The sequence below is a fragment of the Prionailurus viverrinus genome, chromosome A1 (assembly GCF_022837055.1).
Source record: "Prionailurus viverrinus isolate Anna chromosome A1, UM_Priviv_1.0, whole genome shotgun sequence".
NCBI classification, from domain to species: Eukaryota; Metazoa; Chordata; class Mammalia; order Carnivora; family Felidae; genus Prionailurus; species Prionailurus viverrinus.
Window position 1 is genome coordinate 23,296,875 of NC_062561.1, and position 144,179 is coordinate 23,441,053.

Here is a 144,179-nt window from a genome sequence, read left to right on the forward strand (position 1 = left end):
AGTGTGGTTTTGATTTGTATTTCCCTGATAAGGAGCGACGCTGAACATCTTTTCATGTGCCTGTTGGCCATCTGGATGTCTTCTTTAGAGAAGTGTCTATTCATGTTTTCTGCCCATTTCTTCACTGGGTTATTTGTTTTTCGGGTGTGGAGTTTGGTGAGCTCTTTATAGATTTTGGATACTAGCCCTTTGTCCGATATGTCATTTGCGAATATCTTTTCCCATTCCGTTGGTTGCCTTTTAGTTTTGTTGGTTGTTTCCTTTGCTGTGCAGAAGCTTTTTATCTTCATAAGGTCCCAGTAATTCACTTTTGCTTTTAATTCCCTTGCCTTTGGGGATGTGTCGAGGAAGAGATTGCTGTGGCTGAGGTCAGAGAGGTCTTTTCCTGCTTTCTCCTCTAAGGTTTTGATGGTTTCCTGTCTCACATTCAGGTCCTTTATCCATTTTGAGTTTATTTTTGTGAATGGTGTGAGAAAGTGGTCTAGTTTCAACCTTCTGCATGTTGCTGTCCAGTTCTCCCAGCACCATTTGTTAAAGAGACTGTCTTTTTTCCACTGGATGTTCTTTCCTGCTTTGTCAAAGATGAGTTGGCCATACGTTTGTGGGTCTAGTTCTGGGGTTTCTATTCTATTCCATTGGTCTATGTGTCTGTTTTTGTGCCAATACCATGCTGTCTTGATGATGATAGCTTTGTAGTAGAGGCTAAAGTCTGGGATTGTGATGCCTCCTGCTTTGGTCTTCTTCTTCAAAATTCCTTTGGCTATTCGGGGCCTTTTGTGGTTCCATATGAATTTTAGGATGGCTTGTTCTAGTTTCGAGAAGAATGTTGGTGCAATTTTAATTGGGATTGCATTGAATGTGTAGATAGCTTTGGGTAGTATTGACATTTTGACAATATTTATTTTTCCAATCCATGAGCAGGGAATGTCTTTCCATTTCTTTAAATCTTCTTCAATTTCCTTCATAAGCTTTCTATATTTTTCAGCATACAGATCCTTTACATCTTTGGTTAGATTTATTCCTAGGTATTTTATGCTTCTTGGTGCAATTGTGAATGGGATCAGTTTCTTTATTTGTCTTTCTGTTGCTTCATTGTTAGTGTATAAGAATGCAACTGATTTCTGTGCATTGATTTTGTATCCTGCAACTTTGCTGAATTCATGGATAAGTTCTAGCAGACTTTTGGTGGAGTCTATCGGATTTTCCATGTATAATATCATGTCATCTGCAAAAAGCGAAAGCTTGACTTCATCTTTGCCAATTTTGATGCCTTTGATTTCCTTTTGTTGTCTGATTGCTGATGCTAGAACTTCCAGCACTAGGTTAAACAACAGCGGTGAGAGTGGGCATCCCTGTCGTGTTCCTGATCTCAGGGAAAAAGCTCTCAGTTTTTCCCCGTTGAGGATGATGTTAGCTGTGGGCTTTTCATAAATGGCTTTTATGATCTTTAAGTATGTTCCTTCTATCCCGACTTTCTCAAGGGTTTTTATTAAGAAAGGGTGCTGGATTTTGTCGAAGGCCTTTTCTGCATCGATTGACAGGATCATATGGTTCTTCTCTTTTTTTTTGTTAATGTGATGTATCACGTTGATTGATTTGCGAATGTTGAACCAGCCCTGCATCCCAGGAATGAATCCCACTTGATCATGGTGAATAATTCTTTTTATATGCCGTTGAATTCGATTTGCTAGTATCTTTTTTTTTTTTTTTAAATTTTTTTTTTTCAACGTTTATTTATTTTTGGGACAGAGAGAGACAGAGCATGAACAGGGGAGGGGCAGAGAGAGAAGGAGACACAGAATCGGAAACAGGCTCCAGGCTCTGAGCCATCAGCCCAGAGCCCAACGCGGGGCTTGAACTCACAGACCGCGAGATCGTGACCTGGCTGAAGTCGGACGCTTAACCGACTGTGCCACCCAGGCGCCCCTGATTTGCTAGTATCTTATTGAGAATTTTTGCATCCATATTCATCAGGGATATTGGCCTGTAGTTCTCTTTTTTTACTGGGTCTCTGTCTGGTTTAGGAATCAAAGTAATACTGGCTTCATAGAATGAGTCTGGAAGTTTTCCTTCCCTTTCTATTTCTTGGAATAGCTTGAGAAGGATAGGTATTATCTCTGCTTTAAACGTCTGGTAGAACTCCCCTGGGAAGCCATCTGGTCCTGGACTCTTATTTGTTGGGAGATTTTTGATAACCGATTCAATTTCTTCGCTGGTTATGGGTCTGTTCAAGCTTTCTATTTCCTCCTGATTGAGTTTTGGAAGTGTGTGGGTGTTCAGGAATTTGTCCATTTCTTCCAGGTTGTCCAACTTGTTGGCATATAATTTTTCATAGTATTCCCTGATAATTGTTTGTATCTCTGAGGGATTGGTTGTAATCATTCCATTTTCATTCATGATTTTATCTATTTGGGTCATCTCCCTTTTCTTTTTGAGAAGCCTGGCTAGAGGTTTGTCAATTTTGTTTATTTTTTCAAAAAACCAACTCTTGGTTTCGTTGATCTGCTCTACAGTTTTTTTAGATTCTATATTGTTTATTTCTGCTCTGATCTTTATTATTTCTCTTCTTCTGCTGGGTTTAGGCTGCCTTTGCTGTTCTGCTTCTATTTCCTTTAGGTGTGCTGTTAGATTTTGTATTTGGGATTTTTCTTGTTTCTTGAGATAGGCCTGGATTGCAATGTATTTTCCTCTCAGGACTGCCTTTGCTGCGTCCCAAAGCGTTTGGATTGTTGTATTTTCATTTTCGTTTGTTTCCATATATTTTTAAATTTCTTCTCTAATTGCCTGGTTGACCCACTCATTCGTTAGTAGGGTGTTCTTTAACCTCCATGCTTTTGGAGGTTTTCCAGACTTTTTTCTGTGGTTGATTTCAAGCTTCATAGCATTGTGGCCTGAAAGTATGCATGGTATAATTTCAATTCTTGTAAACTTATGAAGGGCTGTTTTGTGACCCAGTATATGATCTATCTTGGAGAATGTTCCATGTGCACTCGAGAAGAAAGTATATTCTGTTGCTTTGGGATGCAGAGTTCTAAATATATCTGTCAAGTCCATCTGATCCAATGTCTCATTCAGGGCCCTTGTTTCTTTATTGACCGTGTGTCTAGATGATCTATCCATTTCTGTAAGTGGGGTGTTAAAGTCCCCTGCAATTACCACATTCTTCTCAATAAGGTTGCTTATGTTTATGAGTAATTGTTTTATATATTTGGGGGCTCCGGTATTCGGTGCATAGACATTTATAATTGTTAGCTCTTCCTGATGGATAGACCCTGTAACTATTATATAATGTCCTTCTTCATCTCTTGTTACAGCCTTTAATTTAAAGTCTAGTTTGTCTGATGTAATTATGGCTACTCCAGCTTTCTTTTGGCTTCCCGTAGCATGATAAATAGTTCTCCATCCCCTCACTCTCAATCTAAAGGTGTCCTCAGGTCTAAAATGAGTCTCTTGTAGACAGCAAATAGATGGGTCTTGTTTTTTTATCCATTCTGATACCCTATGTCTTTTGGTTGGCGCATTTAATCCATTTACATTCAGTGTTATTATAGAAAGATACGGGTTTAGAGTCATTGTGATGTCTGTATGTTTTATGCTTGTAGTGATGCCTCTGGTACTTTGTCTCACAGGGTCCCCCTTAGGATCTCTTGTAGGGCTGGTTTAGTGGTGACAAATTCCTTCAGTTTTTGTTTGTTTGAGAAGACCTTTATCTCTCCTTCTATTCTAAATGACAGACTTGCTGGATAAAGGATTCTCGGCTGCATATTTTTTCTGTCTAGCACCCTGAAAATCTCGTGCCAATTCTTTCTGGCCTGCCAAGTTTCAAAAGAGAGATCAGTCACGAGTCTTATAGGTCTCCCTTTATATGTGAGGGCATGTTTACCCCTTGCTGCTTTCAGAATTTTCTCTTTATCCTTGTATTTTGCCAGTTTCACTATGATATGTCGTGCAGAAGATCGATTCAAGTTACGTCTGAAGGGAGTTCTCTGTGCCTCTTGGATTTCAATGCCTTTTTCCTTCCCCAGTTCAGGGAAGTTCTCAGCTATAATTTCTTCAAGTACCCCTTCAGCACCTTTCCCTCTCTCTTCCTCTTCTGGGATACCAATTATGCGTATATTATTTCTTTTTATTGTATCACTTAGTTCTCTAATTTTCCCCTCATAGTCCTGGATTTTTTTCTCTTTTTCTCAGCTTCCTCTTTTTCCATAACTTTATCTTCTAGTTCACCTAGTCTCTCCTCTGCCTCTTCAATCCGAGCCGTGGTGGTTTCCATTTTGTTTTGCATTTCATTTAAAGCGTTTTTCAGCTCCTCGTGACTGTTCCTTCGTCACTTGATCTCTGTAGTCCTCTATGCTGTTTTCAAGCCCAGCGATTAATTTTATGACTATTATTCTAAATTCACTTTCTGTTATATTATTTAAATCCTTTTTGATCAGTTCATTAGCTATTGTTATTTCCTGGAGATTCTTCTGAGGGGAATTCTTCCACTTGGTCATTTTGGATAGTCCCTGGTGTGGTGAGGACCTGCAGGGCACTTCCCCTGTGCTGTGGTGTATAACTGGAGTTGGTGGGCCGGGCCACAGTCAGACCTGATGTCTGCCCCCAGCCCACCGCTGGGGCCACAGTCAGACTGGTGTGTGCCTTCTCTTCCCCTCTCCTAGGGGCGGGATTCACTGTGGGGTGGCGTGGCCCGTCTGGGCTACTTGCACACTGCCAGGCTTGTGATGCTGGGGATCTGGCCTATTAGCTGGGGTGGGTAGGCAAGGTGCACAGGGGCAGGAGGGGCAGGCTTAGCTCGCTTCTCCTTAGGTGATCCACTTCAGGAGGGGCCCTGTGGCAGCGGGAGGGAGTCAGATCTGCTGCCAGAGGTTTGGCTCCGCAGAAGCACAGAGTTGGGTGTTTGCGCGGAGCGAGCAAGTTCCCTGGCTGGAACTGGTTCCCTTTGGGATTTTGGCTGGGGGATGGGCGGGGGAGATGGCGCTGTCGAGTGCCTTTGTTCCCTGCCAAACTGAGCTGTGTCGTCCGGGGGCTCAGCAGCTCTCCCTCCCTTTGTCCTCCAGCCTTCCCGCTTTCTGAGCAGAGCTGTTAACTTATGACCTCCCAGACGCTAAGTCGTGCTTGTTGTGGGAACACAGTCCGTCAGGCCCCTCCGCTTTTGCAAGCCAGACTCGGGGGCTCTGCTTGGTCGGCGAGCCACCCCTCCGCCCCGGCTCCCTCCCTCCAGTCCGTGGATCGTGCACCGCCTCGCCGCCCTTCCCACCCTCTTCCGTGGGCCTCTCGTCTGCGCTTGGCTCTGGCGACTCCGTTCTGCTAATCCTCTGGCGGTTTTCTGGGTTATTTAGGCAGGTGTAGGTGGAATCTAAGTGATCAGCAGGACGCGCGGTGAGCCCAGGGTCCTCCTACGCCGCCATCTTGACTAGAATCGCTAGTATTTTTTTTAAAGAAAATAATGTCAAATTGGCTTACCCAGTGCTCATCCCAACAAATGCCCTCCATAATGCCCATCACCCACTTCCCCCTCATTTCCTAGTATTCTATTGAGGATTTTTGCATCGATGTTCATCATAGATATTGGTCTGTAGTTCTCTTTGTCAGTGGTGTCTTTATCTGGTTTTGGGATCAGGGTAATGCTGGCTTCATAGAATTTAGAAGTTTTCTGTCCTCGTTTTTTGGAAAGTTTGAGAGGAATAGGTATTCTTTAAATGAATATTTAAATTCCTTAAACTCCTCTTTACATGTTTGGTAGAATTCACCTGTGAAACCATCTGGTCCTGGACTTTTGTTGTTAGGAGTTTTTTGATTACTGATTCAATTTCTTTGCTGGTTATAGGTCTGTTCAAATTTTCTGTTTCTTCCTATTTCAGTTTTGGTAGTTGATCTATTTCTAGGAATTTACCCATTTCTTCTAGGTTGTCCAATCTATTGGGATCCAGTTTTCATAATATCCTCTTATGATTATTTGTAGTTTTGTGGTGATGGCTGTTACTTCTCTTTCATTTGTGATTTTATTTATTTGGGTCCTTTCTTTTTTTCCTTTTGATGTCTGGCTAGAGATTTATCAATTTTATTAATTTTTTCAAAGAACCAACTCCTGGTTTCATTGATATGCTCTACTGTGTTTTTTTGTTTTTTAGTTTCTATATCAGTTTTTTCTCTGTTGTTTCCTTTGTTCTGCCAGCTTTATTAGGCTTCATAGGTTTTTCTTTCTCTAGCTCCTTTAGCTGTAAGGTTAGATTGTTTATTTGAGATTTTTCTTCTTGAGGTGTGCCTGTATTACTATAAACATCCCTCTTAGGTCCACTTTTACTGCATTGCAGAAGTTTTGGATGATTTTGTTTTCATTTTCATTTGTTTCCATGTGTTTTTGCTTCTTTGATTTACTCGTTGGCCCATTCATTGTTTAGTAACATGTTGTTTAACCTCCATGTATTTGTGTCTTTTCAGGAAATCTTCCTCATTCTTCTTAGAGCTGCTTGGTACTCTTGTGTGTATATACCACAGTTTTTGCAGCCAATCTCTTCGTTTGGATATTTAGGAAATTTCAAATATTTCACAGTTACAAAGTAATGCTGTAATGAATAATCTTTTGCACACATATTTTGGTGTTACTGGAGGTATGTCTTTAGGATACATTCCTACAAATGGGATTACTGGTTAAGGGTAACTGTATATGTAGTTTCTTAGATCTTGCCAAATGCCCCTCCACGGAGACTATGCCATTTTGCATTCCCATCAGCAAAGTATGGGAGTGCTTGTTTCCCTACAGTCTTGACAACAGAGTGTACTGCAACTTTGTGATTTTTTTGACAAATGCTATCTCAATAAAGTTTAAGTTTGCATTTTACTTATGAGTGAAGTTAAACATTTTTTTTCATGTGCTCAAAGTTCATTTTTATATCTATATTGTGAATTATTTGTTGTTTTGCTCATTTTATTTATAACTTTTGGTCATTTTCCCCTCAATTTTAAAGGTTTTTTTAAAAAAGGGAAATTGGCCCTTTATCTTTGAAATATGTTGCAAAAACTTATTCCTAGTTTTTCATGCCTTTTCACTTTGCTTATGGTATTTTTGACCATGTAAAAGTTCTAATTTTTTCTTTATGTAGTTAAATTTGTCAATCTTTTATTGCCTTTAAATTTTGAGTCATAATTAGAAAAGCCTTTTGTACTCCAAAGTTAATTTTCTCCTCATGCTCGTCTAGTGTCATATTTTGCATTTAGATCTCTGATCCATTTGTAGTTTAGGCTGTTCTATGGTAGGAGAAATGGATTTAATTTTTTTCCAAATGGTTATTCAGTTATCCTAACACCATTTACCTCAAATGGTGATCTTTGCTCTAATGCTTTGAGAGAGACTACTTTTATCATATGCTTGATTTATTTTTATGTAATTGTGTCTGTTTACAGTCTATTTATTTTTGATTTGTCTATTTGCATGCCAATAATACACTACTTTAATTATAGAAGCTCTGCAATATGTATTAATATCTGGTTGGGCTAGTCTTCAGAACTTTTCCACGTGTTTTCTTACCCATTCTTGTGTTCTTATTTTTCCTTGTGGATTTTAGGATTATCTTTTGTCAGACATTTAATGCTTGATTCTCTTTATTCCTGAAGGCATTCTAGGACTTCTTGTTAGAAGCTCTCTATCTCTAGGAATTTCCCTTCTAATGCCCCAAAAATAACCACAGCTATGAGAACCTACTGCTGATGGCATGTATCACAGCTCCCGTGTATGTTGGAGCATTAGAACTATAATTCTTAACCTTGGGTTAAACAGCAGAATCACCTGAAAAGCTTTTAAGAATCAGCAATGTCAGTGCCCTCCATTATATTAGAATTTCTGAGCATTTGTATTTCTAAAAAGCTTTCCAAGTGATTCTGATGTGCATCTGTGGTTGAAATCCATGGCTTCAGAAGTATATGGATACCTGTGTTTAACATTACAGGATATATGGGGAAAACAGAAAATTTCAGGTAATGGTCTGGGATTCAGGCAGAGAGCCAGATTGGTCCCAGAGGAGAGTGGAGGGGACTGAAAGTTGGTGGCAAGTGACAGAGTGGTGATATTTGGGAGGGAAAATTATAAGAGAAGATGGTAACTACCACAATGGCCCATGAATTCTCAGAGTGGATATAGAGCATAAACTTGGGGCTTTGTGGTTATACTTCTTGAAATCACTCAGGTACAGATGTTTTTCTTAGACTGTAATTATTCCCAGGAGTGTTAAAAGGTGGTTTTGAGTGTGTGTGGGGGAGAGGGCAAAGGTATTTACCCAAATGGTAACAAGAGAATTCACGTGATGGTACGCTAACCAGAATCTATCCTCATGATACAAGAGAAAACGTCTTTATCTCTAAGGGCTGTGGATGTGGTGAGAATACATGCCTCACGGTTCTCTTCTGGGAAATGTCCACAGCACACTAGGTTACCATCTGTCTTGGTCAATTTGGGCTGCTCTAACAAAAGTACCATAGACTGTATGGCTTACACAACAAACATTTATTTCTCAGAGCTCTGGAGGCTGGAAGTCCAACATCAGGGTGCTGGCAGATTGTGTCTGGTGAGGGCCCACTTTCTGGGTTAGTTCTTTCTGTATCTTCACATGGCAGAAGGGGCAGGCTCTGTGGTGCCTCTTGTATGAGGACGCTAATCCCATTCATGACCTCATTGCCTCTCAAAGGCCCCACCTCCCAATATCGTCATATTGGGGGTTAGGATGTCAGCACCTGAAATTTCAGGGGGTGGGTCGCAAACTTTCAGTCTGTGACATCATCAGTGCCAAGTACTCAGCAACCATCATGCCTTTGTAATTTTCATGCCCTGTGCTCGTGTGTCCTCAGTTATTCTTCTTGAAGCATAGTTCTCATCCTTCTACCTACGATTTGACCAACTGCAGCTGAAATATATTCAAACAGAAATAGAAAAAAGAATGAGAATGTTTTGAGATTTTTTAAAAATTGGAGACCATTTCCTGGAACATGCTTCTCACCATATATTCTCCCTGGATTGTGTCCGTCACATTGTCCTGAGGTTGATTACAAAACCCATCTGCCCAACTGCAACTTCCCTTCAGCAAATCCTCTGGGTGAGTGGGTGACTGGGCTGCCCCCGCCCCCACCTTTAATCAGAGGGTTAACATCAGAAATGGCATGGTGCTTTTTCTTCTTTTGGATGTTATCCAGTCTTTCGCATGATGTGTCACCTAATTAACACAACAAATGTAATTTTGTGACTTTCCCTTTTTTCATGGCTCATTATTCTTCCACTAGTGTAGGAAATTGCTGCCCACATTTTTCCCTCTTTCTCTGAGAGAATGCCCAATTTGAAAGACATTTTCTTTAGTTTACTCCTATAAAGGCCCTCTAGTGACCTTTCTGCTTGCCAGCAAAAGAACCATTTCCTGACCAGCATCAGCAATTGGTCCCTTTACAGTCGATTTAGTTTAAGGTCAGTGTTGGCCTATAACTACTTCAATAAGTGCAGCTTTAAAGGAAAATGGAAATAATGTATAAGACTGCGAATGAAAAGCATCTTTCAGAAAGCAGTTCATTTTCTGATGTGTTGAAAGCAATAGTAATGATGCGATGCGGTTTCTAAAGAAAGCTCATACCACGCTGGAAGCCATTGGTACATCCTACAACCATAAACTTCCTTCATATATTGTGCCACGTTGTCTAGTTCCCATTATGCAGTTTTGGGAACCATGGTAACAAGTTAGAGGAAGGTGTTCATGATGTGAAGGCACCTGGAAAAAGTATCTTGTTTAGAGTATTGCCCAAGTTTAGCTGGGCATAAAGAAGGTAAGGTTGGGCATGATGACCATTGTCCTGTCTTTGAAAGGGTATTTAAGAATGAAAGATAGGCTCATGTTGCTTTCTTTCAAAGCTTAATAAGATTATACTCAAGTACCAATGAGTGTAAATGTAAACGGGACAAATGATAGCAGGAACACCCCCTAAGTTAGTGAGTAGCTCATGTCAAAGTATTGAGAGGCCAGATGATCATTTGCAGACTTTTGTAAAGGAGTTTCCTCTGCTGGGAGGGTTGCTATGATTCTCATGTGAGGACATTGTATTTTTCATGTTGCTAAAGAGAACTTTTTCAGTTTTAAGTGGTTTAATTTAAAGACTTGAGTCCTTTCATATCATAAAATGTAGGGTAAAATTTTAGGTTGCAGATAAATTCTCAGATAACTGAGAAACAGTTATTCCATATAAGATGTTAATTGTATGTGGGTTATTGTTTATAACTTTTTATAAACAAAAGCCTACTCTAAATCTGAATACTCTACACAACCTTTGCTGATTTCCAGCACGCACTATAGATGGAGCACTTTCTCCAGCCTTCTTTATTCAGCCACAGGGAACGGGAGTTCTCTCAGATACCCACGGGGGCCCAGTCGGTTACTCACTGTGCTGGGAATCCTAAGCCATAATAGGTCAAACTGATAAGCTTCAAGAGACTGGCCTTTTCTTTTAACAAGACACTTTCACAAAGCCTTGACATAGTGATTAAAGTCAGTATCTGTTGTTTGTGTTTTGAAAATACCATCTTGATACTGATAACATGAAGTTTAAGGTGTTAAATCAGTCCTGGAAGGATGTATGTTTAAGATAGCCAGTATTTCCTCAAATAGTACATTGTTCTCTTTGCTCTGTGGGAAGAAAGGGAGGAACTTCCCACCTGCCTTCCCTGACAGCTAGAAAGTTCCCCTCCTGCCACAGTCCCATCAGCTTTTTGGCCTCTTTAGAACTTTCTTATTTATAGCTTCTCACTGATAAATGTCCACACTTAGTGCTCATCCTTAGCAAATACAAGCATCCTAAGGACACAGTTTGCTGCTGTCTGCTTCACAGGGAGGGATTAGCCCGGGTACCTGCAGCATGTTACCCTCTTGCCTTTCACTTTTTTGTGACAAGGTAACTTATATGCATTTTTTCAAAACAAATTTTCGAAAGCATGAGATAACCCAGTGAAATGCCATACATTAGCAAACTGCATAGGATAGGAAAATCTCCACTTGAGCAAAAACAATTCAGTATGTGCAAGGCACTCTCCTCCTATGATTGTTTTGATTTCAAAATAAAATTAGAAATAATCTACACTTGAGTGTGTCAGGCAGGGTAGGAGGTACTTGACATATTCTCTCTTCCCTGCTTAATTCTCTCAGTGACACCATGAGGTAGATAGTATTACCCTTACTTTGCAAATGAGAAAGCAGAGGCTGGCCCAGCATCAGCTGGTAGATAGTAGAGCTGGTCCTTTTAGCTCCAAAGCTGATGCTTTTCACCTGATGGCCAAAGGATTGCTTAAGTTAGGCCATGTGGTGGATACCCATCAAATTGTTGTCCACCATCTTTTTTTTCCACTGGTTTCTTCTTATCTCATCCATCTAACGTGATTACGGTAGCAGTTGCCATTTCTAGATGATCCTGACCCTCCCACATTTTCTTGGGTGGAGCATTTTACCCAAGCTGGTCAATCAGTCCTTTCCTTGAAATTTTAGTTTTGGGAGTAAGAGCGTGAGATGGGCTTCTTGTTGGGTGCATAAGCTGGAATGTATATATTCTGGGAGCAGGGTGGCCACATGTCACCTTCCAGCTAGAGGGGTAGAGGAGGCTTGTCTGTGGTGACTGGGAAGAAGAGAGCAGATGCACAGGGAAAACAGAGGGAGTGACGTGGAGAGACCTCCAGGTTCCTATAGGTCTCTAGGCTGCTGCTCCGTTCTGGGGGCCATGTTTCTATCTTTGACTTTTGTGAAACACCATGGGTCTTGTCTCTTTTCTTTTCTTTTCTTTTCTTTCTTTCTTTCTTTCTTTCTTTCTTTCTTTCTTTCTTTCTTTCTTTCTTTCCAAATTGGCTTACATACAACACCCTGTGCTTATCCCAACAGGTGCCCTCAATGTCTATCACCCTTTTCCCCCTCTCCTCCACTCCTTCATCTACCCTCAGTTTGTTTTCTGTATTTAAGAGTCTCTTGTGGTTTGCCTCCCTCCCTCTCTGCTTGTAACTATTTTTCCCCCCTTCCCTTCTCACCATGAGTCTTTCTGATGAACTCCTCTTTTCACTTAAACTGGTTCAGATTGGACTCCTTTACTATAGCCAAGAGCCCTATTAAATAACATAGGATTTATTTTTTTTTTAAATGTTTATTTTTGAGAGAGAGAGAGCACAAGCAGGGAAAGGGCAGAGAGAGGGAGACACAATCTGAAGCAGGCTCCAGGCTCTGAGCTATCAGCACAGAACCCAATATGGGGCCCGAACTGACAAACTGTGAGATCGTGAGCTGAGCTGAAGTCAGAAGTTTAACCAACTGAGCAACCCAGGTGTCCCAATAGCACAGTATTTATTGAAAAGACTCTGGGGCAGTCCACAAAAGGGAGGGAAAATTGGCAAAAGAAGTAAGGGAAAGCTAGGAGCAGGTGGCCCTTTGGCCTCGGCCATAGGAGCTTCTGGCTCTGGCTGAGTGACGTGCCTCCTTCTACTTCTGTGTGTCAGTACTGGAGCCTCATGTGCCCAAGGGAGAGACTGTGGTGGGACCCTGCTATCTGTCTATCCCTTTTCCAGAAGAAAGGGAGGATGAGTGCTGGCTGACAAAAGCAGAAGCCACTCTATCTGGACTTGATTTGTTCTCTTAAAGCATTCCTCGTTCTTTTGTTCTTTCCTTCAATCTTCTCTCTCTTTTTCTCTTTCTCTTTCCTTTCCTTTCTATCTTTCTTTCAATCTATCTGTCAATCTTTCTTTGATTCTTTCATCTATCCATAGGTATATCCATAAACATCTATCTATATGTTTATTTTTGAGAGTGAGAAAGAGAGGGTGTATGAGCGGGGGAGGGGCAGAGAGAGAGGGAGACAGAATCTGAAGCAGGTTCTGAGCTGTCCACACAGAGCCCAACGTGGGGCTCCAACCCAGGAATCCTTGAAATCATGACCTGAGCCAAAGTCTGACACTCAACTGACTAAGCCCCCCAGAGCATTCCTCATTTTAATGTGTTGGTTGCTTGGTTGGCTAGGGAAGGAGAGGAGTTTCTGTTTCTGAAGTTTTTAAATGTTTCTTTTTTTTTTTTTTAACGTTTATTTATTTTTGAGACAGAGCATGAACGGGGGAGGGTCAGAGAGAGGGAGACACAGAATCTGAAACAGGCTCCAGGCTCTGAGCTGTCAACACAGAGCCCGACGCGGGGCTCGAACTCACGGACCGCAAGATCGTGACCTGAGCCGAAGTCGGCCGCTCAACCGACGGAGCCACCCAGGCGCCCCTGTTTCTGAAGTTTTGATTAGTCTCTTACCAAGAAATGTGAAGACCTATGGCACCTGAACCTGGAAATCTTTCTTTGCCCCTCTTGACACCATTTTGTCCCTTCAGCCTGGGTGGATCTATTTTTGTGTCCTGACTTTGCCACTCAGTGCAGCACAACCCTGAGCAAGACATGTCTTCTGTAAAATGGAGATAACAACAGCACCTACCTTATGAAGTTGCTGCAATATTAAATGAGGTCATGTTTGTAAAAATGCCTGGTCTAGAGCCTGGCACTTAGAGAGTGCCTAACAGATGGTAGTGATTATCATTATTTGTTTGCAAATATTTCAGTTGTACCCTCTGAATCCTGAACTATCTTGAATGCTGAGCACTGAAGCCTGAGGGCTCCAACCTGAGCACCTCTAATTGAAATCTTTTATTTCTCACCAATTTAAGACTGAAGTCCTGAGTCTCAAAAGCCTGTGCCTTAAAATTTTTTTAGTGATATAATATATAGGGGCGTCCGGGTGGCTCAGTTGGTTAAACGTCTAACTCTTGGTTTCAGCTCAGGTCATGGTCTCATGATTCATGAGATCAAGGCCCACATTGGGCTCTTACCAGACAGTGTGGAGCCTGCTTGGGATTCTCTCTCTCTCCCTCTCTCTCTGCCCCTCCCCTGCTCTTGCAAAATAATTAAACTTAAATATATATACATATAAAGTACACAAATTATTTGAATTTTTACCTAAGTATATACTCATGTAATCACTATTAGGGTAACTATCTAGGACATTCACAGCATTCCAGAAAGTTCATGTATGTTCCCACCCAGTTAATATCCACCCACTCCCCCAGAAATAACCCCTTTTCTGACCTCTTTCACCACAAATTTGTGTTACCTGTTCTTGAACTTCATATAAATGGAATCAAGACAGTATGTACGTTTGGTATCTAGCTTCTTTTCACTCAACATTATTCTATATTGTTGAATATAAAAGTGGTTTATTCTTGCTGTGTAATACACGAATATGCCATAGTTAATGCATTGTATTGTTGACGTACATTTGGATTGACTCCAGGAGTCTTCTGGAGGAGAATTGCACACATTTTTCGTGGGTATGATACTTTGCAGTAGAATTGCTAGTTCATGAGACAATCCTATGTTTAACTTTAGTAGATTTGGTCTAACTTTTTCCCTGAACCTCATTTGAACCTTGAACTTTAAGCTTTTGCCTTGGAGAGCCTCAGAACCCTCAGCTTCCCCGTGATACTTTTTTTCCCCTTTTATTTATATTCAAGTTAGTTAGCATACAGTGTAGTCTTGGCTTCAGGAATAGAACCAAGTTATTCTGATGAATGCATAAAGAAAATGTATGTACACACACACACACACACACACACACAAAATGGACTACTACTCAGTGATGCAAAAGAATGAAATTTTGCCATTTGCAACAACATGGATGGAACTGAAGGGTGTTAGGCTAAGTGAAATAAGTCAGAGAAGTCTGCTACCATATGATTTCACTCATATGTGGAATTTGAGAATCCCCATGATACTTCTGAAGCCAGAGGTTCAGGAAAAGCTAGGAAGGGAAGCAACTGGGTGCTAAATGGAGCCTTGCTGGAAGGTCTCTGGGGAACTTACAAGGATTTTAGGAGCTACAGTCTCCACTGACATCCATCAAAGGTCAGGCTGGGTGAAGTAAGCACTCCCCATATGATGTGAGAAAGCCAAGGCCCAGAGAAGTGACCTGTCTTCTCCAGGACAGGCCAGAAAGAGCTCCAATGGCTTAATTCCAATCTCAGCAAGGGAGGTTATCAGTGAGACTTGGTACGATTCTGGATGGGCATAAAGGGAAGTACCCAGTTCCAGCAGGGAGTCCTGAGAGCTTCTCTCTGAGATTGAGAAGTCAGGGTCCTGCTCAAGTGGTTTTTCCTTGCTTTAGAGGCTCCAACAGCTATTTGTTGCTGTCACCCACACCATGGGCTTCTTATCAGTACTTCTTTACAAACCATGCTTTGATTCTGATGGTGATATCTCTGGCAAACTTGAGAATGGACATTGGTTCAGAGACTTTGCTTTTCATGGTTATTGTAATTTTTTTAAATGTTTATTTATTTTAGAGAGGGAGGGAGAGAGAGAGAGAGAGATTGAGAGACCAAGTGTGAGCTGAGGAGGGGCAGAGAGAGAGGGAGACACAGAATGTGAAGCAGGCTCCAGGCTCCGAGCTGTCAGCACAGAACCCAATGCAGGGGTCCAACCCACGAACCATGAGGTCATGACCTGAGTGGAAGTTGAATGCTTAACTGGCTGAGCCACCCAGGCGCCCTGTAATTTCTTTTTGAACAAGATATTTTAGCTTTTTTCACTGTACATCTTTATTTTCCCAGCTGTTTGCATTTGCCAAACAGAAGCTTTACAAAGTTTATAAATCTCAGAATTTATAATGGCTAACTAACACATTAAAAAATGAATTTGGTTTCATAAGCCAAGCTGATACAACACAATTTCTCAGATAAATTAATTTCCCAGTTTTGTCATTGTCTCAGTAATTTGTGCCCTAAATTATTTAGCTATTTATATCAATTTCCTTTGGGCCATTACCAAAACAGCAAAGGATATCTAGTTTATTTCTCTTCTTCTAGGAAAAGGCACATATAATTTTTTTCCAGACAAATGAATATCAAGACACACTTAAAATCTTATTCTGTAACTCATTCAGAATCAAACTTTGCATTTTTCTTTGCCATATCATTTTATTTTATTTTAGAGAGAATGCAGGGGTGCCTGGGTGGCTCAGTCGCTTAAGCGTCTGACTTTGGCTCAGGTCATGATCTTGTGGTTTGTGAGTTCAAGCCCCACTTTGGGCTCTGTGCTGACAGCTCAGAGCCTGGAGCCTGCTTCGGTTTCTGTATCTCCCCCTCTCTCTGCCTCTCTGCTGCTTATGCTCTGTCTCTTTCTGTCTTTCTATAATAATTTAATAATAAATAAACATTAAAAAAAGTGTGCATGCATGAGCAAGGGAGAGGGGCAGACGGAGAGAGGAAGGATCTTATGGGAGGGAGGATCTTAAAAAGGCTGAGCCTGGTGGGGGTGAATGGGAATAGTGCTCCATCCCAGGACCCTGGGATCATGACCTGAGCCGAAATCAAGAGTCAGACGTGACTGAGTCACCCAGGCGCCCCTGCTATATCATTAAAAAAAAAATGTATTCTTGGGGCGCCTGGGTGGCGCAGTCGGTTAAGCATCCGACTTCAGCCAGGTCACGATCTGGAGGTCCGTGAGTTCGAGCCCCGCGTCAGGCTCTGGGCTGATGGCTCGGAGCCTGGAGCCTGTTTCTGATTCTGTGTCTCCCTCTCTCTCTGCCCCTCCCCCGTTCATGCTCTGTCTCTCTCTGTCCCAGAAATAAATAAACGTTGAAAAAAAAAAATGTATTCTCAGGGGTGCCTGGGTGGCTCAGTCGGTTGAGTGTCTGACTTAGGCTCAGGTCGTGATCTCGTGATTTGTGAGTTCGAGTCCCACTTTGGGTTCTGTGCTGACAGCTCAGAGCCTGGAGCCTGTTTCAGATTCTGTGTCTCCCCCTCTCTCTGCCTCTCTGCTGCTTATGCTCTGTCATATCCTCAATAATAAATAAACATTAAAAAAAGTGTTCATGCATGAGCAAGGGAGAGGGGCAGAGGGAGAGAGGAAGGATCTTAAGGGAGGGAGGATCTTAAACAGGCTGAGCCTAGTGAGCGGGGGAGGGGTGGCGCTCCATCCCAGAACCCTGGGATCATGACCTGAGCCGAAATCAAGAGTCAGATGTGACTGAGTCACCCAGTCACCCAGGTGCCCCTGCTATATCATTTAAAAAATGTATTTTCAGGGGTGCCTTGGTGGCTCAGTCAGTTGAGTGTCTGACTTCGGCTCAGGTCGTGATCTCATGGTTCATAAGTTTCAGCCCTGCATCCGACTCTGTGTTGACAGCTCAGAACCTGGAGCCTGCTTTGGATTATGTGTCTCTCTCTCCCCCACTCACACTCTGTCTCTCTCTCAAAAATAATACTTAAAAAAGTATTTTAAATATTGTTCTGGAGAGTTTTGTTCACATATATCATAGAATGCCTGGGTTCAAATCTTGTATTTGCCATTTTCTCACTCTATAACTTGGCAGGTCTCCCAATGGGTTTTGCCATCTGTGAAAGTCAGGAAGGCCTACTTAGTGCAAGGTGCTGTTGTGTTGATGTCACAAGTAAGGAGTTTTGCCAGGGTGTATGGCCCATGTTCATTAAATGGCAGTAATTATTTTTGATATTCACAAAGTATATGTATATTAAATTGAATAATTTTAGAAAGAAAATTGTGTGATTTATATATTACCACTTATGTTAATTCAGGGTTTATTCAACACTGACAAATACTCGGTGTAGGGAATAAGCTTAGGAACTCCCTGAGCTTGCATCCATGAGTTAACAAGGTATACAGGAATAGGAAGCCTCAGGATGAAAGCATCCAAGACTAGGTAAGCAAGATTAGGTATTCGGGGTGGAAGCACCCCCCAATTCAGTACAATAACAGAAATGTGCTTTCACAGGAAGGAAGGACCAAAATAGGTAAACAGGTAAACAGGGCCCCTGACCACAGCGGGGGAAGTTGCTCAGAGCGGAGCTAATTAGCAAAAGAAAGATGCCTTGTTGACCCTGAGGTAGCATGCTCTGTCTGGTCCCTTAAGCTAGCTAAGATAAACAGACTTGGAGCCTCATGCCTGGCGTAAACAACCATCTGCCCAGCACCAGGACTTTGTTTTGTATTGACCAAAACCCCAGACACCATGTATCTTCAAAACCCCCTTCCACTCAGACCCATGAGTGAATGTTCACGGTTTCATTGTCTCTTTGTGCACGTCCATCATGCTTGTAAGCCTTCTGATCCTAACAAAAATGGAGTAAGGACACTTACTCGGGGCTCTTGTCTCCTCCCAGACATTAGCCTCTCGCATTTTAACCCTGCATCCACTCTCTTACCGGACAAGAGAGAACTCTAGACCCAGAGTCCATGACAACCCAGGACCTACTCTGTGTTGGGAGCTGTCTTAGGCAAGCAACAGAAACCTCCTCTGGCTAGTCGAATTAGGAAGGACATTCATGAGGAAGTCCTGGATAACTCAGGAGTCTCCAGAAGGGCCAGCAGCCTCTGAGGACTGCCCCCACCAAGTCAGCCTGCAAAGCTTGTCCTGCAGAGACCCTGGTTCCCTTGCTCTCACGTGCAGATGTCACTGCTGGTGCTGTGGTGTCCAGTGGCTGTCGCAGCTGTGTGCATTGGCTGCCACTGTGTGCCATCTGCCTGGATTTCATGGTCCCTGCCTCTGCATTGCTAGCTGGCGTGCCACATCAGTAGAACCCTGCTCGTAAGTCCTTGCCCAACCCCAGCCGGTGCTGGGAAAGCGAGGAGCTGGCATGTTCAAATTCGTAGGGGCAAGTGGGTTTACCTCTTGCGTATGTGAGCTACAGCTGTCCTCATAAAGCTCACAGACCAGGTGCCTTCCACAACAGATGCTTACTGCCTCATGCTTCTGGGGGCTGGAGGTCCCAGGTCAAGGGCTTCCCTCTGAAGGCAGGAGGGGAGGATTGTTCCGGCCCTGTCCAGCTTCTGGTGGGTCCTCCATCTGAGGTAGCAGCCTCCAAACTTCACCTGGCACCATGTGTGTGTGTGTCAAATTCCCCTTTTTATACAGACAGCAGTCACATTGGATGGGGGGGGGGGGTCTGATCTACTCAGGTATGGCCTCATCTTGACTAATCACATCTACAACAACCCTATCTCCAAATAAGACCACATTCTGAGGTACTGGGGGTTAATACCTCAACATTAGGGGAGACACAGCTCAGCTCATAACACCTCTTAAGGTAGAAGACTCCTCCAACACAGAAAGGGCAGCCAAAAAAGAATGAAAAATACCTACTATAGATTCGGAAAATAGTATTTCCAATCTGTGACACTTTAATAACTTACTATTGATAAAAATCATGATCTTATGAGGGCTGAAGGTTGTTTTTTTTTAAAATTAAAGAAAATTTTTAATGTTTATTTATTTTTGAGAGAGGGAGAGAGAGAGAGTGAAGGGGGAAGGGGCAGAGGGTGAGGGAGACACAGAATCCGAAGCAGGCTCCAGGCTCTGAGCTGTCAGCACAGAGCCCAATGTGGGGCTCAAACCCACAAACCATGAGATTATGACCTGAGCCTCAGTCAGACACTCAGCCTACTGAGCCACCCAGGTGCCCCTGAAGATTGTTTTCTATGAACGCTAACCAGAATGATTGAAGAAACTAAAGCCATGACAACACTTGGGGCTGATCTGATCTGATCAGAGATTGATCTGATACTTGCTTTCTTCTAGTGATTAAAAACAGAGGTCCAGAGAAGTTAGGTGACTTGTCCAGGGTCACACAACAAAGATGGACCTAGACCCCAGAGACTCTCTGAGTCCAGGGCTCTTCCTTTCAGGACACACGGTGTCTGTTATATGTTCCTTTAACAATCAGGTTTCTTTCAGGCCCAAACACCAGCTTCACATTTATGCAGATCTCAGACCTTGTTTCTGATTCTCTAAGATAATTGTCCACAGAGCATCCCAATGTCCATTTGCTGCTGACAAGCCCAGTTTCAGGCAGATGAACCCTTCCTGCCTTGGTCTGCAGGCCATCGACGGTGAGAGCTACGGTTTGGCCTAGGGTTGCTGAGTGCTCTGAATACTTAGCCCGAGGTCCTGGCCTGGGCTGTGGGGCAAGGATGGAGTCTGCACAGCCAGGTCCTGGAAGCAACTGCCAGCTTTTCTTGAGAAAGGAGAGAAGACCTGGAAGGATAGCAGCTGGCCTTCTCTGATGGGGAAGGGTATAAATAAAGAGAGAATTTCAAAAGGAATATTTAGAGGGGCGCCTGGGTGGCGCAGTCGGTTAAGCGTCCGACTTCAGCCAGGTCACGATCTCGCGGTCCATGAGTTCGAGCCCCGCGTCGGGCTCTGGGCTGATGGCTCAGAGCCTGGAGCCTGTTTCCGATTCTGTGTCTCCCTCTCTCTCTGCCCCTCCCCCGTTCATGCTCTGTCTCTCTCTGTCCCAAAAATAAATAAACGTTGAAAAAAAAAATTTTACAAAAGGAATATTTAGAAATAAAAACCTTTATGTTCTGCTCTCTGGCAAGCACCAGGCTCCAGGAATTGAGCTAAAGATCTTTGTCACTTGAAAAGCGAGAGCTCTGGGCTCTCTTGAGGAGGGCCACCTTCCTGTGATCCTGGCAGGGCTTAGGTCCCCAGTGGGTGCACTAGGAACCTTCAGGGCAATGTGTGGAACTTTGCTTTTTAAGATGCTGAGATAGAATATTTGGCCTCTGTGTTCTCATTCAAATGCTGTTGATGACTTAGAGGTTTGTGATAATAGAATGGCTTCTAAAGATCTTCATCTCTGATAGGATATTAATTATAAAAATAAAACAACCTCCAGATCTTTCTTTCCTTCTTGCCATTTTCCAGGCCTCTTTGCCTCTCTCTGTTGCGTCATATTTTTATCCAAAGAAAGAGCTCAGATGTGAGATTTCTTTTTTTTTTTCCACGCTTTTCTGGGCATAGCTGAGAAAATGATGTACATGCTTTCATACTGTTCTTTTCCATTCAGGAGATGCCTGCCTTAGTGATTACAAATGCCAGAAAGTCTTCTCCATCCCTTTCCTGCCTGAATTGTCTTCTCCCTTTGAGAGCAGGAGTCCCTCCTGGGGAGCCATCTCGGCTTCTCCTCTGTAGCAATGGCTAATCTAAGTCTGTGGATTTCTATACTTTGCTTTCTTTTCCTGCTTTCTTGTGGCTGATCAGCACCTCCAGGAGAGACTGGGCTAGCCCCAGGCGAGGAGAATCCATCAGTTGTTGGAGGCGGAGGTCACATATGGAGAGAGGAGAGATTTAGGGGTTTTGGCTGGTGTTAGATTTTTGATTGACCTTTCTCCATCTCCTCTCAATCCCAAGACCTTGGAGAATTATGTGTGTACTGCTATTGCCTCTTATAGTGGCTGGCATCCAGCCAGAGCTTGTTATATTGAGTTGCATCTTATTAGTCATGGCACAGAGCCCCAGGCGAACTGGCTGAGTGTCAAAAGAACCAGAGGCTGTTTTAGTTGAGGAAGTCCTCTTCCTGGACAATTTAACCTTTTAGCAGTTGGTCTGTTACCAGATGCATTAGTTTGCTAGGGCTGTCATAGGAAAATATCACAGGCTGGTGGCTTAAATGACAGAAATTTATTTTCTCCTAGTTCTGGACACTCAAAGTCCAAGATCAAGGTGGTGTCAGGTTTGGGTTCTTCCAGGGCCTCTCTCTTGGGCTCACAGGTGGCAGCCCTCTTACTTTTTCCTCCCGTGGCCTTTTCTCTGTGAGTCTCTGTGCTCCTGTATCTCTTTGTCCAAGTTTCCTCTTCTTAAAAGGATACCAGTCAGACTGGATTAGGACCCACCCATATGACTCGTTCAACCTTAATTATCTCTTTCAAGGCTCTGCTTCCAAATGCAGCCATGGTTTGAGGTGCTAAGAGTTAGGGCTTCAGCATACCAATTTTGGGGGACACAATTTAGCCCATAACACCATGTTTACCATACCTGGAATGGATCCTAAGTCAAGGAGTCCGAGACTCTTAGGACTGGAATGGACTTCAGATACCTGGTCTTTCCGCTCACTTTATAGATGAGGACGCGAATTCAAGATGCAGAATTGGAAAATCTGGATTAGAAAAAAATTGAGGATCCTGAACTCCTTCCCACACAACCCTACCTCTTTTGGGTCCGGTGCAGGCTGAAGTTATGGGCCCTACCTGCCGCTGTGGGGACAGAGGACAGTCAGAAACCTGCTCAGAGCAATGCCATGCCGCAGAGGCAGGAGGGCAATGGTGTCCAACTCTTTTGTTCATACAGATGCTTCTCTGGGCTCCAATGGAGCCTCCTCCAGCCCCCAGCCTTCTGTCACTGCTGATGTGCTACCCCCAGCCAGCCAGCCAACCAGCCCAATCTCCTTTTAGAGCTCTCCCAGGGAAACAGAGAGGGCAAGTTGTCTTCAGTCACCCTCCTCCCCCAAGCACCTCGATCTTTATCTTTTTCTTTTTCCAACACCTCCTGCTTTCCTCCTGGTTCCTTCCTTTGCAGCCCCTCTTCCTGTGGTGTCCTTTCCAGGCCTGCTCTCTGGGCCCTTTCGAAGCATCTTTCCTGCTATTCCTCCCTCCACCACAGGCCGCCTGTCCCTGCTTGAAATTCCGGCTCTTCAGAGGTTCCCCCATCTGTTGCTCCCTCCATGGGGCTCCCACCGCCTCCTATAGGAGGCCCTTCCCACTCTGCGCTGTGGTTGTAGGCGGACACATCTTCTCCCTCAAGACTGAAAGCAACCGAAGCAGCCCAAGTGCAGGGGCGGCATCCCCTTTTCCTGTGTACCCTCAGAGTTTGGTGCAGTGTCTGCAACAGAGGAGCCATTCACTAAGTGCTTGTGGAAGGACTGAAGTCCCTACTTTCCTGGCCACTGCTCAGCACGATGGCAGCTTGACTTGGGCTCCTGATCCACTTGCTGTCAGTCTACGGAGGCGAGGCCATCGATTATTTGTCATACCTGTCTATGCGGCAAAGCGCCCTGGATCTTCACTTGGTTTCCTCATTCAGGCATCACTGCAAACATTTAGGCGCTTACTACGTGTCAGGCATTGGGCGGTGAACAAAACCTGCTTCCCGTTCTCAAGAAGCTCAACGGGGACACTGAAGAGCTGGACAGTTTCCCTCTTCCATTTGACATCTTAGATCTGGCAGAATAGAGACTTGAGGTTACAGTGCTGGGCACATAGCAGGCTTCTTAAAGATTCGCTGGTAAGTTATTTTGACTTGTGTACGTCAGCCATCATGGATGAACGCTGTGGTATCACGGTGCAAAAGCGTCAGCCAAGAAATAGAGGCTGACTAACCTGATCCTTTGTGGTTTCATCTGAACGCTACTGGAGATCCATTTTGGCTGTCTGCACTCCCCAGGCCAGTGACAGCTTCCACATCCTCCATTGTTCTCTATTTTTTTGGGTGGGGGGGGGGGGAGAATGGGGGAAGAGACTGCAAGTCTTTTTGTGACAGTCCTGCAATTATTGTTCACATTCTCAAATTAATGCTCCAGGCATTAAAAATATAATTTGCATTATGTTTTGGGGGAGTGATAAATCTTGTGCCAAGAATTTTTTTTGGTTGAGAGATTGCTAGAGTTATGAAATTCACGATGTGTGTGACAGGAAGCTGGGGTTGGATGCGGAGGAGAGGGAAGAAAGGGAGAGAGTCTGTTCCCTGCGTCTGTGGGAGCAACAGCAGAGAGTGAATTTATTTACATTGATGAATACATTTACACACAGATGCAGTTTTTGGCCTTTGCAGGTTTTTTTCTCAATAACTTACCATTTCTAAGATATAGTAGATCCACTTTTACATAGTTGAAAGGACATCCTATAACTGTATAAATCCCTTAATTTAAAAAAATCTGCTTTAAATAAGTAATACATGCCCATGAATATGAATGTATGGAAGAGTCTACACTGAAAAATGAGTGTTGTGGGTGTTTGCAACCCTTTTTTATGACTGCAGTGAAAAAATACATAATATTTATAATTTTAACCATTAGTAAATATACAATTCAATGGCCTCGAGTGCATTCACGAGGTTAAGTACATCCCCACTATCTACACCCACAACTTTTTCATATCTCCTTCAAAACCTCTGTATCCATTAAACAGTGGTTTCCCCTTGTTCTCTCCAGCTCTCGGTAACCACCGTTGTACCTTGTGCCTCTGAGAATTTGACTACTCATAAAACAGGAATCAGACAGTATTTGTCCTTTTGTTGACTCACTTATTTTACTTAGTATGTCTTCAAGATTCATCTATGTTGTGGCATGAATCAGAGCTTCATTTCCCTTGAAGACTGAATGATATTCCATGGTATATATACATCACCTTTTGTTTATCCATTCACCCATCAATGGACATTAGGGTTGTTTGTGAAACCTTTTGGTTATTGTGGATAATGGTTCTATGAACGTTGGTACAAATAACTGTTTGAGTCCCTGCCTTGTGTGTTTTGAATATGTACCTGCAAGTGTAATTACTTGGTTGTAATTCTTTTTGGGTGCTTAGATCCTGAGCCCCTGTGCAGAGTTGGGAGGGTTATTCCCTCCTTCCTTCCTGCTCCTCACTGCAGAAGGTAGAATTGCTTGGGGGGCACTGCCCTTGACATTTGAGTCCCCCATGCCTGATTCGGGCAGTATCAGGCCATCCACTATGGATAGTGCCATCCACTATCCTAACAATCTCCTTTCCTACTTAAATTGGCTTCAGTGCTTGCAATGCAAATGTTGACTGACAGTTTTCACACATGCCTGTTCCCAGCCCAGCAGGTCTACTCCTTGATGCAGCCACTAGATAATCTTCCAGTATTTGAAAATAAAAGTGTATATATTGCCTCGTTCACTAGCTCTCACCTATGACTAAGGTCTTGAGAATATAAACTATGGCCTATAAGTGTTAACTCAACGATCTTCTAATATCTGTGCTTGGGGCTGGGCCAAAGACAGGTGTACTGTGGGCTTTGTCAACTCTCTGATGGATGAAAAGGTGACGGTAAGATTGCAAAGAGCTCAGTATAAGGGCAAGAAGTGAAAAACAAGATGCAGTCCTATGGACAACATAAGAGCTGAGGCTGAAAAAAACCCATGTCTGAAGAAACTTTGCTACTTTTTTTTTTGCAGTCTCTTCTCTGAGAACCTTGTCAGCAGGTTCAATTGCTACTGAAATCAGTAGCAGTCTGGTGGGTTAGAGATCAGAGTGGATTTGGTTTGGGTCCTATGTACCAGTGTCAGTATGTATTGCATCCTGGAGGTTCCCTTTTTAGGAAACTCCTTAGATCTCAAACTGGGGTGTCTGCCATGCTTTGTCCCATGTGGGTGTTTTGGGCCTCAAACCACGTCTTTGGAAAAGGCTACCCTTGCTGGAAGGCCCTGGAAGGCAGATTGAAGGAAGCCCAGAATGCGTGTGGGGACCTAGTGAGGAAGTGGCTGTGGTCATTAGGTGAGAGATGATGGCAGTTTGGACGAGGGGAGTAGTGGGGGGGGGGGGGTGGAGAGCTGTGGTAGGAGTTAAAAAACTATCAGGACTTGGTGAAGGATTTTCAAGGTACCTGTGAGAGACGAAGATATTAATGAGAGTCCTATGTTTTTGGCTTGTGTCAGTGACGCGTGGTGGGCCATTTACAGAGACTGGGAACCCCAGGAAAGGACTAGATTTGATGGGGGAACAGTGACCTGTCAAGAGAGCTCCTCAGGAAAGAATGCAACAACAGAGTAAATGCATTAGAATTCCTCATTCATTCATCCATCAGTTATTTATTCACAACCTAGAGACTAAACCTTTCTGAAAATGGGCCTAACTACATGGTCTACTCCATGTGGTTGTAATGAGGAGTCAAATGAGTGTTCCAAATGGAGCACTCAGCATGGAGCCTCATCACTCTCACGAATGGGTTTGGGATGGTTTTAATTTTCTCATTTATAAAATGAAGCCATTCACCTGGATACTCTCCAACGTCCCTTGTAGTTATTGTATTATGAGGAATGAAAGCCATTTCTTCTCTCTGCCTCTAAGAGGCCCTGGACTGTAAGCTAGAGGAAGTGAGGGCATTGTCTGTTTTTGTTCACCAGTGTCTCCTATATGTTGACTCCTCCTGGGGGTGGAATGACTGGGGTGTATATCTTGTCTTCTTTACCCAACTGCCCCTATGGAGAATGGATGCAATTCAGCTGAACATCCAGTACCAAAAAACCCAACATACTTCTTGTTTTGCATTCTGATGTTAAATAGAAGAATATTTTCTGTGGTGATTCCAAGTCCCAGTCACTTGAATATATTTTTTATCTGCATCCGTTTCTGGCAGTAAACTTGTTTCAGATTCAAGAGAGCAAAAAATAAAAAGCTAGCTTCTATTATCCTATCCTTGTCACTTAATAATCAGGGGAACTAGATCCAATGTGGCTATTCTGAGCTCTTCCCCAAAACATACCCTGGGGAAAGCATCTTGGAGATCCAATCAAAACGACTCAGGGCAATGAGAAAGACAGGTGCAGAACCCACTTCATGGAACAAACAGAAAAACCAAACACCAAAACCAAAAAATCTGCCCCAAATCACAACCAACCTCCAAACAAAGAAAAGCACTGTCTACCCTACCCTACCTGTCGCACCCGGCCCGCTATCCATCCAGTTGTAGGGGAGTGGGTAGAACACTTTCTCTGTCAGGCTCTTTTTTTTGCTTGGCAGAAACTTTGCATCTCCTTTCTGCTACCCATGACATCTGAGGACTTTCTGGTAGTGGACATAACTGTAAGCAGTTTAGATGTTTTATTGGCCCCCTTCAATCCTCTATGTGTCACCTCTTGCCATCATTGGCTCTGAGAACACCATAACCATTGCCTTTGTGACATGAACATCTTGATCTTTGCTCAAAAGTCTGCAGCCAAGGCTTTTTTCTCTACGAAAAGACTTTCTCTCCATGTTTCTGATTTGGGGATGTTAGAGGAACTTAGGGTATCTTGTATAAATGCAGCTGCCAGATAACTGGTCATATTTCTCAGGGGCCTCTTACAGTTAAGAAAAATCTTGGCCAGTATCGTGTTTGAGGTTCCTAGTGTATGCCATTCATTCACTCATTCATTCATTTAATATTTTTTATTTTTATTTTTGAGGGTGAGAGAGACAGAACATGAGCAGGGGAGGGCAGAGAGAGAGGGAGACACAGAATCTGAAGCAGGCCTCAGGCTCTGAGCTGTCGGCACAGAGCCCAATGTGGGGCTCGAACTCATGAATTGTGAGATCATGACCTGAGTCAAAGTCAGTGCTCAACCAACTGAGCCACCCAGGTGCCCTCCTAGTGTATTTTAAAATGTAAAGAAATGCCAAGTTAGGATATTGAAACTTGTGGTATAGTTCACATGTTTAAATGTAATAAGGAAATATCTTTTTTTCTTAGAGTTTTAATTTTAATTCCAGTTAACATAAGGTGCTGTACTAGTTTCAGGTGTGCAATATAGTGATTCAATTCCATACATCATCTGGTAGTCATTATGACAAGTGCCCTCCTCAATCCCCATTACCTATTTAACACATCCTCCCACCCACCTCACCTCTGGTAACCATCAATGTGTTCTCTTTAGTTAAGAGTCTCTTTCTTGGTTGGTCTCTCTTTCTCCCTCTTTTTCCCCCCATTACTTTGTTTTGTTTTTTAAATTCCACATATAAGTGAAATCATATGGTATTTTTCTTTCTCTGACTTATTTTGCATAGAATAATATTCTCTAGTTCCATCCACATCATGGCAAATGACAAGAATTCATTCCTTTTTATGGCTGTATAATATCCCATTGTATATATATATATACCATATCTTCTTTTTTTTTAGTTTTTATATTTATTTATTTATTTATTTATTTATTTATTTATTTATTTATTATGAAATGTATTGTCAAATTGGTTTCCATACAACACCCAGTGCTCATCCCCAAAGGTGCCCTCCTCAATGCCCATCACGCACCCTCGCCTCCCTCCCTCCCCCCATCAACCCTCAGTTTGTTCTCAGTTTTTAAGAGTCTCTTATGTTTTGGCTCCCTCCCTCTCTAACCTTTTTTTTTTTCCTTCCCCTCCCCCATGGTCTTCTGTTAAGTTTCTCAGGCTCCACATAAGAGTGAAAACATATGGTATTTGTCTTTCTCTGTATGACTTATTTCACTTAGCATAACACTCTCCAGTTCCATCCACGTTGCTACAAAGGGCCATATTTCATTCTTTCTCATTGCCACGTAGTATTCCATTGTGTATATAAACCACAATTTCTTTATCCATTCGTCAGTTGATGGACATTTAGGATCTTTCCATAATTTAGCTATTGTTGAGAGTGCTGCTATAAACATTGGGGTACAAGTGCCCCTATGCATCAGTACTCCTGTATCCCTTGGTATACCATATCTTCTTTATCCATTCATCAGTTGATGGACACTTGGGATCTTTCCATAATTTGGCTATTGTTGATAATGCTGCTATAAACATTGGGGTGCATATACTCCTTTGAATTATATTTTTGTATTCTTTGGGTAAATACCCACTAGTGCAATTGCTGGATTATAGGGTAATTCTATTTTTAACCTCCATACTGTTTTTTAGAGTGACTGCACCAGTTCGTATTCCCACCAACAGCGCACAAGTGTTCCTTTTTCTCTACATCCTCACCAACACTTGTTTCTTGTGTTGTTGCCATTCTGACAGGCATGAGGTGATATATCATTGTAGTTTTGATTTCTATTTCTCTGATGAGTGATGATGAGCATCATTTCATGTGTCTGTTGGGCATCTCAGTGTTCTTTGCAGAAATGTCTATTCATGTGTTCTGCCCAATTTTAATTGGATTATTTGTTTTTTGAGTGTTACAAGTTTTTAAAATATATTTTGGATACTAGCCCTTTTTTGGGTAGGTCATTTGCAAATACCTTCTGCCATTCTTTGGGTTGCCTTTTAGGTTTGTTAATTGTTTCCTTCACTGTGCAGAGTTCAGAAGAGTCCATTTTTTCACTTGTTTCCCTTGTCTCAGGGGACCTATCTAGAAAGAAGTTTTTATGGCTGGTGCCAAAAAAGTTACTGCCTGTGTTCTCTTCTAGGATTTTTAAAGTTTCAGGTCTCATGTTTAGGTCTTTAATCCATGTTGAATTTATTTTTGTTTATGGTGTGAGAGAGTGGTCCAGTTTCATTCTCTTGTATGTTGCTGTCCACGTTTCCCAACACCATTTGCTGAAGAGACTGTCCTTTTGCCATTGGATATTCTTTCCTGCTTTGTCAAAGATTGATTAACCATACAGTTGTCAGTTCATTTCTGGGTTTTCAATTCTGTCCTATTGATCTAGGTGTCTGTTTTTGTGACAGTTCCATACTCTTTTGATTACTATAGCCTTGTAACGTAACTTGAAGTCCAGTATTGTGATGCCTTCAGCTTTGCTTTTCTTTAGGTTGCTTTGGCTATTTTGGGGTCTTTTGTGGTTTCATACAAATTTTAGAATTGTTTGTTCTAGCTCTGTGAAAAATGCTTGGTATTTTGATGGGGATGTCATTAAATGTATAGATTGCCTTGAGTAGTATAAACTTAACAATATTCTTCCAATTCAAGGCATGAAATGTCTTTTCATTTCTTTGTATCATCTTCAATTTCTTTCATCAGTGTTTTATAGTTTTAGGGTACAGGTCTTTCACCTCCTTGGTTAGGTTTATTCCTAGGTATCTTATTACTTTTGGTGCAATTGTAAATGGAACTGATTCCTTAATTTCTCTTTCTTCTGCTTTGTTATTGGTGCAACAGAAATGCAACAGATTTCTGTACATTGATTTTGTATCCTGCAAATTTGCTGAATTTATCAGTTCTAACAGTTTTTGGTGGAGTCTTTCAGGTTTTGTATACATAGTTTCATGTCAACTGTAAATGGATCCTTCCTTGCTAATTTGGATGCCTTTTATTTATTTTTGTTGTCTGATTTCTATAGATAGGACTTCCAGTACTATTTTGAATGGAAGTGGTGAGAGTGGAGAGCCTCATCTTGTCCCTGACCTTAGGGGAAAAGCTCTCAGTTTTTCCCCCATTGAGGATGATGTTTTTTGTGGATTTTTTCATATATGGCCTTTGTTATATAGAGGTGTAAAGTAAGCCTACTTTGTTGAGGGTTTTTTTTTTTTTATCATGAATGGATGTTGTACTTTGCCAAATGCTTTTCCGCATCCATTGGAATAATCGTATGGTTCTTAATAACCATATTAAGAACCTTTCGTTAATGTGATGTATCATGTTGATTGATTTGCAAATAGTGAACCATCCTTGTAACCCAGGAATAAATCCCACTTGATCGTGATGAATGATTTTTTGAATGTATAGTTGGATTCTCTTTGTTAATATTTTATTGAGGATTTTTGGATCTATGTTCATCAGAGATGTAGTTCTCTTTTTCAGTGGTGTCTTTACCTTGTTTTAGTATCCGGGAAATATTTCTTCATAGAATGAATTTGGAAGTTTTCCTTCCTCATATTTTTTGGAAAAAGTTTGAGAAGAACAGGTATTAACTTTTCTTTAAATGTTTGATAGAATTCACTTGTGAAGTCATCTGGTCCTGAACTTTTGTTTGTTGGGAGTCTTTTGATTACTGATTCAATTTATTTGCTGGTTATCAGTCTGTTCAAATTTTCTATTTCTTCCTGTTTCAGTTTTGGTAGTTCAGGTGTTTCTAGGAATTTATCCATTTTTTTCTAGGTTGTCCAATTTGTTAGCATGTAGTTTTTCATAATATTCTCTGAATGATTGTATTTCTGTGGTGATGGTTGTTATTTCTCCTTTCTCATTGTGATTGTGTTCATTTGGGTACTTTTCTTTTTGATGCATTTGGCTAGAGGTTTAATTGATTTTTTTCAGAGAACTATCTCTTGGTTTCATTGATATTTTCTATTGTTTTTTAAGTATTTGTATCATTTATTTCTTTTCTAATATTTGTTGTTTCCTTCCTCCTGCTGGCTTTAGGCTTCATTTGTGTTCTTCTTTCCTCTTGCTCCTTTAGGTGTAAGGTTAGGTTGATTATTTGAGATTTTTCTTGCTTCTTGAAGTAGGCCTTTATTGCTATAAACTACCCTCTTATAACTGCTTTTGCTATATCCCAAAGGTTTTGGACCATTGTATTTTCATTTGTATCCATATACTTTTCAATTTCTTCTTTGATTTTCTGGCTGACCTATTTGTGTTTAGTAGCATGTAATTTAACCTCTGTGTATTTGTGGTCTTTCCAGATTTTTTTCTTGTGGCTGATTGCTAGTTTCATAGCACTGTGGTCAGAAAAGATGCATGGCATGAGTTTAATCTTCTTGAATTTGTTGAGGTTAATATGTAATGTGTTCTGGAGAATGTTAAATGTGCACCTTAAATCAATGTGTATTATGTTTTAGGATGGAATATTCTGAATATACAATAAAACCTTGCATTTTGAGTAACTTGTTCTATGAGTGTTCTGCAAGACAAGAAGGCATTTCTAATAAATTTTAACTTAATAAACGAGTGATATCTTGTGACATGAGTAGTATGTGAGGCTGAATGTCACATTATCATAACTGAGCCAGTGGTTCTTGAAATTTGCTTTGATATGAAAAGCATGATTTGCTTTGGATTACAAGATGTTTCTGGAATGAATTATGCTCATAAACCAGGGTTTTACTGTATCTTTCAAATCCATCTGGTCCATTGTGTCATTGAAAGCTGTTTCCAGGTTGCCTGGGTGGCTCAGTCAGTTAAGCATCTGGCTTCTGCTCATTCATGATCTCCCAGTCCATGGGTTCAAGCCCCATGTTGGGCTCTGTGTTGACAGTTCAGAGCCTGAAGCCTGCTCCAGATTCTATGTCTCCCTTTTTTTCTGCCCCTCTCCTGCTCATACTCTGTCTGTCTCTCAAAATAAACATTAAAAAAAATTGAAAAGAAAAAAAAGAAAGCTGTTGTTCCCTTGTTGATTGTCTGTTTAAATGATTAGTCCATTGATGTAGTGGGGTGTTAAAGTCTTCTATTATTATTATCAGTTTCTTTTTTGTTTGTTGTTAACTGTTCTGTGTATTTGGGTGCTCCTATGTTGAACACATAAATATTTCCAATTATTATATCTTCTGGTTGGATTGTCCCATAAGGAAATACCTTAACACATGAAAATATAATTATTTTTGTCCTAAAATACTTACAAAATTAATAAAACATTAATCATTATTTTTTATAATACAGAATGGTGATTATTTTTAATCAGTGGAGAAAAGATGGTTAATTCAATAAATGGTGTTGAATTATACTAACTAAAAATAAATTCACTGGGGCACCTGCATGGCTCTCTCGGTTGAGTGTATGACTCTTGATTTTGGCTCAGATCATGCTCTCATGGTTTGTGAGTTTGAGCCCTGCATCAGGCTCTGCACTGACAGTGTGGATCCTGCTTGGGATTCTCTCTCTCTCCCTCACTCTCTGTCCCTCCCCCACTCATGCTGTCTCTTAAAATAAATAAAATTAAAAAAAACCAAATCCACGATGGAGCAATTTAAATCTGATCAATGAAATCATAAAAGTACTTGGAAAAAAAGCCACCAAGTTCATAGATAAAAAGAACAGATTGGTGGTTTCCCTGAGGCAAAAAGTGGTGGGGAGGTGGGTGAAATGGGTGAGGAAGACAAAAGCTACAACTGTCTAGTTGTAAAATAAGTCCTAGGAATGTAATGTACAGTATGGAAAATATAGTTAATACTATATTGCATATCTGAAAGTTGCTAAAAGAGTAGATCTTAAAGTTCTCATCATGAGAAAAAAAGTTCTGTATATATGATGATGGATGTTAAATAGACTTATGGTGATCATTTTACAATACAGTAAAACCTTGGATTGTGAGTAACTTGTTCTGCGAGTGTTCTGCAAGATGAGCAAATATTTCTTATAAATTTTAACTTGATAAACAAGTGATGTCTTGCAATATGAGTAGTACGTGAGGCTGATTGTCACATGATCACAACTGAGCCAATGGTTCCTCCCTCCCTCCTTCTCTTTCTCTCTCTCTCTTGCTTGTTGTGGGATTGTGGGAGATAGTCTCCCATACTCAGATACTTGGTCTCAAGCTGCAGTGTTGGGCAGTAATCAGTGATTTTTCAGAACATTGGAAGGTGACCACAACTGGCACTAGTGTATTTTTTGTCACTGCAAAGCCCCTTTGCTTGTCCTTTGAAGTCCTTTGCTTTTCTATACAAGAGTAAGGTTAGGAATGCTTTGCTTCATTCTAGATTAGGCTGCCTGCAGATATAGACCCTTCCCTCTGCTGTCTTATTGCCAGTTACATTAAATACAGTATATGACAAGAGTTTCTTAATACTGTACTGTAGCCAACATCCGTGCGAGCATATATGATGGCCCCCATGCAGAAAAGGGTTGAAAAGAAAGGTGGTAAGAAGGAGATGATTGTGGTGAAAGTTAAGAAGGAAATCATTGAGAAGTATGAACGAAGTATGCAGGTGGCCAAGATTATAAGATTTTATAAGGAGTCTGCATCTGCATCTTGTCTGCAGAGGAGGAGGAGAAAAAGAAGAATCCCTCACTTCAAATAAGATTAGGGAGATGTATAAAATGTGGGGGACAGTGAAAAATTTTATGGAAAAGCACCACCCGGATAAGGCTGTAGCAATGTGAGTTTTGCTTGCAAACCAAGGTTTTACTGTATATACAAATATTGAATCATGTTACACACCTGAAAGAAACATAATGTTGTCAATTATACCTCCATTTAAAATTTTTTTTTAACGTTTATTTATTTTTGAGACAGAGAGAGACAGAGCATGAACGGGGGAGGGGCAGAGAGAGAGGGAGACACAGAATGGGAAGTAGGCTCCAGGCTCTGAGCCATCAGCCCAGAGCCCGATGCGGGGCTCAAACTCACGGACCGCGAGATCATGACCTGAGCTGAAGTCAGACGCTTAACTGACTGAGCCACCCAGGTGCCCCATTTATACCTCAATTTAAAAAAATGAAAGTAACCAAGAAAACTGTGGGAGAATTAAAAAAAATATCATCTTGGTGGGAAAAGGCTTAAGTATGACACAAAACCTAGAAGCTGAAAAGATATTTTTAATGTATTTAAATAAAGGAAAGTATAAAATTCCTGCAAGGTAAAACTTTTATAATCAAAGTCAAAAGACCACAAAAGAGAAAAAAAATGTGCAACTCCTATCACAGACTTGCTGATGTCTCTAATATATGAAGAGCTCCTATAATTCAATGGGAGAGCAACAAACCCATAGGAAAATGGGCAAAAGTCATTAATAGTTTAAGGTAGAGGAAATGGAAGTGGCTCAAACATAAATAAGTGCCCAACCTTACTCCTTATAAGGGAATGCAAGTTGAAATATCACGAGGATATAACTTTTCACCTATTACACTGCCAAGTATGAAAATGTTTGCTAAGGCTGTTAGAGAAGGCATGGGAGATAGACACTCTTTTAGATTGATGGTGGGCATAGAAGCTCCATGGAGACCCATTTGCAAGCATGGATGTATAGTACAAGTGTAAGTGCCTTTTGGTCTGCATGTGCCACTTCTAGAACTTTATAGTTACACTCAATACAAGTATAGTATGACAGATATATGAGATCCCTCATTGCAGCACAGTAGAGAATATCGAAAGCAGTTACATGTCTACTAAGGAGATGAATTCAATAAAATATTACAAATGTGTACAATGGAACATTACACAACCATTAAAATGAAGTAGATCTTGGGGCGCCTGAGTGGCTCAGGTCACGATTTCATGGTTCCTGAGTTCGAGCTCCACATCGGGCTCGCTGCTGTTAGCACAGAGCCTGTTTCGGATCCTCTGTCCCCCCCCCCCCCCCCCCCCGCTTATGCTCTCGCAAAATATAAACATTAAAAATTAAAAAAAAAAGAAGTAGATCTTTATATACAGATATGGAATACGCTCCAAAATATATTGTTAAGGAAAAATAAAAATAAAAAACAAACTATGTGCAGAGCAATTTGTTGAGCATGTTTCCACTTTAAGAATGTGTTATCCATGTAATATGCACACATATGTCCATTGTTGCCTGCAGATGTATAGTCTATCCCTGAAGCTCACAGACAAAATCTCCCAGGAGAGTAGGAGGGTTCCTGGGAGACAGAGATGGGAAGTTGGTCTTTCACTGTGTTGCATTTGAACTTTCTAAATTTGTATATCATTAGCATGAATTATGAATTTAATAAATTGGAAAAATTGTGCACTCAGAAGTCTTATTAATTTTATAAGTATTTTAGGACAAAAACAACTATATTTTCATGTGTTAAGATATTTCCTATAATGGGACGCCAGCATAGATTTTTAAATTGCACCCCCCGCCCCAACCTGACTAGAACTGGGACAGGTCCTGGAAGTCTTCAGAACCATTTCCCCTTATTTTGCTCTTCACCCCTGGGTGATATCTGAAGGTCACTTTATAATTATACTACATGGTTCTGTTACATTTAATAGCTTCCAAATTTAGAAGATGCTGCCATTCTAACAGAGAAGGATACCAGGACCCAGAGAGAGATTTTCTGCTTAAAGGGAAGCCTTCTTTTCTCCTAAGAAAAGGTAGGTAGGTAGATGAAATTGTGCAGGTAGATGAAATTTCTTTAGTGGTGATAGGAATAGAGAGCTGAACCTTACGATTTTTTTTTCTGATAGATTTTTTGAATCAGGGAGCTGTTTTTCATGCATTATAAATGACTTTTTTTTAAAGCTTTCATCCTTCGTTTCTCCGTCATTTCCTTTCTCCCATCCCTTCTTCCTTTTCTCTCTTTGTTCCTATATAAATCTATTTTGCAAGTAGGTGCTGTTGGAAGTTCTATTTGCCTGTGATAGCCAAATCACAGCCCCCATTTGATGACACAGGAATTCCCTACAAAAAGATTCTGCAGACTGAAACTTAAACTGTCAGGACTTTTGTTTGCTAATTCTTTTTTAAAATTATAAAGCTGTGCTAATTATCTCAAGATCAAACTCTGCACCTGGCTTCATTCTAGGGATGTTAGCTCCCAAATCTACAACTTTAGCTCTGGGGTCTCTCGTGAGTTATGGATGCATGTTTGTCTCCAACAAAGGTCACTATCTATGTTTCAACCGCAAACCTCGTCCCCCTTTTTTTCTGTATTGGCTAGTGATGTGTGAGTTCTTCTAGTGCAATTGAAGCAAGCCCAAGGAGGCCAGCATTCTTTTTGTTGAAATGCAGACTCTGATCCAATAGGTCTAGAAGGGTTCTTCATTTCTTTTTTTTAAATAAAATTTAATTTTATTATTTATTTGTTTTAATATGAAATTTATTGTCAAATTGGTTTCCATACAACACCCAGTGGGGAGAGCACTCTGCTGCTGATTGTCTCTATTGTAATATCTTGTTTATTCACATTCCAGAGTTATGTTCCTTATTTGTTTACTTGTTTATTGTCTCCCCCACTGAATACAAACTCTATGAAGTTAGTCTTATTTCTATTGTATGTACTGCATGCCTGTTACTGCCTGGCATTTAATAGTGGCTAAACATAGAATGATACATGAATGAATGAACTTACTGAAGAGACTGTCATGGGAACTGACTCCAGCTGGAAGGGTTCTTATTTAGCAGATTGTTGATGGAAATACTCAGCTGCCAATGGCAACTGAGATGAAAGGTTAAGAGAAATTAAGAGCATGAATGGAGGGTGGGCAGCAGTTGTTAATTGAACCTGTTGCAAGAAAGGAGTAAGGGTTTAAGCGATAAGCGGATAATATCAGGGTTTAGGAATCTAGTATTAAAATTCTGAGTATTCTTGTTATGCAACTCCTTGTGTGTCATAGACATGTTGGTAGCCTGGACAAATGATATCAATGTTCATGTTCAAGTTCTTTGGAATGTCATTGAAGAGTTCAAAAGCTTACTATTAGCTCTTTTATCTAGACTCATTTCCCAAATTATTCTCCCTCTTCTTTCCAAGACTTGGCTACATTGCTCACCAAGCCATTGTCTTCCAAGTGCTCATTACACTTACCATCTGTTGATCTGCCCTCTTATTGAAATCCTACACATTTTTCTGGATCAGCCCACATGCCACCTTCTCCTTGAAGCCATCTTTAAGGCTATTGATATTATTTCCCTTTTCTGTACTGCTTTGACACTTCAGTTATAATCCTTAACACATTTTGCCTAGTCACCAGTGTGTAGTGTATCACCTCAAGGAGATTAGAATCTCATTAAGGGCAGGTCCTAGTCTTCTTAATCTGTATGTCCTCCGTAGTGCATTATAGTGTTGTTATATATAGTTGGTGCTCAATATATATAGTTGGTTGAAAATGATGCGTACTAAAAGAATGGTGAAACCGTACATTGATAGATGGAGGTTATAACTTTTCAGAGCTCATTCATAGACTTCCTTTTCTGACCATAACTGAGGGACTGGATTTGAGACCATCTCCCAAGTAATTACAAAGCTGAAAAAAATACATGAAACACTTGTTTTCAGCCATTAGACAACAGGAGACACAGGGTTGTGATTCTTGAGAGAAGGGAAATGGATGAGAGGAGCCCTGTGATCACTGCAGTTTTTTTCCTGGTGGCTCTTTCCTCATCATAAAGCTGAGTGGTTGTGTGTTGATCCTAAGCAGGCAATGATGATTTTTCTGAGTTCAGGAGACAGTGATCAGAGTTGACAAAGGCTGAGGAAACTAGAAGTTACAAGAGCAATGCAGAAAAATAACTCAATATATTTGCATGGGATCCTCTTGTGTCTTTGCTGAATACTAAGATGTATGGTTATAGAGTGGAACTCCATGAAGTAGAGCAAAGAGTTCCCAGGTTGCTGTGGGCTGAACAATTGCCAAACCTTGCACAGGGCTGGGAGGTATTTGAACTGTGACTAGCCAGACTGGAAAATCCTTGTTGATTACCTGGACCATTCAATAGAGATTCTAGAAGGACCATGCCTTATTTGCATGATAAATTATCTGTAAAGTAAGGGCTCATTCATACTAGCTCTAACAAAACTTAAAAACAAACCCAAACTATACTGCAATTTACTGAATGCCCAAACAAAGACCAACAGTATCTAAAGGAAGAGAACAAAATACAAATTCTCACAATGTAAAACTCAGAATGTCTAGGATCTAACAAAAAATTCTAAATGTACCAGAAAGCAGGAAAATGTAATACACAACCAGAAGAAAAATCCGGCAGCAGAAATGGACTGAGAAATGAGAGTTGGTAGGATTAACAGAAAGAGTAAAACATCCAGCTATTATTATAACTATAATCAATATATTAAAAAAAGAACATTGTGAAAAGAGAAATGAAAGATAATAAAGAAAAACTGGTAGGGATGAAAAATTCAGTATTTAAGATAAAAAATTTACTGTTTGGTATTAATAGCAGATTAGACACTGTCTAACACAATATCAGTAAATGCAAACAAATAACCCTAGAAAATACCCAACATGAAGCACAGAGAGGAAAAAAAAAAAAGGAAGAAAAAAATAAAATAGATCTAAGCACTAGTGACTAATAAAATTTATGGAACAGTATCAAGTTATATAATGTACATAAAATTGGAATCCTACAAAGAAAGAGGGGTGGGAGATGGGTGGGGCAGAAAAAAGATTTGAAGAAAAGATAGATGAAAAATTTTAAATTTGACGAAGCTGTAACTCAACATATCCAAGAAGTTTAAAGTATAAGAATGATAAGCACAAAGAAAACCATCTTCCTGAAATCAACCTTCTGAAACCATAGATGAGAAAATTTAAAAGTGGTCAGGGGGGAAAATAACTTGCATAAAAAAGGAGCAAAAATAAAAATTATCAGAGATAATGGGGGAATTATGAAAGTGAAAAGACACTGGAACAGCATCTTTAAAGTGCTGGGAAAAAATGTCTAAAATTCTACAACCAAAGAACGTATCTTTAAAATTTGAAGATGAAATAAACATTTTTTTCAAACAAAAGCTAGGAGAATTTATTACTATCAGACATTAATTATAAGAAATTTTAAAGACTTGTTCAGGTCTTTAAAAGTTCGCTGCATATAAAATTGGATCTGCTCAAAGGAATAAAGAGTGCTGGAAGTGGTAAATATTTGGGTGAATATAACTAACTTTTATTTTCACTTTAAAATTTCTTTAAATTGTAGTTAACTATTTATTTATTTAAAATTTTTTTTAATGTTTATTTTTGAGACAGAGACAGCATGGGCAGAGGAGAGGTAGAGAGAGAGGGAGACCCAGAATCTGAAGCAGGCTCCAGGCTCTGAGCTGTTGGCACAGAGCTGACATGGGGCTCAAACTCATAAGCTGTGAGATCATGACCTGAGCCGAAGTCAGATGCTCAACCCACTGACCCACCCAGACGCCCCTATGGTTAACTATTTAAAGTAAAAAATGAATTGTGGAGTTACAACATGTAGAAGTAAAATATATGACAATTATAGCACACACTATGGGGCAATGCTGCTAGGTTCTTACGTTGTAAGTGAAGCAGAATATTATTTGAAAATAGATTATGACAACTAGAAGATGTGTATTTTAAAACCCTAAGGCTACTATAAAAAACAAAAAACAGAGAGATATAGATAACTAGTCAATAGTGGGGAAAAAAAGGAATCCTAAAAACAAACAAGTTTAACAAAAAAGCCATGGATAGACCAAGAGGGTATTATGTTAAGTGAAATAAATCAGAGAAAGACAAACATTACATGATTTCACTTATATGTGGAATCCAAAAAAACTAAGCAAATGAACAAACAAAAAACCATAAATAGATTCATAAATACAGAGACAAAAAAAACCTTCAATTAAGCCAAGAGAAGGAAAAAAAGATGACCAAAGAAGAGATAAATAGAAAACAAATAGCAAGATGGAAGATTTAAAAACCAACAATAATGGGAGCCTCGACTGGATGTCTGACTCTTGATTTTAGCTTGGGTCATGATCTTATGGATCATGGGCTTGAGCTCCAAATTGGGCTCTGTGCTGTTGCTCTCTGCTTAAGATTCTCTCTCTCCCTCTTATTCTGCCTTTCCCCTGCTTATGCACACACGTGCTCTCTCAAAATAAATTAAAAAACCAACAATATTGATGATTATGTTAAATGTAAATGGTCTAATTCTAGTTAAATGGTATAGATGATCAGACTGGACACAAAAAACAAAAAACAAAAAAACAAAAAAACAAAACACAAGATTATATGCTATCTACCAGAAACCCATTTTTGAATATAACAGATAAGTTAAAGGTGAAAATGATAGAAATATGCAGACATTAACCTTAAGAAAGCTGAAGTGGTTGTATTAATACCAGAGAGTAGTCTTCATACAAGAAAGATGACTAGGGATAAAGAGAAATATTTTATAATGATGAGGGGCTATATTGTTAGCATATACTTAATTTTTAAAGAAAACTGCCAAATCAGTTTTCAGAGTGGCCATTTACATTCCCACCAGCAGTGTATGAGGGTTTCAGATTTTCTACATCCTTTCCAAGACTTGTATTTTTAATCTTTGGTTCTGGCCAGTCTATTGAATATGTAATGGTATTTATTACCATTTAGCTTGCAACTTCCTAATGACATTTTCATTTCACTTGGGTTATTGCTGGGCTTGCGTTATCTTATGACTTGTTGGGCCTGATAGAACTCGTTTTATGATGGTTCTTCTGGATGCATGGTCATTTGGTATGCCAATTACCAAATGTTCCATTTCTTCCATTTCTGTACCATGCTACTGTAGGGCCCAGTAGCATGCCAGAAATGGTTTTTTTAAAAAGGTGTGTGATTCTCCACTTCAGATGACATGGCCTTGTTTCAGAACCCTAGGGCCTGAGTTGTAATTTTTTTTCACTGAGGTTTGCCATAAATTCTTTATGGCATCTTTTCTGACCATTGAAATATCAATCACCGTAGGTTAGCCAGGTCATATGGCCCAAGTGGCAGGACTGCTTGTACCACTTGATGATCCACCTAAAGCTGGAAGTTTTGTCGTCTGGTATATAGGCTAGAGCAGTCACCCTAGGTGTGGAATGTACTGCCTCCAAGACCTGAAGATGCTCATCAAGTATTATTCTTTCTTCGTGGAAGGGGTTGCAAAGTACAATAATTTGCATCTTATTTTGAAGAATGACTCAGCACACCCCTTACCATTAAACCTCTAAATTCCTTATGGAATTGACTTGCCCCTGAATCTTCATAGGGTTTATCTCTCAAGCCCAGGAGTGCATAAACCTCTAGCATGCTGATCTTCTCTTGCTCACCTGCCTTGATCAGCATAATATCATTGATGTTATGGAATAATGAGATGTTTGGAAAGATGCCCAGATCTCCTTGGCTTCTATTATGACAGGGGGCAGGAGACTTAACAGAGTCCTGGGTCAAAACTTTAAATGTATCCTGTTGCTCCTTTAAAATAAATATAAACTGTTTCTGGCCCTCTCTCTTAGATAGAAAAGAATGCATTTGCCAAGTCCTTGACCACATAATCTAATATGGGGGTTGGCAAAAGTAAAAAGGGCCAGAAAGTAAATAGTTTAGGCTGTGGAGACTAAAATTAGTCTCTATCTTATCAAGATGTTTTGGGTAGGAGACCAGGTTAAATTTTCTGGTCTTTCTTTGCCTGGGTTTAATTCCCTGGCTGCATCAAACAGCATTCTCCTTTGTAGGCAGTTTGAATGACACTCCTGTCTTGGGAGGCTTGCAAGGTTAGCTTTGGCAATTTCTTGTGTTCTAGACTCTCCTAGGGTGGAAGTCCTATCTCAAGATTAAAACCCCTCTGTGTTTCACAAACTCAGACTGTTGTAAGTGATGTGGGGAAGGCAAAAAGAAATGAAGTCTGTTGTGAATTCTTAGAGTGAGTGTATGGGGTAGTTATCACTCAGACTGGTGTTTTTCACACCAGGACTGGTGACAAGTGTCTTTGCTGTCATGCAGGGTTTAGATTTACAAGGCAAGCACCTGGGCCAGCTGTTGCTACCTTCCTATGCTTTCTCCCTACAAATCAGAGCAGAACTGTGTGGGATCAAGGATTTCTTCAGACAAAGGTTAACTAACCATAGGTTATCACATAGTTAACCAAACTAAACTTTGGTTACAAAAATAATGCCATTCATTAATCATGTACAGTCAATCTTCATCATTCATGGATTCCATGTTTGCAAATTCGCCTACTTGCTAAAACTTATTAATTCCCAAATCAATACTCATGGTGATTTCATGGTCATTAGTGGACATTTGCAGAGTCATAAAAGACTTGAGTCACCCAGCATGCATGGTCATAGCTGAGGTTAAATAAGATGATGCTCTGTCTTCTTGTTTCGACTCTCACACTGTAAGTAAATGTCCTTTTTGTGGTCTGTAAAGTACCACGTTTTTCATTGTTGTGCTTTTTTGGGGATGACTTTGCTGTTTAAGATGGCCCCCAGACATAGTGCCAAAGGGCTGTCTAGTGTTCCTAAGAGCAAGAAGGCGGTGACGTCTCTTTCAGAGAAAATGTATGTTAGCTAAGCTTCCTTCAGACATAAGTTACAGTGCTACTCACTGTCAGTTCAATGTTAATGAATCAACAATATATACGAAATAAGATATTTGACACAGAAACACATATGAAGCAAGGTTATGTGTTGATTGGTTGATGAAAAGATTGTGACCAGAGGCTTGTAGGAACCTAGTTCCATATTTCGCTAAGGAGTGATGGTTCAGTATTCACTAATTCAGTGTTTTCAGTGACTTTACAGAGTATAACTATGGTGAAAAATGGGAATTGACTGTGTATCAATCCCAAATATACATGCTAGGACTGGGGAAATAGCTCCTGGATGGGTTCTTGGACTCAGTGGAGCTATTATAAGCTGGATCTTAGCTAGGACTCACTTTCTTACCTAGTCTCATATTTTCCTACTTTAATAATAATGGCTAAGAGGGTTGTGGACCCTGAGGGAGGCACTTGTTGCCTAGCTGGGGAGAAGCCTCCACATTGCCTTCCAGCAATAGGGGTAGGAGGAGTGTGTTGTAGCTCTTAACAGGGAGGAACATACCAAGTCTGTTTTCTCAGAGGGTTCAGAGGAGTCTGGGGAGTGAAAATCCTCAGGGGAATCCACCAAGATTTCCCTACTCCATGTTTAGGATCCCAGGTGTTCACAACCAGGGCCTGACCTTGACATACCAGACCAGCCTTGGTTGAGCCTTAACCATCTTTGAAGTTCAGCACTCAGAGTATTCTGTTATAGGATGTGAGAGTTTCTGTATATGTGAGGCCCTCTGGCTTTCATGCCTGGCTTTCAGGTGTTCCATATCTTTCTGCAGAGCACCAGTGATGTTGACTGATCATCATCCAGTCCCACTCTCCTATGGCTACTATTTTTTCTATATACCGCAGATATCTCTATATACCTCATACATCTTGCCTGCTAATACATTTCCTGTACATAACCACAGTTCACCATTAGTGAGTGTTTTAACAACTGGACCCACACTTTGTGCCAGACTATTTGTGCTCCAGTATCAGCCACTGAGTCCTCATGGCCTACCAGATGGCTGGTGGTCAGGCTTCAAAACCCCATCTTTTGGCCTGCTTTCCTGGACCACTTCTGGGACCAACTTTTGAACGCTTGGCTCTTTGGAAGCAAATGTTGGGATGGAATTGTATAATAGGAATTGACACCTGTGGAAAAAAAGTAGGGGAAGTAAAATTGGGCAGAAGGAGAATCAATATGCAATTTGGGTTCACTAAAGTCTTAGTCAACTTGTGAGGGAGCTCGGCAGTCAAGTTTGCCCTTCACAGTTGTCCCATGTTGGACCACAATAGCTTGGCCTTTATACTCCTGTCTGGTTCAGTCACTGGACATGGGCTGCTTTGGGAAGAATGTGGCCTTGCAGACTCTGACGAACAAACAGCTGGAGTTGCTGTGCTGATGGCGTTTCCATCAGCCAGACACCAAGTTCTTCTTGAAGGAGGATGTGGGTGGTGCATTTTCATGTCTCCTACAAGGATGAACCCCCATTGCACCTACTCACTTATGTTGTCATAAGACCTTGCTTGAAGATTCAGAAAATATTTTGTATTATTCCAAGTCCCATCCAAGCATCCCTTGTGGTGCTTTGTGGGCCTGAGGGTGCAGGGTTTGTGGTCCTTTGATGCCAGGATGCTGGGCAGCACCGACTATCACAGATCCTTTTGGCACATAGTGGGTGTCAAAGACAAACCCCAATCTCATAGAGGATGGCAAGGAGCAAACCCACTACCACTCTCTGGGTGCCAAAAATAGACAAGACTTAAGGGATCAGAGCAAACAGCAGGAGCATCAGCAAGGTGGGACAAGTTCCCCAGCCCCGAGCCCCTTGCAGGGCACAATGAGTCCACTGGGTGCTATACGTTATGTACATTGCAGCAGAGGAACCCAGGCCCAAACGCCCAGCAACTTTCTGAGCAAGCAGCAAACATGGCAGCAAGAAACAAGCTAATTTCCCTCCCTGGGACAACAGTTACATGGTAGTTACATTTGGGCACGCCTTCATCTTCTTCAGTATCAGGAGATGGAAGAGGTTTGTATTCTGGTACAGTAAGCAAGAACGTACAGAATGTTCACCGCCCCCCCACCCCGGGGTGGGTGGCCTTTCCCAATAGGAGGTGCTGTTGAATGAATAAGAAGAATAGTGCACTCTGCTTAAAGTGGGGAATCTTCATCTGATTTCACTGGGTAGCTTGGAATGGAAGATGTGTTTCTGTCACAGTGTATAGTTTTAATTAACTACGTAGTTTTAACTGTAACTTGTTCTCACTGTACTTGGGACCTTGAGCGCTAGAAAGAAATATGGGTGTGTAGGAGGAAAGGACATTGGCAGATGAAATGCAAATTTGCTGGGAAAATAAAGAGGCATTTTTGAGAAACAGGTTGATGAGCCTTCGAACTATTTGCAAAACCGCTAGAAATTTCTGCAGAGTGCTTGCTGTGATTGGCTATTAAGTTGCAGCTGCAACTGTGGCACAAGCTGCCATCCAAGTTTTAAATAATCCTTTAAAATGTGCAATTCTCCATGGGATGGTAGATTAAAATTCATGCTCTCTATTTTCTATACTTGGGGGCATTTTCCTTTTTAAAATTCACTTCCATTTGTACTGGGGAGAATGAGAGATACTGACACAAGTTTGTAAGATAACAGAGGTAGCAATAGCCTGAAAGGGACTGGCTGGGGTGAGAATTTCACCTGTAGGGTGAGGAATTAATAATGTTGTCTTGGTAAGACTCTAAGGACTGCTTGAACTGTTTAAACTGAAAGATTAAATTGGATCAGGTATCAGTGCCCAGGACTAGACTGGGTTATCCTAGACTGAGTTATCCAGTGGATAAGACCAGACAGTTAAAGAGAGAGGATTTGCCCCTATCATCAGCATGAAGCCTCCAAGACCCAGGGGAAAAATGTGTTGAGGACCCAGTACAATGGGTACACCCTGCTTTGGTGTCTCATTCTCCCCTCCCATACCCATTTCCCAGATCTCACTTAGACCCCGAGATGTCTTCTCTGACCTCTTCTGCCCTCAGAGGTCCACCTTCTTGGAGTCTCAGAGTCATCATTTTTAACAGTGTTTTTCAAACTTCACTGTGCACCAGAATCATCCAGACTTATGGGCCTCACTTCTAGAGTATCCAGGAGACCTGGGGGTGGTGCTGGTGATTTTGCATGGCTAACAAGTTCCCAGGTACTGCTGCTGTGCCCAGTACAGTCCTTCAAGATCCATCTATCCGTCCACCTTGTGTTTTGCACTTAATTGTCAATGTCTCAGGGTAGGAGACCTCTCTTCCCATACTGCTATGAAGTTCTCACATGAATATATCTTGTCTGGCACACATAGATATGCAATAAATGTTTCATTTAACATCCCCCAGGTCTTTATTTAAATTATAACATTTTTGAAGAAAGGAGTCTTTATGCAGCTATGTACTTAGGAAGCATTCGCTAAATATTTGCTACATAAATGGGTGCATGGAAGGTTCTTGATATAAATCAAGGTTTTTTTCCTAAGACATCTAGATTTTGTTGCTATGAATACCTCCATTTTCCCTCAAACACAGCTCCAGTAATATAAAAATATCTTTTACGGGTATTGTGGTAAGGCCTGACAAATTAAAATGTGTCACTTCATTGTAGTTCCCAGTTGACTCATAAAAGATCATTTTCCCTTCTGGAGGCTTTCACCCTGTTGAGCTAAATGATCAGGTATTGGGTTTTTCTGACTGATGTCCCTGCAGTCCCTTGGCACTGTGTTCTCGCTGGGGTTTGGTGGAACTGTTGGAGATACAATATAATGGTTCCTTTTGTCTCAAAGACAGTTTTCACCTCCACCCTGACAGTGGAAGCAGGGATGAGGTGGCCAGACACCTGCCATTTTGTTTCTCTGTCCTCATTGGGGCTTGATTCTTGCAGCTGTTTCCAGTTTGGGAGGTGAGCTTGGGAGAGAGATGTAGGGACTCTTTTCTTTCCCTGTTATCAAGTATAGGAATAGAATTTCCACTGGACATTCAGGAGGGTTGCAGTAAGTCACTGTAGATTTCAAACATCCCAGTGGAACTCTGCACTTTGAAACAATCCCCTAAAGAGTCACATAATTTGGGAAATATAAACATTACCCCCTAAGTGGTCTTTATTTTTTAAATGAATTTCATAACTAGCTTTTTTATTATTATGGATAAATCTATCCTCTATTCTGTCACCTAAATAAGAGTGGAGTCTCCTCTATGATTATTAGGGTAACCACGTTTTTCCTGCCTATAACTGCTCCTGTGAGGATAGTGAAAAGAACATAGATTTGAGGTTACATAGGCTAGAGTTCAACATTTGGTTTACTGCTGCATTAGTTCTGGTCTGCTGAGAAGCAGATGCCAGGACAGGATTAGATATTCAGAGATTTATTGGGAGAGGGAGCAGAGGTAGGTGGAACGGAACAGACCTTCAGATCACAGGCAGGTCTGACACCTGGAGAAAGAGAGAGGCAAGGAAGGTTGTGTGGGAAGTCTTGAAATGCAGTGTTGAAAAAAGTTTGGCTAAGTTTATGGGGAATCTTCAAGCCAAAGGTGTCCACTGGAGGACTTCTGTGTCTTGCTGGAATGACCCCTTATTATTCCTCACTTCTCACCCCTACCCTGTTCAACTGTTGGCCAGGAGATATCCTTGTAGCAGGAGATAAGAGTGCCTCATATCCATGGCCACCCCAGCCTCTGAAAACATATTATATTTTTATGGTACCATGGATACAATATGATGGGAGTAACACTTGGGATGCCCTACCTAAGGTAGGGATGCCTATCCTAACAGTTGGGATGCCTTAGCTAAGAATGGCTATGAATGATTTCTGCCAGAACTTGCATTAGGATAGAGTGACCAAGAGATTAAAAACAGCTGGGGTGAATTCATCTCAGTAGCCACTGCTTTGGTTCCTAACTGAAAATTTTGAATCTGATTTCCAAACTTTCTGTTAAGTTCTTAAATGCTTGAGTTAAATGTGTTTTTTGGTTTTTGTTGTTTTGTTTTGATTTTTTTTTTATTGCTTGAAACTAAAGCAGCCTGTCTTGTCCCCTATAATATTGGGTGTTTACCTAATTTTTTTTGCTCCACTTATTAAATGTGGGAATTGGGCAGGTTAAATAAGAAAATATGTAAAACATTTGGTACATGGGAGGCACCCAACAATTTTTCCCACTTCAGAATAGATTTCATATTTTAATGATAGAAATCTCTGAGACTTGGGTTTTTTTTTTAATGTTTATTTACTTAGAACATTGTGTGTGCATGCATGGGGGAGGTGCAGAGAGAGAGAGGGAGAGAGAGAGAATCCCAAGCAGGCTCCATGCCATCAGCACAGAGCCCAACCTGGGTTTGACCTCACAAACTATGAAATCATGACCTGAGCCAAAACCAAGAGTCAGATGCTTAACCGACTGGGCCACCCAGGTGTCCCTGAGACTTGAGTTTGAAGAAAATTGCATTACGTTGTAAATGTTTACTTTTTTACAAATATCACACCACCACTATTTATTGAATGTCAGTTATGTGTGAAGTAAAATTCCACAAAGGAAACTCAAGACATGGTTCCCAGTCTCAGATGGAAACAACCACTTTCTCAAAGATCTTAACTCCCTGGTGTCTAAACTAAAATTCAAAATACTTCTCTTGTCATTTAAGGCCACTCTGCATCTGACCTTGTCTTTCCTTTCTGACCTTACTTCATGCCCAGCACATTCCCAGGTGGAACCCACCTTCCCCTTCTCGTGTCAGGGTTTTCTTTTCATGACGTTCCAACCACCCCTATGCCTTCTGCCACTTGTCCTGCACTCTAGGGTTATACTGTGACAATCCTACCTGTCCTTAGAGCTGACCTCAGATCAGATGTGCTCTACATGAAGCCTTCTGTAGCCTAAACCAGCCCTAGTGCTTTCTGATTTCCTCCTCTGTCCTTCCCCCTCATGGTAGCTTCTTTCTCACAGGATGGTTATGTGTGTCCACTCTTGTAGGGTTTGCACCTCATTACTCTGTATCTCCGTATTTCCCTCAGACTACCCAGCACAGTGTTTGTGACATAAGTGCTCCCCAAGTGATAACTAAAATCACACGAGAGGAGGGCAGCTGGGAGGAAGACAGTGTGATGATAGGAGATAATAGGCAATCAGCACTCTGTGAAAAGTAGAGAAGTAGAACTCCTTTACAATTTTATCTGGAAATATTTTTCAAACTGAGAGAAAAATTGTAACTACAGTACAAAGAACTCATGCATACCTCTCACCCCAATTTACCAATTGCTAATAATTTGCCACATATGCTTTATCATTTTTCACTTTCTATATATTATTATTTTTGAACCATTTGAGAATACTTTGCAGAAGTCCTGTCATTTGCCCCTGAATACACTGATGTATACCTACTAAGAATAAAGACATTTTCTTCAAAAAAATTTTTTTAAATGTTTAGTTTTGAAGGAGAGAGAGAGAGAGTGTGAGTGGGGGAGGAGCAGAGACAGGGAGACACAGAATCTGAAGCAGGCTCCAGGCTCCCAGCTGTCAGCACAGAGCCCGATGCGGGGCCCAAACTCACAAGCTGTGAGATCATGACCTGGGCCAAAGTCGGATGCTCAACTGACTGGGCCACCCAGGTGCCCCTGGAATAAAGACGTTTTCTTACACAGTTACAGTACAATGATCAAAACCAGGAAATTTAATGTCAATACAAGATTGATCTATAACTTAAGTTTCTCCACTTCTCCAATTGTCCCAATATCTATATGGTTTTTGTTTTTGTTTTGTGTTTTGGTGGCTCAGGATCCAAAGTAGGATCATTATGTTAAATTTAGTTTTCATGGCAGATAAAGTTTTAAGGACAAAAATAGCATTTTTTGCATCATGTTCTATTCAAATTCAAGATGCATGGTTTTGCTCATACCAGCAAATTATAACAAAAAAAGAATCCTATGCCCTCATCCAGGGAGGCTGTTTCCTGTTGCTTTTTATTTGAAGACCCGTCGAAGTCTCTGCCAGGATCGAGTGCCCCCCACCTTGGTGAGGGGAAAGGCTTCCAGGGAGATGAGGTGACTGTGTCTGCTTGCCATTGTCCACATTTGCCAGAGATTGGCAAGGAGGCGGACTCCTCTCAGACCCACAACGGCAGGGAACACTCACTCAGAAGTGATTCTTGTGAAGCAATATTGTGGATGCTAATTATTAATCATATTTATTTTAAGATTCTAAATTAACGCAATTAACACAGCCATCCACGTTTAACAATTATCCACATCTTAAAATTACAGAAACACCAAGTATTAGCCTTTTGCTTACAAACGTGTAAATACTAATTTTAGCATTCAATGAGTTGCATGGCAAATTTCTCCCACATTAGTGACTAGAGATGTTAAAGGAGAAGAGAGATCATCTGTTTTATTGCGTTGGTGTGCCTGAAATCGTGAACGTTTCAGAGCCCTGAGGTTCATGCTTGTTGTAAATTACTTCACTTGCAGGAAAGTAGCTGACCTTGCTTGGCTCCCACCTGCCGTCTTTTTGCAGGGAGACAGACTTTCTTTGTCAGAGAACTTTTACTATGATAGACCTGTCACCTGCCAGCTCTTCTTTCTGGAGTACCCACCCTCCCCTGGTTGGCTTTTCCCCTCCTCCATGCTGAGCACTCTTATTTCACCTGGCATTTGCCCCTCCATGCACCTCCAGCATTTGCTCAGGGTTATAGCAAGTAGTCCGCTGTGGTGTAAAGTCTCTATTTCTGCTCCTGGAAGTCATAAATGAATTTCACCTTTTCTTCTCCACACCCAAGAAGTTCTTGACAGATAGAGGGTGACCAAGGAATGAATGAATCCCTGACACGATCTCACACTGATCTAAGAATCCCTGAATACTCACCACTTAATTTTGGAAGCTGCCCGGGGCGCCTGGGTTCCTTAGTCGGTTAAGCGTCCCTCTTGGTTTCAGTTCAGGTCATGATCTCGCGGTTTGTGAGTTTGAACCCCACATTGGGCTCCTCAATGACAGCTGGGAGGCTGCTTGGGATTCTTTCTCCCTCCCTATCTGCCCTTTCCCCTCTCACTCTTTCTGTCTCTCAAAACAGATTAAAAAAAATTGAAAAAAATAAAAAATCTTAGAAGCTGCTAGTTCCACCTCTCTGTGCTTTCCTTCTCTCTGATGCCCTTTGCTTACTTTACTTTTCGCTTGGGTGAAATCGATCTTCAGCTTTGTTGCTGTTGAGAAGGCTTTCAGATCGCAAAGCCCATGTGGTGGTTTAGGAGGATTATTCCATTTGAGGTCTATTAGAAAGCAGAAACCTGGAGGGGTCTGTGAATTCGTCTTGTCATGTCTACTCTCTTTTTCTCATTTTCCTCATTCTCAAAGACCTCTGGGGACAGCAACTTTGTATGGCCCTGGATAGAAATTTTACAGCGGCAGAGTGACGAAGCCTGTGTGACAGTTTAGAAACATAAAAATGGGTGTTCTCAGATGACTCAGCGTGGAACACTTTTCCCAGCCTGCCAGGGCGGGGGCTAAAAAGAAGTCTAGGCACACGAGAATGATACCAGTGCCAACTTCTCTGTCTCACAGATGTGCTTCCTGGCCCCACAGTCCTTTCCTTTCACCTCGTTCATTCTGTGGGTCTGGCCTAACCCAGACCACTGGCTCTTCCTATACTTGGCAACTTGTGCTATTAAGCTGGAGTCTCATCTTATACGATGTCCTGTTCCATTTTTGCTCTATCCCCCAGGCCCCTGGAATTCTATCCACTTCTAATCTCAGCCTCTGAGTGCAAGCACCTGTATATTCTGTTACCACTGTAATGGCTGGCCTATAAGGGGTGGCTTAAAAAAGCCAGAGTTACCCATTTGCCATTAGAAGGTAGTCTTGGCATCTTCTATAATGATGCATCCTGTATCCTAGTAAGTAAATTCAGTAATGTGTCACCTACCCATTTTAAGTGCTAATAAAAGAAATGAGTGCATCTCTCTTAACTATCAGAGTGGTGGGAGTTGTAAGAAAAAAAAAAAAGGCCAGATGCGTAGTGCTTTGTTTCTTAGTAACCACTATCCTCTTTGCTCTTTATCTGTGTCTGGTGATGTTCCTGTCTTGCTGCTTGGTCAGGTCTATAGTTAGCACAGCACATGTGGGCCGCACAGGCAATTTGTGTCCTAGGAGGTTTCAGTTTACAAAAATAGGCAAAACCTGACTTTTCACAGTCACTTCCTCTGTAATTAAAATGGCATATTTCTTAAGTTAGAAACAGATGAGTTCATGGTAAGGGGAGTAAGAGTCTTTTCAAAGAGACTGAATTTATACTCTTGAACCCTTGCCATATATAATAAAAGGTTTACTATCACTTGAAAGTCAGTTTGAATGTTGGCTATAACGAGATAGTGCAAATTGGATAAATTATGCTTCAGGTTCTTATCTTTTGGAGAACATACTTTTTTTTATTTTTTTTACTTTGGTTGATCTTAGTGGAGTGAATGGAAGCATTTTGGCAGAAGTTTCTTTCTTTCTCTTTTTTAAATGTAGTTAGGAATATGCATAACTTCCTCTGGAATGGGTGGTGGGGAGAATCTTTTTTCCTTTTCAATTTTGTTTTTGACTTCAGGTACTATAGATCTAAAGCATTTAGCTTCCTATGCTTGATGCTTGCTTTGTTGAAAATTCTCAACTGGGTTTCTGATTCTATTGTTGGGACCAATCTCGTCTCACTGTAACAATCTAGTTCTCACTCCCTTGGATGTTCCAGGAATGACAGCCTGTTTGAAGTTAATGAAGGAGTTAGTGCTTGTTAACACGCTGCTCACCTGGGACTAGTTTAGACTAGAACGGTGACTTCTATCTTCAATAAAAAGGATTGGTGACAAATTGCTTCTCTGAGTTGCCCAGAGCCACCAGGGAGAAATTAGAAGTTGACAGAAAAACTTGAGGGGAAAGTCTGCTGCCTCCAGAGGGGAGGAGAAAAATCACACTATTGGCAAAAACTCCTGCATTGTCTTTTGAAGTAATTGAAGTGAAAGGGACTTTTGCTCCAGTTACTCATCTAATGGCCTCAGTTTTCCACCTGGCATGTCAATTGAGAGCTTTAATGTAAATACCTGGTTTTAGTAATGATTGAAATAACTAAAGTGCAGGGAACCATGAAGATGACGTCTTTTGCTTTTGAGTGTATCTATTTAGCCTATATTCTTGGTCTACTGCACATACAACTTTGCACTAGGAAGTGATGGTCACAATTCTGTCCTCAAAAAGCTGCAGCTTAACTAGGGATTCTGTGATGTGAATACACTAGTGAGCCTTTCCGGGGCAAAACCGGGTGGTAGTTTCCTGATCATCTGCAGACTCTGATATGCTTCCATGCCAAAGGGAAGTCTCCTTTCCCTCCATGTGAAGATGAATGTGAGCTGCACAGGTGGTTTGCCTCTGCTGAATGGAATGTGGTGGGTGTGATATCCTAGTGTAGGTCACGAAAGGACACAGCAGAGAAACGGAACTTAGCTTTGTTGGGATAGAAGTTCGGAATGTCAAACTCACATTGCATTCTTATTGAACAGATAAATATTTTAATCTAGATGAATTTAGTGTAACCCAGGTGAGTCATGCTAGGCTATAAAAATTGGTCAGTCCAGACTTTGGGATTGGTGAGAATGGCAACTTATATTGGGCTTGGTTAGGGTTCTACCTACCAAGTGATGTAAATGATACCTACAAGATCGAGGCTGCATGCTGGTGTAAGTGGATGTGGCTTCTCAGTACCTCCTCTGTCCCTCATGGAGATATTTTGTCTAAAGTTCAGAGATCTCAGCAATCTTCAGTGAGGGAGGAATATATCAGGTCAGGGGAGCTCCTGGATTTATAATTCTTTGCTACACTACGGTTAAATAACTTAATTATATGATATATCTTGGCCTGGGTTCTCCAGAAAGCAAAGCTGGAGGCAAAGGCTTATGTGCTCTTAGGTTATCGATGAGTGCAATACCAACGAACACAGGTGAGAGACAAGGGGAGAAAGGGAATGAGAGAGCCATTTGATGTATCAGGTGTGATAATTGCTTGCTTTCAATGGAACCATCTTCCAAGATACCATGTAAATGACTGCTTCTTGGGATTGTCCATCGGGGGAGGATGGTGAAGAGTTTCTCTGCCCCCTCCATTTCCCAAGATCCAAGTTTTGCTTCATGGGACATTAATTCCTCCAGTACTTACAGGTTACATGTGTGTGGGTGCAGGTGAGTCCCACAGTGTGTCATACAGTGAAGCCCTGTGGCAGGAAGTGAGAATGGGAGACACAGACATGAGAGGAAGTCCTGATGGATTGTAACCCCATCAAGTTGGTCACAGTCCATGAAGAATGGGCCACTGGCTGCTAGGTCAAAGATACTGGTGACAGGTGAGACCTAAGAGGATCAGTAAGAGGTTTCTGATACACTGTGCTTACAATCTATCACATCCCTCCTTGCATTCTTTGCTGGGTCATTGGACTCACTGAGATTCCAGAGTAGGAGTCCAGCAATAGACTCACACAGATTATTTTAAAAGAAAGCTTTGTCACCCACCTATGTCAGAATCCTCTGAAGGGAGAGGACGCCTGTTAAAAAGACAGATTTCTAGGTCCCACCTCAGATACACTAATTCCAAATCTCTGGGACTGGGAACCAGGATTGGCCTATTTAACAATCAGCCCAGGCAATTCTTAAGCGTATTAAACTTTAAGAACCACCAGGAAAACATAGGATATCAGATCCTAATAGAGTTAACTTTATTGAATCTTGCTCTACATGTTCAAAAACAGTATGTATCGGAGTAGACTCTGAAGTAATTTCCACATAAAGCAATTTATCTACCAGGCTCCATTTATTTCAAGAATCTGGACAGGTTATTACCATTTCAATCCATTGACTATATTTTACTTAAAATGAAAGTACTGAAGCTGCTTTTGATACTTGAGCACATTTAACAACATTTATAATAGCTCTTATAAATACATGCTTTTGTCATCACCCATTATTTTTATGAATGTTCCTGGAACCATGAAGTTAGTTGAACAGGACCAGCTTTCTGTGGCCTCAGGGCTCCATTCCCTGGACATTGCCCAACAGGCCGAGGCTGTTCAGGGAGAAAACTGTTGTGCAGCTTCATTGGTTTGAACATAGGGTGCAAAGAGGCCTTGAATTAGTTCCCCAGATTCCTAAATTTATGAGGATATATGGTCAGTGAGTTCACTTTTGTATTTTGCTTTTAATTTGGAGACTTATACCAACCCTCATACTGTCCTACATAGGGGGAAGTCGATTCCTTTAGGTAGTTTGTATATTTACAGAAAGGGTGACCTATAACTTCTCTCAGTGTCCCGTACCTGTGTTTGTAAGCCTCAGAATCAGTAATTTAAATGATTCATTTGATCTACCCTGGATTTCTTTTCCTGGAATTCAAACCCAGAGAGAACCTAGTGAAAGCCAACAGGAAAAGAAAGGGGGTAGTGTGCGGTGAACTTAATTGTAACTCATTTTGATTTCAATAGCTATAAATACTAAGTTAATTGTAATAACAGGTATATCTGTGATACAAATATAGTTTTAGAGTGAAAAGGTCAATAAGGAGAGGAATGTGTGTTTAAGAAGGCATGCAGGTAGAAATCACAGGGAAGAATGTTAATAGGTATGTTTGTTGAAGAACATTGCTCCATGGGGGGAGCTACCCAGAGCCAGACCTAAGATCTCTGGTAGCACCATCGACTACTAAGACATCCCAGAATCAAAGGGCACAATGGACAGCTGGCCCAGACCTTTCAATAAGACCGAGGTGAGATATCTGGTCTTATCCAACATCAGGATTGCCCAGCAAGAGCAGTGCTAATCTAGTACAGACTCTATTCTTGTTCTTAGTAACAAGAACTCAGAAAAGAGGAACTTCTCTAAGGCAGTCCAAAAATCCACTGATTTTTGGCTAACTGTGGCTAATCAAGCCTACAGTTTGTTTACTAACATATAGTAATTTTGAATTAGGGCTGTGTGTGCGTGTGTACTGATGAAATTTTGTGTATAGGAAACTCATGAAATAGGAATTTTGTCACAGACTGTTTTCTAGGGGAGGTAACTGAAACAGGAATGGACCTAGAAAGCAGAGCCTCAAGATCAATTTTAAAGTCAATTTGCCTGCCTATCTGTCTCAAAGCCATAGGAGCTCCATTGCTGGTGGTGAGTGGAGTGTTAATAACCCTGGCATGCAACAGCATCCTGAATTGGATTTTTATTGCTATTGTGACAAATTACCATAATTTTAGTGGCTTGAAACAACACAAATGTATTGATTGCTTTTCTTAAAGTCTGGTAGGTTAGAAGTCCAACCTGGGTCTCAGTAGGCTAAAATCAAGGTGTCAGTAGGGTTACGTTACTTCTGGAGGGTCTGGGAGAGAATCGATTTCCTTGCTGTTTCCAGCTCCTAGAAGCTGCCTGCATTCCTTGGCTTGTGGACCCTTCCTCTGTTTCAAAGGCCAGCTATGCAGCATCTCCCTGACCCTTCTTCTAAGGTCACATCTCACATAGAGAGCTATCTAATCCAGATAGGAAAGGTTCTGTTTTTAAGGACATGTGATCAGATTGGGTCCACCTGATAATCCAGGATAAACTTCCCATCTCAAAGTATTTAACTTTGATCACAGCTGCAAAATCTCTTTTGTTAATACATAAAGTAACATTTCATAGTTTCTGGGATTAGGATATAGACATTTGTGGGGGCATGATTCTGCCTAATACACATCTCGGTTACGAAAGTTTTCACTTGTGGTTTATTGAGAAGTGTAGTTGGAAGACCTATTGCTGATGCACTTGGATGTTATGGGAGAAAGAAAATTTACAAGGATTGTGGCATGGGTCCTCTTCTTTTGATGGCATTGGCAGCTTTGTAAACAGAGTCACAGACACATTTAAGCCATGTTCTGCTAGCCAGTGTAGCTACCATACAGAATGCTGAAAAATCAACGTCAGGGTTTAATTTTAAGGATGGTAGGAGTGTAAAGCTTTATATGCAACACTGCAACAGGTCTTCTATGTCAATGTTAGGACCCTGATAAGGAAAGATGGGGATTTTGAGGCAAGCAATAGGTAACCTTACACTCCAGTTGCTTTGGATCCTTATTTGGCAGAAGCATCTCCTTTGCCCTTTACAAAGGAAACCTACCCCCACCCCAGTGGCCTGGGTCCCATGCAAAGCCTCATGTGAAGTGGGTAACTTCTTTGCTCCCACCCTCCCTCGTTACCTAATTAGGCCAATAACCAGATTCTGGTCTCTGTTCAGCCTGAAGAGGGAAGTATGGGTCTGGCTTCAGGAAGAAATGGTCCTCACAAAGGAATCACAGAATCTGGCTAAAAGAACCTAGAGAAACTGGGGAAACACATGTGCGGGCACATCTTGAGAATGTTGGTTCTGTGAGGGGAGGAATGTAAGACTAGATAGGGGAGAGTTCATTGACAGAGAGGCGCCCAAACCCAGGACTCAGAGCTCCAAAGGACACCTGGTGCTTGTCTTCATAGCTTGCTGGAAGGGCTCCTGGAGACCTGAATTAGGCATTGGATTCTGGTAAATAATGTGGAGATACCATGGCTTCCTTAAATGAGAAAGTGGTCTCTCTTTTGAGGTTTTGAGGATGGATGGACCATGTTTGACTTGAGAAGCTACTGTGTGACTGTGTCCCTCACTAAGCTTTACATCTCTGCTTATTTAAGTTTAAAGTGGTTTCTGGATTAGTGAACTTGAGGCATGGGACAAAACAGAGCTTCATTTAATTGCTGACTCATTTATTCAACACTCACTGAAAACCTTTTAAATGTCCACCGGTATGTAAAGGTGCCGATGACACAAAGAAGATCCTTTGCGTCAGGAATAACTAATCTGGTATGGAAGACATATATCTAGGGAGAAAGATCATCTTCTACTCTCAAGGTCATGTCACTGTAAATCCTTTGGACATTTGTGTTATGGCATATGAATTCCAGTGTCATGGTCCTATAATTGCTGCTTTTCTGACACGACAAAATAATACAATCTTATGCTAGATGCAGAAATAAGCACGTACACTTGAATGAATTTAAATACTTTGTAGCTTTTGATTTGAAAAAAGACTCAAGAGGAAAAAAAATAGAGATTTAGATACTTGTTTCTTAAATATATTTGTATAATTTCTCTATCTTTTGAGATTGTTATTTGAAGGCTACCGAATTGTTTTTCAGGAGTCTGAAAAAGCACACATCATTTTGGTGAATTTCTAATTTAAATAAGTGTAAGCTTAGAGGGATATGCTTTAAGCAAAAATCTCATTAATTTTTCATATTCTCCATTGTGAAATTAACAAAAAGGCTTATGAATGAGGGGCAGAGGAAGAAGGATGAATTTCTGTCTTATTTCATCTGCCACTCAGACGTTATAATTTTTTAAGCAAGGAGAACCAGTTAGTTTTTGATAATTTAAATTCTCCATATAATTAAAGATAGTTTTGCTGGTCCATCAACTTCATCATTTTTTCCTAATCTTTTGTGACTTGCAGTTCCGAGTTAGCACTGCTGTGATAGTTGAGTGAGATGATAAATCTGTAAAACATACTCGTTTTGATGATTTTTATTCCAATTAAAATTTTAGAATATTATTAAAAAGATGAATGCCAACTAAATTGTTTTGGAACAATTCATGGAAACTATTATGGCAGATAAAGGGTGATCTATAAATATTTGCATGACTATTGCAGAAAAAGCAAATTTATAATGTGGCAAAGCAGCCTTTCCTTTCCTAAACAATTTCATTCTATTCCGTTGCATGAGAGGAATGCTTGTTGATTGATGCCATGTAATTTAATAGAAAATGCTGCAGTGGGAGTGCTGAATTCTGGCATCTGTTCCTGGATGAGCTTTGGTTTTGTTTTGCAAGTAATATTAAGAACTTACTGCTTTTTTTCTATTGTAAAAATGGTATGTTGTATATTCACAAAATATGAAGGTTATTTGTAATTCTACCACCAAGAAAAAACAACTGTTAATATTTTAGGAATCTATTATTGTAGTCTTTATGTATGTGACCATTTTGTCAAGTGGATTTACCTCAGTAGGATACCATCAGGAAAAGGCATTATTTTTCCCCCAGGGCTTTCAAACTGTTACTTCTTCCTTCTCTTTGACAATATCACTGGCATTCTTCATGTTCTTTTTATTTTTTTTTTAATTTTTAAAATTTTCTCTCTTTGTCTCATCACGTTGGCTGGGGAGGAAGCACTTATACCACCAAAATTGGCAAATGCTGCAAATCCAGGACTTGCCCTGCCCCTCTGCTCCCACAATTGTTTCAGACCACCTGGTTTAAGCCATTCAGTGTGTGACATTCCCATAGTCCCAGGGGTTGGTTCAGAGGTTGCCTAATCAACGTGACCCTTAGAAAATTTACTAGAGTTCCAGGACATAGGAAAACCCATTCTCTTTCTCTCTTTTCTCTCTCTCTCTCTTGCCCTTTCTCTCTCTCTTGTGGATGATGAGAATATGGATATAAAGACTGAAATTCCTGGCATCATTGTGTCCTATTGTGAAGCTGTCTTGAAGTTCACACACGAGATAACCATAAAGAGAAGTGCAGAGATATTGAGCTGGAGTCTTGAACAAATCATGCCTAAGAAATGTGCCAGCTTTGAGTTGTAAGTTATGTGAGCCAATAAGTCTTGTTCAATGTGTGAGCCAGTTTAAGTTGAGTTTTCTGTTTCTAGCTACTGAGAACATTCTAACTGGTGCACGAGTGATTTTTAGAGATGGTAGTTGGAGACTATGCTCATTTCCTCTTGCTGAACTGTCCTCAGCTCAGTAGAATCACATGCTTTGTGGCATTCCAGAGTTATTTTATGGAAATGAAGACCCAATTTCAGAACAGATTCACAGACATTTGAAGCATATGAATTTTACATTAAGTTTCTGCAATAGTCTTTGAAATGCAAGCCTCAGGACGTGATGAATTCTTTGGCTTAGTTTGGAGGGGATTTGATGATGCTGAGGGATAATTAAGACTTTCAAGGTGATACAGAATCTCTGTAATGCTAAAAGTCAGTAATTAATTCTAGAACTATTATGAAAGTCATATAGCTAAAGTTTGGGTAACATTCTTTTCTGCCTAACTTTATGAAAAAATATTTTTCATGCAAGTGTTCAAATACAAGTTAAATACAAATTGACATACCAGTTAAGAGCTGCTATCTATGAGGTAAATCCTGAGTCCAAATTTAGAAATGAGTATTGAATATGTTATGGGACCTGGTCTGGATCAGCCAGTGGAAGAACCAAGCGGCACTTGGAGATCTTGGAAGGCAGGAGGTTTATTTCACACCAGCAGGCTCAGAGGAGATCATTCTCCAGAGGTCTGATCCCTGAACTTAAGCATGGGGGACAATTTATAGTCTGTTACTTCCACATTAGTGGCAATTTGGTGCACGCGGCAAGCGGAGCAGGAAGAAGAACCCGGCAGGAGAGTTTGCGCAGGAACTGGAATTCCCAGATCAGTCCCGTCGGCCATCTTATCACATAATTTTTCCCTATCAGATAGATCTCAACTGTTTTGAGACCAGTTTATTTTTGTTATTTCTCCTTGTTTCATCTACTTGATCAATATTATGATGACCTTTGGACAAATAAAATTGATAAAGCCTTTGGTGTGTGTTGCTTTTGTATTAATGCTTTAATCCACCCATCACCATTGTTATTGATGAGGGAGCATGGAACAGGCTGGCACAACCTCCCCTCCTCTCCATGTGGAATACATGCGATATTCCTTGGACACTCCTGGCTACCCAAGAACAAAGGAAAGGGGTTAAGTGCTTGCCATGGTGATGTGGGAAACTAAGGCAAATGAAAAACTAAATACCCTTACTGCCTACGGCCCACTGACAAGTAGGAGCTCAGCTGCCTCAATGATGACACTTTGCTAGGGACAAAAGAGAACCTTGGTGTAATATTGTCCCAACCTGCAGGATCCAGTAAATCTACCTCCTTTATCTCAACTGCCTTAGGATGTATGCTGGCAATCTTGCTCCAAGCTTATGGCCCCCCCATAGGCATCTAAAGGGTCTCTTGACAGAAGTTTTATTCAACAGTAATAAATGGTGTTTCCCTAGCAACAGTAAGCCCCTCAGGGTCCTAGAAACCTTGCTTCCAAAATTCCTTGGAGATTTGCTGTATCCCTGACCCCCTCCCAACCTGAGAGTATATAATGAGTTATCCATCAAGACCCCATGAAGCTTTTCCTGCCCATGGGTCCTGTCCCCATACTTTAATAAAATCTCCTTTTGCACCAAAGATGTCTTCAAGAATTCTTTCTTGGCTGTCAGCTCTGGACCCCAAGAAACTCCCATCACCCCAGAACTTCATCAGTTATCATTAAAAAATTCTTGGAGCTGCAGATACATGGTTTTCTCATTAGGTGGCCTGTTCTTAAAAACTCTTGAATGTTCCTATATTAAAATATTTGTGTTTGTGTATGTGTAGCTCAAATAATGCTTCTCTCTTAATTTTATTTGTTGGTCCCAGTTAATTTCTCTTTGAATACATCTAATACAGGAAATATTAAAGATAGCTGTTGTGTCATCATTTCCTGGTCCTTCTAAGTTTCTTTTGCCGGGTAAAGTTTCCCAATTTTTATCCCTTACTACTTTTATGACATACATTTCAGTTTCACCCAACCGGGTGAGGTCATTCTTAAAAAGAATATCTTAATCATAGGAAGAGACTGAAGAAGTAGGCAATGATAGAATCATTGCTACTAAATTACTGGGCAAACCTAGTGAGATTCCTGTAATTAGAAATATTGTTTGGGAAGTTATAATAACCAAGTTGGTTGTTCATGGAATGATTTTTAAGAACTATTCCTTAGAAAGGAATAAAGAGCAGAGTTTTGCTATGTCACTTCTCATCATAATTTAAAACTTCATTTTGTTCAAATTATTCTTAGAATTTGCATTTGTTTTCTAGTTGAAATTCCTAAATGGTGTTATCTGTTGATTTTCAAACACCTGTGTTACGAAAGACTTATCCTAAAACAAGGTGATTTGTTGAGTCAGAGTATTCTTCTAAAAAGGCTACCTCAAAGAGCAGTGTTTGTCATTCAAATTTTGCCCTTTCTTGGGTCAGAACCTTGATCACAGTGAGGAGCTCAGTTCCTGGCCTAAAAACCCTATGTGTGATATTTTTCAGGCTAGACTACAGGCAATTACAAAGGCTTTATCTAGGAGGCTTTGGGAAGGAAAATTACCCTTTGTGATGTTTAATTTTGTGTGTCAACCCGACTAGACCATGGGCTGCCCAGAGATATCAGATTAAACATTATTTCTAGATACATCAGCAAAGATGGTTCTGGGATAAATTAGCATTTGAATTGGTAGAGTGAGTAAAGCAGATGGCCCTCCCCATGTGGGCGGGCAACATCCAATCCCTTGAGGGTGTGAATAAAACTTGGAGGCAGAAGAAGGCTGAATTCTCTCTCTGCTTGATTGGTTGGATTTTCACATCAATCCTTCCCTGCCTTGGGCTCCTGGTTGGACTGGGATCTACTCCATGGGTTCTCCAGCTCTCAGACCTTCAACTTACACCACTGGCCTATCTAGGACTCTAGCTTGCATACAGCAGACAGTGGGACTTTTCAGCCTTCAAAATCACATGAGCCAGTACCTTAAAATAAATCTCTTTATGTAAATATGTATAAACACTTTTTTTTTTTTGCTATGCATTGCTGTGTAGTGAACACATCCATTTTGTTCTGTTTCCCTGGAGAATCCCGACTGATATACCCTTCCCACATAGACTTGATGTACAGCCAGTGCACTGCAGTCTGTGAGGGGAGTTATGGTCAGGACTCAGGGCCTCTTGGCCAGCCATGCTGTTACGCAGGCCTGCATTCCTAGGCCAGGACTTGCATTTGGAGGTCTCCTAATCGGGAAACCTTGAAGATACTGTCCTCTGCACTCAGATTCAATACCCTGTTCTTTTCAACTTCCAGCCCTCCCCTCTCCTGTGAACTTCAGGTCCATTAAAACTGCAGAAGACTTTTGTTCTGGGCTCCCCAGGCAGTGAGATGCCCCACCCCCACCCCCATCCCCCATCTGTGCTGATTCGCCTGTCTCTCCAACTAGAGCACTGTTCTGTGGGGGAGAATGGAATGGGAGAGTTGGCTGCTTCCTGAAGGTTAGCCTCTTGCTTTTGCTATCACAGTGAGTGATTAAAGGCTTCACTCTTATTTCATTTTGGCCTGTTGTTTTTAATTTGCTACTCAGACAGCTCAGCTCTCCCGTGCTCTCCTCCTGCTCAGCAGAGACAGCTTCCAACAACATGGTTCACATCAGCAAAAGCATTTACCATAAAATTGGATATATCTCAGGTAATATTAATTAAAAAAGCCAACACTTGTCGAACACTTACAGCATACCAGACACGATGCCAAGCCCTTTATGGATGCGATTGATTGCGGTGTTACTCTAAGTGTGGTCCTCAGACTGGTGATGATTGATAAAAGCTTGTAACCTGTTTAACATGACGGAAGTGGGAATTGGGTATTTGTGTTTAGCAGTTTGCATTTGTCATTGCTATATGGTGGCTATTTTTATTGTGTTTTTAAGAGTATTAGTCCACATCAGATTGAAAATTTTAGAAATATGTTCTTTCACCCAGGATGGATGGAGAAGTATTGTGCTATCTCACTTAATCCTTATAGTGATCTTTAAAAAAAATTTTTTTTAAATGTTTATTTACTTTTGAGAGAGAGAGACAGAGCATGGGCAGGGGAGGGGCAGAGAGAGATAGGAAGACACAGAAACTGAAACGGGCTCCAAGCTCTGAGCTGTCAGCACAGAGCCTGATGTGGGGCTCAGGATCATCGAGATCATGACCTAGGCCGAAGTCGGACTGTTAATCAACTGAGCCACCCAGGGTGCCCCTATAATGACCTTTTGAAGTAGATGTTACTATTACCCTTTATTTACTGATGAGTAATCCAAGCACAGAGTGGTTAAGTAATTTGCTTAGAATCATAAATGTATGCTAAGTGTGGCAATGCTGAGTGTGTCAAGACAGTTTAGTACACAGCTGCTGGGCTGAACTCTTATGCTAGGGCTAGGTTCACCTCTTTTGATCATTAATATCTTGTGCCACCATATTTGTGGTCTAACAAGGGCCCCCATGAGCCATTTGGATAGAATATCTGCAATTGTGTTTGTCCCGGCAAATTCAGAGTATACCTCTGCCGTACACACATCACCTTCGTCACACGATGAGATGATGCTCTAGGCTGTCTGGATAAATAGAAGGTCTGAGTCTTCACAGAAAACCTGTCATGTGGTCAAATATTTCTTTGTGTTGGGTATAGTAGTTTCCGAAATTCAATTCTTGTTGGAATCGATGCTCACCCAAAGCAATTTGCATATCTGTGGCACCAATTTCCAGATACGTAATTCCATTTATTTCCTGCTCTGGGATTCTGCCTTGGCATCACCACAGCTCTGTATGTTTCCTGTAGGCATCTCAGGCATGGAAATAAAACTGTGTGAGTCCGAGTACTTCCTAACCCTGATGAGGCATAAATGACTGCATGTGAAGAGCTAAGCTGGGTCAAATCCTTCTCTCATTATCTTATTTGTGATTCCTTGGGCAAAAAGGTAGATTGGGGGGAAAAACCCCAAAGCTTCATGAGAAATCCTTGGTATGGAGACGAGGGATGATTCCAATACATTTCTTTGGCGGAAGAGTAAGAAACGGAGGTCATTGGAGGTAACTCACAGAAAAGGCAGTAATGGTTGTAAGGGGGGTGACTCTGGGAAGGAGGCTTTGGCCTGGGGAGGGGAAGTATGAAATTCCTGCTTTTTACTATTCAGGTGATCCCTGATTTATGATGCTTTGACTTAGTTTTTTTTTTTTAATATTTATTTATTTTTGAGAGAAAGAGAACATGAGCTCCGGAGGGGCAGGGAGAGACAGACAGGGACTGAGGCTCTGAAGTGGCCTCTGTGCCGACAGCAGAGAGCCTGATGCGGGGCTCAGACTCACAGACCATGAAACCATGACCTGAGCCAAAGTTGGATGCTCAACCGACTGATCCACCCAGGGGCCCTTAGACTTAGGCTTTTGTTTAGGCCTCGATTTTTGACTTAACAATGGGACAAAAGTGATATGCATTGAGTAGAGGTTATACTTCGAATTTTGAATTTTGATATTTTCTTGGGCCAGCGCTTTGCCGAGTGATCCTGTCTTGTGATGCTGGGCAGCGGCAGCTCCCAGACAGGCCTGCCATCACCAGGGTGAACCACTGATACACTTACAAGCATTCTGCACCCAGGCAACGATTCTATTTGTCCCTTTCAGTACTCAATCAGTGCCAGGAGCTATTCAATACTTTATTACAACATAGGCTTTGCGTCAGATGATTTTGCCCAATTGTGGGCAATGTTCTGAGCACGTTGAAGTTCGGCTAGGCTAAGCTGTGATGTTTGGTAGGTTACGTGCATAAATGCATTTTCAATTTATGACAGTTTCCATTTACAATGGGTTTATCAGGTTATAACCCATTGTAAGTCCAGGAAGATCTGGACACTCTTCTCTACTTGAGTTTTTTTAAACTACATGTATGTGTTCCTTTGAGCAGTTAAAGACCTATCCCAGCCCAGGTTTTGTGTCCCATCCCCTTCGGCCAACTCTTGAATTTGGCTGCAACGCAGTGGAATTTACTGCAAGTTCTTACTTGCTTCTGCTAAAGGCATCTTGCTCCAAGCTTAGCTTTTCTTTTTTTTTCCTTTCTACTTCAGAGGACTTTAAAATTGTAGGAGCCCTCTTGGTCCATGCATAGGAGCAACTAGAAAGTAAAGATGCATACAGACCCCTAGGACAGTCTTTGAAGGAAGAGGTTTGGGGTCTGTGGCTCCAACTTCAGCCTCCCACTCTATAGGATAGTAATTCTGGGAGGATCTGAACACTTGTCAGAGGTTCCCAACAAAACAGAGCTCCCATTGCCTTCAGAGGCAGGCTGGATAACATACTCTTAGCTTGAATTTTTTCACTTTGTCGTAATCCGTCTCCCCACCACCATCCCCGCCCCATTTCTGCTTCCTGGGATCGCCTCCCAAATAAACTACCCACAGCGAGTCCTTGTTTCAGGCTCTGCTGTTAGTAGAAACCTAGCTATGATAGGTCCTCAGGTGAAAACTAGGACTCCTGAAATGAGATTTGTACTCAGGTTTCTGGACCCTGCTTTCCACAGTGCAGCTGGGTCACTCGTGGGCCCTGGGAGCTGCAGCTGTGGGGGCAGTCACACCCGAATGTAGACTGCAGAATGATCCCACTCAGCAATCCATTAAACCATTACAGAAATGTACCATGGGGAAGGTTCATGGCTGAGGGAGGGGGCCAGCGATGCCATAAGGGAGACTGTAAATGACTTTCTGGGCAGCCAAAGAAATGTCATAGAGGAAAGAAGGGAGATAGAAGTGAGAAGAGATAAGAAGTTGGCATCACACAGAGAAACGGAAATGCTGTCTCTCTCTTTTCTCCTGTCAGGAAGGCTAAGAGGTGTGAGCTGCAGATTGCAAAATAATTCAGGGAGCCAAGGACACTGCCAACTTGATTTAGATGTTGGAACTGTCTCTTGATTTTTGGAAGCCTGGGAAAGATGACCGAATAGAAACACCACTTGCTTCTGCCATGTAGGTGTGCTGAAGAATATCTACCGCCTAGAATTTTGGCAGGTCTGAGAATTCTGCAACTGGGGTGACTGCTGGATTTCTAGTTTCCAGTTTGGTTCTTACCTGGCTGTGAATGGCCGCTGGCTTCCATTCGCCCTTGCAATACTGCACCCACCCTCTTTTCTGTAAGCCGCCTTGGTTCTTGTTATTTACATCCAAAGTTCCTGGCTGTTTTGTGGCTCCTCCCCACCAGACCCGAGTGTACCTGGGAATCGCCTACCTCATTCATCCACTCTCCTTTGGTCCCATACATGGGGCTTGGCGGTGTTCCCTTCCTCAGTCTGATCCTTTTGACTGAAGCTTTCTCTCTCTTTGTTTACCAGCTGATTACATTTTCTTGTTTGTTGTCGTCCACTTTCTCTTACCCCTCAGTACATCTAATAGACCTTCTTGTGTGATGTCATCAGTTAAGTAGAGCAACAGTAGTAGTCCCCCAGCTTGTAGATGCCAAAACCACCACTAGAAGGTGAGTTGTGATTCATTTCCAATAACTTAAGTGCCCACCTTAGAGGGCAGGGCGATTACTATGAAATTCCTAAGACCTGCTTGGCATGCGGGTATCCACAGCCAGTGCGGGGCACTGCAGCACCCCAGTGAGACCCACTTCTCCCCACCTGCACCTGGCCTTCTTGATGAATGGAGACGTGATTGGAGAGCTCTTTGGCTTGGGGCTTTCAGGGTCTCATAGATGTATCTCCAAAAGCAGGGTCTCTGAAACCACTTGTTTTCTTGGGCTAGATTTCAGTATCAAGAGTTGAAACAAATTCTGCCATTTTTATCACTTAAAAGGCAAATAACCTGCTCATATTTCTGAATTCTATTCTAAACCTCTGACCCCTGAAGCAGGAATGCATGTTTATGCCTTATAACAAAAACTGATAATGCCCCAAATGGATGTAGACTCTTTTTTCTCTCTCTCTTTAAAGTTTATTTATTTGAGAGAGAGAGAGAGAGAGAGAGAGAGAGAGAGAGAGGAGCAGAGAGAGAGGGAGAGAGAATCCCAAGCAGGCTCTGTGTTGTCAGTGTAGAGCCCAATGTGGGCCTTGAACTCATCAACCCATGAGATCATGACCTAAGCTGAGACCAAGAGCTGGATGCCTAACTGACTGAGCCACCCAGGCACCCCACTTTTTTTCTCTTAATTCTTAAATTTTAAAATAAAAGCAATAACTGCTGGTATACGAAAAATTAGAGGAGTACTAGAAAGAAGGGGCATTCTGTAATTGTTAAAAAGATGCTGGGGTGCCTGGGTGGCTCAGTTGGTTAGGCATCCAACTCTTGATTTCGGCTCAGGCTCTGTTCTCACATCACAGTCCCCGAGTTTGAGCCCCACATTGGGCTCTGTGCTGACAGTGCAGAGCCTGCTTGAGATTCTCTCTCTCCCTCTTTCTCTGCCCCTCCTCTGCTCTCTCTCTCAAAAAAAAAAAAAAAAACAAACAAAAACCAAATCAAACAAAACAAAAAAAAAACCCTAAAAAATAACAACAACAAAAAAAGAAGGTGCTGGGCCAAACTGCCTGAGTCAGGATCTTATTATGACCTGGGCTTTCTGAGGCTACTGATCCTTATCTGAAATGCAGATGGTTAATAGTACCTATGTCAGAGGCGGTCATGAGGATTAAATGAGTTAGTGTTTATAAAGAGCTTAAAACAGAGCCTGGAACATTTTAATCCACATATAAAAAATTTACTGTGTGAAATGAGATATTTTCTACATTTTGTCTGTCTCTATGAGCAGAAAAACAAATTACTTTTCTGTTTATATAAGTAGGTTTATTTTTTTATTATTTTCAATGTTTATTTTTGAGAAAGTGCAAGTGGGGGGGTGCAGAGAGAGAGGGTGACAGAGCATCTGAAGTGGGCTCTGATGGATGTGGGTCTTGAACTCACAAACCATGAGATCATGACCTGAGCTGAAGTCGGACACTGAACCAACTGTCACCCAGACGCCCCTGTATGTAGGTTTATAGTACGTAAATGGACTGTTTCCTTCCCCCTTAACAGTGTGTTTTGGATATCTTCATCGTCACTATTTAGAGATATACCTCATTCCTTTTAAAGAATGCATATATGCCATTGTATGGATGTTTGGAGTTATGTCGTTCCTACTGTTTCTGTTGTAAACCATGCTGTAATGGATGTGTGACTTTATTTCTGCACACTTAAGCAAGTGAGTTCATAGAAGTAAAACAAATTTTACTTTTATTTTACTAGGTAGATATGGACAAATTACCCTCCAGAAAGGTATACCAATTTGTACTTGGTTTGGACCCTTTTTTATTTAGATTTGATGACTAAACACCAATTCTTGGCTGATGGGGATAAATTAGGAATACAGAGAAATGTATCTGTGGCAACGTTGGGCAAAATGGCAGTACCTGGACTGAGAGAAACTTAGGTCTTGGGTTTTTAAATAGCAGGTTCCCTTAGGTCTGAACTCTGTTTTAGGGGTACACAGACAGTACTAGCACTGATGGCACCTACCTCTTAGCTCAGAAAAATTCCAGATTTGTCAGTGTGCTCACAACGATGGACACACAGAGCACTGCCTTGGTCTACATATGTCAAGCATCCACCACTGATAGACAAGCCCGTGTATCAAATATGGAGAAAGTAAATTTATAATTACTCTAACTGCAAAAGGAGATTATCGAATGTGCTAAAAGGAAATAGATGCAGGATCTTCTAGAATACAGGGTGTTGGAGAAGGAAGGGAGGAGGATCGCAGGGTAAGGAGCTTACTGGCCTCTGACCTCTGGCACTGGCTGGGTGCTCATTTTTTAGCTAAAGATCGTATCTTCCTCTCTCTTCAGACTTCCTCTGTGCTTTTTTCATGACGCCAGTGAATTTTCTCTGCCATCTCACAAGGCTTAAAGACAGAGCTTGGGATATTCATCATAGAGGAAAGCAAGCTTTACTGCAGTGAAATTACTGAATCAGGGAAAATTCATTTAATTGGAATGATAAATCTTTATTACTCATTTATTTAATCCCCAAAAGGCATGAATTAGGTTAAAATATTGGAATACTGAAAAAATACAAAGAAGAGAGCCAATTTTAGCCATAATCACTCATAAATTATAGTATATACGTTATACAATAACTTATACATTATATTCAATTAAAAGTGAAAAGCACACTCTGACCACATTTTCTCCCTTCCTTCCAGGCGGAGGGGCAGAAAGTGAGGGAGTCAGAATCCAAAGCAGGCTCCAGGCTGTCAATGCAGAGCCTGATGTGGGGCTTGAACTCATGAGACGTGAGATCATGACCTGAGCTGAAGTCAGACACTCAACCCACTGAGCCACCCAGGCATCCCCTTCTTGGAATTTTTAGCCTTTAAAATACTTCATATTAAAGAGAGAAAAATATAAGCTCTGTATGTTTTCCCACTGAACAGCCAGGAGGACATCTAATGTTTCAGCACCTTGGAGAGATAAAGGAGGGGAGGAGTTGGGGGTGGGGGGAAGGGAGCTGGACAGGGGGGCTGAGGAGTAGGCAAGTGGGATAGGAGAGGTCAGGAATGCCCAGGGACCCAGGCACTGCTCTGCTTCCTCTTCTATGGTGACTGACCAGAGTCAGAGAACACCACGTTCATCTAGTCCTGCCTCCCTGTTTACAGAGGTGTTTTCCAGCCCTTAGCTCTTGATGCTTCCTAGAGAAGAAAATTCTGTCACTATCAAAAAGATAATGAAAATGGTAATAGTAACCACAGCAATAATTTCTTGACCATCTGCTCCATGCCACGTATTGAAAATACATGATCTCTTTTAATTCCTGTGCAAATCCCATTGTTATCTCCATTTGCAGATGGGGAACTGAGGTCAGGAAGTGAAGCACGACTAAGTTATACAGTGAACCAATGGAGTTTACACTTGTAGCCCCCACAGTTGGACTGTGCCGCCTGCTGTGTGATAATCCTGCAGACGAGCTGGGCTACCTTTGATTATTCTGTAGAGAAGGATTTCCTAATGCTATCCTGGATACCGTGGGGAAATAGCATTCCACATCTTCAGAAACCCACCCAGCTTTTATCAGGAAAGTTTCCTATGTGACCTTTCCTCCCCATAAGTGATTTCTAGAAGGTGGCAATAGTTCTTACCCATACTTAGACTGGTGGGCTTTGTAGACTCTGTGGCTTAAAAATAATGGGCCAGGAAAATTTCCAAAATGATGCTCAGGGACAAAGAAGTACCAGACAGAAAGCAGAGCCATTAAAAACAAGAAGTTAATGGATGACTCAGAAGGGGCAACGTTACTGCCCGGTGACTTAAAATTTGGCATCTAGGAAGCTAAAATAAAAGGTTTGGGCAATCAGGAAGTAATAAAATACATTACTGGTAATTTTTGGCATTGATGAACACAGCTGGGCCAGCTTGGGGAAAATGCCAACAATGAACCAACAAATCTAAATGGCTGGCTCAGGGAGGTCGGGAGGATAGGTTTGGAATCTGAGTCTTGGTTGAGTGCAAAGTCGGGGAAGGCAGAGCTCTCTGCAGACTCTCTGTGGATCAATGGGGAGGACTTAATTCAGCTTGTAGGTGGGGCCAGCGGGCTGATGGGGTGGTAAGAAATGACGCTCAGATGGCAGCGTGCTGGGACAGTGTCTGTCTCTGTAAGGCTCTGTGGGGCCGTGTTTCCTTCCCTTTGCAGACTACCGCCTCCGACACTTGCTGCCACTGCCCAGCGCTGGATCTGTGGGCAGCCCAGAGGCCGATGTGTGGGGCCAAAGTGAAAGGCATAGCTGTTCACTGGGCTGATGGACTTACAGGCATGCTGCTCAGGAGGAAATAATTCCCAAGAGATCTGAGAAGTCACACTGATTAAGGGCAACAGGGACATACTATTGGCTCAATGTACTGTGTCCTAGACACTGTGCCTGGACCTTCACACAAATTATTCTGTTTAAGCCTCTCAACAAACAGAAGGTAGAGGTAAACTTATCTGAGCAGGGTTAAACCTGTAAAGAAGTTGTAAGATGGACAGAGGGAAGGAAGCACTGAGCTCTCCCTGACATTGGGGACAGGGGCTGGAGGAGGGACCTTGGGATGATCCATGGCCTCGTTCATCTCCGTCACATCCCAGGTAGTGCCTCAGACTTCAGGCTTGTAGCACAGAGAATAGAAATGAGAGCTGGCGGAGGTAAATGGAGAGGTCGGCTAGCTGCACGTAGAATGGTGTGAGAGTCATTGCTGCAAGTGGGAGTCAGTGCTGTGAAGACATGGGCTCTACTACTCACCCCTCTGTGCCTCAATTTGCTCATCTATAAAATGTGGCTCATAACTGGATTCATGTATAAGGTCATCGTGAGGCTTAAAATGAATTAATATATTTTAAACACTTGAAGAGTGCCTGGAGTGTAATAAGCCTGGTGAGTGTTAATTATCACTGGTGATTATTACCAAAAAGAGACTAAAAAGGCCACTGGTAATTAAAATAGCTAACACTTACTGATTGAGCACTTACTATGTGTTGAGTCTCTTGCTAATCACTTTACCTTCATTGCCACCTTTAATGTCCTCACTACTACTCAGCAGATGGTGAGCATGCCCATGTTACAGAGGGGAGGACTGAGACTTCAGGAGTTAAGTCCATTGCCTGAGGCCACACACCCTGTGCAAATGGCAGAGTGGGGTCCGTGCTTGTGAGGGAATATAAAGAAGGCAGCCTGTGGATGTGTGAGGAACCATCTTTATCTTCACTACTAGTATATTTGGAAGGGGAACAGGCGGGGACACAAGTGTTGGGTTCCAACTATTCAGAGGAGCATGAATAATTTTGTTCCTTTTACGTCTCCTCATTTGCCATTGCTTTCTGTTGGATGATAATCTCCCTTCTGTGCTCTCTAGTGATTCTCAGACATTAGAGCCCCCTGGGGAGCTCCTCTAATACTCCCAGGCTCACTACAGACCAATTATGTGGAAATCATGGGGGTGGGATCAGGCACCAGTACTTTTAAAATCTCCCCAGGTGCTGCAAATGAGCATCATTACCCTAAAGCTTACCAATCTTAGAAGCCTCTTTGAACCACCTAGGAATTTTTAAAGCAATACCTAGGCCCTCCTATCCCTGAGACTAAGTCACTTGTTTCTGGATTGGGGCTCAGGCACTGTGTCATATGAAATATCCCCAGGTGATGTGAATATGCTCCCAGAGAGAAGAACCATTGTCTTAATTGAGAATTTGGGTAGCAACCCAGGAGAAAATACATGTCATTTTTAGGAAAAAAAAAGGAGAGAGAAAGGTAAAATTGAATTCATACTTATATATCAGTGGTTTATATATTTGCAATTTTTATCTTGATGTTACATTCTACATAATTCTTGTGGTAAAGCTCAATGAAGAATCCAACATATTGAGATTTATTGGAATGAAAAAGATCATAAATAATGACATTTCCATAAGATATAAGGGGATTTTTGAAGGGCTATTGTAAGAGTTATTGGGGCATGTGCGCAATGATAGAGAAACAAGAAAGCACTGAAGAAACAAGATCCCTCTCTTGTTCTGTGCTCATGGTCACATGCCATGTAGCTTTCATAACATTGATAGCAGCTGCCATTCCTGTCACATCGTCCTAACCTAGCCTCTTTGAGTCTGTTGAAGAGTCTCTGTGGTCATCTTGGGGTTGGAGATACAATGACAGATTCCAGGCATGGTAGTGAGGGTGGAACAGAGCCCATACTATAAGGTGAGAAGCAAGTTGGGGCCTGGGGCTGAGGTCATCTTCACTGGGGGAAGTGAGAGCCTCCTTCTGTCTTCCCATGACTGGTACCTAGCCTGACTGTCAGGTCAGTTATGAACTGGGCACTGAGCACTCAGTATTCACTCTCCCTCTCCTTTCACCCACCTAGAGTATCCTGTTGTCCAAATCCTGCCCTGGGAGGTGGCATGGTGTCAGTAGAGGTCAAGTCCTAAGCCCAGTATGCTTGCCATGTGACTTTGGGTAAACCCCTTACTTTGCTGAACTTCAGTTCTCCCATTTGTAAAATGGGCCAATAGCTTCTATTTCAAAGACTGTATTTAGGATTAGAAGAAAGGCATTTAAAGTGGCCCCTAGTAGGTGCTTTTTTAAAAAATGTTTATTTCTGAGAGACAGAGCGAGAGCAGGGGAGGGGCAGAGAGAGAGGGAGACACAGAATCCAAAGCAGATTCCAGACTCTGAGCTGTCAGCACAGAGCCCGACATGGGGCTTGAACTCACGGACCATGAGATCATGACCTGAGCTGAAGTCGGACGCTTAACGGACTAAGCCACCCATATGCCCCTGTAGTAGGTGTTTTGTAAGTTTTATTTGCTCGAGGTGGGTGTTCAGGGAGAAAGGCTTTATGGGCCACACAGGTCTGCATGCTGGTAATTGTTGAAACCTGGGCCAGTCGGGGGAGAAACGTGTTAAGCTGGAAACTGGGTCCCACTATTGACTTGTACAGCTCTCTGTCAAGTGGGCAAGTGGTTTTTGCTGTTTCTGTGGATATGTGGAAAGTCATCCATATTTCATTTCACATGAGGATGAATTAGGAACTTAGAGTCTCTGGAAGAAAGGTACCTATTACATTTAAGTTAAAACATCAGATCATTCAATTTCAATCGCCAATATTGAAATACTGGCAAATAATGGAGAAAGTCATTGTTTTGTTTATTTTACTAATTGAATGTACTGGGGAAAGGACCAATGCACAGTAAAAAAAATCTCATTTGTAGGAATGTATTTCCTGGTATTTTCATTGGTTCTGTGCATCAATTGAATAGGATTCAGGTTATATTTAACCTTTGGATAGGAGGTATCCTGAAAATTAATTTGTAAATCAGAGATTTGGAAATTTGAAGGCATTTTCCCTCAGAAAACCTGTTTTGTGTGCATAGTGCTAAGCCAGTGTGTATATATCTTTGGAAGATGAGGTCGCTAAATTAATGATGCTAATTAATTCTGAAATTCTTGTGGAATAGGATTCATGGTGTCCAGAGTGGAGAAAGGAACTTAACTTTTCTTTGGTACTGACATGTGCCAGGCAAACTTCGGGAAGAGGCAGAGTAATTTACCATTAACATGCTCTTACTCCTTTTCTTACCCCTTGGCTGCCCTCTGGGTCCCCTGTCCTTAATGCCCAGACCTTAATATCCTAAATTCTGCCCAGAGGCCACCACCATGGTATCTATCTCACCAGGACCCTTGCTATAGACCACTCCTTCTACCTCCCTCTGCCCATCCAATGGAAACATGGCTGCTGAGGGAAACAGGAAGATTCAATTAATTCATACTCTCCTGTGAATGACTCATATCCTGGAATGTTTATGGAGCTGGGTATTTTTTTTTTATATTTTATTTATTTTTTAATTTACATCCAAGTTAGTAAGCATATGGTGCAACAATGATTTCAGGAGTAGATTCCGGTGATTCATCCCCTAAGTATAACACCCAGTGCTCATCCCAGCTAGTGTCTTCCTTAATGCCCCTTACCCATTTAGCCCATCCCCCCTCCCACAACCCCTCCAGCAACCCTCTGTTCTCTATATTTAAGAGTCTCTTATGTTTTATCCCCCTCTTTGTTTATATATTATTTTTGCTTTCCTCCCCTTATGTTCATCTGTTTTGTATCTTAAATTCCTCATATGAGTGAAGTCATATGATATTTGTCTTTCTCTGACTAATTTCACTTAGCAAAAAACCCTCTAGTTCCATCCACACAATTGCAAATGGCAAGATTTTATTCTTTTTGATTGCCAAGTAATACTCCAGTGTGTGTGTGTGTGTGTGTGTGTGTGTGTGTGTGTGTGTGTGTGTGCGCGCCACATCTTCTTTATCCATTCATCTGTCAATGCACATTTGGGCTCTTTCCATACTTTGGCTAGTGTTGATAGTGCTGCTACAAACATTGGGGTGCATGTGCCCCTTTGAAACAGCATATCTGTATCCCTTGGATAAATACCTAGTAGTGAAATTGCTGGGTAGTTATATTTTAATGCAGAGTAGTTATATTTTTAATTTTTTGAGGAACCTCCCTACTGTTTTCCAGAGTGGCTGCACCAGTTTACATTCCTACCAGCAGTTCAAAAGAGATCCTCTTTCTCTGCATCCTCACCAACATCTGTTGTTGCCTGAGTTGTTAATGTTAGCCATTCTGACTGGTATCTCATTGTGGTTTTAATATGTATTTCCCTGATGATGAGTGATGTTGAACATTTTTTCATGTGTCTGTTAGCCATCTGGATGTTGTCTTTGGAGAAGTGTCTATTCATATCTTTTGCCCATTCCTTCACTGGATTCTTTGTTTTTTGGGTGTTGAGTCTGATAAGTTCTTTATAGATTTTAGATCTAACCATTTATCTGATATGTCATTTGCAAATATCTTCTCCCATTCCATCAATTGCCTTTTAGTTTTGCTGATTGTTTCCTTGCTGTGCAGAGATTTTTACTTTGATGAGGTCCCAATAGTTCATTGGAGCTATTTCATTTAAAAAGAGATTTTTTTTTCTTCTCTCGCTCCCCTTCCTTCTTCACTATTATTTTTCCCAGTGAGGGTGGGGTGGGGTGGGGAAACATTTAGGCCATTTGATAAAGTGAAGTGAAAAAATTCAGACAATTTGGAGGGAAAATTTTGTGGGGTAGTAGGCACAAGAGAGATAGTATATCCTTTAGAGTTTCCCTGATTTCAGTTCATTTTAGCTTTGCACCCCATGCAAACTATGTCCCTTGGTGTTTAGAGGTGTTGCCAATACAAGAGTAACCCCGGTTAGAGTTGACTATGCAACTTGCAGGGGGGCCAATGCAAAGTGAAAATTCAGAACCTTTAAAAAAAAAATTTCAAGATGGTGACCACAGAGCCTCAAGCCACGTATGGGCTCTTCTAAACTGGGGTCTGTGTGACCGCACAGCACAGGTCACTTGTCTGTGAAGTTGGCTCTGCTCCTGGTTAAAGTGGATACCGTGTGTTGGCTTCATTTTCTCTCAGAACCCTTAATGTGCTTTGTGTCTGAATCTCCAAGAATATAGCAAGATTTCCTTAATTTTTAGTCTATTGAAATTTGGACACATCTTGGAGGTCAGGGACTGCAGTGATTCCTTGGGATATTCAAACTTGTTGTTGCTTCACTTAAGGCTCTCATCTGTGTGTCTTGTAGACCCTAATGTTTAATACAAAGCTCCAATATCAATAGGAGGGTGGAGGGTGGAAGGAGGTTCCCTCAGGTAAGGGTGGAGAGAAGGCTCAGCTCTGGGTTGACCCTCTTGCCCACTGAGGCCATTTTGGGGTTTGAGTCACTGATGACTTGGGTGTATTATCAGAGTCTACCTATACTACTCACTTTTTGCAGTTGAATCGTGGCTTTGGCTGAGGCTGGGCAAGGGTGTACTTCAGATGTGCTCTATTCACTCTGTCCTCTGCAGCTTCTTGATGGATATTTTGGACAGTAGTAAGATAAAGTGAGCTGAGTAACTGCTTGATCTGTCTCCCTGCTGCTGTGGCAGCCAGCTGTGTGGAGGGGGGGGGTCTTGATTAAAAGTGAGAGGTAAGGAGCAGGAGTGCTTCCCTTGATGGTATTTTGATATGTGTGTATAGAAGCATCTTTTGAAAATATCCAGGGTAAGAGGATTCGTGGGGAAAGTGGAAAACGTTATAAGATAAGGTGTCTTACTTCTGTTCCTGTGTGTCATTAGCAATCCTTCAACTTTATTTTTGTTGTTTTAAAGTAGGGTCGTCTAGCATGGTAATAGTTCTCATTTTCTGGCATTATTATATTCACTCCACAAAGAAAGGAAACACGCCCCGAATCCCAATGTATGCTCTTGGTCCTTTTGGAGGAATCTGTTTACAAAAGATGAATATGTAATAGAGTCTGTAATATGCTTTCTCAGTTGTATTTCCTGGAGAGACCTGCTTTGCCTCAAAATTCAGTTTATTTATTTTCTAGGGAAGACACTGTCTTCTTTACAAAAATATAAGAATTTTAACTGTATAAATATGTTTTTCTTATTAAAAATTTTTTTAAAGATTATTTATTTATTTTGAGAGAGAGAATCCCAAGCAGGTTCTGCACTGTCAGCATGTATCCTGTGGCGGGGCTCGAACTCATGAACTGTGAGTTCATGCCCTGAGCTGAAATCAAGAGTTGGATGCTTAACCTACTGAGCCACCTAGACATACCTCATCCTTTTTATTTTTAAGGTCTTCAGGACCCTGTGTGGATGAAAGAATAGGAAAGGCAAGGTTGCCGTGGAGTCCCAAGCTGTCCCCATGCACCTTCCCTTCTCTGCACCTTCCCTTCTAGATCTGCAGCATTAGTAGAAATGAAGGACCCTCTCAGCTCAGATCTGGGAGGCACATTCCTGGACTAGGGCTTGTGATTACTCAACCAAGTAGATGCCTCTTGTGAGAGGCTGTTCCCATGTGTGGGAGGTAGGGGTTGGGCTTGAGTTTGATATTCTCCAAATGGACTTGAGTTGGGGTGGGCTGAAGGAAGGAAAAGGTGAGAGTGACTACGAGAGAGCAGATACTGATGTAAATGTCCTGTTTTTTGTTTTTGTTTTTGTTTTTTCTCTTTCCTCTGAGAAACTAATGAAAGCCCTCTCTAGTATGTAGGGTCAGGGAATGGTTTATGTTTTGGGCTAGAATTTACCTGAATTCCCCAGGTTCTCTTCCACATGCCACACACTTCTTTTCTCAAGGCCATCTGCATGGGACATGACTTTCCAGAGTCAGGCACACATGTAACTTTGCCTTTGCAGAGACACATGCTTTGGGTTTTCCTTAAGTATCTTGTATAGCACATACATTGCTACAGATGATTTTTGTTCATTCGTTTGATTTTTCTGTCTGAAACATATGAAAAAGAAGGCTGGCTCCTTGCTTTATTTTTCATCTATTTCCCTGGAACAGTTTCTTGTTTGTTTGATACTGCAGCTTTGCTTTCCAATCCTAAATCTCTGCTCTTGACTCTGTTGTCTGTCAGATTGCAAAGGGAATGTGTTGGTAGACCTCTTTTGGCCATGGAGAGCCCCTTCTGCTTGGCACTGGAGCTGAAAAGAGTCCCTCCCTGGGTACAACTATGGAAGCCACTTTGTGTCACCCAGTAGGCAGTTTGGTGGGGGGTTAAACCGCTGTGTTCAAACATGTAGTACAGGAGACACTTAAAAAGCCTTGAGCAAAAGCAGTTCTGAGCTAGTAGGAGGCAGTACCATTATATTTGGTCACATGGGGGCTCTGGCTCCCTCATTGTCCGGTGACTTCAAATGCTGATCTAAGTGGAACTGAGTGAAAGACTATGACCCAGAAGCAAGGTATCTTTGTTTATTTTTTGCATAACTTAGAAGGCTTCAGGCACGTGGCTACCTACCTAGCTTTTCCTTTTGAAGTGCCATCTCTGCCCCCTCCCCTCCCCCACCCCCCAGTCCTTATTCCAGCCACTCTGAACTAACTCCTTCCAGCTTCCTGTCTGATGTCTCTCTGACCACAAGGTTCTCTCTGTGTGGAACTCACACTGCCAACCTGACTGGGGAACCCCTGGTCATCTAACAAGACCCTGTTCAAGAGCTTAAATGTCTTTCCTGACCTTCCCCCTGTAAGCTGGACCCGTGCTATAGCAGGTACTGACTACCAATACCTGATACCAGAAATACTCCATTTCAATTGTTTACAGTTTATTTCCATAGACCCAAGAGTAGCGTAATGGTTAAGAGCACAGCCCCTGAAGCCAGACGGCCTGGTTTGAAATCTCAGAACTGCCACCTAATTCTGTGTAGCATTGGACAAGTTCCTTAACCTCTCAGTGCCTCAGTTTCCTTATCTTTAAAATGGGGATTATAACAATAGCACCCTTATCTCATAGAGTTGTGGGAAGGATTAAATGAGTTGATATAAGTAAAACACCTACTATGGTGCTTGGCTAAGGGTATGTGCTAAGTTGTTTGCAGTTATGACGACTAATCTGGAAGTCTTTTGTGGGCAATGACACCAACTCATCTGGTTTGGGCACACCATCATAGAAGCGTGAGGAGGTAGACGAGAGGAGAAACATTCACATTCACCCCCTGTGAGCAAAACTGACCATAAGTACTCAGACACAGTCTGTGCAGGCTGTCCCAGGTAGGACCTCTGGCTGAAAGGTCAACCTTACCACTTCCTTCTACCACTTCCCATCTCTTTAGTGAGTGGGACTTTTCCATGTCCACTGAATAGTGCGGCCAGGGCAACTTGTCAGTTCAGATAAGTTCATTTATTCCCTTAAAAGTGTTATGCCTATTGGATTGCACAGGTGTGGCCTGGGCTCATGTGGCTTTGTCTTTATATCACAGTGTTGCCCTGATTAAGTTCTGAATATTTTCCTATACCGTCAAGAAAAATCTCCATCTAGCATGGGAAGGGCAGGAGCAGAGGAGATTGATTCTGGAGGGTCCTGGTATATTGTTATTATTATTACTCCTTTTCCCTGTGAGCTAGAAAGAGGGTTACTGTTTTCTTAAACAAAAGGAACATTGGATCACAAGGATCCATTAATTATGCCCTATCTGTTAGTTCTCATTCTGTATTCCCAATTTTATTCCATGATGCCATTTACCTGAGTTCATTTTTTATCTCACTCTTATCCTTTTGGCCTGATACGCTCAGACTTTGACAAATCTGGCACGTCCTCTATCTCTGTAGTTGCTATCTTATTTCAGGCCTCATTATTTCTTGATCAGACTCCTCTCTAGGCCCACAACCAGTTTCCTGTCCATCCCCACTGCTGCCAGAATGGCATTTTGATAACAAATCTTGGATTACGTGACATGATAAGGTGGTCGTAAAAATGTGTACTTTGCCTTGACATTTAAAAAAGGTTATTGTGTCTTATATCCCCTATTATTTGAAGTGATTAAAATGTTCTTAATATAACGATATTCTGGGGTGCAGGTAAAATGTTGACAAACCAAGTATTGTTGAGGATCCTGAGCTGGGCCATCCTACAAAAGGTCCAGGGGTGGTGGAACACATGAAAATGGAATGTACCAGGGGGTATGGCTGATACACTTGATGAGGAAGACAAACATTCCAAAAGTAATAAGTCAGCTACAGATGCATCTATTTGAGACTGTTGTCAATGTCCATACTTGGCCTGAAGGAGGAACTGACCCACTCGAAACGTTTTATTTCTCTAACAAAAGGAAGGAATGCTTAGGTGGGATAAGAAAGGGAGAGTTTTGATTATTTTAAGGGGGGAAGTTCATACTGGAGAGATAAATGTGAGAGTTGGTAGCTTATAGAAGGTATTTACTTATTAAAATTTTTCTTAGTGTTTATTTTTGAGAGAGAGAGAGAGAGACAGAGATGGAGTATGGGAGGTGGGCAGAGAGCCATATGGAGATAGAGAATCTGAAGCAGTCTCCATCCAGGCTCTGAGCTGTCAGCACAGAGCCGTACGTGGGGCTAGAACCCATGAACTGCAAGATCATGACCTGAGCCGAGGTCAGACACTTAATTGACTAAGCCATCCAGGTGCCTCTATAGATGGTATTTAAGGCCATGGGTGAATTCACTGAAGGATGCGACAGATGTGGGAGAATGGAGGGCCACCACTGAGCCTGAGCCCTCAGTGAGGCTGGGAGCCCCTGGGACTGAGGAGCAGGGCTGGTGGAGGAGAACCAGAGGGCACAGGGTCCTGAAATGAAGGGCATACAGAGTTGCAAGGAAAAGAACCATCAGGATCAAGCACCGCGGAAGGGTCAGGAAAGACGAGAACTGACAGATGAACATAGGCTTTGGCCATGGGAAGGTCAGTTTGACCAGAGCTGCGAGGGGCAGGCCCAAAGGCAGTATGGTCAACACAGGATGGGAGAAGGGGCTTGGAGACAGTGATGTAAAGGACTCTTGCAAGGAGTTCTGCTTTAAGAGCAGGGAAGTTGGGAGGCAACTGGAAGAAGTGGGGTCAAAAGAATTGTCTTTGCAGGCAGGGGAAGTGTGATTGGGGAATAGGAACATTAATGAAAATGTCCCTAAGCCTGGAGACATTTCTGTGCACTGATGGAAGACTTAATGCAGTTTAATGGCTGCAGCTGAGGACAAGCAGAGGCAAATCTGGTCTTCCCCGGGTAGGGGTGAGGCAGGCCGTTGCAAGTGCTGTGTGCAGAGCGCACAATGGATTCTGTGTCCTGGTGGCCCCTGCTCCACCTTGGCCCTTCCACCCCTGAGGCTTGTCCTTGACAGCGGTGCTAGGGACCCACGGGGAGGGGGTTTAATCATTTTCCCTGAGGCTGGTCACAGCAGATTATGGAAACAAGATAACAATATATACTGGATGCTTTAAGGAAATTATTACGGACTGTAGTAATAGTTCCTACTGACTGAGGCACTATACTGGGTTTTTAATATCCATTAGTTGTCTTCCTTACAACAGCTCTTAAAGGCAGGTACTTTTCATTTCACAGATGAGGAACCTAATGTGCAGACAGACGTAGGGATGTCCCTGGTCGCTCAGCAGGGCTGCTGTTCAAACGTGGCCTGTTTGACTCCAAGGTTTACGCTATGCAATCCTGCGTCTCTATTGATTCTGGTGACCAGGAATTTACTTAACCTTTCTTAGATTCTGTTTTTATATTCAGCTTTTAATTCTTGAGGTAGGATGTGGAGGAAGATTCCTAGAATTGTATAAATGGTATAAGTTGTATATAATAGTGAATTGCTCTTTTTATCTTCAGCTTATTTCTCTCAGATGTTAAGAGCTACCCTTCAAAGCTGATATTCTGAAATGAGAAGAGGAGAGGCAGATATTCCATGTATGCTATTTATTCATAGTATATTCCTAGCTTATCACTTCTGCCTTTCCCCTCCTCCCTGAAAAATCCTAACTTTTCATCTACCCTCAGGTGGCAAGCCTCATGCTCCCTCGGTCCTCCTGTCTGACGTTCTCTGGACTCCCTTCACACCATGATGCCATTCTTAAACAGGACAGCACACAGAGTTCCTATTGTGAATGCATTACGGCTTTGGATAAGGCAGGCAGAAATTTCTCTTTAGTTTCCATTATGATTTCAGAGAACTTCTATTATAAAGATAAGGCCAAAGGCCTCAGCAGTCCGTTGGACTGATGTCTTTAGACTCGAGTTTACAGCAACCTTCAGATTCGTTTTGAGAGCTATGAGTTTGGAACCCATTCTTTATGATTCACACCAGCATTTCCCAAGCCATTTTTATGGAACAGTGTTCGGGGTAGATGTGGCAAGAATGCCATATGAAGGTGGACTCAATGTCCATGAGTCTAGGAACTGCTGTGTATGTCCTTCCTCTCTTGAAGATTGAAAATGTGTATTAATAGCTAAGATGTCACCTAGAATGTCACAGTTTGAGCTTTCCTAGAAGTGGATCCTGCAATAAGGATTCAAGGACAAGTCATTTATTTGGGAGATCTGGGGAACATCAGGGAAGAAGTGGGGAGGTAGTTACGAGAATGGTAAGGAAGCCAGAAAAGGGTGTATAATCAGGCCAGTCGTTGCTGTGGGTGGCCAGAGATTACGCCCAAGGGGAAAGTCTGGGAGACAGCATAAAGTGCAAGTGCAGGCCTCAGAATTGTGCCATCTGAAGATTAAAGGATCTGGGATATTGGTACATCATCTTCTGTCAGTCATCGTTGAGGGCTGCTCCCAAATTCTTACACTTCCAGTCTGTCACTGGCAAAGCAGTTTCTCAGGCTTTGGAGAAATCCCACAGGCAAAGAGATGAAGTGGCCATTGGAAATGAGTTGGAGGAGCATAGGGGGAATAGAGAACATGGACATTGCCTGCTCTGCAGAAAAAAACCCTGTTCAATTTAGTTTAGCCTAGTGTTTTCAGAATCCTCATTGAGCGGAAAGCACTTGCCCCTTGGCACGCTCACACATGTGCCGTGGGGCTCCAGTTTTGGAAATGTAGGGGTAATAGGGTCACAAATGTAATGCGGTATATGAGAAACCTAAAAGAAAGAAAAGCGGCTCTCCTAGAACCCCTGGGTCCTCTGGCCGGTTCACTTAGGGCATTCCGGATCTGTTGCATGTGTCACAAAGATTATGAGAAGCCAGACACATTGCCTCAGGGTCAAACATGGCCACCATAGCTCTGTTGCTCCCAGACCAGATGGGTGGGATCACAGGCAGGGCACCCTGGAGCTGGGCTGTCCCTAGGCTGTAGCCAACAGTCTCATATGACAAGTGAGCACTTGAAATGTGGCTGGTATAACTGAGGAACTGAGTTTTACAATTTGATTTCATTTTAATTATTTAAAATTTGAATCAAACGCATATACGTGGTTAGTGGCTACCTCATTGGACAGTTCAATCCCAGAGGCATGCTACCTCTCAGGATACACAGGAGAGGAGTGCCCCACCCCTGCACCTATGCCCTCTGGCTCTCTCTACCATCTGAGGACGGTTCACTATTCTTTGCCAACTCTGAGGTCCATCTCAAGGGGTTTCCTATACTTCCTAGCTCTGGTCTTCTCCCAGCTTCTCCAGCACCCAGTTCTTAGAGCACAGCAGTCACCAATTTCCTCAGCCCCTCCGGACCATTACATAGCTGAGTGCTGCCATCAAGGCACCATTCAGGGAGTGGTTTCCCCACACACCCTCATATGGCTTTGGAGTGAGGTCCAGAGTGAGGCACCTCTTTGTGGACAGATTTCTCTGGAACCCCCAGGGGGTGTATTTCTAGCAAGTTCCACTCCTGCAGTACCTGATCAGCTTCTCCATCATCAAGTGAGACCTCTCCAGGAGGTCTGGATCTTAACCCTGGGTTGAAGGAGAAGATTTCTTCCTTGGGTGCTCTCTTTCAGCTTTGGAATAGCAGCTGAGCCTCCCATAATTTCTGTATTCTTTAGAGTTCTCTCTACTTCTCACTAGTTTCTGTTGACTGAATGTTTGTGTCCTCCCAAATTTATAACCTGATCTCCAGTGTGATGGTGTTAGGAGGTGTGGCCTTTGGGAGGAAATTAGATCATGAGAGTGGGAGACTTCATGAATGGGATTAGTGCCCTTATAAGAAGAGACAGGAGAGAGCTTGCTTCACCTCTCTGCTCTCTGCCACATGAGGACACAATGAGAACACGCCATCTGCAAACCAGGAAGCAGGTCCTCACTAAGAACCAAATTGGCCAGCACCCGACCTTAGACTTTCAGCCTCCAGGACTGTGAGAAATAAATTCTTATTAAGCCACCCAGAATATGGTAATTTGTCATGGCAGCCCAAGCTGGCTGAGACACCAGCCAATCCATTATGGCAATCCCTGTCATAATTAATAATCCTTCATAATCAACTTTTCCTGATCAAATTACTAAGTAGTTGCTGTGTCCCAATTGGACGCTGATGGACGTACTACAACATTCTATTTGGGAAAGGATACCATTGATAAAACTGTCATTAACAGAGCATTGTATCACAAGAGATAATTTATTGAAGTTATACACTTGGAGAGGATGAAAATACAAGCCATACTTCCAAAATCTCTGTATCTGACCAAATCTTGTGATGAGAATTTTTGCCTATTACCAATTCTCTAATTGGAGAATAGAGGAAGTCCACTGCTCATTGCTCCCAATGGGACATGAAAAGTTGTAATTGGAAGATATCACTGCCAGTTATTCAAGCATGAAAGAGCATAGCCTCTGGAAGAGGGAGGAGGTTACCTTTTTTTTAAAATCAAAATGTATTTATTTTTTCAGGAATAGAATTTAGTAAGTGATTCATCACTTACATACAACACCCAGTGCTCATCTTAACAAGTGCCCTCCTTAATGCCCATCACCCTTTCAGCTTTCCCCCCTACCTAACACTCCACCAGCAACCCTCCGTTTGTTCTCTGTATTTAGGAGTTGCTCATGGTTAGTCTCCCTCTCTGTTTTTATATTATTTTTGCTTCCGTTCCCTTATGTTCATCTGTTTTGTATCTTAAATTCCACTAATAAGCAAAATCATATATTTTTCTTTCTCTACTTTGCTTAGCATGATACACTCTAGTTCCATCCATGTTGTTGCAAATGGAAAGATTTCATTCTTTTCATCACTGAGCAATATTCCACTGAATATATATATATATATATATATATATATATATATATATATGTGTGTGTGTATATATATATGTGTGTATATATATATATGTGTGTGTATATATATGTGTGTGTGTGTGTATATATATATATGTATATATATATATACACACTACATCTTATTTATCCATTTATCTGTCGATGGACATTTTGGGCTCTTTCCATACTTTGGCTATTGTCAATAGTGCTACTATAAACATTGGGGTGCATGTACCTCTTTGAATCAGCATTTTTGTATCCTTTGGATAAATACCTAGTAGTGCAATTGCTGGGTTGTAGGGTAGTTCTATTTTTAATTTTTTGAGGAACCTCCATACTGTTTTCCAGAGTGGCCTCCATACTGTTTTCCAGCCGTGCAAAAAGGGTTCTTCTTTCTCTGCAGGGACAAGGTTAACTTATTGTTAGAAAAACTGAGCAGGGACGGTCTCTGGTGGTTGACAGTAAAAGAAACTCTTTTTCCTGACTCACTAAAGACAGGGGAATCCTCACTAAAAAAACTTCTGAGAGCTTTCAAGGAGGAAAACTCACCAGCCAAGGGCTGAGCACAAGATGAAAGAGGTTGATGTACAAATCCTGGTTGATGTCCCTTCCTGATGTTCTGATCTTTCAGAACTTCACAGTCTTAAAAAATTCGTTTGCCTACTGAGTTGGGGCTTGCAAAGAGAAAAGAATGCCCCTCATCCTTGGCTGAGAATTCCTCTAAGATAGAATCTTCCTGTCTACTTCCTTCTATGGGTGCTGTAAGCACCACACTTCCAAGCTGCCACTTGTTGGGCCAGCTCCTAAGCTTGGCACTTTCCGTGTATGTCATTTCAGCCCTTTTAAAGATTCCGAAGACAGATGAATAAGTTAAGGTTCAGAGAGGATCAGTAATTTCCCCCATGGCCACACAGCTCTGGTACAGCTGGCATCTGAAGCCAGATCTGACTGACTTCCCAAATCCCCATTTCCTTCCATCTTGCCAGTCATGTCGCTGTTCATTTAAAAATCATTTTCAATTTTGCTCTTTCTCTTGGAAAACACCAGGACTGACTGATGAGAAAGAACAGAAAGGCTCTCAGGAACAGATGCTAATGATAGATGGAGGTTCAGGGTGGGGAGGTGTGGTGAGGAAAGGGCTTTGGGACAGTAGGAAATGGGAGGCAGACTGGGGAATGGAGATGAATACCTCAGCTGCTTCCAAAGCCTACAGGTCTACACTGGCTAACAGGGCATAGGCTCCTTGGAGAAGGGTCATCACAGGACCCAGAAAGTGGTCTCAGAATGATGGTGGTTGGGAGGGGGAGACATCAGTTGGTCTCTTTGGGAATCCTAGAAGTTGACAGTAACTCCTTGTAGAATAGGGCACTATTCTAATCTATGACCAGTCTGTACTCAACCTGTACACAATCAGAACTGTATCGCAGGGATGTTAGATGGCTTCGTTCCAAAATGTCATGTCAAAGCAAATATCCTTAAGACTCACTAGGTCACATTTTCCATATGGAAGACAGGAGAATAATAAAAAGTACAGGGGAACAGAAACCATATCAATCAACAGGTGATACTCCTCAGGGAACCTCTTGGGAAACCGGATGACAGGAGCTGCTGGTAAAGGCACAGATGTGTCCTCTAAGGGGTCACACCCAGGACTGGGCCTGCACCTTTCCAGGGGACTAGATGGTCCTGATCTGCAGGGAGCCTAATGTGGGCCAGAGCACCTGGAGCATTCTCAAAAAGGGGAAGGTCTGTGCAGTGGTTTCCCTGGAGGGTGGGGACAGCAGCTCTTATTTGCTTAGAGAAATTCTCTCATGCTGGGAGTAGGAAGAACTAGTTTAGCTTATCAGCCTTGGTCTCTCAGCTGCCCAGAACCCCCAGTTCCCAGTCCACAAATTAGGCCAAAAATTGGAGTGCTAAGGAGGACTATAATAATGAATAATGATGATGATGGCAATAATAGCAACAATATCACCAACGATATTAATAATAGTGGTTGTAAGAACATTCACCACTACTATCATTTATTGAGTACTTACTACTTCCCATATATTGTGCCTACTTCTTTATATGTAATCCCACTGAATGTTCACAACAACCATGTGAGGTATTTTATAGATGTAAAAACTGAGGCATAACAAAGTGAAGTAATTAAGGTAAAATTCTGAAGCTAGAATCCGAATGCTGGTCTGTTGGACACAAAAGCCTACACTTGCAATCATGATGGTACTGCAGTGGGTGATGTGAGTGGTTTGCTCTCTCCTTCTTTTCTAATGGGGCAAGATCTGATTTGGTTCAGGTACCAGCCTTCTTCCATTTAGTCCTGTGAGTTAGGGGAATCAACTCCATCCCCAGGTGTGGGTGGGTCCTACTTAGTCCAATCCAATAAGCATGTAGCATTTCCCCTGTCACTGTTATGGATCTAGGAATGGGCATGGGATCTAACTAGGCCCAGACTTGGCCTTATATTCTATGACTGGGGGGGAGACTGTCTCTCTCTCTCTCTCCAGCAGGAAATAAAGAAGGTTCCCATTGCTGTGGGTAGCCATCTTGTAAGTATGAGAAAAGCTAACCTGGGGACATAGAAGACATCAGAGTCAAATGACTGAATGGATAGTAGGCACTGAGAACAAGAACTCTGATTATTTAGTGCCTGCAGTCCTATTAACTATCTATTGACTTCCTCTTATGTTATCTGATAAACTTCCTTATTTATTTCAGCAGTTGAATCAGGTTTTTTGCAACTTGCAGTTCAGAATATCCTGATAGAGCTATGTCCTCGCTCAGTAATGTGCAAAACGGAAGTGCCCAGTATCCTCAAGGGGCATTTGCTATCTTAATTTTACAAAACATTTTCTTGTTTTCGTTAACCTTAAACATTTCTTAGCATCTTAAAATGCTTTAAATATATACTTACATCCTCTAGAGGTCCTTAGAGCTACATTCTCTTTTTCTTCTTTTCACAAATATTTACTAACTTCTCTCACACCAACCCAGTAAAGGACCCTAATGATATTTCTTAGCCTGCCTTTTGTCTCCTTCTGGTTTCATCAATATTTTAATATGAAAGATCACAAAAATATCTTTTCAAAGAAAAGTTATGACAGGAATTGTGGGAGCCAAACACATGACCCATAGGAAAGCCTCTTTCTTGCAACACACAGTAATGCTTATGGCATGTGTCCAAGCACCAGGAAGAGCTGAATGGAGGGAGGTCAGTGGGACCAATAATAGTCACAAAGACAGGCTTGGGTAGGCCCAGGGAGGTGGGCGGGGAGGTGGGACCCAGAAAGGCCAGCAGCCAGGCCCAATTATTCCACTGCTCTTAAGAATAGAAATTGAATAGAGATCATTAGTGTCTACTCTTATGTTATGAAGCCACGCTGACACTGAGAGCTTGAACCACAGAGAAATAAGTTAGAAATAACTGTAATCCTGTCTATGTATGCATCCAAGTGCTGTGTGCTGTGAAAGCCTGAGGTTTAGAACAGCCGCCTGGGAGGGTGAGTGGCTGGCTTTTTAGGGAAGATGTAGAGTATGTAAGCAATGAAATTGTCATGAATTATTAGGGAAGCTAGGTTGTCACCAGATTCTATAAGCTCTTCACAGTCTGAGCAAATGGCTGGGGATGCAGCATTATTCTGCTTGTCATCAGAGATGCCAAGGGAACAGCAGTTTTAGAGATGCTTGATGATATTCAGATCATAGAACTGTATTGTCACTATTTCTATATGGTTGGCTTTATACATGGTTAGATCAGCACTCCTTTGGAGTTTAATTTTAGCACATCTAATTTCTTTTCTTTTTTTTTTTAACATTTATTTAATTTTTTTTTCAACGTTTATTTATTTTTGGGACAGAGAGAGACAGAGCATGAACGGGGGAGGGGCAGAGAGAGAAGGAGACACGGAATCGGAAACAGGCTCCAGGCTCTGAGCCATCAGCCCAGAGCCCGACGCGGGGCTCGAACTCCCGGACCGCGAGATCGTGACCTGGCTGAAGTCGGACGCTTAACCGACTGCGCCACCCAGGCGCCCCTAGCACATCTAATTTCTTACCAGTATAAGAAGGAGAGGCCTGAGTGGGCATGATTGTGTTAATTATATTTCTTCCCTGGAATACAGGCAACACTGTAGGTTGTTGCCTTTTATCTCTGCATTAGCCTTTTCAGATTCTTCTTTATAGAAAACCAGAACTGCACGGCTCCCTGTTTATTAGAGAGGACAGTGGAGGCTGGCCAAGTAATTATGGCAGGTCAGTGCTTTAAGAAGGGTTAAAATAAAAAGTAAGAAGAGGTGGAAATGGAAGAAGGAAACGGAGTTTTATGCCTTAAACTTGCTACTTAATTTCTTCTTGTATGATGGTTGCATTAAATCCTTATTTCCTCTAAAAGCAATGTTATAAATTAGAACTCTATTCCTGGAAACCCAGTTAATTATATGTAAATATTCAAAATATTGATCACAAAAATAAAGGAAACATGTGCAACAGGGATAATATTTTGGAAATCATAATTGGAAGCATTTAAATATTTCTTTTAAACAAAGTTCCCCATGTAGCCATGAGTACAACCAAGAGGTTTTGGAAATAGATGTGCGCAGGAGAGAAATTCCCAGATTCATCTAGCAGATCAAGAATCAAGCATGGAGAATGCAGACCCAGGGTCAGCCTTCTGCCTCTGAAGGCCGAGTCCTGCTTTCCAATGGTAAAGGAAGGATACGAAGCAGAAAAAAGTAAAAGACAAAACCCTACCCTTGTTGATTGCAGAGAGCAACAAGGAAGATGTTGGAAGGACCAGTTCTCTGTAATCTGTGCAACAAGGAACAGACCTAGGATATTTGTTTTTACCAAATGTCAGTGCAAATGCTCTCTAACAAACAGTGTGTGATGCTGTGAGATCTGAATGACTGATGAGTGGGGAAGGTTGGTGAAAGCTGCCTTGTTTGCAAGTTATCCTGGAAAGAGTTAGGATTATTATTTCCACATTTCACTTTTAATATTTTTTCTGATTATAAGAAACACATGCCCAGCGTAAAAAGAAGGAACTTCTTTTTGCTCATCATCCAGAGCAATCACTGTTCTTAAGTGTGTTTTCCTCCTATAATTTCTTTAAAGGAAATCCCAAGAAGCCTCAGGAGTTTCTGGGAATGTCTATGAATTTAAGAAGAAGAACTTTAAGGAGACGAAATAGGAGATAAGAGAGTAAGTAATGCATGGGATACTCAGAGCTGAATCTCAGAATCTCAGAAACACTGCTTGGAATAAATCTGAAGGAGTGGTTTGGTATATTTTATCATCTTAATTTATATTATTTATTATTATTATTATTATTATTTAATGTTTATTTTTGACAGAGAGAGACAGAGCATGAGCAGGGGAGAGGTAGAGAGAGAGGGAGACACAGAATCCGAAGCAGGCTCCAGGCTCTGAGCTGTCAGCATGGAGCCCGATGCAGGGCTCGAATTCAGAGACCCTGAGATCATATCCTGAGCCAAAGTTGGCTGCTCAACTGACTGAGCCACCCAGGTGCCCCTTACATCTTAATTTATATTATAATGAGAAGTAGAATGCAAATATCTTCTGGGTCCTCATCTTCTCCTACTGTTTTAAGACTGCTATCAGAAATGACCCATTGTAGAGAGAATTAATGAATGGGAACTAATCCACCAGAGCCAGGGACAAGGAAATATGACGGTAATTATATGAACACTTTTGGTCATGACTATAGTTAAGGTACCTGTTGTAAGCACTCAGTAGATTACTTTTTACTTAAGGTATCTGATGGTCCTCGTCTAAAATGAATTTAAATTGTTACTGCTCCATTACATTTTTCCATATTTCAGTGACCTGGACATCCCATAGACAGTTGCAGGTTTGGAGAAATTAAATTGCAGTTCAACAAACGTTGACTTTAGTAAGCTTTTAAGTTTTGTTTTGCATGAAATTGTTAATAACAGACTAGAGAAATATGGTGGAAACCCATGGTTCCCAACCTTTACTGAGGGGAAGGCCTCTTCATGATATAAAACAATGTAATAGACCCCCCCCCCCCCACATAATAATGGCTTCCGGTACCTAGTCTATGCTTTATATGAATATAGATTAGTGTATTCTGTGAAATAATTACTTGACTTTGGTTCATAGGCTGGGCTTTAGTCACTCAATTATTAGAGAAGAATAAGCAACTTTCAAAGAACGGCTCTTCGTGTGGTATATCTCCTCCTACTCCTGGAAACTTCTTTGGTCTGGCTGTCTCAGGAATTTTGCTAGCCCTTTTGTTTTGTCAGTTAGTCTTACTTCAGTCACTCATGTCAGGCCTGAGCAGGAAACTGTATCTCTGTTGTACGGTTCCGTGATTCCTTCTTTTATTTTGTGGTAAATTGTCCCAATAGAATTGAGCCAAATGAATGACATGGAAAAGAGCCTCTTGACTGGCTGTCTGCTGGTCCTATTTTTATTGTTCCTTACAGGGACAATTAGAAGTACACTGCAAATGTCTTCATAATCTAGTCAGTGGCTCACCTGGGCTGGCATTTGAGAGCAATTAATTCACCTTCCATGGGATGTTGAAGGTTTCTCTACAAAGCTGAGAGAAGAACTAGAATTATGTTTTGAGTAGATATTACACTGTTGCCATTTCTTTTGATTTCTTTCAGGGTATAGATCCTGCAGCTTTTTGCCCTGTTTTAGCTGGGAATGCAATTGTTCTGGTTATTATTAGTTCAGAAAGGAGAGAGATGTTCTGTTGAGTCACTCCATTCAGTGCTGGCTGTGGAACGTTCATGGCACAGTTGGAAAAATAGTCTGTTGCTTTTATTGAAAGGATGATCTTTCCTTTGGCAGGAGCAAAACCTGTATCTAGCAGAGAAACACTTTAGTCAGAAAGACAATCATTTTTTAGTTCTAAAAAGTATACCAATGAAAAGCTGGTTTTATGATGCAAATATAGTGCCAATGACTAAGCTACTTTGAAGTGCGGAAGTCTGAGAGTGGTTTGGCATAGGCCTGGAGCCCCCCCAGGATATTCTGAAGGGATGCTGAAATTCTTTACTAGAGTTTTGAAGGTTGCCTTTCTCACATTGAACACTATCTTTGTCATGAGAGTTTAGCGGTATAGTACTTTAAAATTTAACCCCCTCTGAAAATAAGCCACTGGGAGAGAAATCAGTATAATGTTTCTGACTCGGGTTGATTGCTGATTTAATCAGTTATTAGCTATGGATGTGAGCAAATGACTTCACTAACCCTCAGTTTCCCTATCTGTAAAGTGGAGTAGATAATAGAATCTACCTTAGAGAGTTGTAGTGGGAAGTCGATGAGGTATAACACAGTGCCTGGCATAGCGTGGAGGCTCAAGTAATGCTAGCTGTTATTATTCGATTATTAAAATATCTAGCAGTGGCTGGTATTTTATAACACTCGTAAGTTCCACTTCTCTTTTGTCTGAAAATTTGGCTCATTTTCAGCCAAATTTTTCTCTCCTACTTTTTTGTGCCATACTCTGCTAATGCCCCTTGGCCAAAGACCACCAAGAACATGCCTGCAGTTGAACCAGTCGGATTTGTGACTTCCAGAAGAAAAAGAAAACACTTACCGTGGGAAATCATGGGTCTCTCAGTAAGAGGGTGTCAGAAGGAAACTTTGAAGCATTTGGGCTTCAGTTAGGCGACTTGGGGGAAGGTCTAAGGAAGCAGGAATTGCCTTCAGATTGGGTCCTGGTAGAAAATGGGGCAATACTATGATTGGGTATCTCAATGAATCTCACTTACAGGAAGGGGAAACTGGAATGAGGATAAAGCTCTACATGGTAACGAAGTGGCAGTCCCTCATTTTGGCTAAGAGCAGGAAGGCGTGTGGCACTTTGTGGGTGGCACAGTGACCTGTTTTTGTGCTTTGCCAAAATCATGAAGTGGCTCTGCTTTGTCCCATTTTATCATGGTCTCAGAGTGTCAGTCTGAGGCTGATATTCTGTGAGATTGTTTGTCTCCTGGGAGAGTCACATGGTCTAGTTGTGAGCCCCAGGCCATCTTCTCAATGTCAGGGCCTATTCCTCTTTCTTTCTCAACCATTATAACTAGAATTCTGAAGAATTCTTCCAATTATTTTTGAATCTACTCCTGGACATTGTTCTTTGCTCTGACAATGAGCAAAGAAGACAACCTATGTGTCCTAGAAGACCTTATATTCTAATCATGGGAGGCAGACAACCAAGGAAACAAATGAAGAAACCAAATGTTTTCAGCTCTTGATAAGTGCTCTGAAGAAAGTAACAAGGGTTTTGACAGAGAATTATGGGGGGTCTGCTATTCACAATGAGGACAAATGTTACAGAGATCCTGGTGGGGCTTTTCTGGACTGGCTAAGTGTGGAACTCAGATACTCTACATTACAGCCCGTGTTTAATTTCCTTAAATCAAATAATTTCCTTGAGATAGGCAGGTTTGCATACACATGCATGCATACAATTTTCTACAAGTGATATCAGACTTACCAATAGATATGAAAGACAGGATTTTGTTCTCATGCTTAAGAATATTTGGAATACTTAGGAGTCTCGAATCTGGTAGGGAAAAGTATAGGGTGATGGTGAGTGTTTTGAAAATTTGCATTTGTAGATTGTGGGGTTTGTAATACACTGATTTATTCCACAATGATGGCATGAGATGTTAGCCAGTTCTGGAAGCTATATTGAAAAGGAACTATACTTTTTCAGTTACTTCATTTTATTTGTATGGCAATACATTTGCAAGTCCACTGGTTTTTTTCTGCCTTATTGCAAATTAAAAAACTTGGACCTAATTTTTCAATTTCTGCTTCTCCATTTTTCTTTGACTATTAATCAAATTGTGCCTTCTGATTGTGGCAACAACAATAAGAGACAATAAATACCACTCTTAAAATATGAGTACTTTTAAAATTATAGATTTAAATTAAAAATTAGCAATACTTCTTAAACTTTTAATTGCATTAATTCTGTATTCTACTTAAACTTCAAAATAAAATGGTCAGAGTTATAAATTCAGTAATGTGATAATCTCCTTCACATCAGCCTCTAGCGTGGAAAATCCTTATCGTTTATTTAGCAAGACTTCATTTGTCTTACCACCTCAAACATTTACTCAATTACAGCTTACCCTTGAACAATATGGGTTTTGAACTACATGGGTCCACTTATATGCATTTTTTTTTTGATAAATACAGTGCAGTCCTGTAAGTGTATTTTCTCTTCCTTATGATTTTCTTAATAACATTTTCTTTTCTCTAGCTTACTTTATTGCAAGAATACAGTATAAATAATACCTACAACATATAAAATATGTTAATCATCTGTTTGTGTTATCATTAAGTCTTCTGGTCAATAGTAGGCTATTAGCAGTGAAGTTTTAGGGGAGTCAGAAGTTATATACCGATTTTTGACTGTGTGGAGGCCAGTGCCCCTAACCCTCATGTTGTTCAAGGGTCAACTGCATTCAAATTTTCTATTGAATATTTCTTCATAGTGATAACTTGCTGGCCCTTCTTGGCTAATAATTTAGCTAATAGCACTTTGCTTCAGTACCTTTGGTCAGGAAGATCAGCAACACAAAGATAAAGGTTGAAGAGTTCAATCCTTCCTTAGCAATGAGGGTTTCCTCTAAAAGCTGATGGGATATCCAGTTATTCATCTGGGGATAAATATCTCATTGGCATCTGAAGAAGTTGCTTTTTACCTTTCTATCTCCAAGTAACAACTTATGTACCTTGGTAAGGTATTTATTAAGCAAAGCATGTACCAGCCTTTGATAGTTATGAAAGTGGTTGAGTTTGGATTGTGGCTAATACAGAAGGGAGAGTGGGAGCCTTCTGCAGTCAGTAGAGGCAGGAACAAAATGGCACCGTGGAAACACCCAATTTTGCAAGTTGGAAAGGTATTATATTTGAAACTTAATTGACAAGCTCCTCTTGGCCAAATTTGCCTAAGAATAATAGCTGTATTTTTTTTTTAATACAGTGTTATATTTTGGTTCATGACCATACACTTAGCTTCTCTTGTCTTTTCTGTACCTTGTATTGATTTAATGTTCTTGTTTTTACACAAATATTGCTGTTTGTGAGTTTTTTGCTTTTGCTTTAGATGTTACCTCTCCGGAACAAGTAAATTTCACTGCCCATTACAGTTATTCTTTTACACTACCAGCTTTTACACTAAACTGACCTATCAGTTTATTAATAGAGGGGAACTGACATTTTCTAGATCTTTCACAACCTCTGGCTCAAAATTGACTCTATGGGAGGCACTCAGTACTCTAAGACCTTATTTTGAGAGATGGCTCTCTTTTATTCCTGGACTTGGTGTCCCTTTAATGGAAAACTGCAGTATGAGCCACAAATACCGTATCATATAGGACTACAGTTTTTTCTGGTACTCTGAGATATAAAAATGAAGTGAGAAAGACTGAGAAGTGATGATGGGGGTTGGAAAAGACTGCCAGCTGTAAAGCATACAAGACCAATAAAAAGATGTGTTTCCATTTCAGTATATTTGTAGGTACAATTCCATGACTGGATCCCTAGATTCCTGTGCTATTCTAGTGAATAGGCTGCTTCTTGGGCTGAGAGTATTTGGAAAAGTCAGGTTTCATTCTGTGGTTTGTTATGCCTAGCAAGTGGTAATTTGTGAGTGGGTTTTTTCTTTGCTCATTTTCTTTTCTATCCTTCCATGACTTATCTTTCCTTTGCTCCCTACATTAGTTGGCAAAGTCCCTGCTAAGCATGGGTCAGGTGTTGGGTGGAGGCCTGCTGATTGGTCCTTGGGTTGTGCACCATTCTGTGACCTGGACATCAGCTGTGCTCTCATCCTCTGGCTCCAGAAGCCACAACCACCCTTCCTGTGTTCTACCTGTGACTGCCTGTGTGCAGACCTAGCGCCTCTTTCTTGAAGAATCTACTTACCCAGAAACCTGGTAGACCAAGAAGGTTTCACGGAGGATTTTATAGTGGACACAGAGGAGTAGATTTACCTTATTCACATCATGCAATTTTTACATCTTCACTAGACAAGTCTATTTTTTTTTAATTTTTTTAAACATTTTTATTTATTTTTGAGACAGAGACAGAGCATGAATCGGGGAGGGGCAGAGAGAGAAGGAGACACAGAATCGGAAGCAGGCTCCAGGCTCTGAGCCATCAGCCAAGAGCCCGACGTGGGGCTCGAACTCACGGACCGTGAGATCGTGACCTGAGCTGAAGTCGGACGCTCAACCGACTGAGCCACCCAGGCGCCCCTAGACAAGTCTATTTTATCCTCTGCTTGGTGGCATCTGAACTTTTCTGCCTCTTTCGCCCCAAATAAAGCTCTTCTCTCCAATTTCTGGATTTTCTTTGGGGGCACTTGAAAATGTTCACCACTTCATGCTGGAGAGCAGTGAAAGCTATCATTATGAGGAGTTCTTTTGCCCGCCATTAGCAAGACAATAACTATCAGCTTCACTTTAAAGCTGTTTTCTTGGCAGATCGTACTGTGTGTTGTCCAGCTGTATGCCTCCCTCATTTGAGAGTAAATTTAAGAAGTGAAATGAGAAAAGTGTATAACTAAATGTGGTTTATGTTTCCATAAATGATAACTACAATTCTAGGCCATTAGTATTTTAAAATATTAATTTTACAAAAAAGAACAAAAAACATTAAAAAAAAACAAGTTTTCTCTCAGCTCTTAGATTCAGATCCTTCTTTCTATGTCTTTGGGCTTATTTGTTGGCTGCCTTTGCCATTTTTACAGATGCTGTTAATATACTGTTTGATTTTTCTTTGGTTGAAGCTAGGAGTTGCATGAAAAAATGAAACATTTTTGGATATTTATTTCAGCTTCTTTGAGCACAGTTGCAGAATAAACTTATTTGAATTTTATCTTCCTTGCATTCCCAGCCTGTCTTTACTGAAGAAATATGTTTCAACGATGAATACAGATGTTTGAAGTCACAAGTGCTTGTATTGAAGGTTTATTATTTGGAATGGAGAAGTACTCAGAAAAACCCGTATCAAAACTTTTAAGAGAAGCAATTCAGAATCTTCATTCTCTTACACAGGCGTTCTTATCTTACTTTATAATTATTTTGTGTGTCCTTGGAAGCAATTTGTAATCAGAATGTCATGGTCAGTTTCACCATAGACCTCTCTTTTTGTCAGAAATGATTTATAGTAGGCAGTGGCATCTTGCATTTACATACACATCTCTTCTTTTCTTAGAATTTATCTTCAAGAATTAGAACTTGAGCTAGAATTTATCTTCAAGAGACTCTACTAGGAGGATGTTAATGGTGATAATAACTGCTTTTGTGTATGACTTGGTTTTCTGTGTGTTTAAGGAAAAAAACCCCTCTAAACCTTGGGGTAATATGCACAGCCTGGTATAGTTAATGAAATGAATGCTTTTTAAAGTTCCCAAATGCCAATTCTCATACCATCCTGCTAGTTTTGGCCAGTCTCCTGTGCTCTCCACATTCTGTTCCCTGCTACTACCATTGGTCCCGTGCTGAAAGGACAGATCTTAAGAATCATTACAATATTTTTCATTCTTTCTTTCCTGTTTTGTTGATGCATTGTGCAAGGTGCTTTGTGAACATTTTCTTTTTTTTTTTTTATATGAAATTTATTGCTCAAATTGGTTTCCCTACAACACCCAGGGCTCATCCCAACAGGTGCCCTCCTCAATGCCCATCACCCACCCTCCCCTCCCACCCATCCCCCATCAACACCTCAGCTTATTCTCTGTCTTTAAGAGTCTCTTATGGTTTGGCGCTCTCTCTCTCTCTCTCTCTCTCTCTCTCTCTCTCTCTCACTTTTTTTTTCCCCTTCCCCTCCCCGATGGTCTTCAGTTAAGTGAACATTTTCTTTAATCAACAATAATTAAAAAGTCATAGGTATGAATATGCCTCACAGGAAAGAAACAGGTTCAAGAGGAGCCCCAGGTTCAACAGGATTTCAAACTATGTTTTTTTGGCTGTGGCAAAGTTCTCTGTTATGTCATGTCTTTTCCAGGATGGTGATACAATTCTATCTGATATGGCATTATCCTTTAACCTGTGGGCCCACGCAGTGATTTGAGCTGGCTGCCAGAGGAGAATCCCAGGGCCATACCTGAGCCTGCTACATTCTTTGGGCACTTTGGATGATCCAACTTGACTTTGCCCTGGCCAGTCTTTGCCACCAGGTGTATTGTCCCAGTCCTGTCCAGTTTTGCCTTGCGTCTCCAGTTTGCTGGCCATCCATCTCAGCACGTATTGCTTTTGAGTTCATATCCTTAGGACAGAGCCACCCTGAGAGCTGAATTTTGGAAAGGAGTCCAAAATTCAAAATTTGGAAAGTCCAATATTTTTGGATAAAGTATTTAAAAATCAAAGACTATAATCCCAATTTCCTCTTCATTTGAGTAACTGAAGGATTTTTTTAACACCTTTGAGTTTAAAAAAAAGAAAAAAGGCAAGCAGCTCAGGTCACAGCTGTGCTTGAGTTGCTCTGAGAGAAGTTACTCAATTGCTCCTGCTTTTTGTCTAGTACCATCTGGTATTGACCCATGTAGCCTAGAAATTGAGTTCTCTGCTCAGAGTTGAGAGAGAGGGAATTTGTAAAATTTGGGGAAATAGGTAAGGGCCGCAGCTGTCACTTTTGTTATCTCTATTGCTGCAGTCCCAGGATTTTAGGGTCCTTGGTCAGTTGCAGTGTCATCAGAACCTGGAGAAGCAGAATCTGTCACCAACCCAATAGCCCTAAGGATTTACCCTGGGGCCCACCCATATTTGCATTCTCCAAATGTAAGCAGGGAATCAGAAGTCATGTGAACTGGCCAGGCTGGATTCCTGATCCCCAAATACCTAAAAAAGGCTCCTCTTTCCCCAATACATCAAGGTGTGAGCCTTTGAAAAATTTCCCCCCAAAGCTTAAGAAATCATCTCATTCACTGGATTTGAATTGAATTCCTTGAAATGACTAATACGTACCCTCAGCAGCTCCAGCAACAGATGCCAGGATGATAAATGACAACTAGCAAAATGCTAATCACACACGAGCCTGGAGGTATAAAGAGATAGAAGCAAAAATCTCTGCGAGCCACCCCAGCTAGTGTGGCAGAGAGAAATGAGCTTGGGATTTGAAGCCAGAGGACCTTGGCAAATTCAGGGGGGAATCTCTTTTTAAGTGTAAGTTTTAGACCAGTTATGTAATATCTCTATGAGATAGGGGCAGTGAAAATACTCATTTCACAGGGTTTTTGTTGGTATTACGTGGGAGTTATGAGCATTAAACACTTCGTAAAACGTAAAGTACTCCACAGATGTTTGTTGTTTGTATTGTTATCACTATTATTACCTTGTGAAGGAGAAGAGAATTAATTTATTTGAAAGGTGATAGTTCTAAAAAATGAGGGAGGGAACTCTTACTGAACCTTGTGATCTCAAGATGTTACAAATGAGTGATTCTGTATTAGTGGTGCTTGGAGAGTCAGAGTGTTAAGAGACCCCAAAACCTGAATTACAGGAATTTTACCCGTGGCTTATTGCATGGGCTTTTACAGGGAACTTCGGGTCTCAGTTCAGTTAGGATCAGTAGATCTTTACTAAAATCCTTGTTCCAAGTACTGTACTAGGTGCAGGGATTCTGAGATAAATGAGACATCATTCCTGGCCTTCAGAAGCCTTCAGAAGGCTGGGGAGAAATCAACAGAACCAGACTGTTTTGATACATTGCAATAGTAGTGTTGGAACGAAGGTACATTCATGGTGATCCACCAACACTCTCTGGATCTCTAAATTCAAAGGAGATTTTTCGCTCTTCATGGGAGTGTTTTGCTGATTTTCCAGACTTGACACTCTTTCTTCTTGAAAGTTGATGACCTCTATTTGTCACTTCCTTCATGACTTTCTCTTACTCTATTCTACTTTTTTTTTTTTTTAAACGTTTTATTTATTCTTGAGACAGAGAGAGACAGAGCATGAACGGGGGAGGGGCAGAGAGAGAGGGAGACACAGAATCGGAAACAGGCTCCAGGCTCCGAGCCATCAGCCCAGAGCCTGACGCGGGGCTCGAACTCACGGACCGCGAGATCGTGACCTGGCTGAAGTTGGACGCTTAACCGACTGCGCCACCCAGGCGCCCCTCTATTCTACTTTTAAACATTGGTGAAAGGCTTCATCCCTGGAACTTTGCTTTTCTCACTGTACATTATCTCCCTGGTCTTTGTAATCTGCTTTCTTGGTTTTAACTATCACTTGATGCTATGATTCCTTACCTGTATATCTCCACATATGACCTTTCCAATGAGCTACACACTCTCACATTTAACTTTTCTTCCTTCCTTCCTTCCTTCCTTCCTTCCTTCCTTCCTTCCTTCCTTCGTCTATCTCTATACCTCTATTTTTTTCTCTCTCTCCATTCTCTCTTCCTTCCTTCCTTCCTTCCTTCCTTCCTTCCTTCCTTCCTTCTTGTTCTTTTCCAGGCTCAACCTGTCCCATATTAAGTCTAACTGCTATAAGTTGACACCCAAGTTATCTTCCAGATTTCTAGGTGTAATGATAGTTTCTTGCATTGGTAGTCCCACTTTCTCATGACAGAATTAGAATTTATTTTCAAACCTTTTGTGGTTAGGGTGCAAAACTGTGACTTAGGTGCTACAGTCAGATGTATATGTGTAGGACTTAGGGAAGGAAGCAACATAAGGAAGTAGCTGTGGGAAGACTGATCTGGGAAGTGATGGCAGAAGCATTTGGTTCTTATGGGACAGTTGAGGCAGAGTTTCTGGCATTCAGTCCCTGTGTGTTTAGGACCAACCAGCTGACGGCAGTGGTGGAGTCTCTCCTGTGACTGCATATTGCTTCTGAGTTGTTTTAAGATGTACATTATTACAATTAGTTCTCTGGTTTCTCTATAACTTCTGCAAACTAACAAATATTCTCTAATAAATTATTTTTGCTAAAGTGTTATTTGTAATTGCCAATACTGACTGCTATAGGCCTCAAACTGAGTTTTGACATTCTCTCTCAATGAAGTTATACATTTGTATTTGTGTGTGTGTGTGTGTGTGTGTGTGTGTGTGTGTGTGTGCTATAAGCATTAATTTTTAAAAATAGATTTTTTTAAGAAAAGTTTTTGGTTCATAGCAAAACTGAGCCTGAAATAGAGAGTTCCCATATACCCCTTACCCTCACTACATACACAACCTCCCCTACTGTCAATATTCTGCACCGGAGTTAGAATTGATTAGCCTATATTGACATGTTGTTATCACCCTAAGACTATAGTTTACATTAGGGTTCATTCTTGATGTTGTATATTCTATGAGTTTTGATAAATATATAGTGAAATCTATGTGTCATTATAGTATTGTATAGAATAGTTTCACTGCCCTAAAAGTCATCTGTTCTCTCTATACTAACTCTTGGCAACTGCTGAACTTTTTGCTGTGTCCATAATTTTGCCTTTTCCAGAATGTCATATAGTTGGAATCATATAGTGTGTAGCCATTTCAGATTGGCTTCTTTCACTTAGTAATATGAACTTAAGGTTCCTCCTTGTATTTTTTATCATTTCCTTTTATTATGAACAATCCATTACCTGGATGTATCAGGTTTACTTCTCTCTTCACCTAATAAAGGACATCTTGGTTGCTTCCAACTGTTGGAAATTATGAATAAAGATGGTATAATCATGTGTGCAGGTTTTTGTGTGACTGTAAGTTTTCAACTCATTTGGGTAAAATCAAGGAACATAACTGCTGGTTAAAGTATGTTTAGTTTTGTGAGCAACCGCTGAACTATCTTCCACACTGGTGGTACCATTTTGCATTCCCAACAGCAATATGTGAGAGTTCCTGTTGCTACACATCCTCACCAGCATTTGGTGTTATCAGTGTTGGATTTTGGCCATTCTCACAGGTGCGTGGTGGTATCTTACTGTATTAATTTGCAATTAACCTAATAATATATGATGTTGAACATCTCTTCATAGGCTTATTTTCCTAGAAGAATTAATTTTAAATAATAACTTTGTCATCCTATTTTTGATTGTCTTTATGTCTTATTATGCCAGGAGCCTAAAACAATGGAAATGGCCCAGGGCTTTCTGGAATTCTGAGAGACTCTGCCTTGAGTTGATGAAAGAGGGATGAGAAGTGAGGGACGGAGGAAAGTGGACTTAAAGAACAATGAAATGAGCTATTAGATAACAGGGACATTCTTTCCTTTAGCAAAGTTACTCACTTCCAGCTGAAGGAGGAACCAGAGTCTCCCTAGTGTCTACTGCTTGGCTGTCTTGTGAGTAGGAGAAAAGCTGTAAATTGGCTTTTGTGTGTAGTCACTACCCTCTGACCTCAGGCCCTAGTGGTCTGAAGTGAATGACTGTCCTTATCATACAGGAGATGCTTTCACCTCGATCAAGATAGTTTCAAAATGTATTGGCCTATTACAAACCTTGCTTCCACCCTTTCTTTCTGAACAATGAGCATCTGCCCATCATAGGGATGATTTTGAGATAAAATGTGATAATGGTGTAATGATGCTTTAAAAATCAAAGTGTTTTACAAATGAAAAATCCTACAGGATAGATTTTCCACTTTGGCTTCTCACTGAGTCACACTCACCTAATTTATGGGACCTTCAGGGTATGGTGTTCTTCTAAGTTTAATGGGAAGATTTATTTGTTTCCCAAACTAATCTTGCTATGAACACCTCATCACTTTCTTTGGTAGCAAAATGTACCTTGTGGCTACTTAAGAACATTCTTAATAATGATGAAGGGAAAGTATTATTGAATCACAATTTATTACTTTCCCCAAGAGTTTTCAGTTAGTAATGTTTTTGGGAATTCCATCTCACCTTAAAGACCTCCCTTGATATTCACCTCTAAAATGTGAGGTTGAGGTTTTGATATGTTTCTATTTTCGTATGCAGAAAGTAACAGTAATTTTCTTCTTAAAAAGCTTTCAAGCACTATCTTAAATATCTTGTTGTCTACATGTTATGGTTTTAATTTTAATTTTTTTAATGTTTATTAGTTTTTGAGAGACAGACTGTGAGTGGGGAAGGGGCAGAGAGAGAGGGAGACAGAGAATCTGAAGCAGGCTCCTAGCTCTGAGCTGTCAGCACAGAGCCGGACACGGTGCTCGAAGTCACACAGAGAAATCATGACCTGAGTTGAAGTCAGGTGCTTAACCGACTGAGCCACCCAGGTGTTCCTTTGATTTTAGAAAGGTTTCTTTCTGATTTTCTTAGAGAAGTTCTGAAAAATGATTATACTTTAGGGAAAAATGCCTTAAAAAGTGATGAGAATAAGGGGTGCTGGGTTATAGCACTTAAAAAATACATATTATTATGGCTAATGTTTATGAGAAGAGGCAGTGATTGTAATGTTTTCATTGAATCGTTAAAGACCACTAATTGATAACACTTTAAGATTGTGGGAAGGAGTTTTAGTCCACATTTTTATGTGCAAATGCACATAAAATTCTTCGAAGGTTTAACACTAGTCAGACTTCTGATTAATGTGTAAATAAGCAAAGAAACATTGACATCATTCAATTGGATAATTAACCACTGTACAACATAGTGTACAATGCTAGATTCTATAAATTTTGGAAATAATCATTCATCAGTCATTCATCAGAGAACTGTTCAGTCTTTCTTCATTTCTGTGGGAGACTACTTGCCTTTAGAAGGGAGTACTGAGGAACTCAAGTTGAACACATTAAAAAGGATTTTTAGAAAAGGATTTAATTATTATGGTTCTCAAAAATCTTAACACCTTGGTAATTGCTAAATCAACACACATTAAAATTTAATAGCTAGCATTGCAAAATAATCACTTGACATTTAATGGTGGGAAGGGTCATTCAAGGGGTTGTGTCACTAGTAAAATAATAAATGACGTTTTGGGGTAGGAAATAGAGGTAAATATGAAATTCACATGACTCTGTGCTGGGCAGCTAAATCCTATGGAAAATAGAAAACAGAAGAGTAAATGAATTAGGAAAATGTTGGCAAGGCCCCATCTATATCAAATGGATTCAGCAAGCAATGGATCATTAGTACAAGTTAAAGTAAAATGCCTTTAAACATGTGTACAAGTTGACATATTTAGAACAGTGCTCAGCGTCTCTACCTCCTCTCATCCTCCAACCAGCTTCTCCTCTTGATTCTCTCAGTTAGTGGTTTATATGCTCTCTCATGCATCTAAACTTGAGGTCTGGAAGTCATCTGAGATTCCTCCTTCTTTGTTAACCTTACATTTGGCACAAAGTCTTATCAGTGCTGCCTCCTACAGTCATTCCCTTCTCTGACTCCACCAAGTTCATGAAATTACTATAAATGTCACTGCCTTATCACTTGTCACTCCTGTGTTTCACCTAGAAAACATCTACTTGTTTTTCAAAACTTGCCCCAAGGATTACCTTTTTCCATTAAGACTGACTCTGACTCCCCACTGTTCCAGTAAAACAGTGTTTCTTAGCTTTGGTTGCACTTTGGAAACACCTGTGGTGTTTGAAAAAAACAAATCCACTTCCAGATAGTCTGATCTGATGGGTTTGGGGTGCAGAATTTGAAAACACTCCACAGGTATTTTCGATTCTAAGGGACAGTCCAGGTTGAAAACTACAACAGCAAAGTAATCTCCCCCCTGTGTTGTCTTCTCTACTGTATCTTTTAACAATAGTTCTGAAGACTGATTACACATCGGTGTCACTGGAGAGCTTTAAAAAATATGGATTGTTGGGGCTCTGGTAGACAGACTCTAAGGCAATCCTCCAATGACCACAACTTCTGATGTTCAAGCTCTTGTAAAACCCCCTCTCCTTGGGTATGGGCTAGGACGTGTGACTAATATTCTGACAAACAGAATATGGCAAAGGCGATAGGATGTCACTATGTGATGACTGATTACATCAGGTAAAATAAGTTTCTGACTAGCAGACTTGCTCTTTTCCCTTTGCTGGCTTTGAAAAATCAGTCTGCCATGTTCTCAGAAGGCTAAGGAGAGGGCCGAGTGGCAGAACTGTGAGCAGCCTTTAGGAGCTAAGAGAGGCCTCCAGTCAATAGCCAATAAGAACCAGGGACCTCAGTGTTACATCCACAAAGAAATGAATTCTGGTTAACAACCTGAAGGAGTTTGGAAATAGATTTACTGCCAGTCATGACTCCAGAGGAGAACTGAACCCTTGGGTGAAACCATGGTAACAGCCTTGCAGAGGACCCAGCTAAGCTGTGCCTCAACTTCTGATTTGTAGAAGTAGATAAATGTTTTTTTTTTTTTTAAAAGCTGCTAAATTGTGATAATTTGTTATGCAGTGTCAGAAACTAATACATGGTCTATTCTGCTTTTTCTTTATAACCCACCCTAGTTGAGGTCTCATTTTAAGACGAGATGCTGATTAGATATCCAGATGCTTCTGGAATGACTCAATAGTAGTCATTCTGAAACCCATTAGGTCTAAGCTGTAGGATTCCAAAACCTGCTCTTTCACTCCCACAGCCTTTGTGTGAGTGAAATATGCCATTTCTGGGTGCAGTGAGCAAACCCTTGCTTTTTTCAGAAGTACCTGATCTTACAGGTGATGCTTGGTAGGAAATGTGAAGTGACCTGTTGGAGAGGTGGTTCTGAGGACTCAAGGGCCAAGAGATGGCTGACCTGACTGGTGACTCAGGTAAAGAATTACCATTCATCTTTTTTTTTTTTTTCTGATGTGAAATCTTCCGGTTGAGACTTAAAGCTGAGGGTGAGGAGGTAGAGTTGAGGGGTCTCTCTCTAGGTGTTCTCCTTCAGGATGCACAGTTGGAACAGATTCCAGGGACCTTCAACACAGCTTTCTGCTGTCAACTGTTTGTCAAAGGTTTGATGGAAATTCAGGGAGGAAGGGAAGGAGATTCTATATGGGGTAAGAGATTACATGATATTGAATTTCAAGGTCCTTTCTGACTCATAAGATTATTTGATTCTAGGATCTGCAGTACTCCTAAAATAATTTTGTGAGAAGGAAGTTTGCATCTAGGTAAATCCAATGGTCATTAGTACTGGTCTATTGATAAGTGTGCACTCACTTCTCTTATTCCAGTAATGTCTGAAGTTGGCTGGGCACTTTCTCAGACGTTCTAAATCAATTGCCTGTTAGGGTTCCATTAATGTTGTCCTTGTCCTTATTATTTTAGATTCCTTTTTCTGCAGATTATCAAAAAATGAGGTATTGTCTTACAATAAAATAAATGTATTTCTGGTAATTTATATTTGTTTTTCATGAGTCACCTTATACTTTAGCATTTAATTTATTACTTGTAATAGTGAACTTTGTAATGATTATCCTCACTTGAATTTTGTATAAAAAACCCCCACAACACAACAACAAGGAATCCATTTTACATTTGAAATGCAGTGAAGAATAAATGCCTTTTTAATAGATTTTCTTTCATCGTATTAGATTCGAGACATTGAACATACTTTGGAAAGCCTAATGAAGAATCTCAGAGGGCTCTTTTCTTTTCATTTCCAGAAGTTAGTAACCTTTTAACACTATCGTATCAAGGATTGCTTGTTGAATATACACTGCAAGTCCATCCTGGATCAAGAAAAAAGTAAAACACAGTTTCGATACTCAAGGAACTTTGGTCTGGTTGAGGAGGAAAGACGTGCACACACGAGACAATAGAACTCAAGGGAACAATTATGCAGAGCACAAATAAGTAGTTCAGGGGAGGCCAGAGAAAAAGTGGGCCTGAAGGTTCAAGGAAGATTCTGGAGAAAGAGCCACTCAGCTTGGCTGACAGGGTTGTGAGGAGTGGGAAGGAAAAGGAGAGGGAGGCAAGTGTTGTCCATTGGGGTGGAAACATTAGGGAAGAAGAAAAGTTCAGTGGCATTGTATTAGTTGCCCAGAATTGCTCTGACAACATGCCACAAACTGAGTGGCTTAAAACAATGGAAATTTATCCTTTCATCATTCTGGAGCCCAGAAATTCAAAATCAAGATGGCAGAAGGGCCACGCTGTTTCTGAAGGCTGCAGGGGAGAATTGTTCCATGCCTCTATTCTATCTATCTTTGGTGTTCCTTGGCTTGTAGATGCCTCACCCCAATCTCTGTCTCCATCCTTACACAGAATTCTTCCTGTGTCTTTTCACATGACCTTCCATTTCTGCATGTAGGTCTCTGTATTTCTTCTTCTTTTCTTACAAGGACAATAGTCACTTTAGAATAAGGGCTCCCTCTACTCCAATACGACCTCATCTTAAACACACTTGCAAAGACTATTTCCAGATAAGGTCTCACTTACAGATTCTTGTGGTTAAGATTTAAAAGTCTTTTTGGGGGACCCAATTCAATGCATAGCAGCATCTATGGCGGTTGGTTAGAAAGTAGCAGACCAGCCCTGAATGCCAAGCTGAGGTCTTCAGATATAGGCAGTGGGAGTCCCTGAAGAAGTCTGAAGGCCTGTGCATGTTGCAGAAGAGGGTAGCATGCTGAAAGCATAGAGGGATATTAATCATTTCAATGCATTTGAAGAGAGGGAGCAAGATGTGGAACAGTGTGTACAGTGCCATAGAGCATACATTTAAAAAGTGATACAGCCTTATATATGTAGAGACTATTTCTGGAAGAATCCCAAATCTAGCCACAGTAGTTTCCTCTGAAAAGAAGAACTTGGTGGGGGAGTGTGCCTGGGTGGCTCAATCAGTTAGTTGGGTGCCAACTTCGACTCAGGTCATGATCTCAAGGCTCTTGAGTTCGAGCCCCACATCAGGCTCTGTGCTGACAGCTCGGAGCCTGGAGCCTGCTTCAGATTCTGTGTCTTCCTCTCTCTCTGTCCTCCCCTGCTCATGCTCTGTCCATCTGTCTCTCTCAAAAATAAATAAACATTAAAAAAAAAAAAAAGAACTTGAGGCCAGGGCCCTTGGAACAGGAGTGGTACTGGAGACTTAATTTTTCCCTATATAATCTATTTCATTGCCTGTTTGCTTGCTTGATTTGAGCTGTGTATATGTATACACTAAGGAACACTGCAAAAAAGTAAAACCGAAAAATAGACGTGAGGCATTTAACTAGGTAATGCAAGCCTAAGGTAACTTAAAAAAAGTACTTGCAGTATGGCCATTAGAGAATGAATGTATTCTCCACATTTAAATTTCTTCATGTTGAGTTTTCTAGATCAGACAGTTGTTGCGTATCAAAGGACCAGCCCTCGGTGTCAGCAGGTAGGAATACCCAGTTGGCCTGTGTGACTGTGATGCTCTCCCTACTCCCAGCTGCTTTTTCTGGTGTCCTCATTGCTTTAAATATTGAATTTTATAATTTTTAAAAAAGCTTATTTATTTTGAGAGAGAGAGAATGCAGTGGAGGGGCAGGGAGCGAGGGTGAGAGAGAATCCCAAGCAGGGCTCTGCACTGTCAGCATGGAGCCCCATGCGAGGCTCAAACTCGTGAACTGTAAGACCATGACTTGAGCCCAAATCAATAGGTGGATGTTTGGGGTGCCTGGGTGGCTCAGCTGAGCCTCCGACTTTTGATTGTCGCTTAGGTCGTGATCTCACAGTGAGTTCTAGCCCTGTGTTGGGCTCTGTGCTGACAGCCCAGTGCCTTCTTGGGATTCTCTCTCTCCCCTCTCTCTGCACCTGCCCCCCTCCCCCTGCAAATAAATAAATAAACTGAACTAAAAAAAAAAAAAGAGTTGGATGCTTGACCGACCAAACCACCTAGGCACCCCTTTAACTATTTAGTTCTAAAATCTGTGTTTTCTTCCTTGCCTTAAAGTTTAAAGTCACACTCTCTTCCTCATGAAACAGAAGACTAATTGTGCTACCAGTACTGCCAGGAAGTAGGGTGACCTTGTCCCCCATGATAAAGGACTGGGACCATAGAGAACAATAGGACGCATCTATTTCCAGACCTCCAGTGACTTCCATGGAGACACAGAGGAGGCAGGGCTGAGCTGATGGCCTTTCCTTTTCTGGCAGTGGTGAGGGGGAGAGGCAGACAGGGCAGTGCCGAGGAGGCCTTGCACAGAAGCCTGGCTCAGAGAAGCGTCCCCCCAGAAATTTCGCCTGCCCAGGGAGGGAGGTGAAAACTGCCATTCCCGCTATGCCTTCAGTCATTCCCTTTGCCTTCAGGCTGCTACCTTCACAGGGACGGGCATTAATAGTTATGGCGACTAGTTTCCCCAGATGAGGTATCCTTGTCATTTCATGAGGGTTTTCCAGAACATTGCTCTCAAACTTCCCAACAACATGATACTGCAGAAACCGAATTCTTGGCCTTTGTGATCACAATGGCAGCACTTGAAATTGGGGAAGTGAAAAGCAGGCAGAAAATTTGCTTGGTTTTTAACTCCTTCAATTTCTTTTTTTAAATTTTTTTTTATGTTAAAAAAAAATTTTTTTTTCAACGTTTATTTATTTTTGGGACAGCGAGAGACAGAGCATGAACAGGGGAGGGGCAGAGAGAGAGGGAGACACAGAATCCGAAACAGGCTCCAGGCTCTGAGCCATCAGCCCAGAGCCCGATGCGGGACTGGAACTCACGGACCGCGAGATCGTGACCTGGCTGAAGTCGGACGCTTAACCGACTATGCCACCCAGGCGTCCCTTAACTCCTTCAATTTAAAGAGGCTCAGAGTACATTGAGCAGAGTAGCCCCTGCTCTTGCTGTGTGGGTCTCTCTGGGCATCCAGAGCTTTGGAGAGGTGCCGAGACGGAAAGCCTGGGGTTAATCAATTAAATTCAACATGCCTGCTGAGCACCAGTCATCAGCCAGGTAGTGGGGAAGATAAATAAGGCACGATTCTCAGTCTCTGGCGGGAAAGACAGACCTATTAAAAAATCCAGCTCCACAATCCCTTATGGACATTTCTGAAACCCCCAAACCTCACGAAATTGAATTCTTTTTTCCATAATCCATCTGGCAGCAAAACTTGAACTGATGTGAGTCTATTTATCTATATCCTTTATTTATACTATTTAGTGTGACTCTTCATGTGTTTTGCTTAAAAAAAATTAATGAGATGTTGCCCCAGACCCCGCTGGAGATGTTATACAATGTTGTTGATTATGCACCAGATTTCCTTCCTAAAATCCCCAAAATTCAGAATATGAGAACACATGTGGCACCAAGGGGTTGGTATTAGAGTCTGGGGACCTGTGATTGTTAAATGCTTCTCTCTGTGGAGGAGAGCCTTCTTTCTCTGGCACCTGCTATCTCCTAGGATGAGGACTCAGGCTACATTGTTTCTGCTTAGTGCAAAGAACTTTTGTAAATAGCCGTCTCAACCTGGCTTTCCCTGGGGCTTGGGGTTTTCCATCTTTCCAGTGGAGATCCTATAGTTTCCTTAGGCTTTTCGAATAAATAATTTTCCTTCTCCACTGTTAAGTGTTGCCTTGCCAAGGACTTATTCCTGCTTCCTATTACAGAGATTAATTCTTCCCACATTTCTCCTTGTAGATATTGGTTAATCCTGGCGCAGTTTGGTTGCTTTTTTCAGGGCTCTAATTAGTCTGTGTCCTACTTATGTGCAGGGGACTCCATTTGAAATAATAGGTATAGGGCCACCCAGGAGTCTGACTCCAAAACAGGGAGATTCCCTTCTGTGGTCTTAATGTAAGTGTTTTATTTTAATTTTATTTATTTTGTTATTTTTAGGTATCATATTCCATTTTATTTTACTCACAATGTATTCCTTCTTCTCCTTAGGTAAAAATAAATTTATACAACTAATTTTTTAAAAAATTAAATCTAAGTTAGTTAGCATATAGTGTAATAATGATTTCAGGAACAGAATTCAGTGATTCATCACTTCCATGTAACACCCCGTGCTCATCCCAACAAGTGTCCTCCTTAATGCCCATCACCCATTTAGCCCATCCCCCCTATCCAACACCTCCCCAGCAACCCTCAGTTTGTTCTCTGTATTTAAGAGTCTCTTATGGTCTGTCTCCCTCTCTGTTTTTATATTATTTTTGTTTCCCTTCCCTAATGTTCATTTGTTTTGTATCTTAAATTCCATATATGAGTGAAATCATATGATATTTGTTACAAGTGTTTGTAAATAGAGTTGACCCCTTATCCTCTCATCCCCGGCCACAATTTCTTCCTATAGATGAGCATTAGCTTGTTTAAAGTTTGACCTTAACAAGTGTCAAGTTCTCTTCCTTTGAGCTCACATCTGCCCTTCTGGGCAGTCAGTTGGCTCACTTGAGAGGGACAGAATGACATGAGTGGTCCTCGTTCCTGTGAACTTTGAGGCCAGGGGTGGGGGTAGAGCCCTACTGCGTCTTTGACATCTGAGATATAAATCACTCACTGGAGGGAATGGTAGCTTCTTCAGGGGGCTTGAGAAGGCTTTTTAGAAGTATGCAGCATTGAATTCAGATACTTCTGTGTGGTAGACACTTGCCTGGACCAGAGGAGGACACAGGACCTATGCAGTAGGTCCTACATGGACTCACCATATAAGAATCAAAGAGAAAGGTCGGAAGGCTTTAGTTTTCTAAGAGACATCCAGGAATGAAAAACTAGTATTCAGAGCAGCGAATACATTTGTAATATTTTTTGTTAGCATTGTCTGTTTCCGACCCACAATACTTAGGAGGAAAGCTGGCAAAAAGAAAAGCTAGTGTGATTATTTTGAGGGATAGCATTTGAGAATTCTTTTTACTATTTGAAATCTTCCCTTTCTTCCCATTAAAAAAATTTGCCCCCACATGCAATTCTTTGTAGAAAATTTAGAAAATATGGCCTACTTATAGAAGAAAAGAAAAATTGCATTATCTTGCTGCCTAGAAATGACCATTTTAATCATTCCGGTATATGCCCTTAATGACTCTTTTCTAAGCCTATTTAAAAACCTCAGAGGATTGATATAGTTGCAGGCATATAGTGTATGTCTGTGCATGAAGCATACAGACTGATCAACAATTCTGTAATGGCTTTTAGATTTGAAAATACATCAATTCATCTCTTTGTGTTTCACTAAGTTTACTCAAATTCCATCATTTTATTCTGATTCTAGTCCTAAAGAAGGGCCTAAAAAAATGGAGTGGATGGTAGTGGTTCTGGAGAGGTGCGGTGTCAAAGAAAAATTGCACTCAACAAAGGTACAGGCAAGGAAGACTGTATTCAAGACTATAGCAATAGGGGAGAGAGATTGAAAGCAATTCCATTCAAACTGAAGATGGGACTTTTTATGTATGTGTGTGTGTATGTATGTATTTATGAAGTACAGTTAACATACAGTCCTATATTAGTTTTAGGTGTGTATAACATATTGATTCAACAATTTTATACACTGCTCAGTGCTCACCATGATATAGTCACCATACAATGTTATTGACCATACATTATTGACTATATTCCCTATGCTGTAGTTTTCATCTCCTCAATTTATTTTATATCGGTTTTGCCCCCCTGCCCACCTCCCCTACGGCAACTACCAGTTTGTTCTCTGTATTTAAAAGTCTGTTTGTTCATTCATTTGTGTTTTAGATTCTACATATAAGTGAAATCATATGGCATTTATCTTTGTCTGATTTATCTCATTTAGCATAATACCATCTAGGTCCATCCATGTTGTCACAAATGGCAAGATCTCATTCTTTTTTATGGCTGAACAATATTCCACTATATATATTGTATATACATACGCGCGCGCACACACACACACACACACACACACACACACACACACGTACACATGACCTCTTCTTTATTCATCTATCAGTGGACACTTGGGTTACATCCATATCTTGGCTATGATAAATAATGCTGCGATAAATATAGGGATGTATATATCCCTTTGAATTAGTGTTTTTCTTTTCTTTCAGTAGATACCCAGTAGTGGAATTATTGGATTGTATGGTATTTTTATTTTTAAATTTTTGAGGAGACTCCATACTGTCTTCCACAGTGGCTGCACCAATTTACATTCCCACCAACAGTGCACATGTGTTCCCTTTTCCCCACATCCTCACCAACACTTGTTATTTTTACTTATTTTTTGATACTGGGCATTCTGAGGTGTAGGGTAATATCTCCTATGGTTTTGATTTGCATTTCTCTGATGATGAGTGATGTTGAGCATCTTGTCATGTGCCTGTTGGCCATCAGTATTGTCTTCTTTGGAAAAATGTCTATTCAGGTCTTCTGCCATGTTTTAATCAGAGTGTTTGGTTTTTTGATTCTTTAGAGATTTTAGATTGTTAGCCTCTTATTGGATATATGATTTGCAAATATCTTTTCCCATTCAGTAGGTTCCCTTTTCATTTTGTTGATGGTTTCCTTAAATGTGCAAAAGTTTTTTATTTTGATATAGCCCCAACAGTTTATTTTTGCTTTTGTTTCCCTTGCCTGAGGAGACATATCCATAACTGTGTTGCTAAAGCTGATATTCAGGAGATTGCTACCACCTATGTTTTCTTCTAGGGGTTTTATGGTTTCAGGTCTCATATATTTAGGTCTTTAATCTATTTTGAGTTTATTTTTGTGTATGGTGTAAGAAAGTGATCTAGTTTTATTCTTTTACAGATAGCTGCTTAGTTTTCCCATCACAATTTATAGAAAAGACTGCCTTTTCCCCATTGTATATTCTGGCATCCTTTGGGGGAGAATTTTTTTAAAAAAATTTAATGTTTATTTTTTATTTTTGAGAGAGAGACAGAGCATGAATGGAGGAGGGGCAGAGAGAGAGGGAGATACAGAATCTGAAGCAGGCTCCAGGCTCTGACCCATCATCACAGAGCCTGATGCGGGGCTTGAACCCACAAACCATGAGATAATGACCTGAAGTGAAGTCGGACGCTTAACCGACTGACCCACCCAGGTGCCCCGAAGGTTTTTTTAATGCTTATTTGAGAGAGAGAGAGAGAGAGAGAGAGAGAGAGAGAGAGAGAGAGAGCACGCACAAGGAGTGGGCGGGCAGAGAAAGAGAGACACAGAATCTGAAGCAGGCTCCAGGCTCTGAGCGGTCAGCACAGAGCCCGACGTGGGGCTCAAACTCATGAACTGTGAGATCATGACCTGAGCCAAAGGTGGATGTTTTGAACGAGCCACCCAGGCTCCCTGGGGAAGGATTTTTAAGTGTTAGAGTGAGCTAGTGAGGGAGACCTAAGGATATTATGCAGGAGCTGGGTCTATGTGATTAGGTCTTCAGTGTTTGCTAATTGACACTTTACTGAAGTTAGACCCCTATCCTCTCACAGAGACTGGGAGATAGGGTTGTTATCTTCCTTGACGATGGCAATTCCTGATCCTTGAGAAAGACTTTCCTGAATTGTAAACCTGGCAAGAGCCTGAGAGGTTTTATCTCCAGGGGGCAGAGAAAGAATTCACAATTGCAAGTTTTCAAAAGTAAATGTTCTAAGAAAAGGGAAGTCAGGGTACCATAGTCAGGAAGAAACCAAGTAAAGTTTAGTCAGGCTTAGGGGAACATTAGGACCATCTTGGTGAGTGGAAAGTGGTGGCAAGCTGGCTGAGACCCTGGCAGACTTTGGAAGAAAGAGATATCTTCAGGACCTGATCAGCAGGGGCTTAGAACACGATCTCCCCTGTGCCAAGAAGAGTGTCAGTAAGTAAGTAGCTTAGTGCATTTTAAATTGCATTTACATTAATTTATAAAGAAGAAACCCATTTGTATCTCTTTCCAAAAAAAAAAAAAAAAAAAACAGTTCAGTCCCTAATGGACTTTGAAAATACAGGCCCTTTTACTGACAGCAATCTTTTAGTGGAGTAATGTATTCTGTTGTGAAAATTAATTTTTGAGCTTGAAATGAGATGCTAAGTGATTTTCAGCACAAGGGATGGTTATGTTAGATATAGAGGGACTAACAGAAAACAAAATGTTCTTTTAGTGTTTCATGTTTGGGACTACCTGAAAACCAGATCTCTGGTCACTGTTACTGGTGGTTACTCTCCAGAGTGTGTATGTTTACAACTCTTACTTCACAAGAATGTATTGTAATGCATGTATGTATGTATGCATGTATGTATGTAATGTAAGCATAATGTTCTCAAGTTTCATCAATATTGTAGCCCATGGCAGAATTTCCTTCTTTTTGAAGGCTGAATACTATTTCATTGTATGAACCTACCACATTTTCTCTGTCCATTCATCTGTCAACGGACTGGTAGTTTGCTTCCACATTTCGGCTGTTGTGAATAATGCTGCAGTGGACATCAGAGTGCAGACAGCTCTAGGAGATTCTGTGTTCAGTTCTTTTGGATAAATACTTCAAGTGGGATTTCGGGAGAGGAAAACAACATAGGAGGCTGATGAATAGGTTTTGAAATCATTTTAATTTTTGCTTCCTATAAGTAGTTTCTGATCAAAATGCTTTTGCTAAGTAGAAAAGGACTCATAAAGAATTTAATACCATGGGAAGGTAGGTGGAAGCGTCTTGGCGTGAGAAAAACAGATGTTTTAAATATCGGACGATTTCCTTTCCCTCCTCCCCAGCCTCGTCCCGTGGGAGGCAGCCTAGCGGTGTGGGAAGAGGAAAGAAAGCTCCGAGGCCCGGATTTCTACAGGCTCAGGGCTAGTCCTCAAGGGGTGCCCGGCTTCTAAATTTGTTTATGAAATGTGTGCATGGAGAAGTCTGTAGCTATCACCAGATGCTCAGAGAAGTCCACGGCTCAGAAGGAGCTGAGAACCACTGCTTTACAGACAGGCTGTCTTGCTCTGTCTGGTACACACTGTGTGGCCTTGGATAAGTGGCTTGACCTTGTGGACTCAGTTTCCTCATCTCAGCATGTCTTTGGATAAAGATGAACATCTCACAGGTGTGGTATAAAGGCTAAGTAAGATGAGAACAGAAAGTATTCTGGCATTTAGAGGCTTAATAATGGTTTCTTTTCTTTCTTTTTTTTTTTTTTTTCCTTCCTTCCCAAGCTTGTCAGAACAGAGCCTCTCTCTGGAGGATTAGGCAACAGTGGGTTCTGCTCTGAGCTCATCCTAAGAAATGTTTAGGCTAAGTAATTTCAAAGTTACAGGAAGAAGAATCCCCAATAATTTAAAATTTAATACCCTTTGCTGCTGTGATCACTTACCAGAAGCAGCAACAAAAGCCCTGGAGAAGTGCATCCAGCTGGGATTCATTCTGCGAAGCATTTCCTAAGTTTAGGCCAGCGCAGGGAAGACACCCAACGCAAGGTCACACGGGGCCCCACCTGGGAAGACCCTCAAAGCGGGGCATGCCTCACACTTGCTAATGAGGGACAGTGGGGGCTGCAGGAGTCTAGTGAGCTTCCTGGGGGAGGCAGAAACCAACTACTGGTTAGTTTAGACTCCAGGCAAATCTTTTCTGTTTTTTTTATAATCACGAGCTCAGTTTTGTTGTTGTGTCTCAGAGGGGAGCTAATTAAAGATGTTAAGTGAAACAGCAGTATGGACCTTCGTAACAGTTGAATGGGGTGCGGGAGCCGTTTCCACTTGGGAAGAAAGGACTCTTAAATCCATATTAGGACCCTCTCACTTCCCTTTTTAGCAAAATCACTGTTTTAGGTAAAATTGCAAGTGTGAAATTATACAGAGATGATCTGGCAGTTTGTTTGACTTTTTTCTTTCCCTCTCATTTATTTTGCATTTCAGATAACCAACTAGTGCGTGAGGATAAAAAGAGGATTCCGTGTCCTTTGCCTCCTATCTACCGTGGAGGATGTGTGAAATGAAGTGCTAACATGAGGGCACTGGAGAAACTTCCAGGGAAACGTAAGTGCAAACTCAGCTAGTGGAAAGGCACAGTGAGCATTTTGTGTTACAGATTCTTCCTTGCTCAAAATTTAACTATTTATACATGCTCTATAAATACTGTATTATAAATTATAAATACACTATATATTTCCTATATGTAGTATATATTATAAATATATTTATATTATATATATTATTTATATAAATTAATTATAAACATGCATTTTCCATGGATTATATGTATCATATATTACATGTAGTTTTAACTTAAAAACATTTTTTTAAATGCTAGTTTTGAGAGACAGAGCATGAGTGGGGAAGGGAGCAGAGAGAGAGAGTAGAGAGACACAAAATCTGAAGCAGGCTCCAGGCTCTGAGCTGTCAGCACAGAGCCCAATGCGGGGCTCAAACAAACCATGAGATCATGACTTGAGCCAAAGTTGGACACTTAACCGATTGAGCCACCCACGTGCCCCAGTTTTAACTTTTATCATATATTCAATATTATATAGATACATATATATACATATATATATAATACATACATATATATAATATATATAATATATATACATATATATGTAATATATACATATATATAATATATATATAACTATATAATATATATAGTTACATATATAATCAAATTAAAAACTGCTACCTTCTCCCATCAAGCCATGTATGTGGTTTGAAGCCTTTGGAAGTCACCCCCACAAAGATCTGGAAGGAAGCTAATTTGCGCATGGTCACAGAATCCCTCAGGGCAATTCTCTAAACATGCTCACAATTTGACATGTATTTTTTCTATCTTGACGGCCAGCAGGTATTTCTTAAGGAAAAAAATGCTTTCACATGACAAACTTCCTTGCATAGGTGTGAGTCACATTGTGTTATCTTAAATTGCCCTGGTGAGTTAAATAATGTGTTGTCACTGAGCAGAATTTTCACTTTCCTTGGGGGCTGGATATTGGCCAGGTGCTCATTGAGTAGGGATATTGGGGATATTTTCCCCTCGTTATTAGAATGACAATGAATCCATCTAAGATTCTCATCTGAAAGGTGAGGTCTCTCAACTAATGAGTTTTTTTTCCTGAGATAGTAGACATAGCTAAAATTTTAGGAACCTCTTAGAACTGAAATATTGTTTAGCTTTTCCTCAACAAAGAGTCTGCAATTATAAATAAATCATTTGTTAATCTCGTAACGGTAGTATTTAATTCTATGTGGAAACATCCTGTGGCAACTCATTTGTGTTTGATGTTCTCTCAGGACATTCCATAGATTCTGATCATGTGCTGTGTTTATGAACCTTCTTTACAAAATACAGCCTCGAGCTGAGCAATTAAGATTTTAATTTTATGCAACTTGATTGCTCTCCTTCACTTAAAAGAAGTGAATAAATGCATACATTGAAGAGAAATGTTATTAACCTTTTCTTTGTTTATCAGGCTTGCATAGCTTGCATCAAAATACTCACATAATGTGACAGATTAGCTTATTGTTATACACTGGGTATTTCCTCTATAATTTTATTGATAGTGCTTTGCATACAGCAGGTGCTCAGTATTTCTTATAAATTTATTACAATATGTACCAATATTGCCTTGTTGATCTTGTGCCAGCACCACCTGATTTTTCATTAAAATTTTCTTTTATAACAGCTTTACTAAAAATTGATTCACACACTATAAAATTCACCTATTTAATGTGTACAAGTCAATGGTTTTTAGTATATTCACCGTCGTGCAACCGTCAACAGTATCTAATTTTAGACTATTTTTGTCAAATCCTGTACTCATTAGCAGTCATTCCTCATATCCCTCCAAACTCTTTAAGCCAAAGGCAACCACTCATCTACTCTGTCTCTTTATTTGCCTCTTCTGGATATTTCTTATAAATGAGGTCATACAATAGGTGGTTGGCTTCTTTCACTTAGCATAGTGTGTTCAAGATTTATCCATGTTGTAGCCTGTATCATTACTTCATTTCTTTTTATTGCCAAATTTGACTCCATTTTATGCATACATCACATTCTGTTGATCATTGGTTTGATGGACATTTAATTTGCTTTCACTTTTTGACTATTATGAATAATGCTGCTCTGAACATTCGTATACAGGTTTTTGTGTGGACACATTTTTCATTTCTCTTGGGTACATATCTAGCAGTGGAATTGTTAGGTCATATGGTAATTCTATGTATAACTTTTTGAGGAAATGCCAGATGGTTTCTAAAGTGACTGCACCATTTGCAATACCAGTGACAGTGTTTGAGAGTTCCAATTTCTCCACATGCTCCCTAACACTTGTTACTATCTTTCTTTTTGATCATAGCCATCTTAATGGATATGGAATGATATCTCACTGTGTTTTTTGATTTGTATTTCCCAGATGGCTAATATATGTTGAACATCATTTTGTGTGCTTATTGGTCACTTGTTCATCTCCTTTGAAGAAATGTTTATTCAAATCCTTTGTCCAATTATTAGTAGGTTGCCTGTCTCTTTTTATTATGGAATTATAAGATCTCTTTATTATAATCTATATATAAGTCTCGCCATATATACGATTTGCGTATAGTTTCTCCCAGTTTCCGTGGGTTGTTGTTCTGCTTTCTGGATGGTGTCCTTGGAAGCTCAAAAGTTCTGAATTTTGACTGAGTCCAATTTCTTAATGTTTTCTTTTGTTTCCTGCGCTTTTGGTATTTCATTTTAACACACCATAGAGATTATGCTATGGGAGATCATCTTAGAAGGAATACTTCTTGGATGTGTAATAATTAACTCCCACTTTCATGGGAGTTCAAACAGAGCTGTCTTTAGCACTGAACCTAAGTAAAAATGGGATGTAGATGATGCTTGTTTTCAGCACCCCCTTTCTGCCCCTCACTGGTACACTTTCTGCACCTGCCATTTAGTAGATGTCTTTGGCATCCTACATCACGTCCCTTCACTCACTGCTGATTTTCAGCCATGGCTGCCAGGGACAGTTCCATGTGAGGTCAGGTGCCCCTAGAGTACAAAACACTCACTTAGGGTGAGGCCAGCATGTCTTTATACTTTTGGCTCTAGAGTCTTCTATGAGTGCAGAAGCCCACAGTACAATCAGAAAAACAGATTTGTTGTCCTAGAGGAGTCCTTATCCAATGGGGGAAGGGGGACTGTGGATAATTCTTTAATCTCCATTCCTTTAGGCAGAAACAATTCTGGGAGGTGAGAAGACCCCAGCAGAACAGAACCCTCTACTTGTATTTTCTGCCTCATCGTTTTGCTCCCTTTTTTTTTTCTGCACCCTGGGAGAGTCTCTTGAATAGGGTCCCTGCCACCATGTCCTTCCTGCTTTTGAGAGAACCCAAACTAAAGCATTCATGATGGACCTCCTTTATGCTGCCTCTGGTATCTTGTGCTCTCCCCCATCTCCTGAGCTATCTTTGCAAAATCTTATGGGAACCTAATCTACACCTTTCCTAAGTTTCTGTGTCTCAATAAGTCTTTTGTATTTTGTGTCTAATTTCTTCTGAGCCCAGTCAGGTGGTTGTATAGCTAACCTGATGGAGCAATTTTAGTCAAGGAGTTGTGTGCCACTAATAGTTTCGCCTCTGTGTCTTCTGGGAACACTTGCATTTTAAAGAGTAACTTTGGTGAATTTCCTCTAAGCAAGAACTCCTAAGAATAGATGGAGGGAGTTGTTCTAGTAACAGCAACACTTCTCTCCTTCCCAGATCACATCCTGAAGGTGACTGTCTTCTGTCACATTTGAGACGATCTTGTGTCGACTATTTCCCCAATTAATATTGTATTATATCTTTGCTGCAGACAGTGGCTAAATTATAAATGTTATATCTAAGCGTAGACTTAAGATACTGCTTTGTAATGAGTTAAGTTGGCTTGAAAGAAACATAAATGTGGGGATGTTTTGAGGGCCAGAAGAGAGATGCTACTGCAAGATTCCAGGAAGAGATTGGAATAGGTACACTAAAGAAAAAGAATAAAGGTAGAAACAAGAAACAATAAGGGATAAAGTGCACAAAGGATTGGGCAAAATAGTCACTTGGAACATATTTTTGGATGGGTAAAGTCCACAATAAAGGTTTGTTGAATGAATAAATGCTTGAACAAACAATTTTCCTTTTATACCAGAGAAGAGTATACATGTATCATGTTTACCATGGTCCTTGTACCATGATGTGATGGTTTTAAAAATATGTCTACAAATTCTTTGATATTCCTCCCTTCAAGAGCTGGAGACTAATTCCCCTCCCCTTGAGTGTGTGCTGTATTTGGTGACTTCTAGGGAATAGATTGAAGTGGAAGTAATAGTGTATAACTTTGGGGAACTGGTCATGCAAAGGCACTGTGGCTTCTGTCTTGGTTATTCCCTTTGAAATTGTTCATCTGGGGGGAAGCCCATGGCTGTGCTGCTCTATGGAAAGGCTCACCCGGTGAGGAACTAAAGCCTCCAGACAACAGCCACGTGAGTGAGCTTGGACGTGGATCTTCAGCTTCAGTTAAGCTTTCAGATCACTGAAGCCTGAATCTCTCTCCACCAGAAGATTCACTGAAACCTCATGATAGCCACTGAGCTAGAGGAATCTAACTAGACTATTTCTGGATTCCTGACCCTTTGACACCTTGTGAGATAATAAATACTTGTTGTTTTAAACTGTTGAAATATAAATTTTAGGATAATTTATACACAACAATAGATAAATAATATACATGGAAAGGTATCAATGAATGGTAGTGGTGGTCATGGTTGTGATCATAAAGATGATGAAGAAGATGAAGAAGAAGATAATGATGAAGATGATGATAGTGGAAGAGGAGAAGGAGGGTAGTTAGTATTAACCCCCAAATCTCCTGTTTGGGAGGAGAGAAAAACATCTTATAAACCCCTCTTATATTTTTGGCTGCTTCTCTGGCCAGCTATTCATTGTCTGAACTGTGAGATAAAGACTAATGTGATGTTGCTTCGGGAGTGAGGCTCTTGCTGGACGTGGAGACATTCTAGTTGCGTATGGCTGTGTTGGATTCTCTCACAGCATCTTGATCCAGTGACACTCTATGAGCAGATACATACGAGTGATATTCTACTTCATACCAAGCTCTACCTAGGTGTCAACAGACATGATTTTTCGCTTTCTTTGGGAAAGTGCAACACTGAGCAGTGAGTCAGTCTCAAAAAAATTACACATTTAGGACAAAATTCAGGTACAAGCTAGAAATATGTGCTTGCTTATGCACAAATGACTGCTCTGACTTCTGTCTTCTTGCTTTAAAATAGAGATGAGAACAATTTGGGTTCTGCTCACCACTAATCTTGGATAGATGAGCCATGGAGGATTGTGTAATGGTAATGGCAATGGTAATGACAATAATAATGATAGTAATGGCCAGTATGTATAGAGTGGACATTTTATGTAACCATGTACATCATCTGTTATGCTCATCACAACTCTGATTACTGAGAAGAAGATTGTATTTCAAAGATGTGAATGAACACGTGGCTACTAGTAGTGTTGAGGCTGAGCTTCAAATGGTTCTGATGTTCTCCGAAGAATGAGTTCTCTTTTCTCTACCACATTGTCTCTCTTCCTTACTATACAATGGCTGCCAAAGGCTCAAGAGGGTAAACTTTTGTATCCAATTTATGGAACTGTTTGAATGTAATGGGTACAAATAGAAGTTTGAGTTTTCTCAATACCTTTTTCAGTTATGCTCTGTTCAGTCTCTTTTTCCCCATCCATAAATGAAATACTTGGCAGTACTGTATCCTTTTTAAAAAATGTTTTATTTATTTTGAGAGAGGGAGCATGAGCAGGGGAGGGACGGAGAGAGAAGGGGACAGAGGATCGAAAGCAGGCTTTGTGCTGACAGCAATGAGCCTGATGTGGGGCTCAAATTCACGAACTGTGAGATCATGATCTGAGCTCAAGTCGGATGCTTAACTGACTAAGCCATCTAGGTGTCCCAGTACTGTAGCTTTTTGATCACTCTCAGTTATTAAGTCAATGCAGTCTGTGGTAGAAAGTTCTTAAAATGGCTCTTGTGTTAGAGAGGGCCATGTGGCAAGGAGTTGAGATGGTCTTCTGGCCAACAGCCAGGGAGAAGCTAAGGCCTTCAGTCTAAGAAGTCCTTATGAGGAACTGAATGAATGAATAAGCTTGGAGTCAGATCTTCCCTCAGTTGAGCCTTGAGATGGTTGTAGCCCCAGCCACTATCTTGATTGTAGCCTGAAGCTGTATACAGATTCATGTCCTACAGAAACTGTGAGATCATAAACATCTGTTGTTTTAAGCCACTAAATTTGTTTTGCATCAGTATTAATATAGTTTGACCCAGTTTAAAATTTTAATGCAATCCAATGTAATGCTCATTTCCTCTCATTTCTTCCCTCTTCTCAATGTGGTTCAGGAGACTCTCTGGACTTGCTCTTTCATTTCTCCCCCACCTCTGCCATTTTGGGGTCCTGTCTTCCCTGGTGCTTTGGGGCTGGCTGTAGGGACATGGAAAGACACAAGTATCTCTTATTTGACTGGTACCTTTGTTCTCTCTGCTGTTACTGTTTCTCTGGCTTTGACTAAATGTTGGACAAGTGTTCACATACTGGCTCCCTCTGGGACATATGTGTGGGAGAGTTCTCTGTAGAACCCTTCAAAGCTTCCTAGTTTCTTGGTCCTTCCTGATGCTCCCTACACAGCTTCTGCCCCAGATATTCAGGTTCAGGTTATTATTGTTGGTGGAATCTCCTTACTGTCAGTGAGATCTTGAATGGGCACCTGCAAGGTGGCACAGGTCCAGCTACCTTCATGTGTTCAATTTCCACTGTCCCTCTGCCACTGGATCTCTCTGCTTTGTTGTTCCCTCCAAATAGGATTGCCAGATTTAGTAAATAAAGACAGAGGAAATCCAGTTAATTGAATTTCAGATAAACAGTGAATAAGTTTTTAGTGTAAGTCTCATGCATTCATATTTTATCTGGCGACCCTGTTCCCATACTCTTGTGTTTTTCTCAAATAGCACACAGAGAAGAGATCAGAAGCACCATTGCCCAACAAGGGAATGAAATGCTAATATCTCTTTGCTGGTTAAGTAGAATGATTCTCTTGTCTCCTTGCTTGAATTGAGATGGGAGCACAGAGAAAGGAGGGACAAGCTCATCACGAATACTAAATTCTCTTGACTTGTGTGTCCAGTGGCTTCTTTGATTCCTGTGTATGCATTTGTAGACTAACAGGGGTGGGCAGTGAATTTTTGGGGGAGGAGGTGTTCTATGGGAGTGTCTGGCCTCAATTATGTATTGTGATGCTTTCTTGGACTCAGTATGGGGTGGCAAGCCTTGAATCTGGGAAAACAGGAAAAAATTCTCCTCCATGTCCTGTGCAAGTTACAGCACAGCTGCTTTAGGGCAATTCTAGATTTTCTCTTCTAAAGATGTGATTTAACTTGCTTTTGTTACCCTTAGCCATCACTTATATTTCAATAGCATGTGGGCTTGAAATTCGTCAGAGTTTCCACCTGGTGAAAATGAATAAAACTACCTTATTTAGCCTCCCTCCCTTTTCTGTCTTTAAATATGTTGAAACACTGTTACCTTGATGCCTTTTTGAGAACTTGAGTCTTCATTAAGGCATCTTTTCTTGAGTTGGTGAGACATTGGTAAGCTCTAACTTACCTAAAGTTCTCTATTAGGTGGTCCCACATTTTTCCTTCCTAAATTCCCTAAATTTACCACTTGTGCTCTTTGCCAATAGTGTTGCCAAGCACTTACCCAGACCCCCCACAGGGACCCAGGTACTCATTCCCCAGGCTGCTGACAGCTCACAGCTCACAGCTCAGACCCTTCCAGGGAATCACCTTGGACTACAGAAACTGCCTCACTGCAAGATTACACCAGTGTGATACAAAGGCTGTCATTTTTTGGCATGTTGGGGACAATTTCATCTGTTTCATAATGCTTCCATTGTGTTTTTGTCTTTTTTGCAATTGTATTGCTTAAATTTGGTACTTTTTTTCTTTTTCTTTTTTCCATTTTATGCTGAAATTACCCTCAAAACCAGTTTGGAAAAGACAACAGGATTAAATTCCATTTTTATTTAAAAATTTTTTTTTCCTAGATACGTCTCAAAACTAGCTTGAAAATACATGTTTATTACAAGATGCTTGAATTCCATAATTTCTGTTAAAAACATTATTTTTTACTGTATTTTTACTCACAAGTTGCTTGGAAACTTCATTTCATTTTTATCCCAGCAGGCATTCTGTACTTTTCTGTTAAGTATTTCTTTTATTAGATTTTTCCTAAAAATTAGCTTGGAAACATGACTTTTCATCACAACAGGCTTAAATCTCCTCCTTTTCAGCAGAATTTAGGCTCATTTTGATGAAAATAATTTTTCCGAGCTATGTTTCAGGAAAAAAAAATCTTGCATAAAAGAAACTTTTCAACAGAAAAGTGTTCAATTGAAGAATTTGATGATAATCATATTTGCAAGGTAGTAAAATATGAATCCTTTCTTACTAGGACCGAAAGCACTATTTTCTTTTCCCTAGGACTGCTTTTGACAAGGATTTAGAAATAGATTCAGGGCTTCTGGATGGCTCAGTTGTTTGAGAATCCACCTCTTGATTTCAGCTCAGGTCATGATCCCAGGGTTGTAGGATTAAGCCCCGTGTCTGGCTCCATGGTGAGCATGGAGTCTGTTTAAGATTCTCTCTCTCTCTTCTCTCTCCCTCTTCCTCTTCCTCTTCCTCTCCCTCTCTCCTTCTCTCCCTCTCTCCCTCTCTCCCTCTCTCCCCATCTCCACTGTACTCTCTCAAATTAAAAAAAAAAAGAAATAAACTTAGTTCAGCACATTTTATGGGTATTAATATCTAACATTACTCATGGCATCAAACTGGTCAAAAGGCTTGCCTGTCCTTCCATGAAATTCTTCCAATCCAAGTGTATTGTCCCCAATTTTGTCTTGTCCCCCCCCCCCCCCCCCCACACACACACCTTTAAAAACATTCTGTGTCCTTCACGGATGATCTGGTGATGCCATCCTCTGGTTTAAAATTTTCATGGTCTTTCTATCATCAAGAAAGTGATTTGTAAACTATGTTCTGTGGAGCTCTTGGGTTCTGTGGAGGGGGTCAAAGGCTGCTGTTGAGGCTGGGCAAGCATATGGGGAGTCTGAGTCACAGGGGCTCCAAGTCTCCAACCTCTACATTAGCCGGAACAGTTCTGATGGGTTCTGCAATACAGAGTACATTTTCCTTGATACAAAAGATTCTAGGTTTTTTTTTTTTTAAACTCCTTTTCAGTGGTAGGAGTTGCAAATATTTTTTTCCCAGTTTGTATCACTGTAGATACTAGAGGACAATTATGGCCATAAACCCTTTATTTTTCCATTTTAACAATAGCAACAACTGAAATTATCGCATGCCAAATTAGGAGGAAGTTCAGCATTATCTTTTTAGGGTACACCCTTTTATGAACCCTGAGAACTAATATGATCTGAAAGTTAAGGTTAGCCAGGGGAACAGAAGATGGGTCAGATACTGCCATTACTCCTTTTGGCCACATGATGTCACTGTGGACAACTGGTCATTTTGACAGAGTCTTCAGGTTGGCTTGTGGCTCACATCTGTGCAAGGCACTGGGAATCCTGGAAGAAATGTCTGTGTGGTGGGTAATCCACTGAATCTGTATTGTGCCCTGAGTTCCCAGGGACATAGCCCTTGATGCTTCTTTTTGTCCCATATAAAGTCGTTTTCTAAGGCACCAGAAGCCCCAAGAACACTCTTAATGAACTGACTCTGGGATCTGTTCTTTGTGAAATAGTCCCCTATGTCTTGCAACCAATTTATATTATTAGGGGTTGGACAGCTTTTTACCCTTCTGGCTCTTTACCTACAAAGGATCTTACTATATTAACTATTGGAGGATAGGACTATATAACTTCCCCTGTTAATGGCTCCCCTGATGGCTTCCAGGGACTCCAAACCTTCATTATAAACCTTTTATTCCATGGTATTTTCTGCCTTGTGAGGACTCAATATGACTTTCTGGAAACCCCCGATATAGAAGATGATGACTCCTTACTCTCCTCCACCGTTTCAAGTTTTAGTCTTTAGCAGAACATTCTCCAGATGATCATGGTCACTTACTTTGAGAAGTTAATATATGGTAAAAGAGAAAAAGACATAAGCCTATAATTATTTTACATTTTTATAACAACAAAAGAAGAAAAGAATATGCAAGAATAGATGGTAGAAGGGTTGTTGGGGTTAAGATTGTGAAGGATCTTATATGTTGTAATATGTAAATTCTATTCAAAAGCAATGGAAAGTCAGAAAAGACCTTTAAGCATCAGAGAGACAGGATCGACTTTGTTTTTAGAAAACTAATTTCAGAGGTTGTGTGGAAGATGAACTTTGTAGGGAGAGAGCAGTGGTAGAGAGCCCTAGACAATGAACTGTTGTCATAGGTTAGGCAAGAAATGTTGAAGGCTTGGAAGAGTGCAGTATTAGTGAGGCTGAAGAGGAGTGTTGAATTCTGATGATTTTCTGAAGTGGAATTGATAGAAATTGGTGAGATTGTGAGAGTCAAAAAGAGGAGAAGGCAAGGCTGGCCCTAAGAGTCTGGATGTTGAAACCATATTGCATATAGTGAGTTTCAGAGGAAGACAAGGTTTGTAAGGAGAGAAGGTAAGTTCTGTTTGGAGGCACTGGACTGGAAGGATATTTCACTGGGTATAGAATTCTAGGGTTGGCAGTTTTTTCTTATCATATGTTATTGTGTCATTCTAGCTTTCATTGTAACTGTTGAGAAATCAGCCAAAATTCTTATTGCTGTTGATATGAATGTAATAGGTATAGTAGTTTCTGACTGCTTTTCAGAGTTTTCTCTTCATCTTTGTTTTTTTAGCCATTTAACTGATGTGCCTGGGTATAGTTTTCTTTGTGTTTTTATTGCTTGGCTTGATAATTATCCTGTTTTGCTGAGCTTTTTGAACTTGTGATGTTATGTCTTTTTACCAGTTTTGGAAATTTATTGGCCATTATTTCTACAAATATTGTTCTGTTTCATTCTCTCTCTCATCTGTATGTATGCCATTCCACCGAATGTATGTCCGAAAACTTTGTATTGTTCAACATGCCTTTCACATTGTGCTATTTATTTATTTATTTATTTATTTACATTTATTTGAGTGTGGGGGGGGAGGCAGAGAGAGAGGGAGACACAGAATCTGAATCAGGCTCCAGGCTCTGAGCTGTCAGCCCAGAGCCTGACACAGGGCTTGAACCCATGAACCGTGAGATCATGATCTGAACCAAAGTTGGATGCTTACCGGACTGAGCCTCCCAGATGCCCCTGTTTTTTTTTTTTTTTAATTCTTTTTTCTTTATTCTCCAGATTGGATAATTTAATGGACTAATATTCAAGTTTATGAATTCTTCTGATGTTCAGTCTGCTGTTAACTAAGCCTTTTAAATTCATTCTTAATTTAAGACACTGTATTTTTCAGTCTTAGGCTATCCATTAGTTAGTTTTTTTTTTTTTTCTGAAATTTATTGACAAATTGGTTTCCATACAACACCCAGTGCTCATCCCAAAAGGTGCCCTCCTCAATACCCATCACCCACCCTCTCCTCCCTCCCACCCCCATCAACCCTCAGTTTGTTCTCAGTTTTTAACAGTCTCTTATGCTTTGGCTCTCTCCCATTCTAACCTCTTTTTTTTTTTTCCTTCCCCTCCCCCATGGGTTCCTGTTAAGTTTCTCAGGATCCACATAAGAGTGAAACCATATGGTATCTGTCTTTCTCTGTATGGCTTATTTCACTTAGCATCACACTCTCCAGTTCCATCCACGTTGCTACAAAAGGCCATATTTCATTTTTTCTCATTGCCACGTAATATTCCATTGTGTATATAAACCACAATTTCTTTATCCATTCATCAGTTGATGGACATTTAGGCTATTTCCATAATTTGGCTATTGTTGAGAGTGCTGCTATAAACATTGGGGTACAAGTGGCCCTATGCATCAGTGCTCCTGTATCCCTTGGATAAATTCCTAGCAGTGCTATTGCTGGGTCATAGGGTAGGTCTATTTTTAATTTTCTGAGGAACCTCCACACTGCTTTCCATAGCGGCTGCACCAATTTGCATTCCCACCAACAGTGCAAGAGGGTTCCCATTTCTCCACATCCTCTCCAGCATCTATAGTCTCCTGATTTGTTCATTTTGGCCACTCTGACTGGCGTGAGGTGATACCTGAGTGTGGTTTTGATTTGTATTTCCCTGATGAGGAGCGACGCTGAACATCTTTTCATGTGCCTGTTGGCCATCCGGATGTCTTCTTTAGAGAGTGTCTATTCATGTTTTCTGCCCATTTCTTCACTGGGTTATTTGTTTTTTGGGTGTGGAGTTTGGTGAGCTCTTTATAGATTTTGGATACTAGCCCTTTGTCCGATATGTCATTTGCGAATATCTTTTCCCATTCTGTTGGTTGCCTTTTAGTTTTGTTGGTTGTTTCCTTTGCTGTGCAGAAGCTTTTTATCTTCATAAGGTCCCAGTAATTCACTTTTGCTTTTAATTCCCTTGCCTTTGGGGATGTGTCGAGTAAGAGATTGCTGTGGCTGAGGTCAGAGAGGTCTTTTCCTGCTTTCTCCTCTAAGGTTTTGATGGTTTCCTGTCTCACATTTAGGTCCTTTATCCATTTTGAGTTTATTTTTGTGAATGGTGTGAGAAAGTGGTCTAGTTTCAACCTTCTGCATGTTGCTGTCCAGTTCTCCCAGCACCATTTGTTAAAGAGGCTGTCTTTTTTCCATTGGATGTTCTTTCCTGCTTTGTCAAAGATGAGTTGGCCATACGTTTATGGGTCTAGTTCTGGGGTTTCTATTCTATTCCATTGGTCTATGTGTCTGTTTTGGTGCCAATACCATGCTGTCTTGATGATGATAGCTTTCTGGTAGAGGCTAAAGTCTGGGATTGTGATGCCTCCTGCTTTGGTCTTCTTCTTCAAAATTCCTTTGGCTATTCGGGGCCTTTTGTGGTTCCATATGAATTTTAGGATTGCTTGTTCTAGTTTCGAGAAGAATGCTGGTGCAATTTTGATTGGGATTGCATTGAATGTGTAGATAGCTTTGGGTAGTATTGACATTTTGACAATATTTATTTTTCCAATCCATGAGCAGGGAATGTCTTTCCATTTCTTTAAATCTTCTTCAATTTCCTTCATAAGCTTTCTATAGTTTTCAGCATACAGATCCTTTACATCTTTGGTTAGATTTATTCCTAGGTATTTTATGCTTCTTGGTGCAATTGTGAATGGGATCAGTTTCTTTATTTGTCTTTCTGTTGCTTCATTGTTAGTGTATAAGAATGCAACTGATTTCTGTACATTGATTTTGTATCCTGCAACTTTGCTGAATTCCTGTATCAGTTCTAGCAGACTTTTGGTGGAGTCTATCGGATTTTCCATGTATAATATCATGTCATCTGCAAAAAGCAAGAGCTTGACTTCATCTTTGCCAATTTTGATGCCTTTGATTTCCTTTTGTTGTCTGATTGCTGATGCTAGAACTTCCAGCACTAGGTTAAACAGCAGCGGTGAGAGTGGGCATCCTTGTCGTGTTCCTGATCTCAGGGAAAAAGCTCTCAGTTTTTCCCCATTGAGGATGATGTTAGCTGTGGGCTTTTCATAAATGGCTTTTATGATCTTTAAGTATGTTCCTTCTATCCCGACTTTCTCAAGGGTTTTTATTAAGAAAGGGTGCTGGATTTTGTCGAAGGCCTTTTCTGCATCGATTGACAGGATCATATGGTTCTTCTCTTTTTTTTTGTTAATGTGATGTATCACGTTGATTGATTTGCGAATGTTGAACCAGCCCTGCATCCCAGGAATGAATCCCACTTGATCATGGTGAATAATTCTTTTTATATGCCATTGAATTCGATTTGCTAGTATCTTATTGAGAATTTTTGCATCCATATTCATCAGGGATATTGGCCTGTAGTTCTCTTTTTTTACTGGGTCTCTGTCTGGTTTAGGAATCAAAGTAATACTGGCTTCATAGAATGAGTCTGGAAGTTTTCCTTCCCTTTCTATTTCTTGGAATAGCTTGAGAAGGATAGGTATTATCTCTGCTTTAAACATGTGGTAGAACTCCCCTGGGAAGCCATCTGGTCCTGGACTCTTATTTGTTGGGAGATTTTTGATAACCGATTCAATTTCTTCGCTGGTTATGGGTCTGTTCAAGCTTTCTATTTCCTCCTGATTGAGTTTTGGAAGAGTGTGGTGTTCAGGAATTTGTCCATTTCTTCCAGGTTGTCCAATTTGTTGGCATATAAGTTTTCATAGTATTCCCTGATAATTGTTTGTATCTCTGAGGGATTGGTTGTAATAATTCCATTTTCATTCATGATTTTATCTATTTGGGTCATCTCCCTTTTCTTTTTGAGAAGCCTGGCTAGAGGTTTGTCAATTTTATTTATTTTTTCAAAAAACCAACTCTTGGTTTCGTTGATCTGCTCTACAGTTTTTTTAGTTTCTATATTGTTTATTTCTGCTCTGATCTTTATGATTTCTCTTCTTCTGCTGGGCTTAGGCTGCCTTTGCTGTTCTGCTTCTAGTTCCTTTAGGTGTGCTGTTAGATTTTGTATTTGGGATTTTTCTTGTTTCTTGAGATAGGCCTGGATGGCAATGTATTTTCCTCTCAGGACTGCCTTTGCTGCGTCCCAAAGCGTTTGGATTGTTGTATTTTCATTTTTGTTTGTTTCCATATATTTTTAAATTTCTTCTCTAATTGCCTGGTTGACCCACTCATTCGTTAGTAGGGTGTTCTTTAACCTCCATGCTTTTGGAGGTTTTCCAGACTTTTTTCTGTGGTTGATTTCAAGCTTCATAGCATTGTGGTCTGAAAGTAAGCATGGTATAATTTCAATTCTTGTAAACTTATGAAGGGCTGTTTTGTGACCCAGTATATGATCTATCTTGGAGAATGTTCCATGTGCACTCGAGAAGAAAGTATATTCTGTTGCTTTGGGATGCAGAGTTCTAAATATATCTGTCAAGTCCATCTGATCCAATGTCTCATTCAGGGCCCTTGTTTCTTTATTGACCGTGTGTCTAGATGATCTATCCATTTCTGTAAGTGGTGTATTAAAGTCCCCTGCAATGACCACATTCTTATCAATAAGGTTGCTTATGTTTATGAGTAATTGTTTTATATATTTGGGGGCTCTGGTATTCGGCGCATAGACATTTATAATTGTTAGCTCTTCCTGATGGATAGACCCTGTAACTATTATATAATGTCCTTCTTCATCTCTTGTTACAGCCTTTAATTTAAAGTCTAGTTTGTCTGATATAAGTATGGCTACTCCAGCTTTCTTTTGGCTTCCAGTCGCATGATAAATAGTTCTCCAACCCCTCACTCTCAATCTAAAGGTGTCCTCAGGTCTAAAATGAGTCTCTTGTAGACAGCAAATAGATGGGTCTTGTTTTTTTATCCATTCTGATACCCTATGTCTTTTGGTTGGCGCATTTAATCCATTTACATTCAGTGTTATTATAGAAAGATACGGGTTTAGAGTCATTGTGATGTCTGTATGTTTTATGCTTATAGTGATGTCTCTGGGACTTTGTCTCACAGGGTCCCCCTTAGGATCTCTTGTAGGGCTGGTTTAGTGGTGACAAATTCCTTCAGTTTTTGTTTGTTTGGGAAGACCTTTATCTCTCCTTCTATTCTAAATGACAGACTTGCTGGATAAAGGATTCTTGGCTGCATATTTTTTCTGTCTAGCACCCTGAAAATCTCGTGCCAATTCTTTCTGGCCTGCCAAGTTTCAAAAGAGAGATCAGTCACGAGTCTTATAGGTCTCCCTTTATATGTGAGGGCACGTTTACCCCTTGCTGCTTTCAGAATTTTCTCTTTATCCTTGTATTTTGCCAGTTTCACTATGATATGTCGTGCAGAAGATCGATTCAAGTTCCGTCTGAAGGGAGTTCTCTGTGCCTCTTGGATTTCAATGCCTTTTTCCTTCCCCAGTTCAGGGAAGTTCTCAGCTATGATTTCTTCAAGTACCCCTTCAGCACCTTTCCCTCTCTCTTCCTCCTCTGGGATACCAATTATGCGTATATTATTTCTTTTTAGTGTATCACTTAGTTCTCTAATTTTCCCCTCATACTCCTGGATTTTTTTATCTCTCTTTTTCTCAGCTTCCTCTTTTTCCATAACTTTATCTTCTAGTTCACCTATTCTCTCCTCTGCCTCTTCAAGCCGAGCTGTGGTGGTTTCCATTTTGTTATGCATTTCGTTTAAAGCGTTTTTCAGCTCCTCCTGACTGTTCCTTAGTCCCTTGATCTCTGTAGCAAGAGATTCTCTGCTGTCCTGTATACTGTTTTCAAGCCCAGCGATTAATTTTATGACTATTATTCTAAATTCACTTTCTGTTATATTATTTAAATCCTTTTTGATCAGCTCATTAGCTGTTGTTATTTCCTGGAGATTCTTCTGAGGGGAGTTCTTCCGCTTGGCCATTTTGGATAGTCCCTGGCGTGGTGAGGACCTGCAGGGCACTTCCCCTGTGCTGTGGCGTATAACTGGAGTTGGTGGGCGGGGCCGCAGTCAGACCTGATGTCTGCCCCCAGCCCACCGCTGGGGCCACAGTCAGACTGGTGTGTGCCTTCTCTTCCCCTCTCCTAGGGGTGGGATTCACTGTGGGGTGGTGTGGCTCGTCTGGGCTACTTGCACCCTGCCAGGCTTGTGATGCTGGGGATCTGGCGTATTAGCTGGGGTGGGTAGGCAAGGTGCTCGGGGGCAGGAGGGGCAGGCTTAGATCGCTTCTCCTTAGGTGATCCACTTCAGGAGGGGCCCTGTGGCAGCGGGAGGGAGTCAGATCCGCTGCCGGAGGTTTGGCTCCGCCGAAGCGCAGAGTTGGGTGTTTGCGCGGAGCGAGCAAGTTCCCTGGCAGGAACCGGTTCTCTTTGGGATTTTGGCTGGGGGATGGGCGGGGGAGATGGCGCTGGCGAGCGCCTTTGTTCCCCACCAAACTGAGCTCTGTTGTCAGGGGGCTGAGCAGCTCTCCCTCCCTTTGTCCTCCAGCCTTCCCGCTTTCCGAGCAGAGCTGTTAACTTATGACCTCCCAGACGCTAAGTCGCGCTTGCTGTCGGAACACAGTCCGCCTGGCCCCTCCGCTTTTGCAAGCCAGACTCGGGGGCTCTGCTTGGCCGGCGAGCCGCCCCTCCGCCCCGGCTCCCTCCCGCCAGTCCGTGGAGCGCGCACCGCCTCGCCGCCCTTCCTACCCTCTTCCGTGGGCCTCTCGTCTGCGTTTGGCTCCGGCGACTCTGTTCTGCTAATCCTCTGGCGGTTTTCTGGGTTATTTAGGCAGGTGTAGATGGAATCTAAGTGATCAGCAGGACGTGCGGTGAGCCCAGCGTCCTCCTAAGCCGCCATCTTGCCGCAACTCTCCATTAGTTAGTTTTAAGAGGTTTCACTTCTCTGTAGAAATTGTCCATCTTCCCTCTCATTTATTTAATCTATTTCTAATTCTTAATTTGAAGTCCTTGTCATCTAATTTCAATAACTTTTTTATCTGTGGGTCTCCTTCCATTGTTTTTTGATTTTTCTTATTATCAGTATCTGTTACTATTCTTTGTATGTCTCATAATTTTTATGGTATGCTGAACACTGTTTAATAAACTTTTCATTTTAAAATAGTTTCAGATTTACAGAAAAATTGTGAAACAGTACAGAGAATTCCCATATATCCCAAACCCAGTTTCTTCTCTTATAAATACCTTAGGTTGATATGGCACATTTGTTACAATTAATGAACCAACATCAATGCATTATTGTTAATTAAATCCACACTTTATTCAAAGATACTTAGTTTTTACCTAATGACCTGTATTTATTTTAGGATCCCACCCAGGATACCACATAGTTACCAATTATGTTTAGATGGGATGACTCTTTAGTTTCCCCTTTGCTGTGACAGTTTATCAGACTTCGCTTGTTTTTGATGACCTTCAAGATTTTCAGTATTGGTTAGATATTTTGTACAGTGTTTCTCAATTGTCTGATGTTTTCTCCATGATTAGGCCAAGTTATGGATTTTGTGGAAGAAAACCACAGAGATGAAGTGCCACTCTCTTTATATCATCAGGTATACATACTAGCAACATAACTTATCATTACTGATGTTAGTGTTTGTCAACTTTCTCCATTGTAAACTTACTTTTATTCCCTCTTTCCCCTCTTAGGAGGGAAATCCCTATGCACAGCACATACTTAAGGAGTGGGGAGTTAAACTCCACATCCTTGAGGGCACAGTATCTACACAAATTATATGGACTTCCTCTGCATGGATGATTTGTTTATTCTCCCCTATTTACTTATTTATGTATGTATTTTTTAAATCATTTTCTTAGATCAATATGGCCTCATAGATATTTATTTTATACTTTGGATTATAATCTAATATTACATTATTTATTTTGGCACTCAAATTTTTCCGGCTTTGGCTATTGGGATTTCTTTCAGTTAACTTCTTTGACAACCCTCTCCCCACCAATATATGTGTGTGTGTGTGTTTGTTGTTGTTGTTTTTTGTTTTTTAGTAATTCCATACTTTTTGGTATTATAAAATACTCCAAACTCATTTTATATATTTCTTGCCAGCCCTAGAATCGGCCATTTCTCAAAAAAGAAATACTTATTTTTATTGAAGAGTAGTGTTAGAAACCAAGATCTGGGTTCCAGGTGTCCTTGAATCTGTTGGTGATCTTTTGTTGCTTCTGGGCTCTTGTATATATACACGTGTCTATAAATAATCCTGTATGTAGCTATCCATATTTATATCAAGCCAAGCATGAGTTCATAATGATGTCTTTGAGTCCATTGCCAAATGGATTATTATAGCCTTTACCCCTTGCTTATATGTAGCCTTTCACTCTGGCAGTGAGAAACCTGACTCCCACTATCTGCCCTCCATTTACTTGTTTAATTTCAATATGCATGTATGGGGGTTTCAAATTGTTAATGTCTCCTCCCATGGGAAACGACTTTATCAATTAGAGTACAGTCTTATGTATAGTTCCTTTCATCTCTGTCTTACAGATTCCGCTTATTTCCAAAGTCACTTAGGTCAGCAGCTTTTCCCTCCATTCCCTTCAATGATATTGTTTCAGACATTTGTAATAGTTAGATACTTTTTTCTTTACATTTTGCATTCTATCCTGAGATCTCCCTGCTAAATAATTTTTAAAATATTTGTATGTATAAGGTTTACTCCTTGTGCTTCTGGCACAAGTTAATGAGTTTTGAAAAATGCATAATTTCATGTATCCACCATCACAGTGTCATATAGAATAGTTCACCGACTTAAAATCCCCTGTGCTTGAACTATTTAATCATGCCCCAAACCTTTGGTAACCACTCTCCTGCTTACTATGTTTATAGTTTTGCTTTTTCTGGAATGTCTTACAAATAGGATTATATAGTATGTAGCTTTTTCAGACTGGCTTCTTTCACAATACATTTAAGACTAATCCGTGTCACTGAATGACTTGATAGCTCATTCTTTTTTTATTGCTGAATAGTATTTCAATGTTCAAAATGTATTAGAGTTTGTTAACCCATTAACCTTTTGAAGGATATCCTGGTTACTTCTAGTTTTTGGCAATTATGAATCAATGACTTTTCTAACACCCATCAAAGAATCAAAGTTGGAGGGGAACGTCTTGCCCCCAAATCACGAGAAATAGGTGCATACAAAGAGTCACCCATGGAGTAGTAGTCACTAGAGTGATAAAACAGTAGAAACATTTGAATGGTGGTTTTGATGTGTTGCTGGAGGCTGCATTTGGACATGAGACATGACAGTGAAAAGCTTCTTGGGGGTCCTCAAATCTCTGTGTGGCTAACCCCCAGAAATCTCACTGGTTCTTAAGATAAAATCCTGCAAACATCCCCTCACTGCTCTTTCACAGGAATAAGAAGAGTACCAATCGTGAAATATACCCAAACTGTCCATAACAAAGACTTTCTCTCCAGGAGAAAAGATTTTTTGAGCTTCCTGTCAGCTGGGTAAAGAGCTTTACTCCCATTCCAGACAGCTCTAGCCTTCCTGTCTCACTTAATATGGGGAGAGGGATAGGAAACATAGTCAACAGGGATAAGAGATTCAAGGGAGTAGATTGGAACATTGCAGCCAGGCAAAGGAATAGGAGAAAGGAAGGAAATGAAGAGCTATAGCACTGGGGAAAAAGAAAGTTGTGAAGTTCACAGACAAGAGATACAAGCCTACTAAAAGACTGAGATTTAACATAAGATTATAGAACATTTACCCTCCTTTGTCCCTTATGACCACACAAACAGGGATCCTGTATAACAACTGAATTACAGGTGAAAAGATGCAAGATGTGGATTGTCTCAGAGGAGCAATACTTCAGAACCCTCTCCAAAGTCAACAGGTGAGACAAACAAGGACAGTAGAGGAATTTGATCCCTCTGACAGATACAACTACAGCAGTCATGAAACATAGCCTAACTTCTGGCCAGATTAACATAAATTGCCACACTAAAAGGTGATTTACCTCAGTTTTTAGTACACAATACAACATGTCTGGCTTTCACACACAAAAAAGTTCAAATTATGTCAAAAAGCAAGAAAAGAATCACAGTTTGAAAAGACAAAGCAATGATCAGAACCAGAATAAGATATGACACAGATGTTGAAATTACCAGCCAGGAAATTGAGAATAATTATTAAGCATATGTTAAGGGTTCTAATGGAAAAAGTAGACAAGATGGAAGAACAGAGGGTTAATGAAAGAAGAGAGATCGAAACCCCAAAGAAGCAAAGGAAATGCTAGAAATTAGAGACGGTAATAGAAGGAATATATGCTTTCAATGGGCTCATCAGTAGGCTTGACACAGCCAAGGAAAGGGTTAGTAGCTTGAATTATGTGAATACAAACTTCCCAAACTGATATTAAAACAGAAAAAGAAGAATGAAACAAAATTTAAAAATCCAAGAATTGTGAGAAACTTCAAAAATTGTAACATACATGGAATTGGAATACCAGAAGGAAAAGAAAGACCAGGCAAAAGAAATATTTGAAGTAATAATGTATGAAAAATTTCCAAAATTAGGACAGACCTCAAACCACAAATCTGGAAAGCTCAAAAACACAAAGCAAGATAAAAACCAAAAATCTATACCTAGGCATATAATAATTTAACTATAGAAAGCCCAAAGCAAAGAGAATATCTTGAAAGAAGTAAGAGGAAAAAATATCTTATCTATAGAGGAACCTGGATAAGAATTAGAGTGGACTTAATCATCAGAAATCATGTAAGCAAGAAGAGTGAGAACAAAGTATTTAAAGTGTTAAAAGGAAAAATACCCAACCTAAAATTCTATATTGAGGAGAAATGAAGACTTTCTTCAACAAACAGAAACTGAAGGATTTCGTTGTTAGCAGATCTGTCCTGCAAGAAATCTTAAAAGAAGCTGATCAGGCAGAAAAAAAAATGATATTTACAAAATATATCTGGTGAAAGGCTTGTATCCAAAATATACAAAGAACTCTTGAAATTCAACAATAAGAAACACAGTCCAATTTTAAAAATAGGTGAGGTGAGCAATGTGAACAGACACCTCACCAAATAAAATAGACAGCAAAATAAGCATATGAAAAATGCTCAACATTGTATGTTATGAGGAAATGCAAAGTAAAACAATAATGAGCTACCACTACAAACCTATTAGGCTAAAATCCAAAAAACCGAAAATGCCGGTTGCTAAGTAGGATACAAACAACAGAAATTCTCATTCATTGTTGGTAGGGATGCAAAATGGTAGAGCATTTTGGAAGCCAGTTTGGCAATTTCTTACAAAGCCAAATATAGTATTTTTTAAAATAATTTTTTAATGTTTATTTTTGATAGAGAGACAGAGTGTGAGTCAGGGAGGGGCAGAGACAGAGTGAGACACAGAATCTGAAGCAGGCTCCAGGCTCTGAGCAATCAGCACAGAGCCCGATGCAGGACTTGAACTCATGAACCGTGAGATCATGACTTAGGCTGAAGTCAGATGCTTAACTGACTGATCCACCCAGGCACCCCGAGTCTTAACATAACAATCCAGTGGTTGTACTCCTAGGTACTGACCCAACTGACTTAAAAACTTGTCTACACAAAATCCTGTGCACAAGTATTTATCAAATTTATCCAGCTTTTTCTTATTGTAAGGATGGGAGTGACAACTTCTAAGCTGTTTACGTGTTGGAGATGAAACATGAATTCTGGATATTATCTTTCAAAGAACCACAGTGACTGGAGGAAATACTACTGGGAAAATCATATATTTTCCTTTTAAGTATTCACAAAGCCTTAAGTCCACAGGACTGCCTATGTGGAATGATTTTGGAAATTTTTTTTGCCTTCCTTTAAAAAAATCCTACAATAACAAATATGTCTTGTCTGCTGACTATTGCTTTAATCTTCACTATAAAGGTATCATTAACAATTTTTATATCTTTCTTCAGTGAAAATAATAATAATTTAACCTGTTGTCTAAGATCATATAAATGACTTTCTGATTTTTTTTTTTTTGGTTTCTTTTTTTCTTTTTTTTTTTTAGTTTTTATTTAATTTGCAGTTAATCTACAGTGTAATATTAGTTTCAGGTGTAACAATATTGTGATTCAACAATTCCATACAACAGCTGGTGCTCACCAGGACAGGACAGGACAGATGTACTTCTTAATCCCCATCATCTGTTTAACCCATCTTCCACCCCCGACCTCTCTGGTAACCATCAGTTCTCCATAGTGAAGGGTCTGTTTCTTGCTTTGTCTCCCTTTTTTTCCTTATGAGCTTCTGAGGCTTTTTAAATTGTTTTGATAGGAAAAGGATTCAAGGCTATAGTCTGTGAAATACAAGACAGGATAGCATGGACATACAAGGAAGAAATGATGGCAGAGAAGATATCAGGTCCTGTCTGTAGGATAGGACCTGGGAGGTTGGAATAGCATTAATTTTACCTGCTAAGTAGTTTGCCTGGATCAGTTGCTCTGAAATTCCTATTTAACTTGTGGGTGAAAGCGGAACAATGTAGCTTTTTGTCCCAACACTTGTGAGACTGCAAATTTTGGTTTCTCTCACCTTTCTTCTCTGGGTTGCCACGTGATGACTGAGCTACATGCATTACTTCCTACTCCCTAGGAGCCATGCCTTATAGACTTTCCTGATGTGCCTCTTTTTTTCAGTATTTGAGAATCTTTTCTGGAAGTCAAGGTCAAGTTGTACTGGAGAACTCTAAATGGCATGATGGGATTTTTGGGTAAAGATGGACTACAGAACAATTTCTTAAAACATCCTTTATATATCACAAGCGATCCTCTATAGAGAGGAGCATGGTGAGCTTGAAGGTCTGTCCAAGAAGGAGCAAAATCAGGCTGTGAGAAAGCTAACCTCTTTTCTCTGGTGCAGAACGTGGAGGGCTGTCAAAATGCCTCCGGCGTGTGCTGTCCCTTGTAAGCCCTCAGTGAGTGAATCAAGTGCTGTGGGTTCCTTCCCTCTGACTTGTCCTCATGAAGCCTAATTTCCCTCTGGGTATCTGTAGCAAATGTTCTCAATGCCTTCACTGACTTCTAGAATGCTTTCAGTGTTTCCCTACTCTGAAAGGTTCTGGCATTCGAAGGTTTCGCAGCCCAGCCTAACCCATGCTGACTTGCACACTGCCTTGTACCTTTAGTCACACAGGGTCTGTGAGGAAAGTAGGGAGTTGTATCTTCGGGGCCACCACTCCCTTCTCACCCTCTTCCTGACCCTGGGGACTCCAGGGAGCTCCTGCCTTCAGCAAGGGCCCCAATGGGGAATGTGCCAGTAAGGTAGGGTTGCTGCCTCAGGGAAGATCCTGGCCTACTGGAGAGTTAGGCTCTCGTCCTCTCTTATTCTTCTCTTAAGAATGGTAGAAACTATAGTTGGAGAAACAGCTAGGTTTATATCCACTCCATACTATTAACTGTTTTTTATATATGGTTTACACTGGAGATAAAGCTATCAGCTTAGTCTTACAAGAAGGACTTTAGGCCTAGGGTACTTTCTGGAACTATAAAAACGTTGCTCAATGCACTAGGTGTTAAGCAGAGAAGTGGAGCCTTTTATAAATGAGAGGGGCTACACACGTGCGGAGGAATTCTCTGGTCCAAACTGCAGAGCCTTGGGAAAATTTAAGCCATTCTTTAATTAGGAAGCACTGTATTAGTGATTTTCAGTGTGAGCTCAGCACTTGGACCAGAATCATTAGGGAGAAGTTATTTAAAATGCAGATTTCTGGCTGATTTTTTGCCTAGGGAATCAGAATCTCTGAGGTGGGGCCTGGGACATCTATATTTTAAACTAATTTTCTTGGCGATCCTTATAAGGATTATTAAATAATGAGTGCCCGAGGGAGTTCCTTCAGTTTTTGTTGTTGTTGTTGCTGTTGTTTTGTTGTTGTTCGTTTTTGTTTTTGGCTTTCTTTATTTTTTTTTTTTTTAATTTTTTTTTTCAACGTTTATTTATTTTTGGGACAGAGAGAGACAGAGCATGAACGGGGGAGGGGCAGAGAGAGAGGGAGACACAGAATCAGAAACAAGCTCCAGGCTCCGAGCCATCAGCCCAGAGCCTGACGTGGGGCTCGAACTCACGGACTGCGAGATCGTGACCTGGCTGAAGTTGGACGCTTAACCGACTGCGCCACCCAGGCGCTCCGTGTTTTTGGCTTTCTTTAAATTGAAGTATGATTGGGGCCTCTGGGTGGCTTGGTTGGGTGTCAGACTCTTGATTTCATCTCAGGTCATGATCTCAAGGTTCTTGGGTTTGAACCCTACGTGAGGCTCTGTGCTGATGGTGCAGAGCCTGCTTGGGATTCTGTCTCCCTCTCTCCCTCTCTGCCCCTCCTTTACTTGGTCTTTCATTATCTCTCTCAAAAATGAATAAACTTAAAAAAATAAATTAAAGTATGATTAACATACAGTGATGGGGTGCTGGGTAGTTCAGTCCGTTCAGCATCTGACTCTTGATTTCAGCTCAAGGCATGATCTAATGGTTCGTGGATTCGAGAACTGCGTTGGGCTCTGTGCTGACAATGCAGAGCCTGCTTGGGATTCTCTGTCTTCTCTCTCTGCCCCTCCCTGGCTTGTTCTCTCTCTCTGCCCCTCTCTCTCAAAATACATATAAAAAACATTTAAACAAAAACAAAAACCCCCAAAACCATACAGTATTGTATTTCAGGTATACAAAATATTGATTTGACAATTCTATATGTTACCCAGTGCTCACCAGAATAAGTGTAGTAACTGTCCATCACCATACAGTGTTATTACAGTATTATTGTCTATATTCCCTATGCTGTACTTTTCATGTTTGTGACTTATTTGATAAGTGGATATACCTCTCAATCTGTTTTATTCATCTCCCCCACCCATCTTCCCTCTGGCAGCCCCCAGTTTGTTCTCTGTATTCAAGAGTCTGGTTTTGTTTTGTTTGTTTTGTTTTTTGGATTCCAAATATAAGTGAGATTATACGGTATTTGTCTCTCTCTGACTTACACTCTAAACTGAAAACACTCCACAGTTGGGTGCCAGGGTGGCTCAGTCTGTTAAGTGTCTGACTCTTGATTTTGGCTCAGGTCATGATCTCATGGTTCATGGGATCAAGTTCCGCACTGGGCTCTGTGCTGACAGCATGGAGCTTGCTTGGGATTCTCTCTCTTCCTCTCTCTCTGCCCCTCCTCCTCTTCTGCTCTCTCTCTCTCTTTCAAAATAAATAAATTAACATTTAAAACAAGCAAAAAACAACACTCCACAGTTGTCACATTTGTAAGTATAATGTTATTTTTGGCTTAAATAGAATGGTAGGCAAAATTCTAAGATGAAATCCAGTGACCCATGCCGTTGTAAAATCTCTCTTTGACTGTGGGTGGGGCTTTTGACTTGCTTCTAGCCAGTATATTTTGGCAAAAATGATGGGATACCACTTCCTTGATTATGTTACATGAGATGGCAAAGGCGAAGGGATTTTACAGATGTAATTAAGCCCCTGCAGTAGCTGAGTTTAAGTTAACCAAATGGGAGATTAATTTGGTGGGCCTGACCTAATCAGTTGAATGCTTTATAAGTGGGTCCAGGGGTCAGAGATAGAGGAGGCAGCAGAAGCATTCTCCTGTTGGCCTTAAAGACACAAGCTAATGTGTTGGGGTGAGAGTCAAATGGCAGGGAATGGTGGGTAGCCCCTAGGAGGTGAGGGCCTTGGTCCTATAATCACAAGGGCCTGAATTCTGTGACCAACCAGTGAGACTGGAAGAAGAGTTTGCAACTCAGATGGAATTGCAGCCCTGGCTGACACCTTGACTGCAGGCTCGTGACCTGGGCAGAGGACCCAGCTAAGTCATGCTCAGACTCCTGACTCACGGAAGCTGTGGCACAATAGATATGTGTCATTTGCTGCTGCTGCCTGTGTTATGCAGTACAGAAGACTAATACAAATATTAGAGAATAAAATACCTTATTTCTTAAGCACTGCCAATTCGATTTCTCAATTGTCTTGAGTTGGCAGCAACAGCCTTCAAATCAGGGTCCAGGAACCTGGCAGAGATTAGGAGACTTTTCCAAAAGGTACATGGGCACAAAAAGGGCATCAATTCTTTGTATTCCCAGTGTCCATACATAGTCTGTTATATACCTATACATACTTTTTTCTCAAATTTATTGGCTTAGAAAAGTGCCTGCAAATTCAGGAAGCAGTATGGTTTCTTCTTTTTTACCTTTCTTTTCACATTTGCCTTTCTCCCACTTCCCAAAGGAAGTCATACTTCCTCACATCTGAAATCATAGCACAGTGAATAGTTCAGGGGTGTGAAAATCTCCAGTCAAATGACACATGTCAGTATTGATGATGCTTCCATTAATCAAAACCCCATGTACCTGCTATGGGATTTTGTGTCTTTTCTTTTACTTATTTCTGTTGAGTACAAATCGTGGCATTACAAACAGGGTATTTAGGCGTCTGTGACAATGTACTGAGCTCACATATATTGCAAATGTGTAGCAGGAAAGATGAAATGCTTTCCTGTCCCCTACTTGATATTTGTGAAAGCAATACTTCCTAGGGAGAGGCTCATGAGAGAAAACATGTAAAGACAACATACTCCATACTTTCTTCACTCCAGGATCCAAGACCAGCTCCTACCTGGCACCTGACTGTGTTCATGTTAGAGGGCAGAGAGGTGCATAGAAAAGAGAATGATGTAAATGTTCCAGTTATCAAAACTTGTTTATGTATTTTTAAAATAGATGATG

General features: G+C 41.0%; 1 long non-coding RNA gene across 1 annotated transcript; it reads right to left on the bottom strand.

Annotated features, from left to right (window-relative positions):
• Positions 1–8,629: 8,629 nt before the first annotated feature.
• Positions 8,630–66,446, bottom strand: LOC125172958 (uncharacterized). Its single transcript, XR_007154877.1, has 3 exons — positions 66,360–66,446; positions 62,832–62,933; positions 8,630–8,900 (listed from the first exon to the last, which is right to left on the bottom strand). It is a non-coding gene; the product is annotated as an uncharacterized LOC125172958 (long non-coding RNA).
• Positions 66,447–144,179: the final 77,733 nt, after the last annotated feature.